Genomic DNA, 143,276 nt, shown 5'->3' with positions numbered 1-143,276 from the left:
CGATCTCACAGTCTGTGAGTTCGAGCCCCGCGTCGGGCTCTGGGCTGACAGCTCAGAGCCTGGAGCCTGCTTCGGATTCTGTGTCTCCCTCTCTCTGACCCTCCCCCGTTCATGCGCTGTCTCTCTCTGTCTCAAAAATAAATAAATGTTAAAAAAAAAAAAAATTTAAAAAAACAATGAAGTGGGGCACCTGGGTGGCTCAGTGGAGCCTGGCTCTTGATTTTGGCTCAGGCCATGATTTCTCAGTTCGTGAGATCAGGCTCTGCTTTAGGCTCTGTGCTGACAGTGTAGAACCTGCTTGGGATTCTGTCTCTTTCTCTCTCTCTCTCTCTTTCTGCTCCTCCCATGCTTGTGCTCTCTTTCTCTCAAAATAAGTAAATAAACATAAAAAAAAATTTTTAAAGAAGAGGGGATATGTTGTCTAAAAAAATTTAAATAAATAAATAATAAAAAACAATGAAGAGAAGGGGCCACGTGGGAGGACAGGAGGGAGGAGGAAAGAGAAGACCAGATTATGATCATGATGGGAAAGTTAGCAGTGAGACAGTTGCAAAGTGGTCACCAGAGGCTCATCAGAGATTTGACCCTGCTTTGGGTAATTGAAGTACACTGGAGAATCTAATTAGTCCTTGAGGTCAAGTTGCTGTGGGTTCTGGGAGATTGAAGGGTCACAGAACACTGACTTCAAAGGAACACATCCCAGCACTTTGTGGGGAGGAGCCTTTGATTGGGAAGCTTGTCCTTTTCACTCCAAATTGTTTGTGCTTTCAATCACTTGACTCCTACAGGAAGCCCTTTGAGGTTTCGCTTTCTAAAGATTTCTTTGAGAAGCTTTAGTCTGCGAATTTTAGAAAAGATGACTCTCCAAGGCAGTTTGCTCAAGTAAGAAGCTTTAGGGATTCAAATGAAGGCGAGTGCATTCCAAGCCTGGTAGGACTCCCATCCGGCAGCATGCCTGTGCTCTCTGGGAACATTCCCTCACTGCTTTCCCTTACCTGTGCCCACACGTTGGGACTTCTGTTTTTCAGGCTTTTGCTTCAGCTCACCGAGTCTCAGCAAACCTCGTTTGCTTTGGAGAGGAATTTAAGGACTCAGCAGGAAATTGCAGATAAAATGAAAGAGTTCGGCTTCAAAGAAGACACTTTGCTGTTGATAGCTGAGGTGAGTGTTCGCATAAACCCCTAGGGCTTTATGTGAACCGAGGCATCAGAGGTATTTTTCCTGGCTCTGGTACCGTTTTTAAAAAAAACAGCCAAATCTCATCTAAAAGGACCCTTTCTCCCTGCTTTACATGCCGTTTGATCACTTAATCCCAGAAAGCGGCCTCTTCGTCATCTTTCTCCTGCAGCATGCTAGAAGCAAGGGCTCAGTTTCATTTTCTTGTTGGTGCTTGTTAGTACATGCCTGCCTGAACACCATAAATGCCCCCAAATTGTTTTTTGAGTGCTGTTTAAACGAATGAATATTGACATTCTTGGCAGCATTTCTGCGCCTTTTTACCTCCGTTTGTTCTCCTGACACTCTTAACGGCCTATGGGACAGGTGGAGCTGGGAGTGACACCTGTTGGGACGGGTTGGGACCTGCCTAAGGCCAGATTTTAAGTGGCAGAGCTAGACTGAAGCCCATCCGGCTACAAGTCCATTTTCTTTCTGCTCCACCTTCCTACTACCTCGATGGTTGAGAAATTCAAATGTCAGGGTTGTTGTTTTTTTTTTTTTAACCTTCATTAGCTTTTTTTAAAATATGATGTTGAAATTTCTTAAGATAGAATTTGGAGATTATCTGTGTTTGTATTCAAGTTATTCACACTAGTTCCCTTTAGTATGAAATTGAAATGGACAGTTCAGGTACTCATCCCATGAAAGAACTTCTACCCATATCCATCCTTAATGTCTTTCTTTCAGGAAACACTTACTGCATATCTAGATTGCCAGGCTCCCTCCTTCTCCAAGCTAAGCCCCCACTTGGACCCTGTTTTCCCTCTGGTGGGACCACGCCCCTCTATCTGTTCTCTCTGAGCCTTTTTCAACCTTTCCCCTTCCATGGGCCCTTCTCCTTGAGCCCACAGATGTGTGCGGATAGCCTGTCCCTCCTAAGTTTACTGTAGCCTTTCCTTGCTCTTTGTTTTCCTTCATCTTTCTGGGGTGTTTATACCTACTGACCACTCACTTTTTGTTCCCTCTTCTCTTTACTTCCAGAGGCCACACCAGTCTGGTTTTCTCCTGAATTCTTGATATTCCTCTGCCTCTTGGGACTTCTGGTTTCCTTTGTGTCTTAAGTACCAACATTCTCTGAGGTTCCACTTAGGTTCTCTCTCCTCTCTGCCTGTCTCCCACAGAAGTCCTAACCCCACTCACGGTTTTAGCTGTCACCTCCTGGTTGATTACCCTCCACTCTGTGTCCCTGGTCCCATCTTAAACACTCAGACTAGTTACCTACTGAGTATTAATCTGAAAGTGCTGATATCCTCCTGTCATTTCAAGGACAAAGTGTCTAAAGTGGAGCTGCTCATCAGAACACTTTCCAGTCAGTCTTCTGTCAGTACCAAGCGGAGAGGAGTTGGAGAAAACCAGCTCTGCGTTCCACACTTCATTCTTTTCATCAGCCCTGTCTGTCATTCTTCTTTTACCCAGACCTGGGACCCCGCCAGCTGTGTGCCTTGTCTTCTCCAGTCTCATCTCTAGGGGGCACTCGGCCCACCCTTCCTTCAGGTCACCTTTCGTTTCTCTGGCACCGCCAGCACCCTCATCCCCGTCACCTGGTGCTTGGCTCACAGTGACCTCCTGGTTCATCTCTCCTCGCTTCCTTGCTTTCTCCCCTCAGATCTGTCTCAGACGTTGCTGCTACCAGGTTTACCTCACAGCATTGCTTTGAACGCGTTACCAGATGCCCCAAAACGGAAGTTGTCTCCACCATCACCTCAGAGGTCAGGTCTGATTTAGGCGCCTTCCAGAGAGTAACCCCAAACCTAGGATCTAGTAATTCCTTACGCAAATCTCGTACGTCCTTTAGACTGATCTGCACATCTAACAGACCTGTCATGGGTTTTCTCATCTCCACCAACTTACTATATTCCCGTCCTCAAAGACCCCACCGAAGTCCCGCGTCCTCTAGGAAGCTTTCCCTGAACGTCCCTGTCTGTGGCAATGGCTCCTTCCTCTGAGCTCGGGTAGAGTGAATCCTTGAATAGATAGCTCTTTGCCCCCCTCCCCCGCAAAAAAACCAAGCAAGAATATATCTTATCTTTTCAACTAGGTTTTAGATTTCCTTATAAGGCAAGATATAAGGCATCTTTACAAGATGTCTTAAACATCTTCATCTTCTTTGCGGTGCTTGATGTACCTGTGGACTGAGTGGAATGGTCGTTCTCCATCTGCACAACGTATGTGAAGTATCTGTGGAGCTTTTTACAAAAGACAAGTGTCTGGGCTCTCACTGGGATTGTAATGTACATTTCACTATGTGCTCTTTTACTTTGTGACATGAGTACGATCCTGTGCCCTTAAATGTCCTTTCATTTCTTATTTTTTTCTCCTTTTTAGAGTTGTTTTATTTGAATTAGGATCCATATAAGGTCCACAGACTGCATTTGGTCTTCTGTCTCTTATGTTTCTTTCGTTTTGTAGTAGCTCCCCTTCTCTGCTTTTTTAAGATAAAAAAAGTATACGTGACCTAAAACTTGCCATCTTAATCATTGTTTAGTATACGATTCAGTACTTACACGCACAGTGTTGTGCAACCGTCACCACTATTTCCAAAACTTTTTCGTCATTCCAAAGAGAAACTCTGTAACCATTAAGCAATAATTCCCATCCCCCCTCCCTTCGACAGCTGGTGACCTCTAATCTACTTTCTGTGTCTATGATTTGCCTGTTCTAGATGTTTCAAATAGTGGAATCATATAATATTTGCCCTTTTATATCTGGCTTCTTTCACTTAACATAATGTTTTCCAGGTTCATCCATTCATAGCAGGTGTCAGAACTTCATTCCTTTTTTTGTGGCTGAATCATACTCCATTGTGTGCACATATGTGCCACGTTTTGTTTATCCGTTCAGCTGTTGATGGGCATTTGCATCATTTCCACCTTTTGGCTCTTGTGAATAATACTGCCATGAACATTGGCATACAAGTATCTGTTTGAGTTCCTGACTTAAAATCTTTGGGGTATATACCTAGGAGTGGAATTTGCTAAGTCATGTGGTGATTCTGTGTTTAACTTTTTGAGGAACTGCCAAACTGTACTTTTCACTTTATATTCTGTTATTTTTACCTAACATTGTGACATAATCATGACCCCGTGTCTGTAAATACTGTTTGAGTATGTACTTTTTGATGGCCGGTTAGTAGTCTAACTATAGCTTTTGATGAGCTATCATTTATTTATTTAAGTCCTCTATATTGAACATTTTTAACAAATATCAAGTACCTATTTTAATAAGTCTTTGCAAAATAAATCATTGTATGTATTTGTCCCTTTTAGAATAGATTACTAGAAACAGAATCACTAGGCTAAAGTATAGTTTAAAGACTTGAAGCTCATTTCCAAATTGTGATTCAGAAAGGTTGGTTCACTTTATGTATCCTGTATGAGAATACTGATTTCCCTTCTCCAATCCTAGATACTAGGTTGCACCATGTGAAATTGTCAATAGTTGATCCTTTATACCTCTAAAGACAATTCTGTAGTATTTATTACTTCTTGAAATTTTCAATTTGGTAAAAATGGCATGTTTTAGTATTACTTGTTTGATTACTATTTTTTTGTTTTTAACGTTTTATTTATTTTTGAGAGAGAGACCGAGCATCAGCAGGGGAAGGGCAGAGGGAGAGGGAGACACAGAATCCGAAGCAGGCTCCAGGCTCTGAGCTGTTAGCACAGAGCCCTATGCGGGGCTTGAACCCATGATCCGTGAGATCATGACCTGAGCCAAAGTCGATGTTTAACCAACTGAGCCACCAGGTGCCCCTCTTGTTTGATTACTATTAAGATAAACAGTTTTTCATATGTTTCATATGTTTGGCCATTTCTATTATGTGAAATACCAGTCATGCTTTTTCTTCATTATTCTACTTCTATGTTTCTGTTTTTCTTGCTAATTTTTAAGAGCTCGCTCTCTATCCTAGAGTTACTAACATTTTATATGTTGCAGTATTTTCTTTTCTTTTTTAGTGTTTATTTATTTATTTTGAGAGAGAGCGTATGAGTAGGGGAGGGACAGAGAGGGAGAGAGAATCCCAAGCAGGCTCTGCACAAACCCCAAAGCAGGGCTTGGTCCCATGAATCATGAGATCACAACCTGAGCTGAAATCAAGAGTCAGATGCTTAACTGACTGAGCCACCCAGGTGCCCCTTTTGCAGTATTTTCTGAAGTGTATGATGTTTTTCTGGTATATAGAAGTTTAAATTTTTTTATATGGTCAAATTTTTTTTAAAATTTTTTTTTTAAAGTTTATTTATTTTTGAGACTGAGCATGAACGGGGGAGGGGCAGAGAGAGAGGGAGACACAGAATCGGAAGCAGGCTCCAGTCTCTGAGCCATCAGCTCAGAGCCCAACGCGGGGCTCGAACTCACGGACCCGCGAGATCGTGACCTGAGCTGAAGTCAGACGCTTAACCGACTGAGCCACCCAGGCGCCCCTGGTCAAATATTTTTGCAGATATTTTGAACCTGTGAATGATGTACCTGCTAATCCCTTTTTTTGGAATATTGCACATTTGGATATTACTATTATTCAAATCTTTTTTTTTAATTTAAAAAAAAAAAAAAGATGTTTGGTGTTATATCCCAGATTTTAAAGTTCTACGTTTCGTTGAGTCCAAGAAGTCACCAGTTGTAAGCCACATCGTTGACGGGTCACCAAAAGAAAAACAAGATGCCGCTTATACCATGACACACCTGTGTTATAAGATACCTCTTGATGTCAGAAACGTTAAAATACAAAAACAAAATGCTTTAATAAATGTGGACAGTTGCCTGGTTAAGCTGTTCATCTCATTAGCTCTTGCCTCAAGTAATAAGTAGCCCTTGAAGATTTAAAGCCAGAGGAAACGATTCTTTGAATGTGCTTCTAATCCATTATAATTTGCGTATTCATCAACACACTGGATCTCAGGGTTTACAGGAAACTTAGTCATCATCTAGTCCAAATCCCAAGTGACTTAAATTCCTTCTGTAGCATCCCTGCCAGGTGGCTCCCTAGCCTGTCATGCCAGTGGTATGAAATGTATTGGGACTTAATTTTAGTTCACTGTCCTTACTGAAGATGGGCTGATCACTTAGTGGGTTCAGGTGCCGGCTTTCCACAACTTTTGCTTGTCTTACCGGAGAAGCGAACACCAGATCTGGGCCCGACTCTGACCAGTAGGGAGCAGTATTGTGCCTTCAGAGGGCATGTGCAGCAATTCCCGAGGGTTGAGTCTTTCTGGGTCAGGAAAGGGTAGGCCCAGCTGCTTGCTACTCGACTGTTCACAGTCTTTGACTTTTTTGGACAACTTCTAAGAGGAAGAGTCTCTGCCCTCACCCCACCCCCAGCAGCTGTATTCTGCCCCAGCTCTGTTTTCTGGTTATTTTACAGTGAGGGAGAAGGACTTGCAGATGCGGTCTTGCCAACAGAAGATGCTCTTTGATTTAAGAAGGTTGACTGGGCGCTCTCTCTAGGCTGATAGCTGCCACATCAGTAGTTCAGTGATTTGTTCACTTGGGAAGACAAGAGGGGAAATACAGGGTATTTTACACATGTGGTCCTTGGATCGCTACTTCTAAACAAACAGCTTTTCAATATGTTGGAATTGTTGGAATTGTCCCCTGGCTGCTAAAGTATTCTGCTTTTTTTGGTATGAAATCCTTTACCCTTGATGAATAGCATAGTCTTCCATTCTGCGCGCGCTGCCCCTTTTATTGGGACAGGTTTTTGGTTTTTTTTTCCCTCCTGCTACAGGTTATGGGAGAAGATATCGTCCCAGAAAAAATAAAAGATGAGGTTCACACAGAGGTGAAGTGTGTTGGCCCTACAGCCCTGACTGCCTTGGTGATTGCATCTTCGAAAGAATTTGAAGACAAATGGTTCAGAAAGATCAAAGACCACTTCTGTCCCTTTGAAAATCAGTTCCATACAGAGATACAAATCTTGGTTTAGTGGTCCCTTTAAAAAAAAAAAAATCCTGTACTGTTTTAATTGTTCTTGTTTATTTCAGATAGAATGCACTGCCATTCATTGAATATAATGGATTTGAAATAATTATTTGTTTTATAAAAACGGCTTCTCTTCAGATTATTTCTACTGTGTTCAGTTTCTTGATTTTTTGTTTGTTTTCTTTGTAGATTTTTGCCATTCACTTATCTTAGACCTACTACCCCTTTAGAAGATATCTGTTGGAAGTGTATAAAAGAGCCTTTTAGGTATTATAGTCTTTTAGAAACAGGAACTGTGTTATAATCAGCAGTAAAAGTGGCCACATTGTTTAGGTAAATTCAGGAAAGAACAAGAATGTTGAGATGTAGCAGTAAACCATTTCTAAGAAGGGTGTGTCAAGATCTGCGATTTTGCGTGTGGGCCTAAACAAAAGAGTACACATGGGGTGGGCTGTATTACAGGGGAAGAGCCCTGAGCTGAGGAAACACAGGTCTTCTCTAACAGGCAGTAGTCAGCATGCTTGCCTCCCGCTCCAGAGGACGATACCGTCTCTTTTGTAAGGCTGTTTGCTATGCAGACATTGAAAAGATGGTCTGGAATGAAGGGCATTTGGTGCCTTGCTCATGAGACGGCACAGAATCACGAGGCCCACAGAGCACCGTCTCGCAGGGTGATGGTCCTGTCCTTCCAGCCACACGAATTACAGTCACAGTCTCTAACATCTCCGATACATCTTACTCGAATCATCTGAGATACAAGAGCTCCCTTATGAGGAGTGGAATTTAATAGGAAACCAAAACATCATCAAATGTTGTCCCGCACAACTTTTTATTCTCAGCAGAGGGAAAAGAATCCCAGCCCTGGGTCAAGAGGTGGAGTCATCAGGATTTCCCTTCCACCTGCTGCTTCTCCCCTTTCCAGGCCCCTTTCCAAAACAGACAAACATCTCATTGTGTTTCTATTTTGGCTGCTCTTTTAGTAGGTACAGTAGCCTGACTAGCAACTGCAAGTTGTCATTTTTCTCTAATGTGAAACCAAAGATTGGTATGATTAGTAGACATTTCGATTTTTAGGAACCATTAAAAAGTATGGAAACCTCTCAACAGCTCCCCATTGGCCTCCATCTATTCATGGAGTCATGAACCATCACTGTGTTATGTGTTATGTGACAATCATGGTGCGGTTGCCGTGGAGACCCTGGCTTTCAGGGAGTTAGCGGTCTAGCTGTGACCGGCCCTCCGGATAGAGCCCAAGCTGAACCGTGGTTTGGCAAACCCTTCATCATAGTCTTTGGCTCCCAGGCTCCCTCCTTCCTTGCTCCCCAGCTGTGCCTTAGCTTTCGCCTTTAGGCCTTCACGCTGGCAGTTTGGTCTGGTACCCCTCCCCACCCCCCATCATGGGGCTAATTCTGTTCACCTTTCAGGTCTCCACCTCCTTACAGCTTCCCAGGAGTCTTGACCTCCAGGTGGCTGTAGGTTTCCCTCTTTCCTGCTCCTTTACTGTTTCACTCCCATACTGATTCTTCCTGCTCTGTTGTCACGATAGACTTTAGGACAGTCTTTTTTACATTGATATCAGGGCAGAATACCCGGCATTTCATTAAATATTGGTTGAATTTCTGAATTAACTGGCGAGCATCTTACTTTGTTTGCACCCCAAAGATCCAGCACAGTGCTGAGGCCGTCAGAGCACCCTGCCTGTTTCTCTCAATGGAGCTAAACGCCTTCTTCCTGTTAGTCTGGGCCTCCTAGAGATGCCCTTTTCGGGGCGCCTGAGTGGTTCAGTCAGTTCAGCGTCTGACTCTTGATTTCGGCTCAGGTCCTGATCTCATGGCTCATGGGATCTGTGCTGACAACATGAAACCTACTTGGGATTCTCTCTCCTTCTGTGCCCCTCCCCCTCCCTCAAATAAACTTTTTTTTATTGCCCTCTTCCCTGCCTGGTTTGGCTTCCTGTTTCCATCCTAGTGTCCTTCTAACTTTGTCCATGCTGTTAGCTTTCAGCCCTCTGGCTGTCCTCCCAGATCCACTGTCTGTGCTGTTCTGAACTGCCTGAGTGGTCTTCGTGAATCCGCCCACATTCTCACTCCTGCCTCACCTCACGTTCCCGGCAGCAACATGGTGATGTGTGTGAGAAGCCAGCTTCCCGCACTATGATGCTTGGCTGTAATACAGGGCAGGAAAGGGCACTCAGGAATACCGGCCACCTCAGAGTTTCATCACGCCCAAGTCATCTTGATGATTTCCAGGACAGATGGTGAAGGGTAGGGTTAACTGAGCAACAATTGTGCTAAAGAAAAATCTCAGGCCTGCCTATTTAGACACCCCACCCTCTTGTCAGTGAATGAATCACTCGGAAGGTGAGCAAATGTGAACCACAGAGGTGACTGCACTCCAGGTGGGTGGGGTGGGACCCAACGGTGATTCTTGTCTCCTGTGATTCCCAAAAGGCCTGTCTTCAACATTTTCTCCCAAGGGGGGGTTTATACCTGGTATTCGAGCTGGTGAGAGTCCTTTATCCTTCATACTCTTAACACCTCTGTAGTCTTCATACAGAGCCAAAGGATCTTACAAAGATTGTTTTCAGTCATCCAGTGATTTCCCAACTCCTTCACAAAGCCCGTGTGTGAGGCTCTGTGTGGTCTGGCTTGGCCCACTTCGCCCTGGCTCACTGGTTTTTCTCATGTCCTTGGACTCTTCAAGCATCTTTGCACCCAAGCCCTATGTCCATCCAGTTATCTCCACTTGGAACATTCTTCCCTGCAATCTCGTAACCCTGCCATAAGCCTCCCCTTCCCACAGATCTCAGCTTGGGTCATTCTCTGGCCAGATGGTCCCCATCCCAGACTTGCTCAGGTTCCTTTAAATGTCATGGTACCTGTGCTTTCCCCCGCAGAGTGTTTAATAGGATTATAATTGAATTTTTGTTGTCTGAAACTTTGCTGGATCATAAGCTCTAGCACTGTGTCTCTGGTTTGCCCATTTATGGCAGAGCCCAGCTTACTGGACACCGTGACTTCTGCCCATTGCTGCCTCGCTGGAGGCCCAGGCCTTGCAGAGGCCACCAAAGGCCTGGTGAGCCAGAAGCCCGTGTAGCCCATTCCCACTGAGATCCACTGTCAGTGCCACAGGCCCCCTGCCTGCCGGCACAGTACTGCATTTCAACAAAGATGTGCCTCATGTTAGAAAATCTTGGGTAGAAATGTCTATGAAACAAACGCAAGGCCGCTATTTACAAAAACAGATTGTTTTAAATTGCAGTTTTCTAATACTTCTGCAATTTCATCTGTAAAAGTAGTTTATACACTGATTTCCAAGGTCTTAATCACAAAAACAATATGCAAACAAGCACAAACCAAGGAGGATTGTATAAAACCACCAAAGCTTGTGAAACAAGTCCTGATGAGGGGCAGACCAGGCCTGGCTCCAATCTAATCTGAGTGTGTCCACCAGGAGGCATTGGTAAAGAGGTCAGGAAAAACAGAGGGCAGGCATTTGTCTATTTGGGGCTCACACTTGTCCTTTTCTCCCTCCTTGGCAGAGTGGCTTCATCACCTAAAGCTTCAGTGTTGTGTCTGCTCAGCCCTTGAGCTACCAACCACCCCGCCCCCTGTCTCTGGGAAGTGCCCTCTCACCCACACCGGGGGCAGCCATATTTATACTCAATGACCCTAACTAATTGGAGAGAGGAAGGAGGGTTTACCTGATTGAAGTTGGGCCAATCAGACTCTCAAGAGATTTAGAAATGAAAGATTCTTCTCCTGTGTCTGAAACCAGTAAGGGCAAAACCTGGGGCTGGTTTTGTTCTTCCAAGTGGACTGAGGAGCAGAGAGCAAGTCTACAGAGAGAAGGAGGAAAATGAAGGAGATGCCCAACTATTTCCTCATTGCAAATCCTTCCTGTTCTCTAGCCCTAGCCACATTCTTGGCCGAGGTCTCCATGAAACACCTGGAGTGTGGTAGGCAGAATAATGGCTCCCCAAAGATATACACGCCTTAAATCCCGGAAACTGAATACGTTAGGTTACGTGGCAAAGGGGAATTAAGGTTGCTAATCAGCTGACTTTAAAATAGGGAGAATATCCTGGATTATCCAGGTGGACCCAGTGTAATCACTGGAGTGTTTCCAAATGGAAGACGGAGTATATTAGGGCTCTCCAGAGAAGCAGAACTAACAGGAGATAGGTAGATAGATAGATAGATAGATAGATAGATAGATAGTATGCAGATATGTAGATGTAGATGTATGTGGGTATTGTGTACGTATGTATATGTATATTTGTGTATGTATGTATATGTATATATACACACGTAGAGATTTATTATGGGGGTTGGTTCATATGGTTATGGAGGCTGAGAAGTCTAATGGCCTGAAAATCAGGGGGCCAATGGTGTATGTCCTGATCTGAGTCCAAAGCCAGAGAATCAGGAGTGCCAATCTCCAAGGGCACAAGATGAATGTCCTACTCAAGCAGAGAGAGCAAATTTGCCCTTCCTCTGCCTTTTTGTTCCATTTGCGCTTTCATGAGGATAGATGATGCCCATCTGCATTGGGGAGGGTGATCTTCTTTACCCAGTTTGTCAATTCAAATGCTAATCTCTACCAGAAACTCTCAAGACACACCCAGAATAATGTTCTACCGGCCATCTGGGCATCCCCTAGTCCAGTCAAGTTGACACATAAAATTAGCTATCATCTGGAGGCAGAAGAAGTGGGTGAGGGTCAGAAAGATGCTATACTACTGGCTTTGAAGATGGAGAACAGAGCCATGAGCCAAGGAATGTGGGTGGCATATGGAAACTAGAAAAGACAAGAAAACAGATTCTCTCCTAGGGTGTCCAGGAAGGAACACACCCTGCTGACACCTTGACTTTAGCCCAGTGAGACCTGTGTTGGAATTCTAACTAGAGAACCATAAGGTAATAAATTTGTGTTGTTTTAAGCGATGATGTTTGTGGTCCTAAGTTGGCTGCTTAAGCTAGTTTCAGCTTCTGTTATTGTAACCAAAGAATCCTAACAGAGGCCACTTGGGCCCTTTTTTTTTTTTTTACTTTTTTTTTTTTTTTACTTGGGCCCTTTCAGTCTTGGTTGTACTGTAAGATTTTGTTTCTCAGAAGACTTTCTTTTACACAGGAATTTGTTTTGTGAAAGCTTGATAGAGATTATTGTAGATCTCAAAGGCGCAGCACCTGATTTCAGGATCTTCCATCCTCCAGCAGAGGTGATAGGACATCCACATCAGTAGTAAATAAGGGGTAGGAGGGTGGTCTGGACATGGCAGAAGTGCAGAGGAAGGCTGGGCTCTCAAATAAGTTTCATGAAGGGGGCGCCTGGGTGGCTCAGTCGGTTAAGCGTCCAACTCTTGGTTTCAGATTAAGTCATGATCTCACAGTTTGTGAGTTCGAGCCCCGCATCGGGTTCTGTGCTGACGGTGCAAAGCCTGCTTGGGATTCTCTTTCTCTCTCTCTCTCAAAATAAATAAATAAACTTTAAAAATATTTTTAAAAATTAACTTAAAAAATAAGTGAAAAGTTTCATGAAGGCGGTAACATCTGAGTTGGACCTTGGGAAGGGGAGAGTTTATAGCAGGCTCTGTGGAGAATGAAAGGCAGGCATGTTGGGTTTCTCAGCAGGGGGATGAAAGGAGCCACCACGTGGAGGACATGAAGACTGGTTGTCCAGGTTAGTGGGCATGAAGGGATGTGGGTGATGAGACAGGGCAGGTAACCCAGCATCAAATTATGGAGGATTGTCCATGCTGGGGTAAGAAGGTTGACTGTAGGGATGCCTGGGTGGCTCAGTCGGTTTTTTTAAGCCTCCAACTCTTGATTTCAACTCAGATCATGGTCTCATGTTTTGTAAGTTCGAACCCCGCGATAGACTCAGCACTTGCAGAGCCTGCTTGGGATCCTCTGTTCCACCACCCCCCCCTTCCCCACTCTTGCTCTCTCTCAAAAATAAATAAACGTTAAAAAAAAAAAAAAAAGGCTTTGAGCTTCAGGCAGTATGTGTTTTCTGGGTCTAGGAAAGCCCCAGATATTCGCACTAACATGGAGGGTGGAGGTGGGCTCAAGATACCCAAGGCGTCCGAGCACCTTACGGAATTTACATTATCGGAGTCTGTTACTCGTCAGGGCTTCCCGTTACACTTAGAATAAGGCAGACTCCAGCCAGCCTTTGCCTGCTGTCCTGCACACTCTTCCTGCCTCTTGCATGGCTGACTGCTTCTCGTGTTCCAGTCTCCGCTCCTGTCTCCCCTCACACGGGCCTTCCCTGCCCCCTGTCACTCTCAGACCCAACAAACCGCCCATTAGCAAGGTGCAAACCCCGGAGGCAGGGAGGCTCTTGACGCTGTGATGTAAACTGGGAGCACATCTGCTTCCATCTGTATTGACCACCCAGCTCTTGGCACACGGGTTGGGGCGGGAGGCGAACGTGTAATTAGATACACGAGTCCAGGCCCTTTTGGCGTGGAAGCCAAGACTGGCCTCGCAGGGCCTGGGATAGAGTAATTCCTCAAGGAGACGTGAACTGGACGTTTCTTCACGCTGTGCCTGAGGGGAGGGTTCCCAGAACAGCAGTGCCGGGCTTGCCCCTCAACAGCAGGCTGCGCTGCCTGCCGAGGCCTCTGAGAGGAGCAAACACGTGTGGATGTTTGGAAGAAAAGTCAGGAAGTGCCGTTCTCGAAGAGCAGCCGCCAGAAGCAAGCCTCTGACCCTGCTGGCCAAGAAACACAGTTTGAAGGGAGAACAGCCATTTCCAGACACCTGGCTGAACTGACTCAGCTGTTGGGTGTTCCACAGCAAAGCAGGCGACGAGTGTCGTGGGGACAGAGGGAGAGCGAGCAGCGGGGGTTGAAGGAGCAGCCCAGATGTACAGACTGGGCCCCTTCGGCCACGTGGGCCCACAGGGAAGGCCTGCCTGTCAGGGCTTGACTATGTCCCCCCACTGAGAAGTTGCCTGTTGAAACCCTAACCCAGAATGGGACTGTATTTGGGGATAAGGCCTTTAAGAAAGTTTTTTTTTTTTAAATGTTTATTTATTTTTGAAAGAGAGAGAGAGAGAGAGAGACAGAGAGTGAGCAGGAGAAGGGCAGAGAGAGTGAGAGGGAGACACAGAATCGGAAGCAGGCTCCAGGCTCTGGGCTGTCATCACAGGGTCCGACACGGGGCTCGAAGCCACGAACTGTGAGATGATGACCTGAGCCGAAGTCAGACGTCTAACCCACTGAGCCACTCAGGCGCCCCTGGAGATAAGGCCTTTAACCTCCTGGCACCGAAATCTGTATCGGTCAGGATTCTCTAGAGCAACAGGACCAGTAGGATGTGCATATCTACACCTGTATCTCTATCTACAGCTCTAACCATCTGTATAACAGAGAGAGATTTAGTACATGGGTTGGCTTAGGTGATTATAGAAGCTGAAAAGATCCGCAGGGTGAGCTGGCAAGCTAGAGACCCGGAGAGCCCATGGTGTGGTTCCAGCCCAAAGGCCAACAGGCTGAAGACCCAGGGAAAACCGCTGTTTCAGTTGGGAGTCTGATGGCAGGAAAAACCTATGGCCCAGTTCAAAGGCAGCGAGGCAGGAGGAATACTGTCTGACTCAGGGGAGGGTCAGCCTTTTCGTTCTCTTCAGGCTGGCCGGTCAGCATGACACAGCACCGTGGGGACACCCTCACTCGCCACACCCTGCCGAGGGAAGAAGGACGGAGCACCTCCGGAAGCCACATGTCTGGCTCGGTCAAAACACAGGGAACAACGAGAAAAAGGAGTTTGTGTTTATGCTCGTACGTGTGTGTCTGCTATATTTATATACCCTGGTAACAGTTTTTCTGACACACATACGCTCTTCAGGAAGAAGCTGAGAAAGTGAATGACAGTTTCTCTGTGTCCCAACACTTCTTGGACCAAGTCCAGAAAATGAAGCATTTGGAGATGCGGCTCTGGCATCTCTGTGACGGGCCAGCAGGGCAAGCAGGGAGGAGGCAGGGAGCCCAGGTCAAGGTGAGAGCAGGAACGGGAAGAGTACAAGTCGTCCTGCAGTGTCTGAGTGTTCGTGTCCCCTGCAGGAGCGGAGAGAGCTCTTTGACCAGCCGGTCGGCACTCAGGTTAGGGTCCCTTGGGCCTGCAAAGATACCCTTGGCCTCTGGGCTCTTACAGTGCAGATGGGGGATCAGTATCTGGTGAGGACCAAATGAATAGTACAGATAATTCCTAGGGGAGGCTTGGGGAACCAACACTTCCAGTCCTGGCTGATAATGGTACAGGTGGATAATGTGATCCCTAATCCCTGGTATGGGGTGTGCATGTGGCCATAAGTAGACCCCTCCCATCTCTGCCATGCCCCCTGGATGAACACTATTGAACTATTTCTCTCATTCTCTCATGTTCTTCATGGTGGTGGTTCATGTAGGTGTCACCTCTCAGCTGACTTGGGAGTTCTCCAGGACAGATGTGAGTCTGAGTCTCTGCCTGGCACCAGAATGGTGCCCGGCACATCCACGGGGGGTGCTCCATTGCTGGTGTTGAGTTTCACGCTGCAGTAGAGACGCCATGTTTGGGACGGCCCACAGCAAGCAGGCCTGCAAGGCAGGTGCAGGTGTGATTCTAGTCCAGAGCAGAATTAAAGATGGGGCAAAGTGAGTTCGGGAGCATTGGAAACTCCAATAAGGGTTTATTTTGATCTTCGGCCATCCCCTTGCCATGGGTGTAAAACCCTCCCAGTCTCTGGTGGAAATAGTGTCTCGGAATGAGAGCTCAGGGCTGGGGGCCCTTGGAAATCCAGTCCCATAAAGGAAAGGCCCGGCCTCACGTGAGTGGGTCCCAACCTTGTGTCAGGCTAGGCTGGATCATGGCGCAGGAAGAAATAACCCCCAATCTCAGTGGCTTACACACAAAGGTTTATTTCTGGCTCACGCTGCTTATCCACTGCGGGTCGGGTAGAAGTGGGAGGTCCTGCTCACCACGGTCTCAGGAATCTGGGCTGGTGGAGGTGGCTCCATTTGAGGCGTGCTCGTGCATAGCCAGCTGCACCCAGGCTCTTAAAACTTCTGCCGGGGGGCGCCTGGGTGGCGCAGTCGGTTAAGCGTCCGACTTCAGCCAGGTCACGATCTCGCGGCCCGTGAGTTCGAGCCCCGCGTCAGGCTCTGGGCTGATGGCTCGGAGCCTGGAGCCTGTTTCCGATTCTGTGTCTCCCTCTCTCTCTGCCCCTCCCCCATTCATGCTCTGTCTCTCTCTGTCCCAAAAATAAAAAAAAAAAAAAAAAAAACGTTGAAAAAAAAAAACAAAAAACAAAAAACAAAAAAAAACTTCTGCCGGGAAGTGATCCTCAACATTTCTCGTATTGCACCAGCCACGGCTAATTTCCCAGCAGGCAGGGGTCACACGTGGCAAAGGTGTCCAGAGGAGGAGGAACAGTATTTGTGAACCCCTAAGATGACAGGCCGGTGGAGAGTGACGGGGGGCAAGAGGGCTTGCTCCTGTCCACTCAGGCCAAGCCAGACACAGACAGAGGCAGGAGCGGTCCTTTGGGGCTGTTGGCCCCCAGAAGTCTTTACCTTCCTGAAACTTCCTCAGCAGACTGTGGAACTCACTTTAGAACCTTCTGCAGCCCCTGATTATTCTAGCCTCGTCACCGCGGTCAGCAGGAAGACAGCACATCGGGACTAGGGTTTAAAGAAACTTAAGGAACCAAAGGGGTTTTGGGTTGGACTTCCAGGGAACTAAGGAGGAAAAAAGTAAAATGAGGACAGGAATGCTATTTAAAAGAAAACAGAAGCAAAGGTGCCTTTGCCAGGAGTACTGGACAAACAGGGATGGGCTGAAGGGGGGTTCTCTCTGTAGAGCGTCACTTGGGGCGCCATGTGCTGTCGGGGTTCAGGAGCCAGCGGGAGGAAGGGCTCTGTCCTCCCAGCCCTCCACGACAAAAGCAAAGCTTCTGAGCCAGAAACAGGCAACAGCAAGACATTTGCTGAGATGAGCTGATGACAGGAGGGCGTGGAAACAGGAAGTTGCCTGCGGGTCTGTGTGGCTGCTTCTGTCGGGCTAGAATAGCCTGGGTTCCATCCCTCCTCCCAGCTATAACACCCTTGTTCATTGGGCCTCGTTACCTGTCACCTCCCTCCCACGTGTCCCCTGAGGTCCCCAAAGTGGGCTGCCTGGCCCTCCCAGTGCTCCCTCAGCTTGCTGTATGTATTCTTTGTACCCCAGCTAGGCTGTGCCCTCGAGATCTGGTACCACCTCAGGAACAAAGGACGTGCTGTGACTCTGATAATGAATGAACGATGGGGCTTGTGAGGGCCCAGCACCCTTTCTCAGGATGTCAATGAGCCAGACAGAGGCTCCTGGGTCTGACTCTGAGGGGGCTGCAGGATCAATGCTGAGCCCTCCATGGTTGCTCAAGGCCGTGCTGGACACTGACAACTCAAGCCCCAGGGACTGGCCTGGATTGGGGGGACTCTAGGCCAGCCCAAGGCTCCCTGATGCCAGAAGCTGAGCTGCAGAACTTCATCCCTTCGTCACCTTGGCTCACCCCATCCCTGGTGGCTACAGTTTCAGCTGGCCCCACACTGCTTACGGCGGCACGTTCTGGGGCCTAATTCATGGGGCTCAGGGATACTTTCCCAGAGACATTCAGGATGTTCCCATACCTGTGGAATCTCTGTAGAGTGGGCCATTCCCGAGCGCTGGGAAACAGGAGTACCTTGGTCACACCCTCAGCGTATCTTTAGTGCCTCAGTTTACCCATATGTCAAACTGGGGCTGCATCCGCCCCTTCTTACATCTCAGAGATTCAGGAAACATTATTATTAAAGGACTGGCTGCTCTCTGGAGGAAAAGGACTCTATTTTCATGATTTTGTTCTCTAGCTCCCCACCCCACCCCCCAACCCGGAACTTTCTGGAATGTGCTCCACAGGCCAAACTAGAGAGGGAAGACCAGGGTCTGGTGGGTGTCGGCCAGTGAATGGTCTCAGGCCTGGGAACATTCAAACACAGAGGACAGTGTTGTCTAAGCACTTTCAGCTCAAAGGGATGCACGTTCAAAGCTGCTAGTATTGAGGTGGGGTCCTTGGGCCAGACAGCCCAGGAATGCCCGGCCCCGGCCCTGGGTGGCGGCATGTCGGGGGGAGGGTGTGCTGCTGGAGGAAGCGACCCTTCAGAAATGAGGGGAGGCCTGTAGAAACGGCCTCCAGATGTGGGCCGCCCTGGGCACCAAGCCCAGCTGCTCGAGCTGCAGCCGAGTGGGCCTGTAGGCGTTGAGGTTGCTGTAGGGAGCCAGCGTGCTGTCGTGGGGCCTCGGGCAGAAGTGGGTCTGCGGGCTCGGGGCCCCCCAGGGGCCGTGGTGGGGCTGAGGCCTGGGGGGCGGAGGTGGGTTTGGAGCCAGGGGACTGCCTGGCCCCGACGACGCCGACAGAGTCCGGTTCTGGGGGTTGCTGCCCGTCGAGGGGCTGCTGAAGGGGTTGGAGGACGTGTGGTCGCTGGCGGAGCAGCTACTGCCACTGAGGCGGCCGGGCGGGGGGCTGTGGCCGGCTCTGGGCTGGAGGGGGGCCGCCAGCCTGGGAGACTTTGGGCCCATCACGGGCTTGGAGGAGGCGTAGAGGTGGCGGAACTCCTCGTCAAACAGCTCCACCGCCGGGCCCGTGAACTTGGAGAGGATGTTCCGGTGGACGTGGCCGCAGAGCCAGGTGAAGCTGCAGGGGAAGAGGAGCGTGAGGGGTGGGAATGGGGAGGTGGGCTGACCGCAGGGCTCTGGGAAGGACCCCATTTCATCCTGGCAGCACCCGTGCAGGGTGGCCATGGGAGCCCCCTCACTGATGGCAAGACCGAAGCTCAGAAACCAGCAAACGTTTGCAGGTGAACGGAAAAGACACCAGGTTGAATCCCGGTGCTCAGATGCTGGCCATCCCTGCGGAAGCACAAAAGGGCTGACAGCTGAGTCTCAGTGTCCCCAGCTCTGTGCCGATGAGTCGGTCCCCTAGCTGCTGAGGCCACTTGTGAAATGTGGGAACGCCTGCCTCTTCTGAAGGAATAGGCGTCTGGGGAAGGCACCACAAGAAAGCGGCCGCTCCTTAGAAGGCAGGGGCTGTGTTCTCTTGAAAGCCTTAAGGGTGTGGGCCCAGCTCAAGCACCTGGACCCGAAGGGGTGGGAGGGGAGGGAGGATCACATGCTGTTCAGGAGGTGGGAGGTGGAAGGGAGAACACAAGGCGGGCCCACAAGAACCAGAATGACACAACTTGAGCACACTTCGCCCGGACCCCCAGGGAGGACACCCTCCAGCAGGGACCGTGGCCCTCCCTCTGTGTACTGGTCTTAAAATAAAATTCTGAAGGCATTTATGGATTACTTTTCACGATCCCGTGATTGAACCAAATTCCTTTTTATCTCTGATGGAAAAGCCCCCTCATTATCTCTCCCTACCCCACATCCACACCCCCTTCTGTGCCTGGTGACAGCACAGAAGACGCACCAAAAGGGTCAGGTTAGAGATTTCTGGGTCCCTAATAATGGGAACCCAGGTGTGGAGAGCAAAGGTTGCAGGATGGTCACAGGGAGACATGGTCGCTGGTCGGGGGCGGGGGGGGGGGGACAGGAGTGACCCCCACCAATGGTCTCAGCCACCCCCCCACCAGCCTAGCCCAGCCTGCAGAGTCCCTTCCCGGTGAGGCAGGGCAGGGCCCAAGCAGGCTGCAGCAATCCTGGGAAGAACAAGGAGGCTTTGTTTAAACCCCGCCTCCCACCCGGGAGGAGCCTCCCACACACCCCAGAGAAGTGAGCAGCTGATGCTGGGCTAGGGCCAGCCAGGTGACAGGGAAGGTGGCAAATATGGGGACAGGGGACCCTTGGCTATGCTAAGAAATCAATCGCCCTGTGTAGTTTGAAATCAGACTAGATTAGGCCAAGCTGCTGCATGCTTTACGCAACAAAACACGTGCAAAGGTGCCTTAGCAACTCTTCGGACCCCCACGGCCCCTGCATCCCACACTCAGGTCCCTTGTGGGTCGCTGTAGCCCCCGCGTGCCTGCGCACTGTGCTGGGGTCCCCCTCCCGCACACCCCACGTGGCCATTCGTCCTGTGCTCTAGTTTTTACTCTTTTTCTATCACCACCCATGGTAAGACATACACTTCATTTCTATTGCTTTTTGGCACTTCGTACATGGAAATGACTTTCACAATCTTTGGCTCAAGAGCAACTCTCATGACTGGTCTATTCTTGGCCCATTTTAACTTATGTAGCTATTTACTTGGTTATTTTAAATAATGTAATAGGCACCAATGAACCCACCACCTAAAATAAAAAGCTAGCATCTTGACGACAACCAGCATCTAATCATAAGGGTCCCTCCCAGCAACCCATTTTCCAGGGCCCCCCAAAAGAAGGAATCATTACCCTGAATCCTGTGGCATAGCTCCTATACTTTCCTTTCTCTATTACAAAAAACAAAAAAAGTTTTATGTGTTCTGGAAAGAAAATATCTTAGTTGTTTTTAAAGTATATGTAATATTTGGGGATTTTTTTCACTTAATATTATATTGCTAAGATTTAGCCATGTTATCTGTTTCAGTACTCCATTCATTTTTGATTGCTGTCTAATATTCCACTAGTGGCTACATGATGGTTTATTTCTCCATTCTCCCATTGACAGGCATTTGGATTGCTTCTGCTATATTTCTGCTGTGACCAGTGCTCTAATGAACATTCTTACATATGTCTTTTACCGTACCATGGACTCATTCTCTTGGAAATACACCTAGGAGCGGAATTGCTGGATTATAAACCAGGTGAATAGTCAGCTTTAGGAGAAAACTCCTAACTCTGTTGAAAGTCACTGTATAGATTTACAGTCCCATCAGCAATGTAGAAAAGATCCTGTACATCCAGCATTTGGTATTGTCGGTCTTATCTTTTTTGCTTGTTGACAAGGAATAAAATGGCAACTCATTCTAGCCTTGATTTGCACTTTCCTGGTCACTGATGATGCGGAACACCTCATCATGTTTTCACACATGTTTGCTCCTGGCCGAAACGCCCGCTCATGCCTCTTGCCCACTTTTCCTTGCCCTGCTTTGCTCTTGTGATTCCTAGGAGTTCTTTGTGGTTCTCGACACAAATCTTCTCAGGGCATCATGAAAACCTGCTCTCACTTGGTAATCTGACTTTTCACTTTCCTCCAGATATCTTTCAATGAACCAAAGTTCTTGATTGTAATATAGTCCGATTTAGCAATCTTTTATAGGCAAGGCTCTTTTGTGTTCTGCTTAACACAAAAGAGGGGTGTCTGTGTTAAAATACTTAATCTTTGGGGGCACCTGGGTGGCTCAGTTGGGTAAGCGTCTGACTTCGGCTCAGGTCATAATCTCGCAGTTCGTGGGTATGAGCCCTGCATTGGGCTCTGTGCTGACAGCTCAGAGCCTGGAGCCTGCTTCAGATTCTGTGTCTCCCTCTCTCTATCCCTCCCCCGCTTGTGCTTTGTCTCTCTCTCTCTCTCAAAAATGGATAAACAGTAAAAAAAAAAAAAAAAAATTTAATAAAATTAAAAAAAAAGACACGTAATCCTTATCCTAAGGTCTAAATGATATTCATGTATTCTTTTCTACTAAGAGTTTTAAAGTTTGTTTTTGACATTTAAGGCCTTTTAATCTATTGGAGGGTGATTTTTTTTTTTTTTTTTTTTGTATATGTGTTTTGTATATATATTTTCTGTACGGAGATTTTTTTTCCTTTCCCCATGCCCTGACATGCCCCATCATGTGCAGGTCTCTCTCTGGGCTTTCTGCTTTGTTCCACTTGTCAGTCTGCTCCTCCAAAGTCACATTGTCTTCATCACTCAGGCTCCATGACAAGTCTTGATCTCTGGCAGGGCAAGTCCTCCCTGCCTGTTCTTCAGACTTATCTCAGCTAATCTTGGAGAAATACATTTTACATCACGACCTACTCACACATACAAACACATACATGCCCCTGCAACAGTTTCCAGAACATCCCTTACCTTGGTCTGCTCTCATTATGTTTACTCTATCCTATTTCACTATTAAAAAAAAATTCCAGGCATCCTCCACTAAATTGACTTCCTATCCTGCTAAGGGATTGATGATGCACACAGTTTGAAGAACTTTGTTCCTCTAGCTACACTGGATGACCAGAACCTAATGTGGACATTCATTCATTAATTCGTTCAACAGATATTTACGGTCATATATGAAACTCAGGCACCTGATTAACTGTACTTCACGCCAGGAATGCAATTGAGAAGAAAACAGACCCAATCCAGGTTCTGACATCATGTTTCCATCTTGGCTAAACAAGTCCACAGAGAAGCTCTCTAGGGGATGATCTGGAAGCTATAAGATAAGGAATTAGCAGGATAAAGACAGCAGGAATGACCTCTCCAGCAGAGTAAATAATCAGCAAGTGCAAAGGCCCTGAGGTGTGAAAGAGCATGAAAGACCTGGAGGAAAACAGTGTGGCCACAGCACAGTGGAGGGGAAGGAAAATCCCGCTGAGACAGAGGCCATGGTAAGAATGAATTTTTTTTTTTTTTTTTTTTCATTTCTAGGAGCAGTGACAAGTCTGGAAGGATTTTCAGGATGCAAGTGATTTGATCTGGTTTGAATTTAAAAATCTTTCTGTTCCTGGTGGAGAAAGCCCAGAGGTGGAAGGGCGGCTCGGGGCAGGAATGGAATCAGGGCCAGTTAGGTTCTCATGCTGTGCCCACCAAGGCCCCACCCCTGGACCTGCCATTAGGAAGTGGGAGCTTCCTCCTGGTTGACCCCCCGAGCACCTTCTTAGCTCATGCTGATCTTACAGCACATATCACACCGCTCTACAGCCATTTATCCATATTTTTTGATGACAGAGAAGAGCTCTGTGTCCCCAGACCTGGCACAGTGCCTGTGCTGGGGTAAGACTTTCTACAAGAGCTTAACTGTTGAAATACATACAAGCCCCCCAACCTCACCCCCACCCCTCGGCTGAAGATGCGGACAGAGCTCTTCGGTTTGAACTGGGTACAACCAGGGCCAAAATATCTGAAGTCCAGGGATAGCTGGATTGGAAGAATGAAATAGAGACTGCTTTAACTGTGTTTTAACTGGAGACAACTCTGAGAGTCCCAAGGAAAAGGATTTTCGGAAACCCTGGCAAACAGGTCCCCCTTGAGAGCTGAGTGCAAAACAAGTTATAGTTGCCGCCCTGCACTCTCTCCAGATTCTTCAGTTCTCAGGAATGGCCTTGCATGTCTTCAAGCCCACTGCCACCCTCCTCCTGACACCTCCCGTATCCGGAGGACAAGCCCAGTAGCAGCGAGGACAAGCTCTCTCTAGGAGAGCCAGAGATCCTAGCCAAGGAAACTGGTGACCCTGGGCCAATCACCCACCCTCTCTGTGCCTCAGCTCCCCCATCCCTGGCCGAGGGTCTGGCACAAAGCTCAACAAGGTTGGCTCTGCTTCCTTTTGCCCCTACCAAGGGCAAGGGCCGCCCCTGCGTGCTGAGCCCTGTAAGAGCAACTACAAATGAAAACAGGCTTAACTCTCCCTATTTAGAATAAGAGGAGAGACTTTTCCTCCTCTTCATTTTCTCTTTCAGAATTTCTTTCTCTGTCCCTGAAGTCAGCAGAAGAATCGAATGAAGAGGCCTTTTGCTACATTTCCCCAGTAACCACCTGGAGCTCATACCCTTTTGTTCTACCACAATTTCCACGACTTTCCAGGACTTTCTACTCTTCATCAAATCTCATATAAAAAATGCTCAGGCTCAACCATGTCTTAGGATCATTTCTTTATGGAGGCTATATATGCCACATAAAACTTATAAACAATCCATATGCTTTTCTCTTATTACCTTATCTTGTTTAATTTACAGGCCCCAGGCAAAAAAACCTAGAAGGGTAATAGGAAAAAGAAGTTTTTCCTCCCCATATAGTGGGTATGGGTTTTTTCTGGAGGTGATAACAATATTTTGGAACTAGACAATGGTAATGGTTGCACACACAGTGAATGTACTAAATGCCACTGAATTACACAAAGTGGCTAATTTTATGTTATGTGAATTTCCCTGTAAAAAAAAAAAAAAAAAGAGGGAGGGAGAGAGAGAGAGAGAGAAAACTCCTCAGCTATGGTGGGCCCCTGCTTCCAGGCTTGGCTCCTTGGGTCTGGGGCAGCTGCCCAGATAGAGATCTGACCCTTCCCATCCAGGTGGCAAAACAGGTCTAGTGGCAGCTTGGTCAAGGTCAGAGGCCAAGGTCAGAAGCCTCAAGTCCTGATGTGGGGTGTGAGGCCAAACTGGGTCCCAGCTAGAGCTTTATGCCTTGATGGACAAAAGCTGCGAAGCTGGTTTTGGCCACTTGGGGAGGGTAGCTCAGCCCCACCTCAGCCTCTTAGGGAACAACCGAGTGCTGGATGCAGGGCCCAAGGATCAGAAGCAGGTGGCCTTCCTTTTGCACAACGCCGCGGAGAGAAGCTGTGGATAGAAATGCCCTTGGGGCTCAGTGACCCCCGGACGCTGGAGGTGGTCCCTGAGGACTGCCTCTCATCAGAGCCCTTCCCAGTATAGAAGCCATGAAACAACCACGTCCCCCTGCAGACGGACCACACTGCATTCAGCTCTGGTGCTGCACGGCTGAGGAAAACAAGACCCAGAAAAGGTGGAGAGAGAGAGGCCCAGAGGAGAGCAAAGGGGAACCTCAGCCCACCCCAGCCACCTCTTACCAGGCTCCCATCACTCTCTATGTGCTGCTTTTTTTTTTTTTTTAAGTAATTTCTATGCCTAACATGGGGCTTGAACTTACAACCCCAAGATCAAGAGGCACATGCTCTACTGACTGAGCCAGTCAGGTGCCTCTGATCTGGCTGTTGTTTATCTCCTTGGTGTTAATGGGAGCTCCAGAAGGGTACCCCAGCCCGGAGCATGCCTGGTATGTACCCAGGAGGGCTTTACGTAGCTGTCCAATGAATGAAGGAACAGAGCAGTGTGGTGCCTTGCCCAAGTCACCCAGCCAGGAAGCTACAAAGCTGGGAATTGAACCTCTGTCGTCTGACTTCCAGTCTGGGCTGCTGCCACTTCCTGTCCCTAGCACCAGCCTTAGGTCCCATGGAATTTGGACACACTTCTGAAAATAAACTAGGACACACACACATACACACAGCTCAAAGCAAATTGCATAGTTTTACAATCGTGCCTGAGAGAGCTGAGGAGGGAAAAAGAAAATTCTATGTCCTATGGCAATCCGAAGGGAAATTGGAAGTGCCTCTGGAGCCTGAAGCTCCACCAGGAAGGGTCCAGATTTCCCTCTTCTGTCCAGACTGGTACTGCCTCCTGCCTCATGTATGTGATAAAGTCCCAGCCCTGCCGGGCACGGGACTGGTAGGGGTGTGTGGGCCCGAGCGGCAGGGGCTGCCTTGTACCATGCTCAGCCTGGGCCTCCTCCAGGCCTTCGATAGGTGAAACCCGGCACGCACCTGTACGATCCAGACAGCACATATCTCCAGTCCGAGATGATAAACTTCTCCTGGATTTGGCCGGCGAACTTCCGGCCTGATTTGGCACAGTATACCTCTCCTTCCACACTCCGGATGGAAATGTTCTGTCACAAGGAGAATCAAGCTGTCACTCACTATGTATACATACACGTTTCTCTAGGAAAACATCTGGAAGGATGCTCACTAAGACATCAACAGGAGGGGTTATCTTTAATTGGTAGGATCATAGGCCATTTTTATTTTTCCCTTGGCTGAATTTTCTAAATTCTTTTCATTGTCCTGATATTATGTGAGTAATGGGAAAGACAAAAAAAAAAAGGAAAGGGGAGATGGTAGAATTTAAACAAAGCAGAAAATAGAAGAAAGATGAGGGCCTAATGCCCATACAGCCCTTAGTCTAGGCTCCCATGGACTCCAGAGGCCTGGCAAGCCCAGCCTTGCCTTGTAAGTGACATGAGTCCCCGACCCCAAGCTAGTCAGAGGGAAGTGCAGCCAGAAGGGGTGGCTCTGTTTGTCCCTTTCTCCCCCAGGAACACGTGCTCCCCTGGCCATCAGCCAGAACCCTTGGGAGGCTGGAGTAATGAAAAGACAGGCAAATCACAGGGGTCTCCAAGGAAGGTAGGATACTGGTGGGGTCCCATGAATGTCTTTAGTGGCTGTGCGGGCTCTGGGAAGGGGATGCTTAATGCCTCCAACAGTGACTCCCAGCCTCTCCATAAGCTCTATGACATGTTGACGGGAGGACCACATCCCACTATCCCTTGGTGGTCAGAGGACTGTTACGTGTAGCTGATGTGGGCCATGGAGGCAAGGCCTGTGCTGACTCTCTAGGCCTGTTTTGATGACCTCATGTCGAGGAGGTGTGATCCAGGTAACGTCAAGCAGATGCAGTAATCAGAGGACCCTGAGGCCTGCTGGTCCAGGAGGTGCCTGAACTCAGCAGCATCCCAAGTAGTGAGGAGGGGAAGTGAGGAGAGCAGGGTCTCTCTCCCGGAGGCTGACCTTGCCTGAGCTAGAGGAGAGTCGCCAAAGGAACTACCCATGTGCTGTTCAGCTGGGTCTGCTTATAAAAACTGGGTGGTTTTACATTTGACCTTGAATTTACATTTGGCCTTAATATGGGCCGCAATGTCCTTCTCTGTTTTTTGTTTTTTTTTCACTTCTCCAACAGATTTATTTTTGAAAGGAATGGATTTTGAGGAGGAAAAACATGGGGTAGAGATATGGAATAGAAAATAAATACAAATGTAAGCTGTTTTGCTAATTGTTTTATAACCACAACAAATTCGTACAGAGAATGCCCTGTACAAAACAACACCATAAAGGTTCAAAGGTCGAGGTGTTCCCCTAGGCAAGGCTGAAGATTTCAGTCTCTGGTATTTGGAATTTGGGCTGCAGTCCTTGTTTTTGGATGGATCACTGGGTGTGTGACACAGTCCATGCGATTAACCAGATTTGAACAGAAGAATGGCCACTTGGCCCAGGTAGAAGTAGATGAAGCCCTAAATGTGACGTGACTAAATGAACTCTCATCTCTGGGTTTCTTTTCTGATTGCCAGAAGAAGGAAGTGGGGAGTTGGGTTCAGTCCAAGAGGATCAGCTTTCTGGTGGGGCTGGGGAGTCCTAGACATGCACCAAGCAGGCCTGGATGTTGTCGCCCTGGCCTATGACGTGTGGCCACTGGCTCTCAGCCAAGGGGAGAAAAAGCATCTGCAGAGATTGCTGCCCACGGGATATCCATGGGCTCCTTGCAGTTCCCAGCCCCCGTGTGTCTGTGTGAGGCCAAAGGGCTATATGTGGGAGTGATGGAGTCCGTTGTTCGCGGTCAAGTGCTGCGGGGTCCTCCTGTTCTCTCTCTCCCTGTCGCTGCCATCTTGGAGGCCATGTATTCCTTATGGCGTAGCTACAAGATGGGGAGGGCGGTCTGTCCTACACTGGACTTTGAGCAAGAAATAAACCTTTATTACGTTAAGCCATTGAGATGGGGGGATCTGTTAGCGTGGCATAAGCTATACTATCCTTTTTTAAAAAAATTTTAATGTTTATTTATATTTGAGGTGGGGAAGGGGCAGAGAGAGAGCCGGAGGCAGAATCCGAAGCCGACTCTAGGCTCTGAGCTGTCAGCACAGAGCCCCTTGCGGTGGTCGAACTCACCAGCTGTGAGATCAGGACCTGAGCCAAAGTCAGGCACTTAACCGACCAAGCCACCCAGGCACCCCCAGCTATACTACCCCAATACAAAATACCTTTTGGATTCTCATTGGGAGCCCCTACCTTGAGGTGGCTGTCAGAGATCTGGACTTTGTCACACATCTCTTGGAAGAGCTTTACACCTCCCTGGTCCAGCAGCACACAGACAAACACCCCGCGCTTGTTTGCAGCCTCTAGAATGTCACAGAAGATCTCCACATCCGTGAACACATCCATCAGGATGGCCAAGACCTGGGCCAGGGCGGAAAGGTGGAAACAAAGAGTCAGGGGCCCCGTGCTAAATGGTTGCAGCCCAACTTCCTAAATCCCAGTGGGGCTAAGAGAGCCCTTCTCACTTCTGTGGGGCTGCAGGAAAAAGAAACGGAGATGGGGGGGCAGGGTGCTCTGCCAGGGCAGCATTCAAGGGAAAGAGCCGTTGTGTAGGCCTCTGTGCTAATTCCATCTCTCCAGTCCAACCACACACCCTGTGGCCACTTGGTCCACTGTTGGTGCAGCAGGCACAGGAGGAAGGAGAAAGGTAGAGACTGACCGCAAGGAGGGGACGAGAAGAATAAGAGGAGGTGGCCAGGCATGTTTTGGGCGGAGAGATAGATTTAACGACATAGTTGCTCAGTCATGTGGAGCGCCTTCGAAGGCCCTCCAAGGCCACTGGCCTTCAAATGGCGGTAAGCCACACAATCCTCGCCTCAAACAAAATCCCCGTGGAGACCCTATTATAGACTAGACTAGGCTGAGCTGCCCCAGTGGGATGGAGAAGGGAGTCCTGCTCAGCCAGCAGTTTACTGCCTCCTCTATCATAACGGAATCCTGGGGAGGAGGGAGCTCGAGACATCCAGCAAAGCGGGGGCCACGAGTGTGTGCCTGCCGGGCCAAGCAACCATTCCTCCTCCAGCCAGCAGGACCGAACCTTCGCTTTAAGGAATCCCCTCTGCTCCACAAGCAATGTGGTTTGGGTGGGGCCATTGCCTTGCGCTGGATTGGGCACAGGGAGGGCACATCACCAAGGCCAGACCAGTGAGAGCACTACATCCCCTGCTGGCCACAGTGATTGGACCGGGGCCGCTCACATGATCTAAGTTATTCTAAGAAGAGCTGGTTCAGGACTTCAGGACTTCTGGGGGAAGGGAGGCGTTCTTGCTACCGGGGTGGCTCAGCTAACCGATTCTGAGCTAGATTCTGAGCCACCGCGGCTAGCGGCCAGCTCGCCATCACGTGGGGACAGTCTGCCCGAAAATGAAGCCAGTCCTACCCTTCACTTTCCCACCGTAGATGTCAGTACATGTTCCTCTTCTTAAACTTGCTTGGGGTTGTTTTCCACAGTAATGTGATTTATAAAAAGAAATGTATGGTCTCTGACCCTGTTTCTGGCACCAGGCTCTAAAACACTTGGAATTTCCTAAGTGGTGAGAGCTGAAGGAGAGAGAGATCCTTTGTTATGTTAATGAGGTGGCTTTTGGATGGGAACTGGTTGCCAGGGGAACCAACTCAGTGATTAGAGGGTTGGAATTTTCTGTCCCTCCCACCACCCTCCCCCCAGGGAAAGAGAGAGGGGCTGGAGGTTGAATCAACCCCCAATGCCGATGATGCAATCAATTATGCCTGTGTAACGAAGCCCACTAAACACCCCAAAAGGACGGGTTTAGAGAGCTTCTGGGTTGGTGATTTGGGCAGAGCAGAGTGCTCAGAGAAGGCATGGAAGTTCTGTGCCCTTCCCCATACCTTGCCCTGTTTTCCATCTGACTGTACCTGAGTTCTATCCATTATAATAAACTGGTAGTCTAGAAAGTGAAAAGTTTCTTTGTTTTGAGCCACTCTAGCCTGCTGATCAAGTCCAAGGAGGGGGCTGTTGGAGTGTCCAGTCTGAGCTGATTGGTCAGAATGGTCAGAAGCACAGATGACAATCTTGGCTCGGGACTGGTGTGTGTTGGGTTGCAAGACACCCGGCTGGTGTCAGAGAATTGCTGAATGATGGGAGAGTCCCCCACAGTGGGACTGGAGCAGAATCAGATGTCTGTCACCCTATCAAAAGTCTGTCCCAATACCCAAATCATGGCATATTGACAAGCGGGTCATTAGGCAGCCATTAAAAACGATAATTATAATGGTTACATGAAAACTGTAAGACAGGGTGAAATGCGGAGGTAAAACTTGCTGTGTCATCCATGCTCAACACGTGTATTGGCAAATAATGAATTCAGTTAAAAAAGGAAAACAGAGAACAAAATGATAGTATGTCCAGTAGGATTGCCAGTGAGGGACAGTAGTACGCACACACATCAACCAGCACAAAGCCAAAACTAGCAGTCGACTTTGGACTGGGCACTAGGGCAGTTTTCAGCATTCCCTGTAATAACGTTCCACCATTTTTCTAATAATATATAGTATATTATTATATATTAATGTATAATAATATGCTATATATAGTATATATGCTATATATAGTGTATATATAGTATACTCTAGATATATAGAGAGTATACTCTGTGTCTCTCTATAGTATATATAGAGATATAGAGATTTGTTGGCCATCAACATCTGGGAAGTAGCAAGGACAAGAAGAAGGTCACTGAAACAGGTGAAGGAGATGTCTGGTACCCACCTGGAGCTGACTTCCTGCTCAGATGATGTGGGTCTCTGGACAGGGGAAGGAACTGCCCAGGTTAGAAATCAGAAAAGATGCTCTAATAGGGAGGCCACACTCCTTTAGAGCCAGGGATGGCCCCGTTATCATAGGATTGTCTGTACATATTTAAACTTATGGTACCAAGGACAACTGAGACCCTCTCTGCCAAAAGATAAATGCCTCCTCCTTGAGGGACATATTGACAAAAGGGACAGTTCTCTCTCCCCAGGAGATCAGTAAATCCTCCCATTGTGTTCCAGTGAGTCCTTGTTTCCCAGAGATGAGGTTGGTGACAGATTGAACAGAGAAGGGAGCAGCTTTGCAAATAACCCCACCTAGTGATTTAAGGGATGCTTGGAAATACAGGGTCACAACATCTAGGTTTATCCCGTTTGCCTCCTGTTGGGATTGTTTCCCAGCTGGATTGATTCAAGGCCAATACCCTCTTCAGTCCCCTGCGTGGATGTGCTACCTTACATGGCATAGCAGGATGAATGAGGAACTCCAGAAAGATATGTCCACATCCTAACCACCAGAACCTATGGACGTGACCTCACTTGGAAGAAGTCTTCGCGGGTGCAGTTAAGACTCTCAAGATTAGATCATCCAGGATATCTAGTAGGTCCTAAATCCAGTGGCACATGTCCTTATAAAAGACACCCAGGAGAGAGACAGAGAGAAGAGGAGGAGTCCAGGTGAAAATGGAGGCGGACGCTGGAGTGAAGTGGCCACAAGCTGAGGAATGCCTGCAGCCACCAGAAGCTGGGAGAGGAAGGCAGGACCCTCCCTTAGAGACTTCAGAGGAAGTAGGGCCCAAGTGACAGCTTCGTTTATGTATGTATGTATGTATGTATGTATGCATGTATGTTTATTTATTTTGAAAGAGAGAGAGAGTGGGGAGAGGGGCAGAGAGAAGAGAGAGAATCCGAAGCAGGCTCTGTGCTGCCCTACCTCATGACCTTGAGATCATAACCTGAGCCAAAATCGAAGAGTCAGATGCTTAACGGATTGAACCAGCCAGACGCCCCTGACAGCTCCCGTCCTACTGGAGATGAGGTGACTGCTTTGGACAAGCCACATACCCTCTCTGGGCCTCAGTTTCTTTACTGATAAAACACTGCTCAAAAATAGAGCATCAGCTATCATTCAAGGTGCATCCAACCCTAAGCCCAGATAATAGAAATGAAACCATGTGCAAAAAGCATAGGTTTTTATTCTAGTTTATAGTTTAAATATGACTATGATTTTTATATGCATTCTGAGCAAGTATGAATACTGTTAGAATAACATGCAAAAACGTTTTAGTCCAGATTATGGGAGAGGATTAAAATTAGTGCCTACACCTCTACGGACATAAAAAAGAAATAAAGTAGGCCAATCAGCTGGACCAGCACGTCGGGGTGTGGTTGGCTGAGAAGAAGGAAGCACTTTAATGACATCTTGTAAGGGAGGAAGTGCCGTGTGGCAGGCCAGCTCTGGGTATCTGAGCCGCAGTGAGACCAAGGAACCCCACCAGGGGGCTGCTGGGCTGCTGGGGCAATACCCATACGCAAGGGTCATCCTGCGGGGACCTCAAATCCTGGTTGAGAATCTCTCACAACCTGCCAGACAGATGTGAGCTCCTCCTGGGCTGAAAATCCTGATGCTTCGGGAAGGGCAGGGTGTAGACCGGGAAATGGGATTTGGGTCCTGGCGGGGCCCAGGCATGTCGGGGACAGTTGTTGGGAACACTTACCACCCCACCCCCCACTCAATGCTTCTGTTTCTATTCTTTCCTCTTTCTCTTCTATCTGCTGATGCTCCTTTGTTTTCCAAAAACAACAACAGCCACACGCAGTGAGCGGAGTGGCATTCCTTTACAGTTTTGCAAGTCTCTGTGGTATCTGACTTAATGGAAGACAGCTGGCTTCTCGTATCTGCTTCTACAGCAATCTGTTGTGCTGTGTTGTGTGGGTGGAAGCATATGAAGATAATCTGGCCTCACACAAATAAGTGATTAGAGAGGGCATGGCCTCCCAGGCCCACTGACAGGATCTTGGAACCCTCAGGGATCCTGACCACACTTGGAGGATGTATGATTAATCACGGTTTTTCCAGGGCGCCTGGGTGGCTCAGTTGGTTAAGTGTCCGACCTTGGCTTAGGTCATGATCTCAAGGGTGGCTCAGTCGGTTAAGTGTCTGACTTCAGCTCTTGTGAGCTCATGGGTGGCTCAGCCGGTTAACTGTCCAACTTTGGCTAAGGTCTTGATGTCAGGGTTCATGAGTTCAAGCCCCACATAGGGCTCTCTGCTGTCAGCCCAGAGCTTGCATCAGATCCTCTGTCCTCCTCTCTCTCTGCCCTTTCCCTGTTCGTGTTCTCTCTCTCTCTCAAAAATAAAGAAACAGGGGCGCCTGGGTGGCGCAGTCGGTTAAGCGTCCGACTTCAGCCAGGTCACGATCTCGCGGTCCGTGAGTTCGAGCCCCGCGTCAGGCTCTGTGCTGACGGCTCGGAGCCTGGAGCCTGTTTCCGATTCTGTGTCTCCCTCTCTCTCTGCCCCTCCCCCGTTCATGCTCTGTCTCTCTCTGTCCCAAAAATAAATAAAAAAAACGTTGAAAAAAAAAATTAAAAAAAAAAAAAAATAAAGAAACATTTTTTTTTTAAATCATGCTTTTTCCATATTTTATGATGCTTTGCCATCCAGGGTTAACTGATTCCTGAAGACTAGCAAAAACACCTTGCCTAGGAGCCTTTGAAACCCACACCAAGCAACCCCAATCCCCTCCTTTATCTAACACACACCAAGCCAACAGTCCCCCTGCCTTACGTGACCCCAGGGCTGGGTCCTGGACAGCGAGGGACCACCTGCAGCCCAGAGCCCACTGAGATGGCCCCAGCTACACTGCCTGCCCGCCCTTTCCTGCAGAAGCACAGTAAGGGGCTGTGCCCATGCATTCCCCTGGCTCTGTCTGCCTCCCGACGGACCCGGGTGCTTCCTGTGTGGTCCTGCGTGGCGTCCTGCTCCTAGGGAACTGTGAGTAAAAACTTCTCGATTCGTGCCGGTCATTTCTGTGCCTGCGTGTCTTCCCACCCCTGGGACACCCAACCCGTCCCCCCTCCCGACCTTTGCCCGGAATCCTTTCCCCTTCCCTCTCTGCCTGACGACTCCTTACTCAGCCTCTGAGACTCAACTCAGAGGCCACCTCTTCCGTGAAGCTTGCCTTAGTCACCCTCCCGGCCCCTCCCGGGCACAGAGGGCTGCTTACACCAATGTCTTCTCCTCTAGCGGGCAGGCAGAGGCAGGAAGGCCTCTTGTTCTGCTCTGCCATCTGGTTGCAGGGCCTGGCCGTGAATTAGGCTTCATGGGATAAAGGAGTGTGAGCATGGAGGGAAAGAGGGATGGTTCCCGCTAGTTGGTGCAAACTGGTCTGGAAAACACGGAGCGGGCTCTGTCTGTTCTTTCAGAAGGCTGAAACCACAGGAGGAGAATGCAAACCCGACCACCTCCAGTTCTGAGTGGCGAGGCAGGGGGCACAGCCTGTGACTGGGTTCCAGGCCCCCTGGGCTCTCTGTGGGCCCAGGACAGCCCCGAGCCTGTGTGTGTGTGTGTGTATGTGTGTGCGTGTGTGTGCATGTGTGTGTTGATGGGCAACAAAATGGGTGAAGCTCATGAAGGCCATGAGCGTGGCCTGGGACAAGAGGGTGTGGTGGGGACTGTGGCAAAGGGAACTCACCCAAAGAGGTGGCTGCCACTTAGCACCACAGAGCCAGCCCTTCCCACAAGCTAAGTGGAGCTGGAAAGTCTTATTTTCAGGTGACATCTTCAGATTGTTAAGTGTTGTCTTAAATGCATAACGTGCTGTATTGGTGAAACAAAGGACATCAGGAGCCTCAGGGCCACAGGGGAGGGAAGCCTTGCTGGGTGGGGAGGAGGGGGAAGAAGAGGGACTCAGCCAGGGGATTGCTTCACAAGCCCTAACCTGGCTTCTTTCCAGGGAGCCTCACTCCCTGGAGCTGTGGTTGACAATCTCCCTAATACCACTGGTCCCCACGCATCAGGAGGGCACTGAACTTCACACGCAGAGAGACCAGAGCTAGCGCACTTATGAACAGGCCCTGGGAGCTGGAAGAGTCCTTAGTCCAGCCTGGAATCTGAAGCCTGGGGAGGTCAAGGGACTTGCCCTAGGTCACACAGACAGCCCCAGGCCGTGCCAGACCTCCTGGCTGCCTGCCTGGGCCCATCTGTCAATTTCTAATGCTGACATGTCACTGAAACATGAAATACTGCTCTGAAGCAGCATTGCGACTTGAAAAGCCGATGCTCCACACACTGTAACCTTACTTAACTTTTCAGAACTCCACTCCCTCCCTCCCCCATCCACCCACAGCCTCTCCACCTTATGCGGGCTTTTTCCCATCCCCCCCTCCCCCCCCCCTCCGCCTTCAGATCTCACACAGTACTGAACTTCAGAGGGGATTCAGTCATGAGACTGGGGATCCTAGCAGAAAATGAGCTTAAACATCAGCTTGTTCTTTTTTGAGCCTATTCTTGCCCCTCTGCAGCTTCAGGAGGGAGGAGCGGGCATCTGAAGCTCTATTCGGAATAGTTATTTTACACACCGTAGAATGAGTTACCGTCCATTCCCCAGCTGCAGCAGGTAGCCAGTGTGGCCTGTGATTCTGGGGCATAGGGAGAACTGACCAAATGCCAGTCACCGTGCCTGAAATTCTATCAGCCAACCTCTGGTCATGAAATATTCTTTCTTCTTCTAAAGTCACGTATTAAAATGTAAATACTCTGGGGAGAGAGAAGCCTTCTCTCTGCCTGTTCTGTCCCCTACCTGACCACCAGCTGGGTTCAGGTGCTGCACAGTCCTTTGTGGGCAGGCAGGTCTAAGCAGAGTCTTAGGGGACAGGGGACACGTGTATGCTGCAGTGGACGGGCCCCTTCATTCGGAAGCACAGAGGGGAGGCACCTGGCCCAGCTGGGGGAGTTCAGGAGAGCCTTCCTGAGAAAAGGACTTGGGTGCTGAGTCCTGAGGAAGGAGTAGGCATCAGCTGGGTGAAAAGCAGGGAAGGTGAGAGGGTCCCAGGCAGAGGGAACAGCACATGCAACGGCCTGGAGACAGAGCACCTTGGGCTGGAGAATCTGCATGTCCCTCAGTTTTGAGTGGCAAGAGCTGGGAGAGGAGCTGGAGAGGGTTGTGAACTATAAGGAGCTTGCTCTTCTCACTCTGGGCAATTGGGAGCCACGGAGGGCTCTAAGCAGGGAAGGGACCAAGTTAGATTTGAAGTATAGAAAAAGTGCTCTACTGCCACACGGCGACTGGGTGGGTGGTTGGGGGGAGTCAAGATGGAAGAGGAGGGGCAGGCGGGAATCTATCACAGGACTTCCAGTGATGGGTGGTGGTGGCCTGGACCCAGACTGTGACAGGTGGGATCAGAAAGTCAGTGATCCAGGGTGAGACAGAGAACAACATCCCTGACTCCATCCTAAACCCCAGTCTTCTGAACTCCATCCCTTAAAGCAGGAGGCACCCCTCTTCTCTTCTACCGGAACCCACCCCATGGCCACAGAGACGCAGGCCCCACCACCGATACCTGGCTGGTCCGGGTGATGCAGCGGCGAATGAGGTCTCTGATGTTGTTGTGCTTGTCCGTCTGGAAATACACGGTGGCGCTGGACTTTTCCTTCAGGTAGGGCTTCTGGGCTGAGGTCCAGCTGTGCAACAGTGTCGGCTCGCTGCCCTCGGAGGCCACGGGGAAGTAGGTACCGGACTGCAGGGAGCAGGAGTCGAGTCCCTTGGGACCCGCCTCTGCCCCTCCTGGGGGCTCCGGGGCACAAGGAGGCTGCTTGGCCTGGGCCTGGATGTACTGGGCCTCCACCGAGGACAAGAAGTCTACCTCACCTTCCTGGCCAAGTGCCTGCCAGTAGGCCTCGGGACCCCCATCCAGGAGGGCGTCTGTGGCCAGCCGGGCACTCTCATTGTCGCTGAAGTCAGCCCTGGCCGGCCGGACCCACTGGCTCTTGACATCTTCCAGGCGTTTCCGGATCTTGCCCACATGCCTTGACCGGCTCATGCTGCCCTGTCCCTGGGCCGTGGTGGGGAGGCCGGCGCCTGAGCTCCTCCTGATGGCAGGGCACGTGAGCCACGGAGCGGGGATGGGGAGCCCTCAGCACTCCTGGGAAGCACCCAGCATCCACCTGCCACCCCTCACACCCGCTCCGAGGAAGTGATTTAACGTTGTCCTGAGTAACACTTCACAGCCAGGCCTTGGCTTATCTCTGGGCGACACCGCCCTGCCCGCGGGCTGCAGGGCCGGCTCAGTCACGCCCTGGCACACTCAGCCCTGGGAGCCGGCCTCTCCTCCCAGCAGCCTGCCTCCGCTCATTGCACAACGCTCCAGATCCCCTGGCCGGCCGCTGGTGCAGAGAGGGGAGGCTCTCCCTGCACCCCTGGGCCTCGGCTCCTCCCGTGCTCTCGGTTCAAATGCCATTGGTTCAAGACGAGAACTCCCCTGTGCGGCAAGATGCTGCCCCTGAGATTGCGCCAGCATGGGGAGGGAGGCTGGACGCGGGCCACCAGAACTGTCCCCCAGGCACTTCTCTCTCCCAGTGACACCCGAGTCCCCAGCCTCCGGTCCTCTGAAAAAGCTTTTCTCTGCTCCCTCCCTCCCCTATTGTCTGTCAAAGTCATGTTTGAACAGATCGCCCAGAGAAGCTCCAGTCTGGGGGCCAGCACTGACCCGCTGCACGACCTGCTTGGAGTACCGCCTGGAGAGGAGTCTGCGGCTGACTCTGGGCCGATGGGACCAGCCGTCTGTGAGCTGGGGCGGCAGGTGCAGCAGGTGTGTTTGAAGTGTAGGAACAGCTAAGGGAGAAGCCACATTTTCTTTCCAGGTCAGGTCACGGTCAAGTCCATGTCGATGGAATGCAACGTACGTCTTTGGGTTCTGCCAGAAACAGACTGAGACAGGATTGGAGTACAAGTACGAGGGAGCCGCCACGGGGCACGTTAACGAGGGACATCTGGGGTCAGTCCTGCCGGGCCCCCTGGGAGATGGTATCCAATACATCTTGGAGTTTTCCTACGCAAAGGGTGAGAATTTATCTACCAACCTCCATTTGTCACTGGCGGAGGGCTGCTCCTGGGCCCACATTAAGCCCCCTGTGGCCGGCCTGCCCTGTGTGCTCACCAGGCACAGCCGTGAAGTCAGAGGAGGCACGTGGTCAGACTCTCAGGTGCACGGTCAGAGATTCACGGGAGTGGTGAGTGCTGTCGGTCGGGAGTAGGACCCTGACAATGTCTGCTCAGGGAACTAAAAAACTGGGACTGTGTGGTCCTCACAGCTGGCAGATAGGGAGAGCCAGAAGCCTGTGGCATATCTATTCTTTGGAGGAGAATTGCTGTTACATCTGTAACCCACCAAAGCTGTGGCCCAAGTGGCTCAGTCCAGTAGGAGAATAGTATATTGTTTTAATGTTTATTTATTTTTGAGAGAGACAGAGACAGAGCATGAGTGAGGGAGGGGCAGAGAGAGAGAGAGAGGGAGGGAAACACAGAATCTGAAGCTCCAGGCTCCAGCTGTCAGCACAGAGCCTGATGTGGGGCTTGAACCCACAACCTGAGAGATCATGACCTGAGCCGAAGTCGGACACTTAACCAACTGAGCCACCCAGGTGCCCCAGGAGAATAGTATTTTTGAAAGCACCGTCCAGGGGGACCCGGGTGGCTCAGTCGGTTAAGTGTCCGACTTTGGCTCAGGTCATGATCTCACGGTTTGTGAGTTTGAACCCCACATCAGGCTCGCTGCTGTCGGCACAGAGCCCGCTTGGGATCCTCTGCCCCTTCTCTTTCTGCCCCTCCCCCACTTGCACTCTCTCAAAAATAAAACATTTAAAAAATAATAATAAAAGCACAGTCCAAAGAAGACAAAAAGAAATTTCCTCTCTACTTTTGAAGGTTGTTGAAGAAAATCCAATTCATGCCCTCAGGCAGCCCTCCCTTTATTAGACTTTATCTCTCCCCCCTCAATCCCTGGAACGTTGAGGACAACAAACCCAACAAACTCTCCCCCTATTGCCCTTGTGGCTCCGTGCCTTTCTTCTTCTCTGTTTGGCCAACTCTTGCTTGTGCAAATTGACTTAACCTCTTTCCCACATTCTCCTCAGAGCTTGTCTCCTCTCTGGCCCTCCTCAGTCCCTTCTCTCGTTGCCTCAGTCCAGTGCCCAGTCTGGTTAGACCAACCTGGGGAGGGAAGTACTAATCCCTGGGATTTGTTCTGGTTCACGCCAGGGCTCAACAGTTGTCTGCAACTCTCCATTGCCCGCCATGTTAAGTACCCATTCCTGAGTCTCGAGTTTGAGGTCCTGCATGTTTGGGACCTGTGTGAACATTCCATTCCTCTCCTATACTTGGCCATAATTGAGTGCTCACTGCATGCTGGCCATCTGTGCTGAGGGAGACACAGATTAGTGGACTCCATTACACAGATGAGGAAACTAAGGCTCAGAGAGGTTGAGTGACTTGTCCAAGATCACACAGCGAGTGAGTGGCATAGCCTGGGCACTGTTGCCCTAAAGCCCATGTGTTTTCCACTCTGCCAAGCGTCACCCTTTCCCTTCCCCTCCCCTTTCCCCTCTATCCTCAGAACAATCCCCATCATCTTATGAGTTCCAGAATGTATACAGGAGAGAATGGAAGAAGTGGGTGGACATGATGGGGTTCTCTTCTCACCCAGGCCCAATTCTCTTTGTTAGATTAGTCAATGACTGAGGGACGCCTGAAGCAGTGGTAGGTCTCCAGAGCCAGGAAGGACTATTTTTTTTTTTTAATGTTTTGTTTTTGTTTTTGGTTTTTTTTGGCGGGGGGGGGGGGGGCGGGGGGATGGCATAGAGAGAGAGAGGGAATCCAAAGCCCAATGTGGGGCTCGAACTCATGAACCATGAGATCATGACCTGAGCTAAAATGGGATGCCTAACTGACAGCTTGGAGCCTGGAGCCTGCCTCGGATTCTGTGTCTCCCTCTCTCTTTGCCCCTTCCTCTCTCTCTCTCTCTCTCTCTCTCTCTCAAAAATAAATAAATGTAAAAAAAAAAATGAAAGAATAACACAGACATGTCAAAAATATGAAGAAACCAGCTTGGAGTTCCCACTGGCTAAACTTGGCACAATTTGAGTATCAAAATAATGGTAAAAAAGGATTGTCATACATGAAATAAAGTAGAAAACCATGAGTCCATACGAACAAAAATATAGATACTGAAGTTTGAGGAAGAACAAATGTTTTTTTTTTTTCTTAAGATTTTATTTTTCTAAAGTAATCTCTACACTCAACGTGGGGCTCAAACTCACAACCCTGAGATCAAGAGTCACCTGCTCCACCAACGAAGTCAGCCAGGTGCCCCAAGAACAGGTATTTAAACAGTTTCAAATAAATTCTCCATGAAATACTTAGTAAGTACAAAGAGGGACTAAGAAACTTTGTGGCAACAGACCCCATCAGCCACACCCTAACCACGTGATCAAAGTGACCCTCATCGATAATGGGACAAATCAAAACCTGGAGCCAGTTGATAGGATGCAGTGAGAAAAACCCAGCATCGCTCTCATGATATTCTTGCCAAAAATACGTCACCTGAATTTTGACTGAGTTTTTAAAAATGTGTTTATGTGAGGGGCACCTGGGTGGCTCAGTCAGTTAACCTTCCGACTCAATGTCGGCTCAGGTCATGATCTCGCTGTTTATGAGATCGAGCCCTATGTCAGGCTCTGTGTGGAGCCTGCTTGGGATTCTCTCTTTCTCTCTCTCTCTCTCTCTCTCTCTGCCCCTCCCCTGCTTGTGCTCTCTCTCTCAAAATAAATAAACATTAAAAAAATGTGTTTAGGTGATCCCGCAAGGAGGAAACAATCAGATAAATCCAGACTATGAAGATTCTAGGAGACCAGCAGGTGGGAGAATGGGGGAGAGGACTGGGACCTGGGGAAGGGGGTGTGGAGAGTCCTGTCACATACATAGTAAATTGTCCAATGGCCCAACAGCAGAGCTTCCAAAGCCCTTGCTCCAATCTGCAGCCAGATTCTGTAATTACTGGTTTAGGTGAGGCTCTCCTCCTTTAGGCTGTGAGCAGTTGTGGGTGGGGGATGGGGGTCTAGCAAGGCCTGACTTAGCTTCTTGGCACCCCCAGTGCCTATGCCCCTTGGGGGCTGGCACGTAGTAGGCATTTAATAAATGCCTATTAGGCAAATGAGTGGCTAAGTGCTCCTGGGACAGAGGCCGGTCACTCAGGATGTCACAAAGAGGATTCCAGAACTTGTCTCGGAGAGGTTAGGGGCTGAGAGCCTGGGCCTTGGGCCCAGGACCCGGGAGGAACGGATGCCTGTTTGACCTTAAGGAGCAGCTGCTGCCTTCTCTCCAACACCTCTCCATCAAGGCCTGCAGCAGCATGAAAACTGTACGGTCTCATTACCCAGTGACCCAAGAAGTGCAATTAAGTTGAAAAGTAGTTGGCATAATTAATTAGACGGGTAAATAGCTCCCTGTCAACACCAATCAATCCATTCTGCATCTAATCAGCCCCTCGAAGACAGGCTGGGAGCCCTGGCAGCTGTGCCTTCCGCTGGCAGGCAAGGGCCTGGGGCAGGAGCAGAAACGGGCAGAGTAACAAGCCGGGCACCCCAAACCCCATCCACATGCCCTTCTGCATTCACTTTTCATGGGAGCGGCCTCTCCGGGGCTGTCTTCAGGGATTCCATCCTGGGCACCCAGCAAAAGCACAGCTTACCGCCCAGGGACCCTCAGCTGCACAGTCCCTTCGCCTCCTTCAGGGTCCCATTGGAGTTTGAATTCTCAGTTTGTGGCTCAAGATTTCCGATGTGCATTAAAACCATTATAAACGTGCATAAAAACTGTGGGAGCTCCCAGTTTTGGAGCTAGTAAATTTGCAGATGCTTTTGTTTTTAAATTAAGGTATAACTTAGAGGCAGTAAAATTTACCCTTGTTAGTGTTCACCTCTATGAATTTTGAGAAATGCACACAATCATATAACCACACCACAGCCAAGATCTAGAATATTTCTATCACCCACGCTCTCCTGTAGTCAACTGCTCCCCACACCCAACCCCTGGTAACCACTGATCAATGATCTCTCCCAAAAGCTTTGCCTGTTCCAGAATATCCTATGAATGGAATCATACAGGGTGAGCCTTTTGAGTGTGGCTTGTTTTCACTTAGCATAATGCATTTGGGATTGATCCATATTGTGGCATGTGTCTCAGTGGTTAGCTACTTTTTAAAAAAAAATTTTTTTTAACATTTATTTATTATTGAGAGACAGCATGAACAGGGGAGGGGTAGAGAGAGGGGGAAACACAGAATCCAAAGTAGGCTCCAGGCTCTGAGCTGTCAGCACAGAGCCCGACACAGGGCTCGAACTCACAAACTGCGAGATCATGACCCAAGTCGAAGTTGGTCGCTCAACCAACTGAGCCACCCAGGCGCCCCAGTGGTTGGCTACTTTTTATTGCTGAGTAGTGTCTTATAATACAGATGTACCAGTGTATCTGTTTCTCAGGTGAAGGACATGGGGTTGTTTCTAGTTACGAGTGTTTATGAATAAAGCCACTATAAATATACATCGATAAGCTTTTTAAAAAATGTTTTTTTTGAGTGATAGAGTGCGAGGTAGGGAGAGGCAGAGAGAGAAGGAGACACACAATCTGAAGCAGGCTCCAGGCTCTGAGCTGTCAGCATAGAGCCCAACATGGGGCTTGAACCCATGAACTGCTAGATCATGACCTGAACTGAAGTTGGATGCTTAACCAAGTGAGCCACCCAGGCACTCCTATCTATAAGCTTTTGAATGAACTTAAGTTTTCACTCACTTAAATACCTAGGGGTGAGGTTGCTGGGTCTTATAAATTTCTTATAAATTTCTTTATAAGAAATTGCCAAACTCTTTCCTAAAGTCCTGTACCATTTTGCGTCCCACCAGCAATGTATGAGACTTTCAGGAACTTTGCATTTATGCCAGGGTATAGACTTCAAAAAACAATCATATCCATTGCTGCTGACAGCAAGGCCGGCCATATAACTTTTCGGGGCCCCGTGCAAAATGAAAACATGGGGTCTCGTGGAGCCAAACAAAAGGAAAAAACTGCCATTAATGGCATTAAAATAGAAAGATTTTTCCTTTCTACCACAGAGTCTTTCTCTCTCGACTTCTCATGGTGTTTTTTTTTAACTTGCTATTTCATGTTTTAAGTAAAGAAATACTAACATTCAAAATTATTAGCATGAATTTTACCTTTCATCTTCATATGGTGCAATGCCTTTATGTATGTATTTATTTATTTATTGTTTAATTTACATCCAAGTTAGTTAGCATATGGTGCAACAATGATTTCAGGAGTAGATTCCTTAAGCCCCTTACCCATTTAGCCCATGCCACCCCCGATCCCTGGTGCAATGCCATTTTAAATGCAACTATGACAGCGTTAACCGTGTATGTAGAATCACTGAAATTATACAATGCGTATTTTGTTTGTGCATGCATATGTATTTTCTTCTTCCCAGAAAGTGGAAATGCTGCAGAAAATGAGCTCACCTGTTTTTATTCCACTTCTCGCTACGTGCGTATTCTACTAACAGTCTCTACCTCTGGCTTACCGGTGAATATGGAAGGACAGAAAGAAGGAAGTATTTCTTTCTCTTCCCTTCCGTAAGCATATGTGAAATCCCTTGGCTGTTTTTTGGGACATGATTGCCCTTTGCTGCATTCGACGCAAATTCTGGTGCCAACAGAAAGCGTGACCTCTCGAGTCTCGTCTTGCCTCTCTCAGTCACAGATGTAAGGCATGTACCCGGTCTTCACTGGGAGTCTCACTGACTTTCCACGCGTCATGGACCCACCGGAGTTCAGAGCTCACGGGGCACTGTGAATGCTCTGTGCCAGTGGGTCAGCAAGGAACTGCAGGCAAGCACAGTACACACGTTTGTTCTGCTCACTCCGCCATTGGACTTGACTTACAAACCCCCAGCTCAGGGGTGCCTGGGTGGCTCGGTCAGTTAAGCGTCTGACTCTCGGTTTTGTCTCAGGTCACGATCTCGTGGTTCATGGATTTGAACCCCTCATCGGGCTCACCACTGGCAGCGTGGAGCCTGCTTGGGATTCTCTCTCTCCCCCTCTCTCTCTGCTCTCCCCTGTTTGCGTGCTCTCTCTCAAAATAAATCACTTAAAAAAATAAATTAATAAAAAAACCGCAGCTCAATGATAAAATTATTAAGAATTTCAAGATGGTGACGGCAGAGTATTAAACCAAGTGCAGGGTCCTTCTGAGCCTGGGACCTGTGTGAGCAAATTAAATATTTGTGATACCACTAAAATACTTTTATAATATTAAAAAAAATCAATCCCTGAGATTCTAGCTAATTACATTATTTGGGGTATTATGCTTTGTTTCTCTAGTGAAATTGTTCATTTTTCTAGAATAAAGAACACAACTTCTGGGGGCGCCTGGGTGGCTCAGTTCGTTAAGTATCCGACTTCGGCTCAGGTCATGATTTCATGGTTCGTGGGTTCAAACCCCTCGTCAGGCTCTGTATCAGCAGCTCAGAGTCTGGAGCCTGCTTCAGATTCTGTGTCTCCCTCTCTCTCTCTTTGCCCCTCCCCCGCTCAAGTTCTCTCTCTCTCTCTCTCTCTCTCTCTCTCTCAAAAATAAATAAACATTAAAAAAAAAAAAAAAAGAACACAACTTCTGCTCTTTCATTACATCACAGCCCCTGGCCTGGCCAGGACTCCTATGGGCACTCAGAAAGTTCTAGCTGGTTTTCAGAGAAACCCACTGCAGTGGATAAGCTCCGGCACCACTCTGGCTCTGTGTGGAAGCAGGAGTGGGGACGAGCGCCGAGGCTCCCCCGTTACTCCCCTCTACACACGGCTGGGAGTGGCTGCGGTAGGAAGGTTGGGGATATCAGCTGGTAAAGGAAGGAATGTATGAGTAGGTCAGCCCAGCAGCATCTCACTGACTTCGAAATGATTATCAGGAATTTCACATAGTGCCTGGTGCAGGTCAGCAAATGGTCAGAACCTGCCCAAGGTGCCCATCGGCCTGGTGTGGGTTGTCAGAGGGACCCTCCCTCCAAGCTGGGCGGGGAAACTCTCTGGGACTCCACCCTGTCTCTTTGTTTTGGAAAATAATTCTGGTGGCTTTGCCCTTTGTTTTGTGAATATTACATGTTCATTATAAAAGTTTGTGAAAAAACCGTGGCGCCTGGGTGGCTCGGTCGGTTGCACGTTTGATTCTTGATTTCACCTCAGGTCATGATCCTAGGGTCGTGGGATGGAGCCCCGAGTCGGGCTCAGCGCTGAGCTTGGAGCCTGTTTAAGATTCTCTCTCTCTCTCTCTCTCTCTCTCTCTCTCTCTCTCTTTCCCTCTGCCCCTTCACCCATTCTTGTGGTGCTCTCTCTCTCTAGAATAAAAAATTTAATTAAAAAAATTAAAAATTGGTGAAAAAAACAGGCAAAAATAAGTAAAATGCATTAAAATGAAAAAAACAAACACTCTATTTTCCATAGCCACGTCACTGACATACTTTTTAACATTTGTTGTGTGTGTGACAACAGTGTAGATTAGACGTCTCAGGATCCACTGCAAACTCCCTCCAGTGTGTACGTCTCCCTTTTTCCCCAGGCCTCCCAAAAGCCAGAGCTCTGCATGGGACCCAAGCTCTGTGGGACAGGGGCCATCCTCCCGGGACAGGAGCACCCTCATGGGACAGGGCCATCCTCCCGGGACTCGGAAGGCGCTAGTGAGCAAATCGGAGCCACCAGGACCATGCTGGGGGTTTGGCTCTTCTGCAGCCGCAGCTGAGGCAGGATTGAGTGCAGGCTCCAGTCTGGTGTCAGAGGTGGAGAGTGCCGGTACCGAATTTCCACTGGAAGCATCCGTGGTGTGGCCGGGCATCTTCCTGGGGTTGCCCTTGCCTCTGTAGCGTCCAAGCATGGTTCCCCAGCCCTCCTGGAAATTCTGTAATGAGCTAACTCTGCAACAAATTCCCTCCTGCTTAACCAGCTAGAGTAGATTCTGTCGTCAGCAGTGAAGAACTCTCTCCTGGGGTCTCAGCTTCACTCTGCCCAACCTCCTTCAGAGCACTTACCATAAAATGGAATGGCCTTGTGTATGTATTCCTTTACCACTTAATGTGTCTTCATGAGGGAGGAACCAGTTCTGTCTCACTCACCACTTGGATCCCAGTGGCTGTCTCAGGGCAGCGCTTGGTTAGTATCTGTCCGGTGAGATATTTGGTCACCTTCCAGCAGGACTTAGCCCAGCACCAGCCACTCCTGGGGATCAAGTCAGGGGGTATTCTTTCTACATGTGTTCCCTCCCCGCCAACATTTGCTGACTGCCTCTTCTGCAGAGAAAAGCAATGAATTGGAAGATACCAACTTGCACCCCTCTGAGTCTAGTGACTTAAGGTTGTACAGATGAATGAGCTCACTGTGGCCAATTCCTTGCTTCCCTTCAATGAGCAAAGACCTGCTCTGTGATGAGCATGTGTGTGTCTGTATGTGTTAAGTGGGGACAGATTTTTCTGAATAAAAAGACCCACAGACTCAGAATACCAAATTCATTCATTCATTCACTCACTCATTCATTCATTCATTCCACAAACTCTGATTGAAGGTCTGCTCTGACGTATGTATGCATGAAGTGCAGGAGGGGGCCTGGACCTCCCAGTCAAATCCACTTTGTAATCAGACTTTCTCCCTTTGGCTATCAGACTGTCATCTAAATCATTTCAAGCCTCTAAGCCTTAAATTAAGAGCCAGATGATGCAACCTTTCCATTATGTGGTTGTGCAATTTCAGGCGCAAACTCTATGTTTAAAATACAGGTGCGGGAGTAGATTTTAGTGATATGATTTGAAAGCATTAATGTTTAAGCAGGCCAGTCCCTGGATACCTACTGCAGGTAGGAGCCATGACACCCATTGGCCCTGTGACGAAGGTGGCTTCATGCCTGTGTGTCTCAGGGCTGTGCCAGGACACACAGTGTGACCTCTGTCATTGCCATTGTGTCCGTTGGAACCATAGGCAAAACCATTGTCTTGTTCCAGGTCTGAACCTGGAAGGGGCAGGCCCACCTCCTTGGGGCCCCAGGGCTGCTGGGACCACACCCATCACCACCTATCTCACCTGAGGAGTGGGGAGGCCCTGAGAAGTGAGTGCTGTAACCCTTTCCTCTCCTCTGGCTAAGGGACCTCGCTGTCCTCTCCGCCCCGTATGTGAAGTGGGCAATGGGTCTTCGAGTCCATTCCTGGCCAGGTCATGGGAAGGCCTACTTGGTTATTAAATCAGATCCTGCACGTGTTTGGAACTAACAAATAGGTTTTTGATCAGACTAAAAGTTGGGGACATAGAAATGAACCAACAGCAGTCCCTGCTCTCCAGGAAAGACAAGCAATTACAGTAGAATATGAGAAGCTTCCTCTCCTAAGCAAACGTTGGAAGGTCCACCATGGGTTCTACAGAGCCTACAGCAGACCCCTGTTGTGGTGGTGCCTACCTTTCCACGGGAAAGACGGCAAATGAGCAGTCACAACGTCTGCTCATTTGAAGTGTTAAGGCCAGGGGAGCTAAGAGAGAGAGCTATGGTTCTCTGCAGAACAGAGAGGCCTGACCCAGCCCCAGCCAGGAGGCCTCTCTCAGGTCATGACACGTAGGCCGTGACCAGCAGGGCGCTAGGAATGAGCTGGGAGAGGTGGGAGGGAATGGGCACCCCCTTCCCATTGTGTAGAGGTTGTGCAGAGGGTGGTGGGGGGTGGGGGGAAGAGATGAACTCCAAAGCTCAGGCCTCTGAGGGCACAGAATGACTTCCCACAGAGGAAGTCTGAGGAAAAGCCCCCTCTGGCCCGATGTTCTGCCTCTCGCAGTCTCTCCTCGACCTGCCCAGCTGGCTGTGCCCTCGCTCCTGGCCTGTCACGGCCAGAATAATGAGATGGGACACGTGGGCCTGCAGCCAGTTACCAAGTCCTGGCTGGGAAGGGACCAGGCCTGGGAAGTCCCTGGTGCTTCCCAAAGTGCCGCAGGCAAACTTACACCATAAATGGGGCCTTTCTCCCCAACCCCTTCCTTTCCCCGATAGCCTTTCCCCTCACTCAGCCCTCTATATTTCATTTTTGTTAATATGTGTACATTAAATGTAGTATATATAATTATATGTTATATAATTATAAAATATAATTTTACATGTATATATATGATATATTATATGCATACATAAAGCAGAGAGAGCTGGAAAGGAGATGAGAATCGCAGTGAGCTTGGGCCCCACAACCTGCTCACCCGGACTTCTGCCCAACTAGATCAGTGACAGCAGGGAGCTGCTTGAGGAAAGACAGGCTGTGGGCTGCGGTCAGGTCAGATGCGGCCCACAGCGTGGTGGTGACCCTGCCAGGCAGATGGAGTCAGCGGCCCCGTGGGTGGGATGGGTGCAGGGAGAGGTCAGGGTGGAAAGAGAAGTCCCAGCTCTTCACAGCTGGGAATGCCCCCGCACAGACAAATCCTGGGGCTTCTGGTCTTCACCTTCAGGTACGTGGAAAATTCTGTATGTGCTCCCTTGGGGGCGAAACAGCAAATCCACCAGACGCCAGGACAGAACAAATGTCTTGGCGGTCCCTCCACAAGTGTGTCAAACACAGGCACAACAATGGTTCGCGGCAGCATTTGTTACTGACTGGGAAGCATGAGATGTTCCAGAATCAGAAGACCCGGGGCAGCTGGGGCTGTCACAACAAAGCGCCACAGACTGGGTGGCTGAAACAACAGAAATGCACCCTCTCACAGTGCTGGAGGCCGCAAGTCTGAGAGCAAGGTATCGGCAGAGTATGTCTCGGAGGCCTCTCTCCTCTGCTGGTAGGCAGCCATCTTCTCCCTGTGTCCTCATACAGTCTCCCCCTTGTGGGTGCACGGCCTGATCCCCTCTTCTCTGCTGTGGTTACAAAGAACAGGAAGATCTATATGTATTGGCAGAAAAAGAGTTCCAAGCTTACTATTAGTGAACAAAGTCAGTCACAGAGCAATAGGATACTGGTATCAATGGTTCCCTCTGGAAGGGAACAGATTAGGGGCCAGGATGGGACAAGGGGGATTTTATTTACTTCTGTATGTATGTATGTATGTATGTATGTGACAGACTGGATGATTGTTCTCACCTCTTCACTCCCTCCCTTGCCCGGGTTTTGCGCCTCTCTGGCTGGGAGCTGAGTATATTTCCCTATCCCATGGATGTTGAGCTTGGCCAGGTGACTTGGTTTGCCCAGTGGAATTTTGATGGATGCACCCAGAGCAGAGGCCTTAAATGTGCTTGCTTGGCATAGCTTGGCCTCTTGGGCTGCCAAGACCTTCAGTGAGAAGAATATACCCCCAGGGAAAGGCTGGTGTCGGGAGAAGGTGGGGACTACAATGAGCAGAGCGGAATTCAACCTCAGCCTAGAGCAAGCCCAGCAGCCCACATACCTGCGAGCAAGAAAAATACATCCTTACCTTGAAAATGTTATGCTGAGTGAAATAAGCCAGACACAGAGGGACAAATATTGTATGATTCCATGTACATGAACTATCTCGAATAGGCAAATCCATTCAGACTAGATAAGAGGCTACCGGGAACAAGGGGGTGGGGGAAAGAGGGAGTTATTGTTTAATGGGTACAGTTTCTGCTTGGGGTGACACGAAGGTTTTGGAAATTGATAGTTCTAACAGTTGCCTGACATTGTAAATGTACCTGGTGCCATTGAATTGCTCACTTAAAATGGTTAAAATAGTAAATTTGGTGTATCTATCTTCTGCCACAATTAAAAAAAAATAATGTAGGGGCACCTCTGTGGCTCAGTCAGTTAAGCATCCGACTTCAGCTCAGGTCACGATCTCGTGGTTCGTGGGTTTGAACCCCACATCCAGCTCTGCACTGACAGCCCAGAGCCTGGAGCCTGCTTCAGATTCTGTGTCTCCCCCACCCCCCCTCTCTGCCCCTCTTCCGCTTGTGCACACACTCTCTTTCTCTGGAAGAAAGAAAGAAAGAAAGAAAGAAAGATCGTTGAATTTAGCACAATGGGTAGTGAATTGGATGGTGTGTGAATTACATTTCAATAAAGATATTTTTAAAAAAGAAAAATACATGCTTGCCCTTTAAGCCATTGAGTTTTGAAGAATTCGTTAAGTAGCACTAATAAGGCAATTTTAGATTGATAGAGTAGGTGTGTAGGTATGTAGTCTATAATGAACATGTCTTATTTGTGTAATATAAAATATGCAAAATCAGCATCTATTGGGTTCCCCTAAACAGGCCCCTCTTTCTTGTTTTCCTGCCTGCTGATGGCACCAGGACTTTTCTGGACATTGTTCATCCTAATTTCGAGTGCCTCTTGGCTTCTTTCTCTATCCTTGGCAGTTAGCCAGACCCCAAGTCTTGACTATTCCTAGAGTACATGTCTCCACTGGCTCCCTAATCTTAGTCTCCACAGCCATCCCCTGGTCGGGCTTTTGTCGCCCTGGGCCTGGATTGTGTCGTGGGTTTCCCGGGTGGCCTCTCTGCCTGGGTCCATCCAGGCCCTGGGAGAGCAATAATTTGAATATGTTTCCATGAAGTTACCCTGTTCAGCTGGCCCTGAGGCCTTCTCTCAAAACACACACACTCAAGCACACAAACTTTCCACTCTGTAAAATGGATTTACAACAGTCTCTGTTGCCTGTCAGTATACCCACGGGTATACGAAGAGGTCCTAAAATTGATCAGCTGGATGGTGGGGGGCAGGGGTGGGTTAGGCCACTGCTCCTTCTCCATCGCTTGTTTCCCATCTGCTCTGACTCCACTTTTAGGGTTGTAATATATGGGTGTGGAAGCCTCTGGCACCTCCAGTAAGGGGACTGTTCGATTCAACATTACTTAGAAGTTGAGAAAACTAGGGGCACCTGGGTGGCTCAGTTGGTTAAGCTCCGCTCACGATCTCATGGTTCATGGGTTGGAGCCCCTTATCAGGCTCTGTGCTGACAGCTCAGAGCCCGGAGCCTGCTTCAGATTGTGTTTCTCTGTCTGCCCCTCCCCCAGTCATGCTCTGTCTCCCTCTCTCTCAAAAGTAAATAAAAAACATTAAAAAAAAAAAGTTGAGAAAACTAAAAATTCTAATGACTAATTATTGTGGCTTTCCATTCAAAACTGAAAGAGGACCAACCAAGCTGCTAAATGGATGAAAATGATTTTTGAACTATTTTTTAGGCTACAACTTGAAACATGCTCAAGGAATTGAGTTTTAGTGCTGAAATGAAACCCTTTCCACCTTTTTTCCTTCTTTATGTGAACAGTTTGTATGGATTCCATACAAACAATAAGCTGTTTTATTAATTTTTTAAAAAGAGGTGGGGTTTTTTTTTTGTTTGTGATATGAAAAACAGGAATAAAATTAATGTTGAAACCCATCTTATTCTGGCAAAAAGTAATAGTCATACACTCTATGAACTACAGAGGATTAGAATGTTGCATCCATCTCTTGGATATTTGTTTTGGATTAAGTTTTACATTTTTTTTCATTTAATAATTATTCTTCAAATCTAGATATTTTTTTTGATTCACCGGTACTAATAAAAATAGCAGTATGTCAATTTAGAAGTAATTTTTGGCCCTTAGAGCCTTATGGTCATGAAGAAACAATAAGATTGCAGTTTATGTACCTATTTTTGTTGCTGAGAGACATGTTAAGGCGATCGACTACAGTTATTAATCAGAATATGTATTATATGGGGTCAAAACTCTAGGAGGCAGGGAATAAAATGGAAATAGAAGTTCGGGGCAGGGAGGTGAAATAAATGCAAACTTAACCAGCGCTAAAAGGGAGCTTGTCCATATATATTTAAAATAGACTATGGGGGGGCAGAGTGCACCCGGGTGGTTAGTGGGTTGAGCGTCCAACTCTTAGTTTTCAGCTCAGGTCACGATCCCAGGGTCGTGGGATGGAAACCCGCCTCGGGCTTGTGCTCTGTGTGGAGCACGGAGATTTTCTCTCTCTCTCTCTCTCCTTCTGCTCCTCCCCTCACTCTTTCTTTCTCTAAAATTAAAAACAAAAAAGCAAAAAAAAAAAAAACCCCACCTCTTAAAAAGAAAACAAAATAGCTTATTATTTGTATGGAATTCATAGGATATTTTGATTTCACTGGATATATGTTTAAAAAACAGTATTATTTTTAGAAAATTTGCATACACTGAAAATTACATCTTTTGTGACTGCAATTATAATGAAAAAGTTTAGACATCAACATTCTTCAAGGAGGTGCCTGAATGTTTCCAATTTATTTTAGGGGGCGCACGTGAAGAAACACGTTCTCCAGTTGCTGCTGGGGGTGCGGGGAGAGAGGCCCAGCGTTGTCTGACGCCCTACCCCGCCCGGGCCCTGCTACCAGCGGTTCCAACTTAAGCCGGTCGTCTAATCGCCTTGAATTTGAGTTTGCGCACCTGTAGCTGCAGAACAGGGGTGGTGCTGACCCCTTCAGGTTGTTCCCGGAGTAAATGCGCCGCCTCGGGAGAAGTGTTCGCTGGGAGGAAGAAGCGCCGGAATCCACCCAAGGGAGCGGCGCAGGGAGTGGGGGAAGAAGCAGATGAGCAAGGAAAGGGGGATCAGATTTTTGCAGAGGGAGTGACTTTTTGCTTGGCTGAAGAACGGCAAGGAAGAGGTCCCTGTCACAAGGTGCTTGACGGTGGGAAAAACATGCGAGCCTGGAGAACAGCCCGTCTAAAGGCCAGGAGGTGGAAAGGGCTTGTTTGGGGATTGCCCCCCCGACCCCCACCTCCGGCGCTGGCACAACCTGAGGTCCTGCCAGGCCTCCGCCATCAGTCACCCACTACCAGCCAGGCCTGGGGTGGGGTGGGGGGGCTGAGTCTGCGACCCTGGTGGGCAGGTGACACTGACCACCCCTTCCTCCGGACTCAATCAGAACACAGCCGGTCGCATCCAAGAGGTGCCAAGTGGGGACCCGGCGCCTGCCCAGGTTCTGCAAGAGCGTGGGCCTCGTGGAGGCAGGGAGGAAGCACTTGTGTGTCTCAGTACAGGGACTCGCTCGGAAAAGTCTTTGAGAACTGGTGACACACGTATTTGAAAGATGGAGACACTTTTTTTAGTGGAATATTTGTACCTCCTCCCCCCGCCCCGCCCAACTCCTGCGATCTACTATCCGTAAGTACGTTTGGGTGATGATGTGGGGTCCCCTGTGTAGGGGCCTAGCCTGGTTCCCCGCACGCAGTCGTGGCGCAGTGTCCCCAGCAAGATCGAGTGGCCGCACCCTCAGACCATCCCCGCGTCCGCTCCCCTTTCCCCGCCCCTGTGCCCCGGCAGAGGGCCCGAAGAAGTTCTAGAACCAAACGGACCGCCCCGCCTCCTTTATCCAGCCTTCCGGCGCGAGGCAAACCGAAGGCCGGCTGGGTGAGGGCGGAGAGGGTTGGGCAAAGCTCCCCCTCGCGGCTATCGGGCTCGGCCAAGACTGGGTGCCCCGTGCAAACACGCCCCCCACCCCAGGCCTTCCTCCCCTCCCCCTCCCCCACCTCCCCTCCTTCTTTTCTCCTTCCTTTCCCTTGTCTTCACCTGTCGCCCCCCCCCCCCCCCCCCCCCCCGCCTTCCTTTCCTCTTTCCCTTCTCCTTCTTCCCCCTTTCCCCTCCCTCCTCCTCCTTCCTTCTCCTCCTCCTTCCTTCTCCTCCTCCTTCCTTCTCCTCCTCCTCCTCCTTCCTAGTTCCTGCAGTTTGGGTCTCTTTTAGGTTTGTTGATTTATAATTTTAAATAGGCAATAGATTAACACACTTCAAGTATTTTATTTTCAACTATTCAAAAGTATACAGTGAAAAGCCTTCACCCCAGAAGAACATCAGACAAGTCCCCTGAGGAACCATCTATAAAGTATCTGACCAGTCCTCAAAACTGTCAAGGCCACCAAAAACAAGGCAAGACTGAGAAACTGCCACAGCCAGGAGGAGCCTAAGGAGATATGACCACTAAATGTGATGTGGGAGCCTGCATGGGATCCTGGAACAGAAAAAGGACATTTGGGGAAAAGTAAGGAAATCCGAGGCAAGATGGACTTCAGGCAATAATATATCAATGCTGGTTCATTAACTGTAACCAAAGTACCACACTAACGTAAGATGTTGGTAATAGGGGAAACTGGGGGCGGGCTTTATGGGAACTCTGCTATCTAATTTCTCCATAAATCTAAAACTGTTAAAAAGTAACAGTTTACTTTAAAAAAAAAAAAGTCTTTATCCTATCCTTGCCTCTAACCATCATTTCCACCCACTCCCAATACATAAAAATCATTGATCTTAGTTTTCTGTGTATCCGTTCAGAGATGTAGGGTGCAAATACTAGCAAATATGAATATTCTTACCCCTGCTTCATACTGTAATGGTAGCACACTCCACACCCAGTTCTGCCCTTGCTTTCTTCACCTGTTTCATATCAGGCATAGAACGTTCTGTGTTCTTGTTTTCAGCCTGGAAAGACCCTCATTCCTGTGGCCACTTCCCTGTTCATGGACTTGGGCTCTGCGATGTCTTGCAGTCCTAACACGACTTGAGGACAAAACCGAGGGCATAACCCTGGCAAACAGTGGGTGAGTTTATCTGTTGGCCTGCGGGACCCAGGAGCGACTCAGTTTGTAACAGTGGTAGACAGGACTCAGTTTGTAACAGTGGTAGACTCAGTTTGTAACAGTGGTAGACAGGTAGAACCCACAAGGGTTCCTATGAGGGTGTGTGTTGGGGGTTTCCCTCTCCAGCCACTCTGCCCCCGGCTCCGCGCTCCTGCACCCGCGGGTTGGGGGGGGGGGGGTAGGGGGATGTGCAGCGACCTCACCTTGACCACCGCCCCTGTGTTGGATCCCCCCACTCCCAGGGAGCGTGGGTGGTAGAGCTGCCCCGAGGATTGGGTAGTCGTGGGGCTCCCACCCGCAACAGTGAGTGTGGGGAACTCCCCTGGGACTGGGTGGAACCCCTCCGCGAGTCCTGGGTTCAGACTGCCTGCACCACCCGCGACTCCCCCTAAAGAGACTCGCTGCCCTTAAGAGCCCACCCCTGTCCCCCGGCCTCATCTGCCCTGGAGCTCGCTGGCAGTCTTTCCCCGTGTGGGTCTCGCTGACCTCCCGCACTCCAGGGGTCTCTCTCCAAAATACAGAGATCTGCCACCCACCCCACCCCCGACTCTCTTTCCCCCATCTCTCAGGAGTTCTGGTGCCTGGTCTGAAGACGAAAGTATTTTCTCCACCTCCTCACACCCACCTTGCCATTCGCGCCCCTAACATCCCACCGTATCTCCCAAATTCTGGGGGATTTAAAAAAAAAACTCCTCCCGCAACATTTTATAATGACAAGTTTCAGAAAAATAGAAAACCTTGAAAGACTTGTAGAGTGAGTGTCAGTACGCCCACCACCTAGATCTACATTAACATCCCTCTGCTCCAGCAGACTTCGAATCTCTACCTCGCTGTCCTTGAAGTTGGCCCGCCAGCGAACTGCCTGAGTTTTTGAAGCACTTCAAACTTCCAACCGTCAGTGCATGCCCCCAAAGCCCTTCTGCACGCCGGTCGTTGGCTGGAGTTCATTCTTAATTTACGTTTCTTAAGGTAAAATTCACATACAGCGAAATATACAGATTTTAAGTGTGCCGTAATGGTAAGTATGCCAGATGGTACATGGAAAAGTATTTACTAGTTTAATAGTTATGTATTTATTTTAAAGTGTATTAAAAAAAACCAGTCGCTTTCCATGTATGATAGGGACATAGTTTCCTTTAACAGTGAATGTAGTATGTAAAGGGTTAGGGGGAAGGGAGGGCAAAGGAAGAGAGGGGACATCCAAGAAGCTGAGGCTGTGGCGAGGTGTCGTTTCCTGAGCTGCTGTCGCTTCTAAGAGTGGCGCAGCCGGCGAGCTCCGGGCCGCGGTGCAATCCTGGGGCGCCGGGAGGGGCTGGGCAGGCTGGATCGGGGATCTGCGGGGGGGCCGGAAAGGTGTGCATGTGTGCTTGCCTGTAAGTGTGTGTTTTTAAATCGTTATGCATCTGCGCTTCCACTCCCAAGTTTGAGGCTGGGAGTCCCTATGAACGCAGCACTCAGCACAGGGCCGGGAATACAATAGGTGCCCAATAAGTGTTTCACTTGATCACAAGTGTGCACTTTGTAAGCACTATACAAAAGTAAGGTAGTACAGCAGCAGGAAGAATCCCACTCCTCCGTGTCCTCACTACTCAGCGCAGTGGGGTCAAGCAAGCCAGAGTGTTTGTTGATTGACAAACAGCGGAGCAGGCGGAGGAAAACTCCGCGCCGGTGGTTGGTTGCCAAGGACGCGGGTCTGGCGCCAGCGTCGGCTGTGGGGTCTCACAACCCATCGCAGACAGAAATAAAGCCACAGCTTTCTGGGCATGCGCGCCCGGTCCCCGCACTAGCCTCATTATTCTACGGCTGCAAACAGCCTGTAGGTGCCTCGTTAGCGCAGTAGGTAGCGCGTCAGTCTCATAATCTGAAGGTCGTGAGTTCGATCCTCACACGGGGCACAATACTTTTGTTCTCTTCCCGTCTCCACTCCTGCCAGCACGAAGGGTTTTATTTGCTTGTCTGAGGACAGAAAGACCCCCCCCCCGACGTCCGCTCTTTTGCTCTTTTCCGCAAAGAGGTCTCCAGTGTGTCGTTAGGCTCGGTCTTGCCTCCCCGAAGTACCGGCGCAGGGACGCTGCGTTTAGCGCAAAGCTTCCCTTCTCTGTTCGGGTCCGGGACTGAGGACGGGAAGGCGGAGGCACGATGACCCGGGGGCACACTAGTAGACTGGTCCGCGCCGGGTGGGCCGAGACCTCGTAAGCCCTCGAGAAAGAACCGCGCCCCTCCGCCCCCCCCCCCGCGCGCGATGGCGCGGGGCCCCCCGGAGGCAGCGTCCCTGCCGTGCCACTCTCCCCCGTCCTCCTGTCCTGGCCCCGGAGCACCCGCAGTCGCCGGCGGGGCGCACGGTCTGGGGTTCGGCGGCACCGGTGCTCGGGGTCCAGCAGTGCGCTGCGGGCGCCGCGGGCGCAAGGCTCGCTCGGGGAGGTGCCGGAACAGGTGGTCCCGGGAGGGGGCTGGTCCTTTTCGCTCAACAGCAGGGAAGGGTGGGCCTGCGAGCTGGCCAGGCTGCGCGGGGCACCGAGCACCGCCGTGCAGTGTGGGCTGCGGAGCTGGGAGGGGGCAGCGCCCGAGAGGGGAGGGAGAGGGGTCTTAGGGAGTTGGTGCCGGTGGCCGCTGGGGCAGCGTAGCGGGACGGGGGCCTTGTTGCAACTGCGTCCGAAACACGTGCTACAATTGCAGCCGTCACCAGCTAAGTTTCTGATCGTGCCGCACAGGTCAAATAGCCACTTAGATGGAGATGTGATAGCTGGTATCTCCCCTTCACCTTTCAAGTTTTTGACGGCGGCACTAACCTCTGCAATTTCTCCTATCAGGGATGTGATAATACTTTTGGTTTACTATCCTGAGAGGAAGCACCTTCCAGGGGCTTTCACTTAGCTCTTTTTACCGTAAGGACCCTTGGTCAGCGAGTCGTAGTGCCACTGCGGAGATTCTGCCATTTGTAGAATGTGTTTATTCCGAGTATGCATTCAGGTACTCAGAAAAGAACCACAGTTGGCTTCATGGCCCTACTGCCTCCGCTGGGATTCAAGACTTGTCCCAAGACCCTATCACCTGCCACCATTAGCTCTAACTTTGGTGGACACAGGAATTGGTGTCAATTTAGAGCCAATGTCTAGGGACCCCTGAAAGGGCTGGGTGCTTTCTTTTCCCTACTACCAATCCTTCAAGTAAATGGCAACAGGCCCCTTTGGAAAAGTTTGGGGGATTATTTATAGCATAATATGTGGCCCTCACTCCTGCAGGACCCTTCCTCAAGGGGACCTGCCCCACCCCCCTTCAGTCAGATGGCTTTGGATCTGGAAATGAGTGTAGGTCTGGAAAGGGTGACAGGCATGGGTCTCCACTGTGACGGCTCAAGTCAGGTTTTCGGACACCAGATCTGAAGTTTCCCTGTTACATATATCAAGCAAGCAACATTTTAGTAGGCTGGCAACTATTTCATTCTTTTTTTTGGTTTTTGTTTTTAGTGTTTGAGAAAGAGACAGAGTGTGAGTGGGGGGGAGGGATGGAATGTGAGTGGGGGAGGAACAGAGAGAGAGGAGACACAGAATCCAAAGCAGGCTCCAGGCCCGTCAGCACAGAGCCTCTGAGCTGTCAGCACAGAGCCCGATGCAGGCTCGAACTCACGAACTGAGAGATCATGACCAGAGCTGAAGTCGGGGGGCTTCCCGACTGAGCCACCCAGGTGCCCCGCAACTATTTCCTTCTTAGGGACAAGGGAATCCATTACCAAGAGCCCAAATCCGCTACTACTGCAGCTTCTGTGCTGCCCACTGCTCTAAATGGTTGTCTCTGGTAGCTGAATGCCGCCACTTAGCCTCTGCTACTACGGAATCCCGTCACGTCACCTGCACTGAAATCAGGGGGCATATCACCCTCCCCCATCACCCACAGAATGCCACCCCAGAGCTTTTCAAGTTCACAGATACTCCCTTCACTCGGTGCCTTAACGAAGGGAGCGTCTTTGGGGCTGAGCATGTGGTTGGGCAGTGAGCCAGAAGTTCGTATGTAATAAATCCACTCCTACATTCCTGCCTCCCTGAGCTTTTGGATTCTGCCATCCACATCATGCCAGGCAAACTCTGGCATCTTAATTTGATTTAAAAAAGGCAAACATTGAGTCCACGTTGCTGTCAACCAATGAAGTAAAGTGTGAGAACCACTTTTAATTGATGGGAATGCCAGTTACCAGTTTATTCTCAGCTCCAGCGTCACCCTTCCTTACCTGCCCTGCAATAACCCCCTGGACTCCAGCCCTCCTACGTGTGCAGGACAGCAAGCTGTCGGCAGGGGGTGCTGGAGGAAGTGGCAGGAGGAATGGGCCTCCTCTTAGTTCCCAGGTGCTGTGCTGCTTATTCTTGCCCCGCTTCTCATAACCAGTGAGAGTGTGTGGGAATGGCCGGGGTACTCCGCCGCAGCCGTGTGCCCTGAATGCACAATCTCCCAGTGACTCCAGGGCCTCGGCCCGATGACCACTTTGCCACAATCCTCCCAACACGGAGAGGGCCTGTTCCAGGTCTGGAGCCAGAAAGCGGCCCCTGACACGCTCTCGGCACTTGCCTTCCAGCCTCGGTTTGCTGTGTCCCGGAGGGTGGTTTCCCGTGGCCCTCTCAACATGAACAGTGCAGGACGGGGCACCCCCCCCCCCCCCCCCCCCGCACCCCGCCGACAACACTCCAGGGAGTAAGAGGAGCCTCCTTTCCGAGTTAGTCCTTCATTTACTCTCCCTCGGTCCTGGGTACCCTTACATCTATACGTCTTTAAGTTAGCTATTCGCTTATAGTTCAATAACTCATTGTATCTTAAAGTTTTCCTGTTAAGATCAGCATGCCGTGGGTCTCCTAACTGGGTCCAGATAGTAACTCCAGAAGCTGTGCCGGATGCACTCCTACTAATAAATCAACCTGCTCGCAGTCTTTGTAGCGGCTCTTGCTGCTGTGACGGTCGGGGGCGGTGGTGACTGTGCAAGGGCCTTTTGCAAATGCTCAAGTCTTGCTCAACATCAGCGAGCTCATACTAGACAAGAACCATATGAATGTAATAAACGTTAAACGGGTTAATTTATTTAACACCACTGAATTCATACTGCAGAGAAGTGCTTAAGTGTAGCCTATGTGGAGAATTTAGCTGAAGCCCCGAATTTATCCAACACTGAACCATTTACACCAGAGAGAAACCTTATGAATGTAATAAATATGAAAAGGCCTTTAGAAACTGCTCTGCTTTCACAAATTCAAGGATTCAAGGGAGTACCAGAGAGAAGATACCAGGAGTGGGAAGAATTTTTGCTAAGCTCAACCTTTATTCAATTCCCAGAGAATTTACATTATAAAGAATCTGGGGGTAAGTTGATGCTATGCCAAGAAGCAGAAAGGGATAATCAGAAATGTGTTTATGTATTTTATGAAGTGTGATAGCCTTTGAAATGCCAACCAAGCACATATGACCGGAGAGTCAAGCAAATATCTGAAATCTGCTAAGGCAGTGACGTTAGCAAGAGTATTACTGGGAGAACTGTAGATTCAGAGAAAATTAAGAATGTGATAAGAACTTCATTTGGGTGTTAGTATGCATAACTCACTTTCACTGGATAAAGGGAAGCTTTTTTTAAATGAAATACTGTAATACTATAAAAGAGATATGGGTAGTTGCAAAACCAGTCTGAGTAGGTTTAAGTTTTCACAGAAGGGGACCTGAAGTAGAGGTAAAAATGGGCCTTATACAGCTGATTCTGGCTGGCAGGATCAGGAATATTTAAAAATTTATTTCTTAATGTTTATTTTTGAGAGGGAGAGAGAGAGACAGAGAGACAGCACAAACAGGGGAGGGGTAGAGAGAGGGAGACACAGAATCTGCAGCAGGCTCCAGGCTCTGGGCTTGTCAGCACAGGGCCTGATGAGGGGCTCAAACTCAAAACTGTGAGATCATGATCTGAGCCAAAGTCGGACGCTTAATGACTGAGCCACCCAGGCGCCCTAGGATTGGGAATATTTTAGAATTTGAATGCTTTTAAGTGACCAAGCAATTTCTAGTTCACCCAAGTTCCCATCATTATACATTTTATATTCTGTGACTTCCCTGTTGCCAAACACATACCAGCCTGGCCCTTGAAGGCACGTTTGTGACGACCTGCAAATGAACAGAAAAGTAGACTGAAGAAAGTGCTCTTGGGAAACCAATGCCTTGCCTCAGGACTTTGCCTATTAGCCAAGAGAGCATTTTGCTTACTGAAGTATTTGGTTTACTATAAGATTATGCTTTATGACCACAGAAACAAGAGTTACTATTACGTATTACATGCTTACTATACGTCAAGCACAATACCAGAACTTTACATTATCTTAATCCTCACCTCAAGTCCCTGAGCTATTTCTATCTTTCCTTTTATTTTTTTTAAGATTTTAAGTAATCTCTACATCCAACATGGGGCTTGAATTCACAACCCCAAGATTAAGAGTCACATGCTCTACCAACTGAGCAGGGCAGGTGCCCCTTTACCTTCCTTTTATAAAGGGGTTCACGGGGGCACCTGGCTGGCTCAGTCGGTTAAGCATTTGATTTTGGCTCAAGTTATGATCCCAAGGTTGTGGGATTGAGCCTTGGGATTCTCGTTCCCTCTCCCTCTGCCCCTCCCAACTTGCGCACGCACATGCACTCTCAGAATAAACTTTAAAAAAAAGAAAAAGAAATGGTTCAGGGAAGGTTCCAGAAGTAATCTGCCCTAGATGATGAAGTTGTGAGGAGCCCTGTTATGGAGCTCAGGGCCCAAGTGAGAGAGCAGCCAGTGCTGTCCGGAGAAGGAGAGACGGGAGACCCCAGGGTGGGCTCACCAGCAAAGAGGAGACCCCGCCTCCGGGGGACAGCACGCTGTGGTGCACACTGTCGGTGCCCTAAATTTCCTGCTGCCTTCCCCCTCAGTTCTGGTCGGACAGTTGTTGAGATGGTTTCCTGTTCTTTACTTTTCTGTTTATCTTTAAAATAAACTCTCATCAACTAAAGTTAGAGGTTTATGCTGGTCCTTGTGACCTGAAAGATCCTAATACGAGCTTTAATAGCTTCACAAATTTTATTATGAAAAGTACAAGAAGACATTTACAAGCCCAAAAGCATCAGAATGAAATAGTCCACATAATTTTTATACATACATTTTTCTATACAAAAAGTTGATTTCTGTAGGGATATAAAATAAATAATGTAAAAATCAGTGCCACTGATTGCCAAGTAGGTTTCTCTCTCTCCACCTCAAGGTGACCAGCCTCCTACGTGGCCAAAAGATGAGGTGTTCGGCATCTGTTACGAGCCTGGGCCGTGAGCCTCTGGCGAAGATTTCTCACTCTCTCCATAAGATCCTGTTCCATGGTGTCCCACTGTACTCTTCTTTGATTTAAAGAAACTTGAAAACAAAATTTTAAGATAACAATAGTTTAATGTTCTGATATTAGCAACGATACAGCATGGATTTTAAAGGTAAACATGTTGCAAAAAATCAGTAATGAAATGATATTTGAAAAACCAAATTTCTTTAACAAAAAGCTTAATGTGTTGTTCCCTATACTGTTTCATTTACAAGCCAAGTATTTATTTGTTGAATTGAATGAATGTTATCAGAGAAAGAGAACTCATCTACTTTTGGTTATTTACCATTTGTTTTTTATTTGGGGGAGATAGACAATCTTTATTTATTAAAAATAATTTTTTTAATTTTTTAAATTTTTAATTATTTAATATATTTTAATTATTGAATAATATAAATAATTTTATTTTTGAGAGAGACAGAGAGAGAGCGGGGGAGGGACAGCGAGAGGGAGACACAGAATCCCAAGCAGGTTCCAGGCTCTGGGCCGTCAGCACAGAGCCCGACTCGGGGCTTAAACCTGAGCCGAAGTTGGATGCTTAACCGACCGAACCACCCAGGCACCCCGTCAATCTTTTAAATTAGGAACAAATCTTGTCCAAGAGAGGATGAGTGAGTTCTTTGCAATAGTAAGTTTCCTCACTATGATGCTTAATGGTATTGAAACAAAGCATTCTGAGTTGCCAAAATTAATATTTAGAAATGTATACCAAGACTACTTTCCCAATGACTAAATACAAATAAATCAAATGGTTTTAATAGTGGCCAACACAGGGAGAGTCAAATTAAAATATTACAGTGTGTCTAACCGAGTGTAACAGCCATTTCATACTGAGTTGGGGGCGGGGGGGGGTGGTGGCTAGTAAACACTGGAATCTGAAGAAAAAAAAAAGCCCCTTAAAAATACACTTCTCTCAGGGCACCTGGGTGGCACTGTGGGTTAAGTGTCTGACTTCGGCTCAGGTCATGATCCCATGGTTCATGGGTTTGAGTCCCACGTGGGCTCTGCGCTGACAGTGTGGAGCCTGCTTGGGATTCTCTCTCTCCCTCTCTCTCTGACCCTCCCCCACATGCATGCTCTCGCTCTCAAAATAAATAAACTTAAAAAAAAAAAATCCACTTCTCTTAAATGTAGTTACATATTCAGTCAGCTCCAATTCCAGAAAACTATATTTTCCTCCAAAGGAATACAATGTTTATGGTCTTATTTTGCTGCTAAATAACCTAAACTAACCAAATGTCTTGAACTTGATTTTCTAATTTAGAATTATCTAACTAAAAATTTAAGTTCTGACATGTCAGCATAGAGAACAGTTGAGAATCTCGTGTACTTTCATTTGACTGATGCATGGTTTTTGGTTTAATTCATATTCTGACACAGAATTTACAGATACATGTAAAGTATGAGTTAACAAAGATATACAGTACTAGAGTCTCATGACTTGTTATTTATTAGGTATATTTCTTATAAAGCTTGTTTGTCTTTAGAGGGCACTGTATAAAAATCTGTTCTTTTTTTTTAATGTTTATTTTTGAGAGACACAGAGCGTGAGTGAGGGAAGGGCAGAGAGAGAGGGAGACACAGAATCCAAAGCAGGCTCCAGGCTCTGAACTGTCAGCACAGAGCCCAACACAGGGCTCGAACTCACAGACTGCAAGATCGTGACCTGAACCGAAGTCGGACGCCCAACCGACTGAACCACTCAGGTGCCCCTAAAGATCTGTTCTTCTAAAAGAACTCAAAAGATCTTGTTAAATTCTGCTTCTTCTATATGACAGTTTTATTGAAAAAGTCGGTGGAAATCAAAGTCTAACAGGGTTTCTTGTTCCTTCCCCCATTTTAAAAAGAAATCAAATACTTTATTGGGAAAACTGTCAGCTCCTTTATGAGTTAATGACCATATTTCTGACCCACCCTGTCCCTTCCAAAAATAAAAACTTCAGTGGATCAAATGGCGGGATCAAAGGTTGGCTAATCAGGGCGCCTGGGTGACTCTTGACTTCCGCTCAGGTCATGATCTCACAGTTCAGGAGTTTGAGCCCCATATCGGGATCTGTGCTGACGGTGCAGAGCCTGCTTGGGATGCTCTCTCTCCCTCTCTCTCTGCCCTTCCCCTGCTCCTCTTCTCACTTGCTCTCAACAAAAGAGTTCAGCTCATCAGCATGAAGCCGATGGTCTCCAGCAGTTCCAACACCAGTGGCCTCAGCGGTCCATCACGGTGCCGAGAGCACACACACATTTTCAGTGGCTGCTGGATGGAGCCCAGCCCAGAAGAAGAGAGTCAGAAAATTTCAAATACGTAATAGCTTTGAAAACTAATGCTCAGATTTTCTTTCCAGAAGGATGTAAAAAACAGTTACGAATGTCATTAATGTAGTGAGTAACAGACTTCTGTAGCAGCCCGCGACCGTTTCTGGACAATGAAATTCATTCCGGTGCTAATGAAATTGCATCGATATCTGGCAAACGCTCCTGACTTGGTTTCGGTCTGATCTCTTTTTAACTCCCCATTAGAAATTTGAGAATTTTGCTCCCTCCATTTCAGGATTGCCATTATCCATGCCCTGGGAAGATGGCATCAATATGCTGTAAATATAATTCAAGCCACAATCTTGCTTAAATTAATGCTAAATTTTAAATGGCAGAAGAGGGGCACCTGGGTGGCCCAGTAGGCTGGGCGTCCAACTCTTGATCTCAGCTCAGGTCATGAAGTCACGGTTCACGAGATCGAGCCCGGAGTTGGGCTCTGTGCTGACAGCAAGGAGCCTGCTTGGGATTCTCTCTCCTTTTCTCTCTGCCCCTCCCCAGCTCATGTGATCTCTCTCTCTCTCTCTCAAATAATAAAACTTTAAACAAATAAGTGAATGAATGATAAATGATAGAAGAAATATTTATTGCTTATCAACTTACTGTGTGTTGAGGAATCCACTTCAGAACTGTCCTTTAATTGTGAGGTTCTAGGCACATGGCCTGAGGCAGCCTGTCCACTTTGGCATCTGGGCACTGTCACAGCAGTGAGGAGATAGAGAAGACATGTGGGAGCGAGTAGGAAGCCTTTCATAATTGCAAACCGTCCCTAGGAAATTACAACTGCCAAGGATGAAAGCCCCTAATGTTTCTATCGAGAGGAGCGCCATCACCATTCTGGAGGCAGGGTAAGTGCAGTGAAGAGCTGAAGTTCTGGTGACGTATTTTATTTATTTATTTTTAATTGATTTATTCTTGAGAGAGGGAGAGAGCACTTAAGCAGGAGAGGGGCAGAGACAGAGGAAGAGAGAAAGAGAATCCCACTGGCAGGGCAGCTAGGCGCCGCTAGCTAGCTAAAGGTGTTTTTAAAATATGTCCCTAAGGGGCACCTGGGTGGCTCAGTCTGTTAAGCGTCCGACGCTTGATTTCAGCTCCGGTCACGATCTCGCGGGTTGTGGGCTCGAGCCCCTGTTGGGCTCTGCTTGCACAGGGCCTGCTTGGGATTCTCCCTCTGCCCCTCCCCCACTCTCTCAAAAATAAATACATTTAAAAAAAAAAACCACCTTTAGCTAAAACAAAAAGCCAACAAAGAATTCAAAAGTAGCGACGTTAGGACAGAAATCCCAAACATTTCTTGGAAAAGATCATGAACTGTGATGAGCAAGCCCTCCCCGAGGACTACGGGGAGCCCACCTCTGGCGGCTTCCTGCACGCGGGGCCTAATCTCAGCAGCAGAGAGCAAACGAGAAGCTGCGAGAGGCAGGCGCCCCTGAGACCTTCCGGAGCAGCTGGCACAGCAGTGTTCCAGAACCGACCTGGGGCCTCCCCTGGTCTGAATCACTCTCATCTCAAAAGTTATATTTGCCCCTCAGCTGTGTCTTCTCTGTTCTCCAACTCCTATAGCCTTTCATCCAGTAAGACACCAAGGTCTTTGATTTTTCATCCTCACAAGAGTCATGACTGTTCCTTCCTTTCTACTCCCATTACTAGGGTCCAAGCCTCCAGGAGTCAGGCCCACTGGAGTTACACTGACTCATTAAGATGCCTGCCTTTTACCTGGTCTCAAGGGCTTTAGCTAATGGTTCAATGAGTCATTAAGACTATTTGGGGCTAATTATCAAATGACTAATTTGAACTGGTGTGGGGAAATGGAATGTAAGCCTCATCTTCAAAATATCTGAAGGGCTGTCATGTGGCAGAGGTGATAGATATAATCTGCATTTGCTCCAAAGAACGGTTTCTAATGAGAGAATTTACTAAAACACACACACACACACACACACACACACACACACACACACACACACAAAACCCTATTCAACTTTACAGAAGGAAGACATAGCTTTTAAATAAAATACTGGCAGAAATAGAATCAGGTAGTGAGCTCACCAGCTCCGTAATATTCTGGCATAAGCTAGATACGCACTATTCGCTACTGTAGTGTTGCAGAGAGGATTCACACGGCAGGCCCTGGTTCTCCAGATCCTTCCAAGTCTGAGACCCCACTGTGCCTTGTCTCGCATCCATCCTCTAAAACCCATCGTGCCTGTGGCTGTTTACGTCCCCTTCACAAAGGGCCACGGTGTAAACACGAGGTACCTGTTCCAGTGCCGAATGGTCCCCTCTGCCTACAGCCATGTTTCACACACTGCTGAGCAGACTCGCCTATGAAATTGTACAACAAAAATCCAGCTTTCTAGCTTCTATCCCAATTCTCCCTAATTCAATCACTGTAGGTGAGGTCCTGAGTATGTATTTTTTTAATCTGTAATTTACCAAAAAAAAAAAAAAGAAAAAAAAAGCTAATTGTAACAAATTTGAACGCATAAAGTAAAAAGCCAAAAAGTTCCTTTCATGTACTTTTTGTACCACAATTTATTATTTTTCTTCACTTAATGTAATATATTTTAAAGCCCAAAGGTGATTCATATTAGTTTAAATCAGTATTTATGTACTGAATTTGTATTATGAGTATCACAAAATCCAAAAGGAATAAAAGGTACGTACTACAATTCCTTCCTTTTCGTAACCCTGCGCACCAAGTTCCTTCCCCAGGAGGTAAGCCCTACACTAGTGTTTCCAGGTCATTCTGCTGTGTAGCCAGGTTGGCAAACAGGATGTGGCCCGATTCCTGAGCCTGGCACTGATGGTCCCTGTCTTCTTCAGTGGTCTCGATAACTACTCTGCTCCAGCTGGTCTAACTTCTGTCACCACCACGGGCAACTTTCTCCCATGGATTAATTGCATCCAACATGTTCTATCATGTATGAGTGGAGTTCATGGAGGCTTTGGTTGGTGAATCCACAACAATTATAAGGGAAAACACTCTGTGTGTGTGTGCGCATGTTCCTGGGAAGATTCTCAGAGGGGCCTACGGACCGTACATGGTTTTGCCATAGACAATGGTGTACCGCCATGCTAGAGCCGTAACAAAATGGAACATCACCCGGTCTCTACGTTCTCATTTTACAAATGAGCAAAGTGAAGACCAGTCAACATTTCGGAACAAATCCAAATGAAGAAACACAAGTGGCTAAATAAACTGCCCCGAGGTCTACAGCTTAGTGACTCCGGCCAAGTTTCACGGACCATAAAGCTGGGACTAGGACCCAGTGCGCCTGCCGCCCGGGCCGGGGTCTTGCGCCACACGGTGAAACCCTCCCTCTGAGTGTGTTCCTGTGGCACCAGGCCTGTCCTCTTTTTTTTTTTTTTTTTTTTAATTTTTTTTTTTCAACGTTTTTTATTTATTTTTGGGACAGAGAGAGACAGAGCATGAACGGGGGAGGGGCAGAGAGAGAGGGAGACACAGAATTGGAAACAGGCTCCAGGCTCCGAGCCATCAGCCCAGAGCCCAACGCGGGGCTCGAACTCACAGACCGCGAGATCGTGACCTGGCTGAAGTCGGACGCTTAACCGACTGCGCCACCCAGGCGCCCCAAGGCCTGTCCTCTTTTTAAAGGCCCAGTAATTTAAAACCTGGTCAAACGGCCCCACCTGTTACCACCTGGGAACAGCACTTACTAACGTCTTTTTTTAAATAACGGTTCACTGACATATAATCCACATACCAGAAAATTGATCCTGGTGAAGTGTACGATTCAGCGTTCTCAGTATATTCCCAGAGTTGTACAACCATCACCACTGATCTAGAACATTTTCATCATCCCAACTCCTCGCAGCCATTTGTGGTCACCCTCCCGATCCCCCTGAAACCACCAGTCGAGTTTCTGCCTCTATGGATCTGCCTGTTCTAAACATTTCACATGAATAAAATCATAGGATATGTGTACTTTCGTGTCTGGCTCCTTAAACTTAGCATAAGGTTTTTAAGATTCACCCACATTTTTATTGCTATGGAAGTTTCCATCGTATGGATATACTATATTCTGTCGGCTGATTCCTGGTCTGATGGATATCCAGGTTGTTTATACTTTTTGGCTATTATGAATAATGATGCTATGCACATTCATGTACAGGTTTTTGTGTGGACGTGTTTCCGAATCTCCCGGGCACATGCCTACGAATGGAACCGCCGGATCACAAAGCTACCCTACACTTACCCCTCCAAGAAGCTGCCAGACTGTCTCCCAAAGTACACCACGTTACATCCCCTCTAGCACTGTTCCAATTGTTCTCTGACCCTCGTCAGCACGTGTTATTATTGTCTAATTACGGTCATGCTAGTGGGTGTGAAATAGTATCTCACTGTGTTTTTGTATTTAAAAAATGTTTTCCTCATGTGGTTTTGGTTTGTATTTCCCTGATGACTAATGAAGTTAAACAGCTTTTCATGTGTGTATTGTAGTCATGTGTATCTTCTTTGGAGAACTGTAAATTCGTATCTTTTGCCCATTTAAAACTCTGGACTAAAAAAAAATAAAAATAAAAAAATACAACTCTGGACTAATACTGTTTTACAGGATGTGACTATTCAGCTACAATGTAAGTTTATGGACCTGGGATTTTAGGGGTAGCAAGCGCCATTCACATTGTCCAGAAGGTTCTGTTTTCTAGAAAATAATAAGAATTTCCTCCCCCACTGCTAATAAAGATTTGACACTAAGCAAAAATTTGAAATAAATGACCCGTCACTGGCACACTCTTATCTGGTTCCTACTGCATACTCCTCTATTCTAGGCCCTGAGTGACAAACCAATGCTGAGCACCTCCAATCAAAATGCCATTTTCCTAATTACAGCTGATTATCTTCCAGTGTTAAGATCAAATGACTGATTTCATTTATACACCCTGATTAAGAAAATGACAAATCCTTACACATTTGCCTTTTGAAAAATGGATGATTCTTAACCAAATGGTCTCTCGTTGGTGAAATTTAGGAAAGTTCCAAAAAAGTTAGGTAGCATGGTGGGAAGAGCCCATGGAGGCAGAGGGGCTAATATGCAAGACTACTGATTTCTGATGAGGGAAGGGGAAGAAGCTTTTTGTAGTTTCTTCCTTTTTTGTACTTCTAAATCCATAGCTTCTCTAAAAGCCACATGAATTGTCTCTTCCTGGAGGAGGGGTGAGTGTGAGAGGGTTAGTGACAGGTCGCGGCTCCACTGGTTACTGTCTTCTGTAGGCCAGTTGTAAATATTTTTTTTTTTAATTTTTTTTTAACGTTTATTCATATTTTGAGAGAGCATGAGTGGAGGAGGGGCAGAGAGAGGGGGAGACAGAATCCGAAGAAGGCTCCAGCCTCTGAACTGACAGCACAGAGCCCGACGCGGGGCTCAAACTCACAGACTGTGAGATCATGACCTGAGATGAAGTCAGACGCTTAACCAACTGAGCCACCTAGCCCTGTAAATATTTACTTTGTGCAACGAGTGACACTCTTCTCTCCCTGCTTCTTCATGGGCTGGGGTGCTATCTGGGACCTAAATCTAAAGTATGACAGCTGGGGTGCCTGGGTGGCTCAGTCAGTTGAGCATCCAACTCTTGATTTTGGCTCAGGTCATGATCTCATGGTTGTGGGATGGAGTCCCGCATTGGGCTGTGCTCACAGCACGAGCCTACTTTACATTCTCTCTCTCCCCCTGCCCCCCTCCGCCCCATGCTCATTCGCATTCTCTCTCAAATACACACACACAAAAAAGTACGAGGGCTAATGAGGAGTTTTAAAAGTAGGCATAATTAGATGATGATGCACCTGACCTACATTTCTACTTTTCAAATTTGTGAATTTTAAAAGTTACGCACATAGTGACATTATTCATAAAAGCCAAGAAGTGGACACCATCTAAATGGATAAATGAAATGTGGAGTACCTACACAACGCAATACAGGCCCTAAAAAGGAATGAAATCCTAATGCATGCTGCAACATGGCTGAACCTTAAAACATTAGGCGAAGGGAAAGAAGTCAGACACAAAAGACCATAGATCATTGGACTCCGTTTATAGGAAGCTTCCTAAGTAGACAAATCTATGGTGGAACAGGAAGTTTATTAGTGGGAGCTAGGGGCTGGGCGGGGAGTGAGGGGAAATGGGCAGTGAATGCAAATGGGTACAGGGCTTACTTGGGGGCACCAAAAAAATATATATATATTTTTAATGTTTATTATCATTGAGACAGAGAGAGAGAGAGAAAGAGAGCGAGCGCACAAGTGGGGTGGGGCAGAGAGAGGGAAACAATCTGAAGCAGGCCCCAGGCTCTGAGCTGTCAGCACAGAGCCCGATGTGAGGTTTGAACTCAGGAGCTGTGAGATGTGAGATCATGACCTGAGCCGAAGTCGAACGCTCAACTGACAACCGACTGAGCCACCCAGGCGCCCCTACGTTAGAATTCTAAGTACAGTAGTTTAGGTTTTCAGTTGATGCCACTGCAAGCCTGTAAGCCCAAACCTAACGTTTGGTTATAACAAGTTTCCTTGTGCTACTTTACTACACTGTTGTTCTGAGGACCGGCTATTGGCAAAGCACAATTTCTACCAAAATAAACTAGAAATAGCACTTTGGGAACAAATCATATCCTGATAGATGAAGGGGAAACCAAGGACCATGAAACCATGGAATAAAACAGAATTCTACAGGACGGTTGAGAGATTTTTCTTGACTGGAGCTGGGTTTTTTTGTTTGTTTGCTTGTTTTGTTTGTTTTAATAAGCCCCAGCAACCCCAAAAATGATGACTAGTGATCACCTTTTAGTTGAGCAATCATTTGAATGAAGTGCCAAAATACAGCTCAGGGATTTGCTCACGACAGCAAACAGCCTACCTGTGATGGATGAATGTGTACTATCATGAAGAGAAAGGCACTCATGGACACGCACCTGTATTATACGGATGTTCAGCATGTTCTAAAGCATCATCTAGCTCTTTCTCCAGAAACCACTTTCGAGATGCATCTGAGAGAGCCGAAGCTTTCTTTTCTGACTTCAGATGAAAGTCTTTTTCTTTAGCTTCTTCCCACTATATGCAAATAAATGAAAAACAAAAATCACCTAAAAATCGGGGTAATGTCAGTTCCTACAGTGGAATAACTCCCTTCCGTCTCCTCTACTCCACTTCCTTTGGGATTCCCATGGTGCGTGGGATCTGTTTGGTTTTGGGGTAATTTGGGTGCCAGTCTCGGCCCAAGGCTGCTGAGGAAACTTGAAGGCGCAGGCACGTGTGACGTACCACTCAGTACCTCCAAGGGCCACAGAGCACACACACAGGCGCCCACTGTCTTTGCAATAACAAGTCATTTCAACACATTTCACATGTCAAACCTTGCAGGATGTAGTTTTTAGAATTAATGATAATTTTGTTATTTAATTTGCATGCTATCGCTTAATAGTAAGATCTGCAAAGTTCAGAGAATGAATTCTTTGCCCAGCTCTGCCGTGGAAGTCAAGGAATTTCTATTAACCCCTACCTTTCCTCTTCCTACAGTGAGAAAACAATTATCTTAAGATTAGCTCAAGGGTAACTAAAAATAACACATTTAAGATATTCTACAACTCCTAAAGTTCATCAATGTTCTATGCTGTAGCTTTTATATGCAAACATATAGTTTTTTTTTTTTTTTTTTTTTAATTTTTTTTTTTTTTTTTTTTTTTCCCAACGTTTTTTTATTTATTTGTGGGACAGAGAGAGACAGAGCATGAACGGGGGAGGGACAGAGAGAGAGGGAGACACAGAATCGGAAACAGGCTCCAGGCTCTGAGCCATCAGCCCAGAGCCTGACGCGGGGCTCGAACTCACGGACCGTGAGATCGTGACCTGGCTGACGTCGGACGCTTAACCGACTGCGCCACCCAGGCGCCCCTATAGTTTTTTAAATTTAAACCCAGTTAGTTAACATATAGTATAATTTTTGTTATAGAAATGCTAACGCATTAAATATGTGTGAAACGACACAATTTTAAGGAATCATTAGGGGCCGAGAAATCCAGGCCTTTCCCATTACTGATAAGGAGGCCGAGTTTTAGTGATTTCCCAAGGCCTCTCAGTAATCAGGCTAGCTTTAGAAGCCAGGACACCAGATACAAAGGAGGAGAGCCCTTACAGTGATCCCGAGTCTACCCTCAAACACACTGTTTCACCCAAACTAAAGCAGCACCTAACAGTGTGCAGTCCAGCGCTAAGGTCAGCAATCCTCGAAGACGGGGGCTTCCACCGTAACGTTCCTGAGAACAGCCTCAGTGGGCATCATTCCCGCCCCTCCCTGTCCTTGACTGAAAGTGTTCTCACACAGGGCCACGTTACATGGGGTAGGAGGAAAATGAATAGGAACGGTCACTTGAAGGAAATACATTACGAAAAGCTTTCAGAATAGACATCACGACAGAGCAGCATGAAGAGGAGTGAGCTACAGCCAGCTCTCTGGTTCCTGACCTCTCCCTAGCTCTGCAGTGTCCTCGGGGAAGTCCGCTCTGTCTGCGATAATATCGACAGAGCACGGGTGGCAGAGCTACTGGGGGGATCCACCAAAGGATTCGTCTGTGTGACATGCTCTTCGTTGCCTCCTTGAAATCCATTCTCTGACTCTTCTTGAGGAGTAGAATTCTAATTTTATTTCGGATGATAATGCTCCCTGCTAAAAATACTACATTTCCCAACATCCTCTGCAGACAAACGTGGCTAGAATGTGATGTGGGACTTCTAGAAAGGAGTTACAGAGTTGTCTCAGCCGGGAGTGGGCCCTTTTCTACTTCTGCCCTACCTTCTTCCTGCTGTCTGGAATGTATATGTGATGGCTGGAAAACAGCAGTCATCTTGGGAGGTAAGCTGTCCTCAAGAACGAAAGCCATGCACCAAGAAATAGCGCAGAAAGACTGAAGGAGGCACTTTCCCTAATGACCTTGGAGCCAGGAAACCAGCCCTGGGTTTCCTACCCCCGGACTTCTTTCACATGAAAAACACTTACATCTTGCTCATTGTCACTATTATTTCAGGTTTTGTTAGTAGTAGCTACATATAATTCCTAATCGTTTAAAGCTGTCTACATTGTAAGAATCAAAAATTAGGTAAAATTAAATAGTAATATTATCCAATCAGCCAGAACAAACCCAATCCAGGAAGCTGAGAACTTGAGAGGCACTAATGTCATTGAGAAAGATGCCTAGTCATTTTTAGGTATCGTATTAGATTTCTTCTCTGTATATACCTATTAAAATTAGATTCGCTTTTCCAAGAGGAATTATCTGGTTTGATGCGTCTGTTGTTTGATTATATTTCAAAATTTATACGATGAATAACAAAAAAATCTGTAACCCCATTCTTACCTTTTTAGCTCCCTCCCCCACCATTGCATTCAATACTTCTGTTTCTTTCCTTCTGTTTTCCCGAAGGAGTTTGGCCACTTCCTGGTAACATGCGTTCCGCTGTAGATCATCACATCTTTGTTTATGTAAAGCTTGAATTCGCCAGTCGGCATTTAGACATGCTTGTTCAGCTTCTGCCAAATTTTCTTCAATTAACTAAGAAATATTTGTAAATTTCAGAAACAAGGTCAGACTATATATAAAATATGGTATATCTGTTCAATGTAACCAAGTTTCTAGGGTAGCTGTTTGTAACCTAACGGTGTTTACTTTCACTTTTTATTTTATTTTTTTTTTACATTTATTTATTTTTGAGAGACCGAGTGAGACAGAGTACAAGCAGGGGAGGGGCAGAGAAACAAGGAGACACAGAATCTGAAGCAGGCTCCAGGCTCCGAGCAAGCGTTCAGTACAGAGCCCGATGTGGGGCTCGAACCCGCGAACTGTGAGATCATGACCTCCGCTGAAGTCGGTCACTTCACCGACCGAGCCACCCAACCCAGGCGCCCCAACCTAATGGTATTTAAAACAAACTGGCGTCCAGGACCCAGCACAAACCAATTACATCAGCTTCTGGGGTGGCTAGATGTTGGAACTTTTACAAAGGTGATTCTAATACATAGCCAAGACTGAGAATTTCTAGGCTCAGGAATGGGTAGGACTAAACAATTTCCATATTTCAACCCGTGAAAAGGAGTCAGAAGAGCCCATTCTTACAGACTGAACAAAAGCCTATACGGAAAAATCAATGGTGGGCTATGCTGATGGGATCAGCTAAGGGATGGTTGTTGAACAGAAGACAGGGAAGTCTTACATTGTTGCTGGCTTTTGGACCAGGGCCAGGCCTGGCCACAGACCTACTCAGCATTTTGTTGACTGGACAATACAGAAAGTTCTTTCTTGAAGTTCTCAAATTCTATTTCAATTCACTTGAGCCAGCATTTCTGAAAGGGTACTCCACACAAATTGTACAAAATAAGTTTGGAAAATTTTCTTAAAGCCTCACAATGTACCATATCCTCAAACTTGGCATGAAAAATCCTAACTTCTTTTTTTAAAGTTTATTTATTCAGAGAGAGAGAGAGAGAGAAAGAGAGAGAGAGAGAGAGAGAGAGAGAGAAGAGAGAGAGAGAGAGAGAGAGAGAGAGAGAGAGAGAGAGAAAGAGCAAGGGAGAAACCAAGAGGGAGAGAGAGAATCCCAAGCAGGCTCAGCACTGTCAACACGGATGGAGCCCAATGTGGGACTTACTCCCACGAACCGTGAGATCATGACCTGAGAAAACAAGAGTCAGATGCTAAACTGACCGAGCCACCCAGGTGCCCTGAAAAATCCTAACTTTAAACAGCACTTCCAATCCTTAGTTGCCACCTATTTTACTGAATAATAGTTATTAATATACTACAGAATATACTTTGGAAACCCTGGCTTATATACCAGGCAAAGACCTGATGTTTTGCAACTAATCTGCTCAGGGATAATTTCCGAGACATAACACAGTAGGTTAGTATTTATGAAGTTATTATTTCCCTTGTATCTTCTAGATCTTAAAATTCTCAAAATATAGGGGCGCCTGGGTGGCGCGGTCAGTTAAGCCTCCGACTTCAGCCAGGTCACGATCTCGCGGTCTGTGAGTTCGAGCCCCGCGTCGGGCTCTGGGCTGATGGCTCGGAGCCTGGAGCCTGTTTCCGATTCTGTGTCTCCCTCTCTCTCTGCCCCTCCCCCGTTCATGCTCTGTCTCTCTCTGTCCCAAAAATAAATAAAAAAACGTTGAAAAAAAAAAAATTTAAAAAAAAAAAAAAAATTCTCAAAATATAAAAGATACTTGTATATGTCTGGCAGTGAAGTAAGTAGCCTATAAATAAAATAATGTGAGATTCTAAGAGCTGTGATAACTGAAGCAAAGAAATGAATTAACTCCTTTGCAGAGTTCAATTTTGAATTTTCTCCTTTGAGAGGATGACAGATGGGGGAGGCAGGGCAGGGAAAAATAAACACAGAAAAGGATGACAGATGGAAACTTCCCCCTCTCTATGTGCACTAAGTTTACCATATTTTTACCTTCTGAGTTTTTTGGTTCTGAGTTTGACCTGCTTCTATCAGTTTATGGAACATGTGTTCTTCAAGATCCACTTTTCGTCTATAGGTATTTGCATCTTCTCTCATTTCTTTTGCAACAGCTTCCTGATTTCTAATAAGATTCTGTTAAAAAAAATTTGTAAAAAAAAAAAAGAGAAAACACAAATCTATATAATAATGCTAGAACACAAAATGACTCCCCACCCCCCCCCAGAATACTAGCACACAAATAAGAACTGTGGTCACCTAATTTTCAAAGTAGAAAGGAAACAGCAGTGACATCAGTGAAAATAAAAGTAGGGACCTCTGAAAATACTCTCATCCAAAAAAGCACTGAGAACACTTGCAAAACCAACTCTTTCAGAACTCTGGAAATTAACCAAAGGCTTGAAGCAATTTGAGGATCATTTACTCATAAAAATGGCTCCATCTTGGTAAGAACAGAAAGCATTAGGGCATTTTTAACTTGCCTCATCCCTAGTCCCACCCTACCCTTAAGCTCTGCATTAGCCTTTAAGACCAGCAACCTGGCAGCCAAAGGAGCGGGCAGAATGGAGGTGGGACTCCTACAAACTCCCACTGTCCAGTAACGGTCCCCACTGACCAATACGGTGGTTCTGGAAGAACGTACTCCCAAAGCTGTCTTTATTTGTCATGACTCAGAACTCACTACCTTGAACTGCCTTTTCCCTGGGGACATTTGCTGAAATACATGAGAGGACCCTGGTGAATATCTTGGCTGCTGGAGATAGCCTATCGCAGTGCAAACCACAAGTTAACCAAAAAGTATTTACAGAAAACATTGAAGAATTAGACGTCTGCAGGGCACTTTGAAAAGCTGATAGATTCCCGGAGACCTAAAAGTCCATGTGCACGTGGAAGGCTGTACACATGCGCAGGGCTATGTGAATGCTCAGATCTGAGGAAGCGCAGGGCTCTTAAGTCTGGTGAATGGAGGTTCTGCATCGTCAGGAAGGGAACTCTGGAGTTGTAAGCTGCGAAGCGAAGCGTTGAAGGCAGGCTCCAACACGATGCACACAGAGCCTCTGGGCAAAGACCTAGAGGCTTTACTGGTACAAGGCAACTTAAGGAAATCTCTGTCCAGTCGCTAAAACCAAGTGAAGACTTTAATTGAGTTCTCTGTAAATTCAACTTTACCAAATCAACTCAGTGAAGTCACTAAGAAACAAGAAATGCCGAGGAGGGAGGAGAATCTGATTTTCAGAACTGTCATATCACATGATTTAAAATATCTAATTTTCCTTTTTTTTTTAATGTTTGTTTATTTTTGAGAGAGAGAGACAGAGCATGAGCGGGGGAGGGGCAGAGAGAGAGAGGGAGACACAGAATCTGAAACAGGCTCCAGGCTCTGAGCTGTCAGCACAGAGCCCAACGCGGGGCTTGAACCCACAAGCTGTGAGATCATGACCTGAGCTGAAGTTGGGTGCTCAACAGACTGAGCCACCCAGGCACCCCTAAAATATCTAGTTTTCAATAAAAAATGACAGGAGATATTAAAAACCAAAAGCATGGCTGTGCGGACTTTGAATAGACATTAGCCACACGTTCTCCAGAGAAGATATAAAAATGGCCAATATACACATGAAAAGATGCCCAGAATCACCAGTCCTTGGAAAAATGAAAATCAAAACTGCAAGACACCACTTCATACCTACTGGTGAGGCTAGAATCAAAAGGACGGATGGTAACAACTGTTCACAAGAATGTAGAGAAAGGAGAACTCTACACTCCTGGGTATAGATCTAAGGGAACTGAAAATACATGTTCGAACAAAAAGCTGTACATGAATTTTCAGAGCAGCACTACTCATCACAGCCCAAAGCAGAAACAACCCAAATATCCACCAATTGACAAATGGATAAACATTTATCATACAACGGAATATTATTCAGCCATAAAAAGGAATGGAGTACTAACTCACACCACAACGTGAACAAACCTTGAAAACTTGTGTGTGAAAGAAGCCAGTCACAAAAGACTATACATTGTATGGTTTCACTTATATGAAATGTCACAACAGGCAAATCTAGAGAGACAGAAAGTAAATAAGTGTCTGCCAGGGTCAGGGGGCTGGGGAGGGAGTGCTAACAAGTAGTGTTGGGAAGGACGGCAAACAGAATTCATGAAGATTTAAGTTAAAAAGACGCGTAATAGCAACTGTATGTACCAAATAATCTCACGTATCCTTACTGATGATATTAGCAGTTATTTCCTAATTCAGGAATTTATTCCTGCTTTTCTAATTATCCACTGGCAACACAATTACCTTCATAATTAAAAATAAAAGTGTGGGGCACCAGGTGGCTCAGTTGGTTAAGCTCAGGTCATGATCTCACAGTCTGTGAGTTTGAGCCCTGCGTCGGGCTCTGTGCTGACAGCTCAGAGCCTGGAGCCTGCTTCCGATTCTGTGTCTCCCTCTCGCTCTGACCCTCCCCTATTCATCTTTTGTATCTCTGTCTCAAAAATAAACGTTAAAAAAAATTAAAAAAATAAATAAAAATAAAAATGTTTTCTAATTATATGCAGAGAAGATATATGTATGAAGAAGTTTATTGCCAAAATTGTAAACCACTTAAACATCCAACAACAGAAAAAAAAAGTTATTTTTTTATTTAGCTTATTTAAAGTTATTTAAAACTTATTCAAAGTTATGGTTCATCACTATGACAAATGACAATATGAAGATATGCAGTCATTTAGAAAAAGGATTTTAGTAAGTAAAAATGAAAAGCAGAATATAGAATCTTAGATACTCCATAAAGAAGCAAAACAATGTATGTGTAGAGACTAGGGATTAGGAGGAAAACAACGGGAATCTACCAACAGCAAAGAGGAAAGACGACAGGGCGGTGGTTTAAAGAAGCAGGTGGGGGAAGGAAGCTGTCAATTCGTTTTGTAAAATGAGCATTTTAGGCCAGGGGGAATGAGGGGAAACTAATACCTACCCAGCCTGTGCCAATATCAGACACTGAGCAGTAAAGGGTGACTCAGAAGCCTGAGCTATTCAAATTCTACACACTCCGAAGCAAAGATTAACCCTTGACCAGCTCTAAACCCCTGGAATATGGTGCCTGAAGAGCGTGTCTGTATACCTGGGGCCTTGGGCTCCCCCAGACAGTTTATGCTAATAATGGTGCATGGCAGGAGCCTTGGGCCACACTAGATCAGCCTGAGCTCTGCAGAGTAAGTATCCAGGTTCAGCCACATGACGCTCCATGCCTATGTGACTGACTCCCAGTAAAACCCTGGATATCAAGACTCGAGTGAGCTTGCCTGTTGGCAATACTCTACATGTGTTGTCATATATCTTTGCTGGCAAAATTAAGCGCTGTCTGTATGACTCCACTGGCAGAGGATGACTGGAAGCATGAGCCTGGTCTCTCCCGGACTCTACACTGTGTGCCTTTTACTTTTGCTGAGGTTTTTTTTTTTTTTTTAAAGTAATCTCGACACCCAATGTGGGGCTCAAACTCATGATGACCCTGAGATCAAGAGTTGCATGCTCCATCAACTGAGCCAGCCAGGCGTCTCCTACCTTTGCTGAGTTTCATCTGTATCCTTCCACTGTAATAAATCGTGATTACGAGTGTAACAACTTTTCCAAGTTCTGTGAGTCCCTCTAGCAAATCACTGAACCTGAGGTAGTCTTGGAGACTCCTATCGCTGACATCTAGATATAACTCATTTCATCATCACAGCAATGTTGACAAGGGTGGGCCTATGCCAAGGAGAAGGTACATATGCATGAGAAAGAGACCACGGCAGAGGCAGAAAATGGATCTGATGTAACAAGGTCCTAAGAGATGAAGGGGACGGAATCTGGATCAGAGGTCAGTATTCATTTGTTTGTGCTTTTATTCTTCTGTTAAAAAATTTTTTATTCAAAGTAGATATATATGGAATATTGAGCATGCATTTCCAGCAGAGGGCAACACAATATTGTCTGTTTTCTAGGATAGAATTGGTTTAGAAATACACACAGCTAATCTGAATGTCTGAATCTAACGGACCAGATAAAATTCAAGATATAGTTTTGATGAGTAGGTTCAGTATTTTCTAACTCTATTAATAGTTTGCTTAATAAATACTTCCTTCAAAAGAGGGCAGAAATGGTATGGATACGTTGATGTGGGGAAAGAAACTCAGCATCATTTCTGAGGCATTCCTGCCAAAAGTGTGTAAGTTGAACCTTGGACAAGGAAGCAACAAACAATAATTGAGGGACATTCTATAAAATATCTGGTCAAATGCTTCAAAAACATCATTGCTATAAAATATAAAGAAGTAAAGAAGAACTCAGGAATGGTGCCGTAGGAGACTAATGAGACAGGACAACTGAAAAAATGGATTATCTTAGATTTTCTTTTGCTCTAAGGGACATTTTTATTTAATGGTTATTTTTGAGAGAGTGACAGAGCATGAGTGGGGGAGGGGCAGAGACAGAGGGAGACACAGAATCTGAAGCGGCCTCCGGGCTCTGAGCTGTCTGCACAGAACCCGACGTGGGCTCGAATTCATGAACCACGAGGTCATGACCTGAGCTGAAGTCGGGACACTCAACTGACTGAGCAACCCAGGTGCCCCTGCTCTAAAGGACATTTTTAGGATGATTGATAAAATCTGAATAAGGCTTATACAACAGATAATGATATGTTCATTTCCCGATTTTGATAAGTGTTCTGTGGTCATGTATTAAGGATTCCTTGGTTTTAGGAAATAATACGCTGAAGTATTTAAGGGTGAAAGGGCATCATGTTTGCAACTTTCTCTTAAAAAGTTTAGAAAACAAAATGTATCTACGTGTGTATTAGTATACAGATAGAAAGAGAAGGATAATACCAATTTAGCAAAATGTTAATATTTGAGAATGAGAGAAACAGACTTGGAAATTCTTAGTATTTTACTTGCAAATTTTCTGTTAATTCAGAAATCATGCCCCCGTGGTGTCATCACCCACTTCCCCCAAAGGAAAGACAGTAAAAAGTAAATTTAGGTTTGGTCCAAATGAATTCAAAATCATAGGAGACTTAGCCAAAGTGTGAATCCCAGGCTCAGTTCTAGAAGTAGTTCAGTGTGGTAATTAAAAGTGTTGCAGATATGAATGGATGCCATATGTTTTAAACCTTATTTAATGTGAATAACAGTCAATTTACCTGTTACATATTTGCAGTTATCACTAATTTCAAACTCAAAGTCTCACTTTAAGAGGCTGAGGGAAGTGAAAACTTATGGTTTCAACATTAAATAAATGAATAACAAAATGCTTTTCCCAAATGATAAATATTTATATTAACAAAATTCCTTTTTCCAGTGTCGTGGAAACTAAATTATATACTCTAAGTAGATACTTGACAATTTGATTCCAGAAGATTCAAATTTAAAGTACTGTACAGCTCTTGTCTGATTTACCTCGTAAAACCCTTGTGAAGCACCAGGATAATTCTGTAGTCACTGTTATACAGATAGAGGGAAACTTAGTACATTGATAGAAAATCCTGAGGCAAAATCTGGGGCTTACATCTGGTGCTTCAGACCCTAGACTAAGTTGCTAAGAGAAAGGTGAATTAAAGAATTACAACAAACTGTACATTCAGACATTCTGGCTACAGACATTCTGGCTATCTTAACAATCCTGGGTGACATTATATTCTGCTTAAAAAAAAAAACAATAAACAAACATTAAAAAATCATGAATAAATACAATCTAAAAAGAGTATAAACCCTGCTGCTCTTACGGTGAAAACAGATGATTTATACCTTCTCATAAAGTCTTTTCTGTGATTCCAGTTCCAGATGTCTCATTTCTAGGTCTTTCGCTGTAGTAGCAATTTCTTGATCTCTCATATGTACCTATGGCCAAACAACAAACTGTGAACACCAAAAGGAATTTACAAGATAATTTCTGTTTAACAGATCTGGTAATCTTGAAATCCAAACAACCCACTAAACGTATTTACAATAAGAAGTACTGGGCTTTTGATACCAGAGTAATTGACAGTATATTAACACTCACTGTAGAGTCTAGGAATAATGTTTGAGTTAAAGTTAAGCTTAATTTTCTAAAAAGCAAAGTACAATTACCATATGCTCATCTACCCAGACTGGGAGAACAGATGGGAGCTCTTACCATATTATATCAGCCAATATTATGTGTTAGAAAAACTTGAGCAATATAAATTTGCGGTGGCTAAAAATATAGAATGTTTAATCTTATTAAATATAACATTATTTAATGTTCTTTTTGATTAAATGTCTATACTTTTGTAAATTCACTTTGGAACTCCAAGTTTAAATGTGCCCTGCTTGGACTTAATTTTTTTTTTTCATGTTTGTTTATTTTTGAGAGAGAGAGAGAGATAGATACAGGGTGAGCAGGAGAGGGGCAGAGACAGAGACACAGAATCCAAAACAGCTGTCCAGGCTCTGAGCTGCCAGCACCGAGCCCGACGTGGAGCTCGAACCCACGAACCATGAGATAATGACCTGAGCTGAAGTCTGATGCTTCACTGACTGAGCCACCCAGGTGCCCCTTGGACTTAGTTAATTTTAAGTTTACCTTTCCCCAAATTTTGATTACTTGGAAGCTTTTCACTCCTCTACACTAGAGGGTTTGAATAAGGCCTTCTTGAGGTAGACAGAGAAACTGAGGAGCTCTCTTAATACAATACTTGGCTTCCCAAAGTCCCCATTTCTTAGGCATGATACGTGTTTCAGAAAGAAAACCAAACAAACTGCCCATCAGTCATCTCAGCCCATTCATTTATTCAGTAAACATTTAATGACTGCATCACTAGTTGTATCCCTATTTTTTAGACATTGGAAAGATAAAAGACACACCATCAAATACCTCTCATCGGAGAAACAAAGGGTAAAAATGAAAATATGGTGGGGTGTACAAGAAGGATATACACCTGAGAAGCAAATAAACCACTGACTGGCAAGCAGTTCAACTTAAGGAGGTTCCTGAGAAAACAGCTGGCTCAAAGGTGGGGATGCTTGAGTTTATGAAACAAGAGGAGTAAAAATGCCAACAGGTGGAGGAGAGGTTTGGCACAGTTAATAATGCCTTTTAGGACTTTCAATTAGAAAAGCTCTTCTGTTTATGAATTTTTAGACACACCCCTAGCTCTGTGCCAGAGCAAACGCACATCCACTCTGCTTACTGCTACCGAACGTGCAGTCACTTGTACGTGTCGCGCTGGACCCAGTCTTCCTGCTGGTGCCTGAACTCTGAGTAGGAAAGCTCTGGCAGGTTAGCAGGGTCAGAGCTTGCTATCGGAATAAGGAGATGAGGGACAGAAGGCTGGAAGGGTGGGCAGAGGCCAGATCATGCAACCTGAAAGAACTTTCCAGGATTCTTTGACAAAAAATTGCCTTCACCATCTCAAAGAGTTTGGAATAAAGAGGGCAGAGTTCTAAGCCTGTATTACTTTTGGAGAACACAGACACTTCTAGAATAATGTATTATCAACCTCATTTGCTAGATGAGATAAAAGGAATGATAGCTTTCAAAAACCAATTTAAAATTAATTGGCTTTAAACAAAACAAAAACTACTATCTGATGCTATAAAAAAAGAGATGACAGATTTCTAATATACGAATCCAAATATTTTCAGAGGCATGTGAGTGGCTCAGTTGGTTAAGCGCCCGATTCTTGATTTTGGCTCAGGTAATGATCTCCTGGTTCATGGGACTTAGCCCCGCATTGGACTCTGTGCTGACAGCATGGAGCCTGCTTGGGATTCTTTCTCTCTCTCTCTGCCACCCCCGCTCATGCTCTCTCTCTCTCTCAAAAATGAATTAAAAAAATACTTTCAAAGATTGGAAAATATTTAGTATTTTACTAAAATTAGGTTTAAAACTCCCTAAATCAGTCTATACATTCAACGCAATCCTAATAAAAATGCTGTTAGGATCAGGGGAGGTAAGGATTCAGAAAGAAAGAGTGGTAAAATTCTCAAAGTCTATTTGAAATGATACACATTTGAGAATATGGAAGAAAACACAGACTAATAGTGGGAATTAGGTCCGCTAGTCAGAAAAATGTTACAAAGCTGCCATTCAGTGTGGTGTTGGAGGGGATAAAGCGCGTGCGGGGATAGAACATTTAGTAACCATCTGCTGGCAAGTGACTCTGCTAGTCAAAGAGTGGGTGTGACTGTGTGCCAAGAAAACCGTATTTGGGGATACTGAAGTATCAATTTCATTGTTTTTAAGATGTCATATAATTTTCATGTCAAGAAATTATTATTTACTTGAGTTCTTTTAACCATTTAAAAAGTTAAAACCATTCTTACTCAGGGTCCTTACAAAATAGATAGCAGGCCAGATTAGTTGGTGCTTTATAATTTGCTGACCTTTGTGACACATCAAAGATCAAAACCAACAAACAAACCCACCACAGAGGGGTGCCTGGGTGGCTCAGTCGGTTAAGCGTCTGACTTCAGCTCAGGTCATGATCTCGTAGTTCATGGGTTCGAGGCCCGTGTTGGGCTCTGTGCTGACAGCTCGGAGCCTGAAGCCTGCTTCAGATTCTCTGTCTCCCTCTCTCTCTGCCCCGCCCCCCACCTGGCTCACGCTCTGCCTCTCTCTCTCAAAATGAATAAACATTAAAAAAAAAAACCCAAAAAACGTAAAATTTGAAAAAATATGCATAAATGGTGATGTAATCTTAGAATGGCAAGGTCTTTCTAAACAGGACACAGGGGGTGCCTGGCTGACTTAGTCAGTACAGGATCCAACTCTTGATCCCAGGGCCATGAGTTCAAGCCCCACACTCGGCATGGAGCCTACTTAAAAAAATAAAAATAAGTAAGTAAATAAATAGGACATGAAACCTAGAAATCATAAAAATAAAAAGTTATTCAAAAATTAAAGTATTTTGCATGATTAAAAAAAGACATGATAGCCACTCTTAAGAGACAAGCAACACTGACGTGAGGAAAACATTTGCAATGAACAAAAGGGTTACTGTCCTAACTCTATGCTGTATGCAGCCATTAGTTACATATGTCTGTTGAGCGCTAAAATGTGACCAGTCCAAATTGAGGTGTCCTATAAGCTGACTACTGGATTTCAAAGATTTAGTTAAAAAAATTTTTTTAGTGTTTATTTTGCGAGAGAGAGACAGAGAGTGAGCAGGGGAGGGGCAGAGAGAGAAGGAGACACAGAATCGGAAGCAGCCTTCAGGCTCTGAGCTGTCAGCACAGAGCCACCCAACATGGGCTTGAACCCACGAACTGTGTGGTCATGACCTGAACTGAAGCTGGACACTTAACCAACTGAGCCACCCAGGCACCCCTCAAAGATAAAGTAAAACAGCTCATCAACCATGTCTTTATACTAATTACATATTAAAATAATTTGCAAATATCTGGAGTTAAATAAAGTGTTGTTAAAATTAATTTCATCTGTTTCTTCTTACTTTTTTAATGTGGCCATTAGAAAACAAAATTGCCTATGTGGCTCACATTGTATTTCTACTGGATAGCGCTGCCCCAAATGGCACAAACAGCCCATGTAAATCGATAAGAGAAAACTTGATAGAAAAGCGGACAAATGATAATGGATATACAATTTATATTTCTTCCACAAATGGAAGACAAGTAACTGGAGAGATATTTAACCTCACTAGCAAGAAAAAAGAGGCAAATTAGAATATATAATTTCCACCCAGCAGATTGGCAAATATTAAGACTGATGCACTCCAAATTGACTAGGGTATAGGCACTCTTACATATGCACTTAAAATAACATAGGTGGGTTCATTTTTGGAGGATAATTTGGTATGCCTTGGAATTTACTCAACAAAACTGTGTCTGCAACTCAAGGTTTGTACTGAGAACATACAACCTAGCACCATCTTGTAGAGCAAAGCATTGCAAACAACGTCAATGTCCAATAGCAAAGGATTAGTTAAATAAATTATGACAGTCACACAATGGAATACTATGCAACCATAAAAAAGGGAAAAGATAGGGGGTGCCTGGCTGGCTCAGTCAGTGGCGTATGAGACTCTTGGTCTCAGGGTTTGTGAGTCTGAGCTCCGTGTTGGGTATAGCAATTACTTAAAAATAAAATTTTGGGGCGCCTGGATGGCTCAGTTGGTTGGGTGTCTGACTGGCTCAGGTCATGATCTCACTGCTCGTGAGTTTGAGCCCCATATCAGATTCCGTGCTGACAGCTCAGAGCCGGAAGCCTGCTTCAGATTTTTTCTCTGTCCCCCTCTGCCCCTCTCCTGCTCGCTCTCTGTTTCTGTCTCTCTCTCTCAAATATAAAAAATAAAATGTAAAAAAAAAAATTAAAAAAAAAATCTTTAAAAGAAAAAGATATATATCCATTTTCTCATTTTATTTCTGGGGACAAAATGAGAGAAAGTAGGAGAAAGGTCTATTTTTGACTCCATGTATTTAATAATGGAAATTTTCTTAAACTGGCCATGTGTACATTTTTATATTAAAAAAGAGTACTTCCCCTACTTCAGTTAGTGGTTAACTGATTCTTCTATTTTTAGAGAAATAGTCATCAAGGATACCAGTCAAATTGACTAATTTTCTTGACATTTCTGAAAACTTAAAACTATTAATGAAAGAGATCAGGAAAAGCTGAGGGGAAAAGTAAATAAAATCAAAGGGTCTATTTAGTATTCATTGTGGATCCTGGCAATAACCTTTAACTTGAAGGTGGTCATGACATTTGAGTGAGAGTGAATGGAGATCATGTGTGGGTACTAAGAGAAGAATCATGAACCTTTCTCTCGATTTCATCGTTCAGTCTTCTTAGTTCCATTTCACACTGATCTTGCTGAAGCTTCAGAAAGCGCCTTCTTGTAGCATCTTGTAAGTGCATTTCCTTCGCTCTCAGCTCTCTTTTCACAGAAGCTAGTCTTAAACACAAAATACATCAAGAGGAAAGCATGAAAACATTTCCCAATGTGGATTTAAATGGAAAAATGCTACGTTTTGCAACAACGAAAGGCCTGCCCCCCATTCTGGCCCACATCCCCAGCGTAGCTGCTGTTGTACCACACACAGCTGCAGGAGTAATACACACACACACACACACACACACACACACACAGAACAAACGACGCCCATGTCTGCATTTGTGAAAATGACAAGCGGTCCAAACACAACTGGCTATTCTTTTCATATTTAAAAGTTCCTAACAGGTCTACTCAGATCATCTCAATATAATCGATATCCTTTATCTGAAGGAAGAATGCCAAAAAACGCTCCAGTGTTACCAAAGATTATGTATGCTTATTCTTTCAGAATTTTAGGAGCACGTTACTGCTCAGTTCAGTCATTCTTTTTAACCCACACGTGAAATCGGTTTCATGAAGTCCCAATCAAAAGTAAAAATAAGTAAACAGTTATAGAAGTGAGTTTCCCCACAATTTGGCATAGTCTTAATGCTCATCCCATAATCTTAGTTTAAACATTTTGTTTTATGAATATACTTTTGAATAAGCATTTAATACATCTTCCTCTGGCCTCCAACGCATGAAATGCATAATGAGATAATCCTTTTATGTTCCAATTTTCTTTTTTTTTTTTTTTTTAAATTTTTTTTTTTTTTAACGTTTATTTATTTTTGAGACAGAGAGAGACAAAGCATGAACAGGGGAGGGGCAGAGAGAGAGGGAGACACAGAATCTGAAACAGGCTCCAGGCTCTGAGCTATCAGCACAGAGCCCGACGCGGGGCTTGAACTCACGGACCGCGAGATCATGACCTGAGCCGAAGTCGGCCGCTTAACCGACTGAGCCACCCAGGCGCCCCTATGTTCCAATTTTCAAGTCACACAGATATGTTTAAAACATAATTTTCAAAATTATACTCCCCTAAAGGTGATTTATCCAGCGCTGTATTACAAAGCATTTCTGCCTACAGTACAATGGTGTTTCTCATAATGTCCTCCAAGGAACATTAGATCTTGTATTACGTCTGAAAAATCAGTGCAAAGTTATCTTCAATGTAGTTTTGGAATTACATTTCACTATATGCCAATTTTTTGAAATGTGGTATATGCAGGTATCTTTTTACTAACTTGAATATTTGCTTAATGGGCATGCCATGGCTGGGTAATGTTGTATATAGAAACAAGAAAGTAAAAATCATCCAACTGACTCCCATGTCCAGAGTTTTGCGAAATGATAGACACACACCTCTGTCTCTGCTGTACCATCTTCTCCTCCTCCTGTAAGAGCATTTCTCTCCTTGTCTCCTCAGCTTTACGAAGTAGTTCTTGTTTTTGGTACCAAGCTTCATCTTCAACTCTTTGCTGGTCTACTTCAGCTTGCATATCTTCAACCATCTGCCTTAAATAGATAATATTATTATTATATCAAGATGCAAACAAGACCCCAATATGCATGTGTGGTTATGAAAGGGTAAATTACTATTTCCCTTTGAGACCTTGAATTACTGCCTTTCACTTTTACAAATAAAATTTTAGCTCATTAAAGTAGTAGAAAACATGGAAAAGGGGGCGCCTGGGTGGCTCGACTGGCTGATTGTCTGACTCTTCATTTCGGCTCAGGTCATGATCTCAGTTTGTGAGTTCGAGCCTCACATCAGGCTCCACGCTGACAGAGCGGAGCCTGCTTGGGATTCTCTCTTCCTCTCTCCCTGCCCTTCCCCTACTCTCTCTTGCATGCATACACGTTCTCTCTCTCTCAAAATAAATAAACTTAAAAAAAAAAAAAAAAGCATTGAAAAGGACGCCCTACACAAGTCTCACAAAAAAATGCAAAGAAAACGGAGTAACTTAAAATCCAAGAACAACTAAAACACAAAATGTATACCAGATCAAAATGTCATTATTTTACTTCTATATGCAAGAATTAAATATCTTTAAAGATATTTCTAGCCTTCAAACTCTGATTTCACACAAATACTTAATAATTTACATGTGTTTCTTACAAAAAATTTTCTTGTCTGTATTTTTAACAGATTTTGCTTCTATCACACAAAGAACAACTGTTCTATGATTACCTCTCCCTTAAGAAGTCCAACTCATCATTCCTTATTCGTTCTCGCTCCTGTGTCTGATAGTCCACAATAAACTTTGGATACTGGTTAAATACTGGATATTGCCCTTTCGTCAATGCCACAAAAGCATCAAGCTTGCCGTTCGGATGAATATCGGTAGGAGTGGTATCCATGAGATGATAAACTTCTCTAATCACAACACTTATATCCAGGTTATTCCGATGATGAAAAAAATACTGTAAGAAAATTTTGTGTTTAAGTTGAGATTTACCTAACAAAGCCATTATGACGTAGAATTAAAACAAGAGTTTAAAAAGTAAATGTGAATTTATCTTTAGGAGGATTTCTTCCTTCCTCCCTTCCTACGGCCTTTCTTTCTTTTTTGGCAAATTCGCTGAAGGTTTTCTTATCCTAAGTTTTAAAATGAAGATCCAATTTCATATTTTCAAAGTCAAATAAAATTTCAAAACCAAACATTTGAAATAATACTTTGAAAATCTGAACTCAAACCAAAGGCTTCCTTTGTATCAGAAGAAGAATGCTTCACCCAACAATGGAATAAACTTTTCTGCTTGCATTCTTTTCCCTTCAAAATCCAAAATAAATAAAACTGAAAATAAATTAGCTTGATTCATTAAACACATCTGAACTGTTTCCACATTAACTTGTTCTGCTGGCAGGTCCGAACTCTAACATACATACATGGATGTATCCTGCAAACATTAAGTAAAAATAAAGTTTGACGGGAACCACAAAATAAGTAACAAACCCAATTCATCCCGTCTACCGAAAAAACCTCCCCCTTTAAAAACCTCCTCTAATGCTGTCAAGCAACTTTCCGGCCAAGTCTCAGAATTCTCCTAGTTACCACTTTGTATGTGTGTGTAATAAGCATGCAGATTGTCACGGACCAGATGGATCGCTGATAAAACCACGCACAGAATTAACAACGACCCAACTGTTAAACATCCTTTCCGTAGGCAACAAGCACTAAATTCCAGTGTTACCAAGTTTGTTTTCTAAAGGGATGATTTTAAGACAGTTAGTCTGCTGTAACTGTCTGTTGAATTATCTACCAACTACGTCAGGGTGAGGATGTGATATAACTTGCTCTCCACTGTTTACCACGTTCCACGGGCGCCGGACGTGCAACAGGTACTCAATAAGCGAATGGAGTTTTCAACTGAAATACATGAAAGTTGAGAACTGCTACTTGAGAACAAGGATATTTACCTCAAAATCATCTCTGAGACTGCAGTTGAGCAGAGGAGCCCTGGAACATGTGTTGTAAGCCACGACAGTCATCAGGAGGAATGAAGGATGGTTGGAAAAGATATTATCAAATAATTTTAGCCACTCCTCTCTTGTTAGTACTTCTGAAAAAACGGTTTCAAGAAGAGGCCATGCATACAGCTACAATCAATAAGGAAAAATTGATCAGTCTTCTACAGAAAAGCCGTAAGTCATTCACTGCTAATACTCTCTTACATTTGATGTAGCTATTAAAATCGTTATATCAAAAACAATTATGAAAAGAACTACCTCACTATGGACCCTTCTTTATAGATTTTTAGGAGACCAGTTTAATGGAGAAAAAGAATGGAATACTTTTTATTCCATTCTTTATTCCAAAATATAAGAGGTGACCGGTCTTTTATTATATACGTTCAAGAAAATACTGCTATATTTATACCAGAACCAATGTGAGCTTCCAAAATAAGTCATGTTATTCTAAAACCCTTTTACTTCTTACCTGGGAAGTTATATCATGATCTATGAAATGCTGCAGTAGTTCTTTGTCGTGAAATGCCAGAACATTTTCTATCATACTGAGAATATTGATAGGAGGATTAGGAAAATATTCAAACCAGTGTTGACACCAATTGACTATGAAGAAAAAAATGGGAAATTTATCTTTACCATTCTGTATTATCAGAGGACTTTGTAATTCTTAAATGTATCCACTCTTTATGTCCTTAATATGCCCATTAATAAAGAAAACATGATAACTCTTTAAATTCTAGAATAATCGATTTTAAAGTTCCATCATGTTAGCTTAGTATTTTAGGTCTATAGAACTGGCCAATTTCTCCAAATGAGAGCGGTCAATGACAAAGTGTCCATTAAAACAAACAAAACTTCCCAAAGTATTCCTGATCCTCACCACACGGCACTCTGCTTCCTGCTTCTCCTGGTTAACAAAATGACCCTTCTAAAAAAGGTTCCTTTTTAAGTCTTCATTAAATGTGATGAATGTTAAGTGCCAATCTCCTGAAATCTACTCAAATTCATACCTAATCAAAATTAGAAAAGTTCACGGGAAATGTTAAAAATTACATTCTTATGCATCAGTAGCAATACATTAAAAAAATGGGCATGTATCAAATCCCTATTCTTGAAATGTTATATGAGAATAAACACGTCTCCATTACTAGGACAAGAATGACTGTTCCACAGCCATGGTAACAAGTAACCACCAGAATTGTTTTCATTTTTATATTTTAATTAAAAAAAATTTTTTTTAATGTTTATTTTTGAGAGAGAGAGAGAGAGACAGAGAGAGAGAGTCAGGGAGCAGCAGAGAGAGAGAGGGAGACACACAAACTGAAGTAGGTTCCAGTCTCTGAGCTGTCAGCACAGTGCTTGACACAGGGCTTGAACCCACAAACTGTGAGATCATGACCTGAGCTGAAGTCGGAGGCTTAACCGACTGAGCCACCCAGGCGCACCACAGCCCCCAGCATTGTTTTTAAATCTATGTCATCAATGACAACCTATTCAGTTGACCTACCTTTGAAAACCAAACAGTGACAGCGGTATCCTCTGAAAGTCAGCCAGTGGAAAGCATTCTGCTAAAGATGCTTCTAAAGCTGACTTTAGGGGCGCCTGGGTGGCTCAGTCGGTTGAGCAGCCGACTTCGGCTCAGGTCATGATCTCGCGGTCCGTGAGTTCAAGCCCTGCGTTGGGCTCTGTGCTGACAGCTCAGAGCCTGGAGCCTGCTTCTGATTCTGTGTCTCCCTCTCTCTGACCCTCCCCTGTTCATGCTCTGTCTCTCCCTCTCTCAAAAATAAATAAAATGTTAAAAAAAAAAAAAAAAAAAAAAACTAACATAAAGCTGACTTTAACTCACCAAGTAACCACTGCAACCCCCAAAACATTCTTCTCAAAAATCCTGGTAAGATCAGTACGTTTCACTCAATGAAGTGTAAATAACCACCACAGTGCTCCTTAATTATTAAATTCAGATTTTTTTACTTTAAACATTGAGTTGTGATTTCATCCTATGATGATAAGATCTCCTTCTTTCTCATATTAGCAAAAGAAGGCTTCGATCAGCAGAATTTTGGATACATATGGTTTATAAAGGGCTCACTAATGCCAGAAGTCAATTATTTATTAGAAAGTAAATTTGAGTTAATAATTAAGGCATTAATAAACTCTTGCAAAGACTAAACTTTAAAAGACATTATTTCAACTTCTTTAACTGCTGCTTTTAAGTTAACTTTAGAAGAAAAATCCAGTTCAGGGGCGCCTGGGTGGCTCAGTAGGTTAAGCGTCCAACTCTGGATTTTGGCTCAGGTCACGATCCCACAATTTGTGGGCTCAAACCCCGTGCTGTTAGTGTAGAGCCTGCTTGGGGTTCTTTCTCCCTCTCTCCTCCTCCCCTGCTCATGAGCTCTCTCTCCCTCATAAATAAATTAAAAAAAAAAAAGAAAAAAATGCAGTTCAGCAAGATGTACTAAGTACCTACCACGTCTCAGACACCGCTAGTGCTAGGAATTTTCACACACACACACACACACACACACACACACACACACACAGCCCTGATTCCTGTATCTAAATCTTCATCAACAGAACAGTGTTCTCATTTAGGCATGAGGGAAACCCCGCTTTACACGGAAACTGTTTGCCTTCTCTTCTTTCATTCTGCTCGGTGTCACCACAACAGAGTGTGCGTAGAGGACCCGGTGACAGAACGGGGAGCAGGATAAAGAGAAATACCTGCGTGGAGATCCCTGACCAAACCACAACAACTTCCTCTTGGTCATAAAAGACCATAAAGAGTGCCTACAGAAGACTCTTATAAACATGCCAAATTCTACATCAAAGTGACCGTGTTCCATCAAATTTTCCCCTAGGTCCCAAGTAGACTGTGAACCTAAAAAGCCAGAACAACGGCATATTGCAAGCAGTGCTAACATTTAGTTGGAGCTCAGTAAATGTTTACTTGCAATAAAGTTAGTTTGAGACCCTTGATGAAAACTCACAGCTACTCATGCTGATCATGATGGATCTTCTAGATTTAGATTTCAGGTTTAGAAGAGAAAATCAATTTCCCTAGCACACAATCATACTCCAGGGATGTAACAAGATTTTACTGGAAATATAAATTAGTTTTGCACGCTTACCTAGATATAATAAGCTTTTCTTATGGTAAAACATAACGTGCCACTTTAACCATTTTTAAGTGCACGATTCAGTGCCATCAATTATATTCACAGTGCTGTGTAACCATCACTATTTGCAAAATCCTTTTCCAAAAAGAAACTGTACCCATTCAGCACTAACTTCGTATTTCCACCCCACAGCCCCTGGTAAGCTCTAATCTACTTTCTACGTCTATAAATTTTCCTATTTGAGATATTTCATATAAATTTGTCCTTTTATGCCTAACTTATTTCACTAAGCATAATGCTTTCAAGGTTCATCCATGTTGTACAATGTATCAGAATTTCATTCCTTTAGATGATGGAATAATATTCCATTGACTATATATATAGATAGATAGATATAGTTTATCCATTCACCTGTTAACAACAATGACGTTAACATAATGAGGATGGTGATGGTGACACTCAGGCTGTTTCTATCTTTTGGCTGTTTGGAATAATGCTGCCATGAACATTCACATCCAAGTATCTGCTTGGGGCTCTGTTTCCAGTGCTTTTGGGTATATCCCTAAGAGTGCAATTGTTGGGTTATATGGTAATTTTATGTTTAACTTTCTGAAGAACTGCCAATTTTCCACAGTGAACGTACATTTTACATTTCCAGCAGTGTACGAAGGTTCCAATTTTTCTCCATTCTCGCCAACACTTGTGCTTTTTTCTGTTTTTTAATTATAGCCATCCTAGTAGGTATAAAGTGGTATCCTGGTGTGTGGTTTTATGACTAATGATCCAGAGGATCCTTTCATGTACTCGTTAGCCATTTGTGTATCTTCTAAGGAGAAATGTTTAATCAAGTCCTTTGCCCATATAAAAATTGGATTGTCTTTTTGTTGTTGAGTTGCTTCTTTTCCTTTTAAAACTCTAAGTGTTATTGCCAGAGTAAACTAGTAAAACCCTTCTGAGGAATCAGTTGGAATACTCATATTTTATGACCTAATAATACCAATTGTAGGAATCTGACCAAGAGAAAATACTGTAAATATTTATACATGAAGATGATTATAACACTGCTTCTTTAACTAGGTAAAAATGAAAAATAACCTAAATGTTCAACAACAGATCAAACTAGTACACTCACATTAGAGAATATTATAATCAAGTGGGAAAAAAAAGAATATTACAGTCACTAAAATATTTATAAAGTTTATAAAAAGAAATATACATATTAAATAAAATAGTATAATTATAAAAATATAAAAATTAAAAACCTGCTTTTAAGTATGGAAAAATTATCAGAATAACTAAAAGTCTAGCAGTTGGCACTAAACTATGATATACCTGTATAATGAAATATTACATTATGCAGGGAATAAACTATGTTTTTCAAGAATATTTAATGATTTGGGGGAAATGCTCTTACAAGAAATTCATCAAGGGGTGCCTGGGTGGCTCGTCATTTGAGCTCCAGCTCTTGATTTCAGCTCAGGTCATGATCTCATGGTTTGTGAGATTGAGCCCTGCGTTTGGCTGTGCTGACAGGGTAGAGCCTGCTTGGGATATTCTCTCTCTCTCTCTCTCTCTCTCTCTCTCTCTCTCTCTGCCTCTTCCCTGCTTGTACTCTGTCTCTCTCAAAAATAAATTAAAAACTTAAAAAAATTCATCAGTGTATGGGGGTGCCTGCCTGGGTGGCTCAGTCAGTTAAGCGTCCGGCTTTGGCCCAGGTCACGATCTTGTGGTCTGTGAGTTCGAGCCCTGCGTCGGGCTCTGTGCTGACAGCTCAGAGCCTGGAGCCTGCTTTGGATTCTGTGTCTCCCTCTCTCTCTCTGCCCCTCCCTCTCCTGCTCATGCTCTGTCTCTCAAAAATAAATAAAACATTAAAAAGAAATTCATCAATGTATTATCAAAGATTATAAATGGGGAGGAGGAACACTGGTGAATTTTCTTTTGTATATTTTCCTATATTTTCTCCAATGATCAGGAAAAAGTTATCAAATCAAATGCAATGTAATTAAATGAACAAAAAAACATAAAGTATACTAAAATATTCACAATATATATGCTTGAATCATTTTATTTCTACTCTTCAGAATTTTACTGTTATAGTTAAGTGCTTATCTCCTTTGTACAAGAAAACCTTTGTAAATAATTTAAAATACAAATGAAACTGGTTATTTTTGTTAAACCAATGTAAATTGGATCTGGTTTATCAACTGTTTAGCTGACCCAATTATATTAAGATGAAGAAAGGATTCAGTTTTCAGTGTAGACGAGCTGGTAACACAATGGTTGGGAGCACAGGCTAGAGTCTGACTGCCTGGGTTCACATCCCTGTTCTGCTACTAACCTACCCTGGGGAACTTAAGCTATCTGTGCCTCAGTTTCCTCAACTATAAGAAGGATATAATAACACCCACCTCATAGGACTGTTGCAAGATTTAAAGACGTTAATAAAGGCAAAATAATAAGAATGCTACCTGTTAAAGAGAAAGTTCTCAATAAATGCGCAGTACGAATAATGAGAATGAGGATAGCAGCCAGAACTTGCCACATTAGGCACTGTGTGCTAAATGCTTTACGTTCTCACTAAAATCCTATGAATAATAACTGACTTTCAGTAAGTGAAGCATCTGCTTCCTTCTGACCACCAAAATCCGGCCTATAATGTTATCTTCTAAAATGCAACTATCCTGAGTCCCCTCAGTGGCTCAAACAGTTGAGCATCTGACTCTTGATTTTGGCTCAGGTCATGAACCCAGGGTCATAAGATTGAGGCCTGCGTCAGGCTCCACACTGACTGTGGAGCCTGCTTGGGATTCTCTCTCTTTCCTTCTGTCCCCCTGCTCCTCCCTGCCAATAAAAAATAAAATGTAACTATCCAAGTTCTCTTGCAAATTAAAAAAAAAAAGTTTATGTATAAATGTCCCAACTGTCCATTTTGTGCTCTGTTTGCTTCCCACTAGAATTATTGAATGTTGCAAAGTTGCAAAGACAGCAGAAAAATACACAGGGACCCACTCTTGGTTTCATTATTACACACTTACTTACTTATGAGAGTAGCAACAACTTCAAAACAGATGAGTTGGTTGTTCTGGAATAATTTTACAAACGGAAATGCCAAGAGTGGAAGATACGGTGTGTCGCTAAAGATGGCAGACCAGTGAGCTAATGCGGAGAGCGTTCTGTGGATCAGACAAGGAAATGCACACCAGGAAGCAGTTTACTACTAAAATTTATCTATGTAATATATCAACATGATAAAAAACTGGATACAGGGGCGCCTGGGTGGCTCAGTCGGTTGAGCATCCGACTTCAGCCCAGGTCATGATCTCGCGGTCCGTGAGTTCGAGCCCCGCGTCGGGTCTGTGCTGACAGCTCAGAGCCTGGAGCCTGCTTCGGATTCTGTGTCTCCCTCTCTCTGACCCTCCCCGGTTCATGCTCTGTCTCTCTCTGTCTCAAAAATAAAATAAACGTTAAAAAAAAATTTAAAAAAAAAATTGGATGCAGAAGGGATATTTGGCGAAAATTCTCCCTCCTACTTTTATCATGTAGCTTACCTCCCCAGAACCACTGTTAAAAGTATAGTGATTTTACTTGACAAAAAGTATAGTGATTTTACTTTACTTTACAAAAAAATATTGTGATTTTAAAAATCACAAACGTAAACGTTGTTTTGCACCTTGCATTTTTTGCTTAAATAGTATCTTGGAAATAGTTCATTATCAGTATATGTGGAGCTTTGATACACAAGACAGTTGTGTATAAATATACCCTAATTTCTTTAACGTGGCCTTACTGGGCATTTGATTCTAATCCTTTATAACCAATGCCATGCTTACTGTTGTATTTACATCATTCTTAATGTGGGAATATAGATTTGGATAAATTCCTAGAAATGGAATTGCTGAGTCAAAGGACATGTGCATTAATTTCAATAGCCAGTGCCAAATTCTTCTCTGCAAAAATAGTGTCTGTTCACATTCTCATTAGCAGAGTTAAGGGGATGCCCATTCTCTCACTCTAGCCAACATGTTTTATTATCAACCTACTTTTTATACTTTTAGTCTAGATGCAAAATGGTATTTCAATATGGTTGTATATATATATATACATATATATATATACACACATTTACACATTTTTTCCAATGCAATTTTATTTTTGTTAAAAAAATTTTTTTTGTAATGTTTATTTATTATTGAGAGACAGAGAGAGACAGAGCATGAGCATGGGAGGGGCACAGAGAGGGGGAGATGTGGAATCTGAAGCAGGCTCCAGGCTCTGAGCTGTTAGGCTTGAACTCACAAACCACGAGATCATGACCTGAGCCAAAGTCAGATGTTTAACCCACTGAGCCACCCAGGCACCCCTCCAATGTAATTTTGATTAGCATTTATTATAAGGGAGGTACAGCATCCTTACATGTTTAAGAACCATATCCCCAGCTATGAACTATACATTCAATCCTTTTTGGTTTTTATTGGTTGGTCCTTTCCATGTTCATTTACACGAATACATCATATAGAAATTAGCCTTTTATTTATCTGATGTTTTGTATATATACGTACTTTCTCGGGTTCATGTATGTCTCTGGGGAATTTTTTTACATGTAGAGATTGCTGTTCATATCAAGCTCTTCTAGATATGTCATGCCCAAAAAAGGCCTGCCTTACTCTAGGACTGCAATTCTCCCATATTTACTTCTGATACTTTTAAGGTTTGTCTGTCTGTCTTTTTTTTTTTTTTTTAAACCTTTCGTTTTGAAATAGTTTCAGGTTTACGAAAAGTTGCAAAAACAGTAGAGCGTTCCTGTATATCTCACTCAAATTCTTCTCATGTTAACATCTTGCATAAACACAGTAGTTATCAACACTTAGGATTTAACATTGGTACTATGCTAGTAACTAAATCAGACTCATTCAGATTTTTATCATTGTTCCCATTTTCCTGTGTGCTGGGTTTTCACCTCGCCAGTCTAGGATATAACACCGCATTCATTCGCTAAGTCACCATAGGTTCTTCCAGTGCGGGAGCTCCCCAGTCTCTTATTTTTTGGACACTGACATTTTTGAGGAATACCAGTTATTTTATAGATTGGCCCTCGACGTTTTCTCATGATTTGGACGGACGTTATAAATGTTTGGCAAGAATATCAAGAAAGTTATGGGCAACATACTGATGTGTGTTACTACTGGTGACTTTAAATTTGACTATTTGGCTAAGGTGGTACCTGCTGAGTTTCTCTACTATAAAATTACTATCTTCCCATTCGTAATTAATAAATACCTCGAGGAAGATTCCATACTGCTGCAATATACTGAGCATACCTCTGTAATACTCTGAGTAGTTTCCTACTTTTGATGGGGTATTTCTTCTGAAGGTTGAGAAATGCCACGTGAACACCTTTATCCACCAGGCTACTAAATGCAGTATGATTTTCAGGCAGTTGTAGCAGGGAGCGCCAAATGAACATTCTGAAATAAAAATAGAATTTTAACCAAGAGAAGTTTGGGGGGTGCAACTGATTTCACATAAAAGAATATAAATTTTACCTGTATTTCGTTGGATATTCACCATAGCCTTTTAATAAGATTTGTAAACGCTTTTTGTTTAATCCATCTGACACCTCATTCTTAAAGACAAAAAATAATGTCGATAAATGACGTAATCACAAAACTGAAAAGGTAACACAGCCCACAGTGGCTTTCCAACTTCAGAACACAACACACAGTAAAAAAAATTTTTTTTTTACATCTGAGACTTTCTATTCTCTCTCTCTCCAGTGTGCATACCGTGTGCAGATAAAGTTCCTGACATATTACCCTAGGTCCAATTCTGACAAACTTTTCTGTAAATGGTCAGTCGATTTCTTCCCTCTCCCTCTTTTTTTCCATCTTCTTGCCTTTTTTTTTTTTTAATGGAAATCTGAAGGTCTTTTTTAAAGTTTATTTATTTTGAAACAGAGTGTGAGCAGGGGAGAGGCAGAGAGAGAGAGAGAGAGAGAGAGAGAGAGAGAGTATCCCAAGGAGGCTCCACACTGTCAGCATAAAGTCTGACACACGGCTCGATCCCACGAACCATGAAATTATGACCTGAGCTGAAATCAAGAGTCAGACGCTCAATTGACTGAGCCATCCAGGTGCCCCTCCCCGCCTTACTTTTAAGTCAATTTTTATCTTGATGGAAAAATACTTCATAAATTTTTGGATTATAAAGCCAGTTTCACAGATTACTTCATTTGATACTAACAACTCAATGAAACGGATGGGATGCTGTTTTCTTTTCTTTGAGAAAATGGGAAGGTCAGAGCTCAGTGCCACGAACCTGTGAGTTCAGGTCACTAACTTGCTGAATAAGTCTCAGCTAAAGACTCAAAGCCAGACTTTCTGACTTAGTTCAATGCCAATGTGAGAGGGGTGAAGGGAAAACCCAAGATGATAGCGAATGAAGATCCCCATTTGAGAGCCATGCACCAGACGCTGAGGGCAACTGGGCAAGACTGGAGCAGTGTGATCTGTGAAACAGATATATTCATTTTTGTCATCTGCAGGACACCTGCTGCCACTGCGACCTCTTTTTAAACAAAGATAAAATGCCCGGGTGAGTTTGGCCTGAGTTTGATCTGTTCTCATCTGGACCATCTATGGGTAAAGATCCCACTTCCCCTTCTAGGTCCTGACACTGATCGTTGAAGAGATGCATCTCACCATGCACAAGGGCTCTCCTTCGCCCTACTCTTAGCGCTGGCTGAGGGTTGCTCAGAAGCAGACTGCTCCCTGATGTATTTCTGTGGGACTTCCAAATTTCACTAATACTAGAGCTCTGCCAGACGCCCTGACTGTGATGTCTCTTTTATTTCCCAGAAGTCAACTGGGATCATGGCCACAGTTTTCCCAGAAAAGGCTCCTGTAAATTCTCAGGAAAGCTGTAGTCAGACCATGTCTCAGAGCTAACATTCAGCTTATTCTTTCATTAGAGCATCAACTAATAGGAACAACATTGTCCAATCTTTACACAGCTAGATTTGTGCCTGCTACTTAGCATTTTAAAACTAAACCCTGGGGCACCTGGGTGGTTCAGTCGGTTAAGTGTCCAACTGTGGCTTAGATCATGATCTCACAGTTCGCAGGTTTGAGCTCTGCATCGGGCTCAGTGCTGACAGCTCAGAGCCGGGAGCCTGCTTCGGATTCTGTGTCTCCCTCTCTCTGCCCCTTCCCTGCTCATGCTCTGTCTCTCTCTCTCTCTCTCAAAAATAAATCAACATTAAAAAAATTTTTTTAAGTAAAAAAAATAATAAATAAACCCTAAACAATATTTTGTTTAGGGTTACAGGTAGAGATGATAAAACTATAAAGATAAACAAGGACATAATTAGCACAAAAGCGAGGACAATAGTTACATCTCTGGGACAGGGAGAGAGATGTGGGTGGGGATACGCACACAGGAGCTTCAAAGCCATGGGTAACACACTCTTAATGAGGATCTGGGTATGCCCAGAAAAGTGTTAACATGTCAGGTCTGAGAATGCTACCCTTAGAAAGGCATACTTACAAGGTTTGGCCTTGTCTAGTGCCTAGAAACCTGGATTTCGAGAAAGTTCCCACTATCCCCAAAACCAGTAAGAGCGGCTCACTGTGCCTGAATTGTTTGTATGCTGTGATGTATGCTGAATACCTAATTTCCATGTAGACTCTGGGATTTTGACATGTACTAAACAGAGAATGCCTACATAGCCAGCTTCCACTAAAAGCTCCAGGCACTGGCTCTCTAATGAATTTCCCTGTAGACAACACGTTATATTTTTTACACGAGTTTCACAATTTTCAAATGCTCAGAGAAAAAAAGGGGTTATTAAAATTAATGTGAAAAATGTCAAGTGCTGGTGAGACCATGGAGCACTGGAGTTCTCAAATACTAGAGCTCTTGGTGGGAATACACATGGTTTCAATCAACTTCTTGGGAAAACTGACAACTTACTACAGATGAATAAGCGCATTGCTAATAAGCCAGTAATTCCATTGCTAGGTTTATATCCGGCATAAATGTGTCCTATGTTCACAGAGATGTAGTAGAATGTACTAGAATAGTGGCAGCCCTATTTCTAATAGCACAAAAAATTAGAAAACTACCCGAATGCTTACTGACTACAGAATGGATAAAATATGGTTTATTCACATGATGGAATTTTGCACAGCTACAAGTGAATGATTTACAACTACATGGATTTCTCAAACATAAATCGAACTTAATGTTGAATGAAGGAAGCCAGACGCAAAAGAGTACAAACTGAATGACCTGATTTATGTAAGTACAAAAAGGGCAGAACTGACCTATGGTGTTACAAGTCAGAAGAGTAGTGATCCTTGGGGTAAGGGGGACAAAGGTCTGGAGGGGAGAAGAAGGGGGTCTTCTGGGGGTGCTGGTAATAGTCTATTTTAAAAAAATGTTTTTTAAATGTTTATTTACTTTTGAGAGAGAGAGAGAGAGAGAGAGAGACAGAGCACGAGCAGGGGAGGGGCAGAGAGAGAGGGAGACACAGAATCCGAAGCAGGCTCCAGGCTCTGAGCTGTCAGCACAGAGCCGGATGCGGGGCTTCAACTCGTGAACCACAAGATCATGACCGGAACTGAAGTCGGATGCTTGGCTGACTGAGCCACCCAGGCGCCCCTGTATTGTTTGACTTTTTTAAAAACCATAAACATGTACTAACTGTATACTTAAAAGTTTAGAAAGCACATTATAATTTCAGTTATTCAGTTCTTCTCTTCATATCTTTCTTAAACACTTCTAAGAGAGGGAAGAGTGATGATGGCCTAAGTATCATAAATCTTGTCCCCAGCAGAGTCATGACAAACAAAAACATAATTATGATATATTCTTACCTCTTTATTTTCAAAATTACCAGTCAGGTCTTGTTTTAATATTCTGGCTTGTATTTTGTTTTCCCTTGATTTTGCTGGCCGCTGAACTCTTCCTGATGTGACTTTCATCTTAAGGCCACCAGAATTCAGTTTACTCTTAGGCAAATCTTCAATCACTTTCACTAAGGGAGGAGGTGGCTAAAAGGGGGAAAAAATAAAATCCAGTGGCTATCCTTGGAAAACAGACCTGTTCACATAGGATTTCCAAGACATGTTTTGAACAGTTGCATAATGTGCCTTAACATACATCCTTATTCTTCAAGCAAAAGTGTAAATAAAATATTCAAGAAATGCTTCCTGGTTGTCAAATCCAATTTCTGCGAAATTCCTTAGAAGAACACAATAAAGATACACAATTAATAGCAACAATAAATAGAATTTAATTATCCCTTGAAAACTGGCCTTAAATCATAGTATATCAGTCCATTCTTTGCATGATAAAGTTAGTAGTTTGGTGATAACTTGTAGCAGAGAAGCCACAGTTAGACACAGGGCCCTCTAGAATGCTGAGAGAAGCACCCTAATATTCTTCGGGCTCAAGTGAACTTTCTCTGAAGGAGCTGTCAAATGACTTCCCTCTGGAAGCCTGGGACACCTGCCTCTTTGTCCTTGGTTACATTTTTTAATCTGCAGAGAGATGGCTGTTAGTCCCCTACCGCATCCACCGCTTGAGAGGCAGTTCAGACAGCACAACTTAAATTCTAAACCCTCATTTTTATGGGAAAATAAACCCCAACAACTTCACTTTACTTAAGGGAAAATGATTCACTGAAACAGTTTCTCTATGAATAATACCTGTTTGTAATCAAAAGATCTTCCCCGAGTTCAAAGGAAATGAGGAGATAAGATAACTCAGCTTCCTGAGATCATTTAAATGTTTGAGGCCACGGGCGCCTGGGCGGCTCTGTCAGATAAGCATCTGACTCTTGGTTTTGCCTCAGGTCATGGTCTCATGGGTTCATGAGTTCAAGCCCCACGTCGGGCTCTAAGCTGATGGTGCAGAGCCTGCTTGGGATTCTCTCTTTATGCCTCTCTGCCCCTCCCCCACTCAGCTTGCGTGCTCTCTCTCTCTCTCTCTCCCAAAATAAAGAAGCTTAAAAAAAAAAAATAAATGCTTGAGGCCATTATTGCTAAAGAGAAGGTAGATTTGTGATTTTAAAAATGTTTTTCTGGAAGCCAAAGTGCCAATTCCTTTCATATGAGAACAGAGAACAAGAACACAGGGAATACCCCACATGTTCAAATGAACACATTAGATTTCAGAAAAACACAATTTATACACATTACCTTGCGTTTAAACTGTCATGAAGGCCAGAACAGTGTTCTTCCAAGATCATGTATAATGAAAATGAATCATCACTCCTTAAGAAAGCTCTTTGAAGAGGAAACCAAACTTTTAAAAATATTTACTTACTTATCTGAGAGAGAGAGAGAGAGAGCGCGCACAAGCAGGGGAGAGGGGGAGAAAGAGAGAATCCCAAGTAGGTTCCACTCTCAGCATGGAGTCCAATGCAGGGCTCAATCCCATGACCCTGGAATCATGACCTGAGCTGAAATCAAGAGTTGGACGCTAAACTGACTGAGCTACCCAGGTGCCCTGAGGAAATCAAACTTTTTGACCTCCTCCCCTCTCATCTCTGAAAGAAAAAAACAGAATAAAGCAAACATCTTGACCCTTTTTTATAACACAGACGACTAAAAGACCGCTTTGAGGTTTCAAAGATTTTTCTCATTTTATCTTCATATGTTTAGGACTTCTGCTTTTGAAACCTGCAGCCTACTGTAAGTGTCCAAAGAATTTTTCCCTATTGTCAGCTGCAGTATGATGAATACATAACACTGTAAAATGTGTCGAGTAGGTAATGAAATAATGTACATGTATGTATAGATACAGCATTTTTGTCCTAAAATTATTATAAGAAACTTTTAAAGTTGTCACTGTATCTCTAAGGCTTTTTAACTAGTATTTTTCTAGGATACCTTGTTATTTATTCACATCTATAAAGAATACAAGGATAATACAAAATGTAACAATAGCTCTGCTAAAAAAAAAAAAAAAGTAAAATGGCCACTTATTCTATGACTTAATTTTTCAATTCTTTCTCTATGAAATATAATTAAAAATAGTCTGGGGGCACCTGGGTGGCTCAGCTGGTTAAACGTTGAACTCTTGACCTCAACTCAGGTCATGATCTCACAGTTGAAGAGATCAAGCCCTATAATCAAGCTCTGTGCTCTCAGCACAGAGCCTGCTTGGGATTCTTTCTCTCTCCCTCTCTCTCTGCCCCTTCCCTGCTTAGGTGCTCTCTCTCTCAAAATAAATAAATAAACTTAAAAAAAAAAAACTGTCTGACTTCTGGGGTGCCTGGGTGGCTCAGTCAGTTAAGCATCTGACTCTTGATTTTGGCTCATGATCTCAGTTGAGAGATCGAACCCCATGTTGGGCTTTGCACTGGGCTTGAAGCCTGCTTAGGATTCTTTCTCCCTCTCTCTCTGCATCTCTCCCTTGCTTGTGTTCTCTCAAAAAAAGAAAAAAATTTTGAAAAGGTCTCACTTCTGAATATTGCCCATCTTTAATATCCTTGAACGATCTTCTCTCTAACCTCAACCCATCCTTCCAAATCTTTATTAACATTGTTATTCTAGTGCCACATTTTCTCCTTTTGAACTCCATGTGCTTCCACGAAATACAGTCTCCTGACGGTTAGAGCCTGAGATATGACCTGAATTGCCATACCTTAGTAGTGTTCAAACTTCAACACATTAAGTAGGAATTAGTGTACTTATTCGAATAATACTGGAAATTCTCCAGTGCCCAATAAACAGGACTTGAAGGAATGGGACGTGGGTGGGGTTTATAGAGACCACAGACTGGAGCGTTTGTGTAAGCCTAGAATAGCCATAAAGACACTAGTGGTGTTGGTAATGTGTCCAAAAAGAAAGAAAAAAAAAAAAGAAAAAAAGATTTCCTACTTCTATTATAGGTTAGTTTTCTGGTCAATATGATCTTACTTGAATGCTTAACAAATACCAGAGAGGAAGTCAATGACTTATTCTGATTTTTCTCAGATCTTTCCCTGCTTCCATTAGTAACATTTCCCTAGCTTTTGTAAAGTTCAGCTAAGCTGAAAACTCTAAGAGCAAATAATATGTTATTAAAATGTTTAAAGTTTACAAGAACAGTAGAGTATAACTCCATATGGTTGAAGAAAATGTATGCGTGTCATGTGCGTGCACACACACGTACACACACAGAGTAGATCCTCACTATTCATGGTAGTTCTGTTCTATAAAGAAGCTGCAAATACCAAGTTAGTGAATACTGAATCATTGCTCCTAGGAGAAATAGTTAGGTCCCTGTGAGCCAGAGATCACAATATGTCAACCAATCAACATATAACTATGTTTAGTGTGTGTTTCTGTTTAGAAACACTTTTTAAAAAATATTTATTTTTAGGAGAGCGCAAGCAGGGGAGGGACACAGAGAGGGGGACAGAGGATCCTAAGCGGGCTCCACGCTGACAAGTTGACAGTAGTGAGCCTGACATGGGGCTTGAACTCATGAACTGCGAGATCATGACCTGAGCCAGAGTCAGATGCTCAACCAACTGAGCCACCCAGGTGCCCATTTAAAAACACTTATTTCATCTATATTGTTGATTCACTAATATTGAACTCATGCCAACAGCACTGTAACTTGTACCTGAATTAGGTTTATCACATCCTTGTTATGCTTAGGAATGTTAGACAGAACTTGAGCATTATGTCTGGGGGCCATTTAAAAGAGCAAAATCAACAACAAAAAGCACAAAACTAAAGAATCCAGCAATAACTAGACCACGGAAAGGACATTTGTCACGGGAGCTGAAGTAAGAAGGCCATGCGCTGCCCTGTCTGGCCTTAGCTGGGAGCCTGCACGACGGGCAGTCCACGGTTTGCACTGCTGTGCACATACGAATCCCTGTGAATAGGCACCAAGTACGGATTCGAGTTGCAAGTATATTTTTAGCAGTGGCGAGTTCACATTTAAAGAATCCATGAATAATGAGGATTATAAATCCAGGATAACCTGGATTTAAAAAATTAAAAAAAAAAAAAAAAAGATACAGATAAGCAAACAGTTGAGAATCAGTCTCTTTTCTCAGATGGTTCTGAAGTGTGTATTTTCCCAGTCTTTTTTTCTATGTTTGTAAATGTATAGAGTCAATCCTCATTATTCATGTATGTATACATATATGTATGTATATATGTACGTATATGTGTGTGTGTGTGTGTGTGTGTATACACACACACACACACATACATACCCAGAAGTATGAATAAGCAATCCAGGATAATCTGAATTTAGAAAACCGGAGCATAAAGATTTTATTTTTGATGATACAACATTTAAATCTTAAAAAAACTTGATGTTCTTTACTTGAAAACATACCTTATTTATTTCTTGTGTTAGAGCTTGAACTGAATATATGTTCAGACTTCCATTTTCCATAATGGATGCAATGTACCGTCCATGTGGGCTAATTACTGATGAGCTAATTCCTTCATCAAGGCTCCCGATTTCAAAGAGAAGTTTGCAAGTCTGTATATTAACAAATCTCATGATACCATCTTGACTTAGCACTCCAAGAACCTAAGAGTAGAGAGAAATAATATATGAGTTCCAAAAACATACTTATTTTAACCTCCCTCCCTCCCTGCCTTCCTTCCTAAGAGAGAATGAGAGAATGCCCAAGCAGGGTAGAGAAGCAGAGGCAGAAAGAGAATCGTAAGTAGGCTGCACGCCCAGTGCAGAGCTAGACATGGTGCTCCATCCCCTGACCCGGGATCATGACCTGAGCCGAGATCAAGAGTCAGATGCTCAAACGACTGAGTCATGCAGGCCGCCCCAAAACACATTTAAAAGCCAAATGTCTCTTGGGGCACCTGGGTGGCTCAGTCGGTTAAGCATCCAACTCTCGATTTTGGCTCGGGTCATGATCTCGTGGTTGTGGGATCGAGCCCCGAATCAGGCTCTGTTCTGACGGCGTGGAGCCTGCTTGGGATTCTCTCTCTCCCTCTCTTTGCCCCTACCCCACTCACTCTCTCTCGGTCTCTCTCTCATAATAAATAAAAAACATTTAAAAAAGTCAAATGTCTCAGATGTTAACTAGACTTATTATAGAGATCATTTCGCAATCGAAATGATCGAATATCGCAATTTTGCAATCAAAATATCGAATCATCATGAAGCTAATCTTTTATGCCAATTATACATCAATTTTTAAAAAAGTCAACTCTCTGAAAGTCAAACTGTACACACATACATGTACACATATGTATGTATTTATATACGGGGTTTGGTTGTTTTTGTTTTGAGGGGAGGACAGTCAGAGAGATTATATTCACAAAGGGCCATCATATATTTCAAAATTCCTAATTATGGCTCATGTAGATTTGCCCTATTCAGGTCCAGGTAAGCCTGGCTCTGACCAAAACCAGTAAGGTGCCTGTGCTGGGAGACTATGGCAAATGATCAGCCAGGCCTTCACCTGGACCCCCACACTGGTTGTCAGAGGCAAGGAGGGGAGGGCTTGCTCTCGCTCACCACACCCACAGCTTGATGAGAACTGGCATCTGTCCCCCTGCCTCCTCATGCACCCAGCTCTGGGCAGTGGTAACAAACATTTGGGGGAAGAAAGAAAGTCTGTGGGCTGCACAGACAGTAGAAGGGTAAGAAGGAAACCAGGCTTTTAAGGGGAAAAATTTAGTCTTAAGTCACACAATTTGAAAAATTAAAAACATGTACTAAAAAAGCATAAGCAAATAAACAATAAACTCCTCTACTGCCTGATCTATGCACAGGCTCTTTTCCCAGTGCTGCTGGCTGGTAAGCAGTGCCACCATGTGACTGCATGAAATGCTCATGTCATTTGTTAGATGGAAGACGACAGTCTGGCAGTAGCTGGAGACGGTTTGAAGGTGACAATCTCTTCTGTTGGGTCAGGTTGTGGGAAACCCCCTCATTCACAGCTGATGCAACCTCTCTGGGGGGCAATTTGGCAAGATCTCTCAAAGTTACAGATGTACCTGATTCTGAGAACCACTGCTTCAGCTCTGGGATTTTATCCTACAGACAGGATGTATGAAATGGTACATGCAAAAAGTTATTCAGTTATTCTATTTATTTACTCACTCACTAACTCAGGCAATCTTTATACCCAATGTGGGGCTTGAACTCATGACCCTGAGGCCAACAGTAGCATGCTCTTCACAACTGAGCCAGCCCCAGGCAACCCTGGTGCAGCATTATTTGTAATAAAGAAGGACTAAAGACAAGTTAGGTGCCCAATAACAAAGGACTAGTTAAAAACCTATAAAATACTATGCAGCTGTTAAAAAAAAAAAAAAAGAAGAAGAAGCTCTGTACTGACATAGAATAAACAATCTTCGAGGGCAGCGGAGTGAAGAAAACAAAAACAAAAAAAAGTGAAGAAAAGCAATGTACAAAGCTGCATTTTTTATATGGCAGAGGGGCAGTTCATGAGATTGAGCCCTGCGTCCTCTGTGTGGACAGTGCAGAGCCCGTTTGGTTTCTGTCTCTTTCTCTCCCTGCTTGTGCTGGCTTGCTCTCTCAAAATAAATAAATAAACTTTAGGAAAAAAAAGTGGCAGAAACAGTGGACTATTATAACAGTAGCAGTTATGGAGAATAACTGGACAAATGGAAAAGAAGAGATTTCACTTTACTGTCTTTTTTTTTATGTTTTCCACCTTGGGAATGCATTATCTATTCAAAAACTTAAGTTGGAGGCAACCACCTGGCTCAGTCAGTAGAGCATGCAACTCTGAATCACAGGGTCATGAGTTATATATAACTTGTTCAAGTACAAGACTCAAAATAGTCAATTTAAAATAAGAACATTAAGGTTTAACTACTCAACTATTAAAAATAAAAATGGTGTGGGGGCATCTGGCTGGTTCAGGCGGTAGAGCATGTGATACTTGATCTCAGGGTCATGAGTTCAAGCCCCATGTTGGGCACGGAGCCTACTTAAAAAAAAAGATGAAAAAGATAAGATAAAATACATAAGCAAAGAAAAAAAAATTTTTAATGGTGTGTAGAGGGGGAAGTACTTTGCAAATTAAGGCAAGATACAAAGAAAACACGTTTCATAAAACTAAGGCAACCAGTTATGGTAGGTAGAACACAGTACAACAAGGAGAAAAATTTTATTTTGTTTAAAAAAAAATTTTTTTTTTTAATGTTTATTTTTGAGACAGAGAAAGACAGAGCATGAACAAGGGAGGGGCAGAGAGTGAGGGAGACACAGAATCAGAAGTGGGCTCCAGGCTCTGAGCCATCAGCCCAGAGCCTGACGCGGGGCTTGAACTCACGGACCGCGAGATCGTGACCTGAGCCGAAGTCGGACGCTCAACCGACTGAGCCACCCAGGCGCCCCAACAAGGAGAAAAATTTTAATCTTAGCTCCCCCTTTTTAAGCCTTACAATTAATAGGAATGTTGACAAGTCCCTTAATGTTGTTAAGCTTTAATGTCAGTCTATGTAACGGAGAGAGTACCTTCCATGCCTGTGTGCAAATAGAAAATAATATGTTAAAACACCCTGTAAGTCATAAAGTATGACATAAATTTAAAGTATATAGATTTTAGAAAAAGGTTAAATTGTCAGTAATACACAAAACCTAATACTTTAAAACTTTTTCAATTTTAGACTTCGCAATATCAGCAATTTCAAGTCTTTGTAACAACGAGGGTACAAGTTAACTAGGAGAGCTATTAATATAGTTCAGAAATTGATATGCTCTTTCTCAGAAAGTATAATGTCCTACATTTATTTATATTACTAACCTGATTAGAACCAGCATCAAAACTATCAGGAAGAAATTCTAGATGGCGAATGGCTCGAACTTTAGTAGGCATCTGAATAATTCTAAATAGCTGTTTAGCTTCCAAGCACCACAAGTGAAGGTGATTTGATTTACCCCCAGCAGCCAGGATTCGACCATCTCTGTATAACAGAAGGTGAGAAATTAGGACTACGTGAATAGTTTTCAAAATTTTTTTAATATTTATTTTTGAGAGAGAGAGAGAGAGAGAGAGAGAGAGAGAGAGTGTAAGCAGGAGAGGGGCACAGAGAGAGAGAGAGAGAGAGAGACATAGTATCCGAAGTAGGCTCCAGGCTCTGAGCTGTCAGCACAGAGCCCAACCTGGGGCTGGAACTCACGAACCATGAGATCATGACCTGAGCCAAAATCACACGCCTAACCGACTGAGGCACCCAGGCACCCCTAACGTGAATTGCTTATGGTAGCAATGTCTAGTATGATCCAACATGATAGAAATATTCTGTATCTACACTGCTCAATATGGTCACTACTGGCCACATGTGAATGAGAACTTGAAATGTAGCTAATGCTTCTGAAGAAATAAATTCTTAATTTTATTTACTTATTTTTTAAAGTTTATTTATTTTGAGAGGGAGACTGAGAGAGCACAAGCAGGGGAGGGGAAGAAAGAGAGGGAAAGAGAGACTCCCAAGCAGGCTCTGGGCTGTCAGCGCAGAGCCAGTTGCAGGGCTTGATCTCACAAACCGTGAGATCATGACCTAAGCCGAGATGAAGAGTCAGAGGTTTAACTGATTGAGCCACCCAGGTACCCCATATTTAATTTTTATGAAGTAGTTCATGCACCCAGTAGCTACCACATAAGAAAGCTCAGGTTTATAGCATATATTTTTTTACCTATTGTATTAAGACACCAGCTTAACATATGTTTGTTCGATGACTTGATTGAGAATTTCTGAGTAACATTTATCTTTTATAGCATAATCTCAAAGTTAACACCCTCCAACTTCCTATATTTCACACATGACTATACTGAACTGGTACAACACTGCTACACGAAAACTCAAGAAGCCCAAACTTTTTTCCCGCTCAAAGAAAGCTACTTTTAGAAAGGTACAAAAAGAATAAGCTGTATTAACTTGCAAGGCTGTTGCCCGTTCATTCACCAAGGACTTGTAGTGTCTAATACAAGCCAGGTATCATTTCAGGCACCAGGGACACAATGGTGAACAAGGCAGGGAAGATTCCTGCTCTTGGGGATTTTCAGTCTAGAGGAAGGCAAACAAATAAATGAACTTGATCTCAGCTGATAAGTTCTATAAAGAACTATACAATGAGATGGGAGTTACAGAGCTGGGAAAGGAGAAAGGTCTACTCCCTAAAAAATGAATGAGCCAGGGGCACCTGGGTGGCTCAGCTGGTTAAATGTCTGACTTCGACTCAGATCATGAGATCAAGGTTCATGAGTCTGAGCCCTGCATTGGGCTCTCTGCTGTGAGCACAGAGCCCACTTCAGATCCTCTGTCCTGCTCTCTCTCTGCCCCTCTCCTGCTTATGCTCTCTCAAAAATAAATAAACATTAAAAAAACATTTAAAAAAATGTGAATGAGCCAGTCACGGGATGATGTGGAGGAAGAATTCCATGCTGGTCGGTATTCCAGACTGCAGTGCACAGTGTGAGAAAGGAATAAGGTTGTACCTAAGGAAGAGTGAGAAGCCTCACTCAAGTGTGGTCCTAACCATGTTAGGGAAAGGAAATAGGACAAAGGAGAGGGAGACGAAGGCCAGATAACAGAGGTCTCAGGAATATTATGGGAAGTTTGGATTTTATTCTAAATATCAGGGAAAGCCTTTCAAGGGAGCTCAACAGGGAACTGACATGATTTGACTTATTTGACTAATGGTTTAAAAAGACCACTCTATCTACTATGTAGAGACAGACTTTAGGAAATGAAATTGAAAACATTGAGACCAAATAAGGAGACTATTACAGGAACCTGAAAGAGACTAGGATAGTTGGAGGTAGGTGATACTGTGGCAATGCACAAAAGACCAGACCAATTCAAGATATAATTTGGTGGAATTGATGGGATTTACTCATGACTTAGAAGTGGGTAAGAGCAAATGAGGAAATAATATGTATTTTCTAGCACTTTCCACTGAAAAGGCCTAGAGACATTGACCAAATCAGTCACAAGAAGTGTCCCCTAGCATCCAGATTGGGTCTTGAAATATCATTACCCACACAAATGAAACCAGGTTTGGGGCACCTGGGTGGCTCTGTGGGTTAGGGGTTGGACTCGATTTCAGCACAGGTCATCATCTCATGGTTTGTGGGATCGAGCCCCACATGGGGCTCTGCACTCACAGCCCAGAGCCTGCTTTGGATTCTTCTTCCCCCCCCCCCCCCCCCCCCCGCTCATGCTCTCTCTCTCAAAATAAATAAATAAACTTAAGAAAAAAACAAAAAACAAACCCAGGCTCTTTAGAAAAATGGCTGATACCAGGTTTGGGACAGAAAATATACAAGATAAGCCTGGAACATTTTGTTAGATTAGAAACAATGAGAGCTTTCAAAACAAACAACTGGAGTTGTATCAAAAGGGTTCAAGGCCAACTTGAAGAGGATCCCAGTGGTCAACGAGAGAACTGCAGCATCACTAAGAATAATGTTAATGGATTAAATCACAGTCGACTATTTAAATCCATTCATTCACAAAGATTAAGGGCAAAAGCCTTCACTGGCTACCTTGGGAAGATGCCAATGAACAATTCATTATTTTTCATAACAATTTTTTTTAAAAGAAGGGAAATTAAGCATTTATCCTGCATTTCATTAAAACCTATAAAGTAACCAGAGAGTTAATGAGAGGAAGTTTTTTCTTTAGAAAGATTCTGGTTAATAAGGGAAGAAGGAATGACAGAATGAGCATAGCACCATTTTGCTAACCTCAAATGCAATACTGGATCTAGGTCAGGACCATTGATGGCCACTAATATCACAAGAGAAACGTTCCTCCTGATGAAAGTGCACAAACCACATATCATGCTTCTTGCCCCCAAATCAAGCCTGAATCAGACCAAGCCTCCAATTTACAAAAAATATAGGTGTAAGCAGTTTACAGGAAATACAGATGAGAGAGGGTCACATTAAACACCACATCAGGGATGCAAAAAGCAAATCTGGAAATACAGAGAATGCTATAGGACAAATGACCAGTTCCTTAAATAAGCTGCAAAGAAAAAATTTAAAAAGGGGTATATTAACCAAGACACTGTGTGAACCTTGATTCCTGATTTGAACAAAGATTAGATACGTGAGACTATTAAGAAATTATTCATTTTTAAAAGTGCGGTAATAGGTTAACTAACTGAAATTTAAATAAAAACTTGGGGGAGAAAAGTGGTAATAGTACTATGGTTATGTTCGAAAAGGACTCTTTCCTTTAGAGATACACACTGGAATACTTACAAATAAAATGATATGCATGGGCTTTGCTTTAAGGCAACGAGGTAGGTAGCAGGAGGCAGTAATAGGTGGAGTTACAGATAAAATAGAGGTGGCTATTAGTTGATTATTACAACTAATAAGAATACTCTAGTTAGGGGGGCACCTGGGTGGCTCAGTCGGTTAAGCGTCTGACTTCGGCTCAGGTCATGATCTCACAGTCTGTGAGTTCGAGCCTCGCGTCGGACTCTGTGCTGACAGCTCAGAGCCTGGAGCCTGCTTCCGATTCTGTGTTTCCTTCTCTCTCTGTCCCTTCCCCACTCATGCTCTCTCTCTCTCTCAAAAATAAATAAACATTAAAAAAATTTTTTTTTAAATAAAAAATATAAAAAGAATACTCTAATTAGGGCTTCATGTATTTTTATATTTTTCTGTAGATTTGAAATTTGCCACAATACAGTAAAAAGTTTTACAGATCATGTGTCAGTTTGAAGGAAACTTTTCTCATATGACCGTAAGATAATGAAAACGGAATGAAAATTTGTAAAATTTTACTGGAAGCTAGATTTCTTAAAAATTCTCAGTGTTGTGGGGGAGGAGGAGCTAAGTCAAAGGAGCGTGTGACTCTTTATTTCAGGGTCGTGAGTTTGAGCTCCATGTTGGCTGTAGAGATTACAAAAACAAAAAAACAAACAAAAAAACCCCCAAAAAACTTAATAAAAAGGTAAAATGCACATTACCTGGTCACGGCAAACACTTTGTATAATATACTAGAGCTTTCAGGTGGAGCTGGCAGTTGATATTTGCAAGAAAGAGTATCACATTCCCAGGCGAAGATGGAATTATCTTTAAAACAGCTGAGGATGGTATTACTTAATGGTAAAAAGAAAACCTAAAGAAGGAGAAAAACAATTATTGTTCACATAATGATCATATAGCCCATAGCCCTCTTTAAATTTAAAATTATCCAAGTTGGGGCGCCTGGGTGGCTCAGTTGGTTAAGCGTCCGACTTCAGCTCAGGTCACGATCTCGTGGTCCGTGAGTTCGAGCCCCGCGTCGGGCTCTGTGCTGACAGCTCAGAGCCTGGAGCCTGTTTCGGATTCTGTGTCTCCCTCTCTCTCTGCCCCTGCCCCGTTCGTGCTCTGTCTCTCTCTGTCTCAAGAATAAATAAAACATTAAAAAAAAAAATTAAAAAAAAAATTATCCAAGTTGTCGGGGCTTCTGGGTGGCTCAGTCAGTTGAGCATCCGATTCTTGAATTCTGTTCAGTTCGTAATCCCAGGGTTGTGGGACCAAGCCCCGTGTCTGGCTCCACACTGAGTGTGGAGCCTGCTTAAGATTGTCTCTCTCTCTCTCTCTCTCTCTCTCTCTCTCCCTCTTTCCCTCCTGCATGCTCTCTCTCTCTGTGTAAAAATAAGATAAAATAAAGTAATACAAGTAGTCAATTTTTCTTTTAAAAAGTTACTTTTTCTTGGGGTGCCTAGGTGGCTCAGTTGGTTAAGCGTCTGACTTCGACTCAGGTCATGATCTCACCATTCATGAGTTCGAGCCCCACATAGTGCTTTCAGTGCAGAGCCCACTTTGGATCCTCTGTCCTGCCTCTCTCTCAAAAATAAATAAACATTAAAAAAATTGTTTTTAAGATTCTTTTTTTAGTGTTTATTTATTTTTGAGAGAGAGAGCGAGAGAGCGAGTAAGCAGGGGAGGGGTGGATAGAGACAGAGACATAGAACCCAAAGTGGGCTCCTGGCTCTAAGCTGTCAGCACAGAGCCCAACACAGGGTTCGAACCCATGAGCTATGAGATCATGACCTGGGCCGAAGTTGGGCACTCATCCGATTGAGCCACCCAGGTGCCCCTAAAAAAAAAAAAAAAAAAAAAAAAAAAAAGCTTAAAAAAAAAAGTTACTTTTCCTTAAACTGGAAAAAAAATACATTTACAACATATGATGGGATAATACTGATATCTCATATACTATCATAAACTAAAAGGAAAAGTTTCTTAAATAAAAAATAGGGGACTAAAATAACCAGGCAATTCATAAAATACTAAGTAAAAACTTTAAAACATTTAACCTTACAAAAGATTGAAATGAAAACAATGATAGCATTTTATGAGTATCAAATTTACTGTAAAAATAACACACACATATATATGCACACAAACTACATATGCTAACATATGTATTCTATTTACAAACTATATACTAATAGAAACGCAATGAAATACTGGCTACTCATAAATGCTAAAAATACTAAATGTTGCTGAGAGTATAGGAAACAGGCACTGTTATACATGGCTGCTGGTAATAAAAACTGGTTACAGATATTGTACCACACATTTCAACAGCCTTAAAAATACACATCACTCCTAAACTAGTCAGTCGGCTTCTAAAAGTTAATCCTTTGGAAAAAAATCAGCAAAGTGCTTTGAGATAAACGTACATAAATGTTTGTTGAGCATTATTTATAAAAGTAAAAAGTTGAAAACAAAAACATGGTATTTTATTCATGACTATTTAATGGACAATTGAGATTGAACTTAATAACAAATTTGAAAATACCATTTTTTGCTAGTTTCTATACATAAACATTAAACAATGCTTACTTTTAAAAAAAATTTCTTTACTGTTTATTTATTTTTGAGAAAGAGAGAGACAGAGAGACAGAGAATGAGCAGGAGAGGGAAGAGAGAGATGGAGACACAGAATCCAAAGCAGGCTCCAGGCTCTGAGCTGTCAGAGCCTGACAAGGGGCTTGAACTCCTGAATGATGAGATCATGACCGAAGCTGAAGTCAGACACCCAACGGACTGAGCCACCCAGGTGCCCCAACACTGCTTAATTTTGATAATATAAAATTTTAGTCAAAATTCACCATTTTCTCATAAGACTTTCAATGGCCTCTAATAAAATTTTGTGTCATTTGTGTAAAGCACGCAAAGGGAGGGAGGGAGGGAGGGAGGGAGGGAGGGAGGGAGGGAGGGAGGGAAGGAAGGAAAAGAAAGAAGAAAATGGAAGAAACCAATACCCTAAGAACAAAATATTCCTGCCCATCTTCTCAAAATACATCTCCTCAAATAGCCTGAGATATTTCCCATGGTTTAATCCTTAGCTACATCTCTAGCTCTTTATTCTCTCATTCCCATCCAGAATAGACTTAACTACATCCAAGCTTATTGTAATACTTTGTATTTGAACATAGGATTTGTTCTTGTGTTGGACAGGAACAGGGATTCACCGAGAAGGCAGAACCCCCTGGACAATCTGTAGTCTCTATTCTGACCCCTGATTTGTCACACACCTTCAGAATTTACTAGTGTCAGAAGGAGGCCTATTTTCTCTTGAAATGCTACATTCTTCGGGGAGGAAGCGCTCAACGTTTTTAACACTGGATTGGAGCGTCTCTTGAGTATTTACAATCAGGATATGGCTGTCATCACAATAGTGAGAGGGAGCAGGCCAAAAAGGTCCAGGGGAAAAGCAGGATCAACGTCACATCAACTGTGGCTGTTTCCAGTGTTACAAAAATAAATCAGTAAGGCACCTATATGAAATACTTCTGCAACTTTCCATGTAATTTATGTTTTCACCCAAGCTATTATATATACACAGTTAAGAAATGATTCTAATAGTTAATGATATTACTATAAAAATTTCAGGGAATGGAAACCTGTTATTTTTGTAACAATAGTTGAAGGCTGTTATCATGAACTGTTCTGTCTGATATACATATAATAGTATCTTTTTTCAAAAACAAATAGTGATAAAAAAACACAGCCCTTACACACATACATACATAGTGCACTATGGGACATACTGGTTAATTGAAACAATCTACTCAGTGTTAATGCTAATAAGACACAATAAAAAATGCTAATTTGATTGCTGCCCTTGCCTGATTCAACCCTCACTTTTGTCCTTGGCCCACTTTATCAAAGACAATCACTGGTACATCATTCGCCAACAGATTCAGGAAGATTTATAACCAGAAGTTCTTACTGAAAGCATGTGCAGTGAATACCCTGTGGTCTGTAATGAAGGCTGAGACGCTGTTTCAAAACCAATGTGGAAAAAAGTAACTTAAGATTTTTATTATAATTAGCAATATTTTTCTAGAAAAGTAATAAAGTTTATTCCTTCTGGGAGAAGCAAAAGCTTTAAAGTTAATGAGTACCAACTGCTATTTTAGGGGAAGAGCTGTGATAGATTATTGCCTACATGATTATTCATTACTAGATTTGTGATTTTAATTGCCAGATTTTAATGATTATAAAATTGTTCCTAATGAATCATGTCATTATTTAGATAGTGTCATGTCTTGACAATCATAAAAAGCTTAGAAAAGACTTCAAAAGCACTAGCAAAACATACTTTTTGGAGGGTTGGGTATCAGGGCGGGGCTGCAGTTTTCCTTGTAAAATAGGAAAATCCAGGCTTTCCAACTCACTTTTGAATTAAAAAAATTTTTTTAATGTTTATTTATTTTTGAGAGAGAGAGAGAGTGCGAGTGGCAGGGCGGGGGGTGGGGGGTGGGGGGTGGGGGTGATGAACAGAGAGAGAGGGAGACACAGAATCCAAAGCGGGCTCTGGGCTCCAAGCTGTCAGCACAGAGCCCGACGCGGGGCTCGAACCCACGTCCAACTCACTTTTGAGAGGCCTGTGAGCTCTTTTGAAAGTTAAGAGTTCAGGATGGTAAATAAGAGCAAATGTACAATTAAGTCAAACGTACAACTGAGGAAAAATCTAGCAAGCGCCAACTGTGCACAAAAAGTGAATTAAGTTTGGCAACACATTCTTTGTCAAAAGTTTTCTTACATCCATCAGAACACCTTCTCTGACATATATTGAACCACAGTAATCAGAAATCCTAGGATTTATTCAAAAATCCCCAACTAAATATTTAATTTAAATATTCTACCTCAAACATCAACAAAATAATCAAAATCTACTAATAGGAAGAGGAATGGCTGGCTTGCCTGAGAGGCAGTATGGTATCCTGGAATGACTTTGGGGTAAGACGGGCCTACAGTCAAACCACGCGTCTTTGGTAAGCTATGTGACCCAGGGCACATTACTTCGTGTTTCTGAACTTCCGATTCCCCATTTGCAAAATGAGAATGATAATCTCCTTTTAGAATTACTTAAGTTTAAAAATAACTAAATAAAGTGTAAGGTACACAGTGAATACTCAACAATGGGTTATCTATTGTTATTGGCATTAATTACTGCTACTAAAGATGTTGGAATGAAAGGTTCTATCTATCTATCTATTTACTTATTTATTTATTTTGAAGTGTATTTACTTATTTTGAGAGACAGAGAGAGCTAGCGGGGGAGGGGCAGACAGAGAGAGAAAGGCAGAGAGAATCCCAAGTGGGCTCTGTACTGACAGCAGAGGTTCGAACCCACGAACCGTTAGATCATGACCCAAACCGAAACCAAGAGCTGGACGCTCAACTGATGGAGCCACCTGGGTGCCCCAGAATGACAGGTTCTTTAAAAACATTTTGAAATCAAAGGTCCACAGTTATTTATCTGAAACCCTTGGTGCCAGATATGTTCCAGAATTCAGAATTACTTCCACTTTAAGAAAGGTAATATGATGCGTATTTTGTAACATTATGTGTGGAACCCCTGGGTGACCTGGGGCAATACTCCATACTCAAACATATTAATATTTCAGCCTCATGTCAATTCGGTTCAGATTTTGCTGCCAAATGAATTTAGGCAAGATCGGATCTGGCCGCCAAGTAAGTTATTTAAAAACTTTGGGGTTTCTGAATTGCTGATGAGGTATCGTTCATCCATTTCATGTAGTTCGAAAGAAATACAACACAGTTACCTTGCGCCTTTTTAAACAGGCATCTGACTGGACTGAGATAATCCCGTAACAGAACCAGAAAACGGGTAAGAATAACAGACAACAGAAACGGCAGCAGCTGCAGCTGACTTGTACTGTGCTCTGTGTGCACCATCCCCCTCCCTCCTGAAGCCAACACTAAGGCGAATGCTGCTACTGTTTGCATCCTACTCGTAAGGTTAGTGGCTCGGCTCATTAAAAATGTTGAACATGAATCTAGTCAAGCCTTTAGCTTACAAGAAATACAAATGAGAAATTAAGTTAAATGAAATAATGAAGAAGAGTGAAAACAAATCTAGAATTTGGGGCATTTTCCAGGACAGCTGTCCTGGTTGCTCTCAAAATAAATAAATGAGAGGTGTCTGGGTGGCTCAGTCGGTTGAGCATCCGACTTCGGCTCAGGTCATGATCTCACGGTCCAGGGGTTCAAGCACCGCATCAGGCTCTGTGTGGACTGCTCAGAGCCTGAAGCCTGCTTGGGATTCTGTGTCTCCCTCTCTCTCTGCCCCTCCCCAACTTGCATTCTGTCTCCATCTCTCAAAAATAAATAAACGTTAAAATAAATAAATAAATAAATCGGGGCACCTGGGTGGCTCAGTCGGTTAAGCATCCGACTTCGGCTCAGGTCATGACTTCGCAGTCGGGGAGTTCGAGCCCTGTGTCGGGCTCTGTGCTGACAGCTTGGAGCGTGGAGCATGCTTTGAATTCTGTGCCTCCCACTCTCTCTGCCCCTCCTCCTCCCCTGCTCATGCTGTTTCTCTCTCCTTCAAAAATAAATAAACATGAAAAAAAAATTTTAAACAAATAAATAATAATAATGTCACAGGACAAAAATGGCAGAAGGCTATTTTAGATTAAAAAGAGCCATCATAGGGGTGCCTGGGTGGCTCAGTCAGTTGAGTGTCCAATTCCTGATTTCAGCTTGGGTCATGATCTCACAGTTCGCAGGTTCAAGCCTTGAGTCGGGCTCTGCATGACAGCTTGGAGCCTGCTTGGGACTCTCTATCTCCTCTCTCTGCCCTGCTCACATGCTCTTCTCTCTCTCTCTCTCTCTCAAAGACAAATAAACATTAAGAAAAAAAAAGGGCCATCATAAAATGAAACTCACAGCATCATTTGTCACCATGTATCACCAAAAATAAAGCCACAAAAGTTCTACTTATTTACTTACTTTTGAGAGAGGGAGAGCACACATGCACTCCTAAGACAATCTTAAGCAGGCTCCACGCCCAGCACAGAGCCTGACACGGGGCTTGGTCTTATGACTGTGAGATCATGACCTGAGCCGAAATCAAGAGTTGGAAGCTTAACTGACTGAACCACCCAGGCACCCCAAAAGTTGTTCTATTTGAAATACAGAATCAGAAACTGGAATAAATACATAGACTTAGTAAACACTTGGTAAGAATAAAACCTTCACTTTTTTTTTTTCTTAATTTATTTACTTATTTTGAGAGTGAGTGAAAGAGCAGGGGAGAGGCAGAAAGAGAGAGAAAGAGAGAGAGAGAAAGAGAGAATGAATCCCAAGCAGGTTCTGCGCTGTCAGCACAGAGCCTGATGTGGGGCTCGAACTCACAAACCATGAGATCATGACCTGAACGGAAACCAAGAGTAGACGCTTAACCAGCTGAGCCACCCGCTTAACCAGCTGAGCCACCCGGGTGCCCCTAAAAGTTTTACTTTAAGATTAGCTTACAACTACTTCCTGTTTTCAACAGAATAAGCCAGGAGTGGCAACAATTGGGCCCTCCTTCGGTTCTTGTTTTGGACCTAAGAATGTTTCTTTTTTACCTTTTTAAAATTATTTCACTGTAGACAGTCATGTAAATATATACGTAATATCTTCAATTTTGCTCTTGGTCTGCAGAATCAAAAATATTTACTATCTGGTCCTTTGAGAAAACGTTTGCAGGTAACATATAGACCATAATGTCCTATTATTTTAGAACAATACTTACATGCATACTGCATATTATACACATGTTTTCTAAATCTTATTCTCCTATCACTAACTTTTGGAGTCCTATCTTTTAAACTAAAATATCTAAATGACAATGCAAGGTTAGAATTGGCAACTATCCAGCATCTACTAGTTTTAATTTCATGGTAAAAAGAACAGATGGTTTTTGTGTCGTTTCATAACTGTTTCCATTGTGGGTTCAATTCCAAGGCACTCTTCTTTAGAATTTAAAATTCAAGTTAAGCACTAAAGCAATTAAAGAAGAAAAGACCTACTAAGATATTTGGCCTAAATCCCTGATGAATAAGCTGGCTACAACTTTTATCTTTTTTTAATTATTAAAGGCAATCTAAAGAACTCTGACATGTCCAGGGAGACTACAAAATAAATTTCTGGTTGACATGCCCTGCTAGCTGTTCATGTTAATGACCAAGAAATTAAAAGCAATATCGCACATATAATATAACCTAAGGCAATCACATAGGAGACTCAGACAATCTTGAAAATAGTATTTAGCTAATCACATGGGGGAAAAAAATTAAGCCATAAAAGCAAAAGAATTGGATATTCTTTTAAAAAGTGATTTATGCATAGAAAGGAATACTGATCAACAATAAAAAGGAATGGGGCACCTGGGTGGCTCAGTTGGTTGAGCGTCCAACTCTTGATTTCAGCTCAAGTCATGATCTCACGGTTCGTGGGATTGAGCCCCACATTGGGCTCTGAGCTAACAGCTTAGAGCCTGCTTGGAAATTCTCTCTCTCCCTCTCTCTGCACCTGCCCTGCATGTGCTCTGCCCTCTCTCCCCAAATAAATAAATACACTAAAAATAAATAAGTAAATAAACAGGAATGAACTGCTGGTACATACAACAACATGGGTGAATCTCAAAATCATGCTGAAGAAGAAAAGCTTCATGCATACCAACAGTGACTAGTTGTATTTATTTGAAATTTTATTTTATTATTTTTTAGAGAGAGAGAGAGAGCATGAGCAGGGAAGAGGAACAGAGGGAGACAGAGAGAATCTCAAGCAGGCTCCACGCTCAGCATGGAGACTGATGGCAGGGCTTGATCCCACAACCCTGGGGGTCACGACCTGAGCAGAAATCAAGAGTTGGACGCTCAACTGAGTCATCCAGGTGCCCCTTATTTGAAATTTTAGAACAGACAAAACTAATCTACGGTAAAAAAAACATTAGAATAGTGCTTACCCGGGAAGGGATATATGGGAACTTTCTGGGATGATGGTAATAATAGGATTGCACAGGTTACAAAGGTATATGTATTTGACAAAACTTAACAAATGAATACAAACATCTGTGCATTTCATTATATGTAAGTTTCACATCAACAGATACTGAGCCATAGTCAATTAAATTCAGTCTTAAGTATTTACAGGCAAATACATTAATGTCTGCAATTCACTTTAAAATGAAAAGCAAGAAAAGAATGAACAGTGGGACAGAAAGATGGATAGAACCTTAATACGGTGTTATAACAACATAATAACGTAATAACAAAAGTACAGTACAGGATAGTATAGGAACATGTTAACAGTAGAATCTACATAGTGTTCGTACATGTATTCACTGTGAAATTCTTACAAATCTGCTCCGTGTTTGAACTTTTTGAAAAACAAAAACCCAGTAAGTTAGAAATTGTAGCCACAAGCAACATCTTTCATCGCATGGGCCACTCTGCTTCACTTGTTGCTGAGTTATAAGAACACGGCTATGTGGGACAAAGTAAATCGTTACTCTCACATCATCTATAAATCCTGCTAACCGAGAAACGAGTCAGAGAAGCACAACAGACCAAGATGTGCCCCGCACTCACTGACCTTCTGTATTCCCACAGACTGTAGAATATTCAGCTTTCTTTTTCTCTGAAAGGTGTCCAAGTCCCACAGCTGTGCCGTATCAGAAGAAGTAGTGATGGCATATCTCCCTGATGCGTGCACAGAGATCGAAAATACTGATGATTCGTGTCCTCTCATCCAGCTAACTAGCTCCTTGGTAACTGTGGTAAAAAGTAAAAGAGTCATATAGGGAAAACACTATGTATCATCCAAGGACTGATTCAACTGATAGCTAGGTATTTATACGAGACACCTTCGTTAACATCTACAACAATGGAAGCCGGCCAGTTGATAAAATGCACAATCGAACAGGTTAGTTACACGAATGTCATGGACATGTGAGGAGACGAGGCTAAATGAAAAAGAGTTTAAGAACAGCTTTAGATGTGGTAGGGAGTTTGGGCTTTCTCTTGTAATAGTTTTACATAGAAGAGTATCATATCTGTTGTGTATTTCAGAGAGAGCACTCTGAAGATACATGAGGGATACAGTGGAAAGAAGGAAGAGACTAGACAACTAATTTATCTGTTGCTATAATAATCCGAGGAGGCGATAAGGAAGGTCTAAAATACAAATGTGGCAATGGAGAAAGGAGGAAAGTCAAGAGTTATGAAGGAGAAATTCAAAGGGCTTTGTGATCAACTAGATGTATTGAAATAAAAGACGAGTTAAGACTTCAATGGTGCTAGTTTAGTTATATGACTAGATGGCGATACTATTAGCTGATTTAAGAAACACATATGGAGAAACAGATTTAGCAGTGTGGGAAGAAGAGATCATGAATTTGATTTTTAAAATGGATCCTGAGGTGCGTGTGTACATGTGAGAGAAGCACAGAAAACAGCCCAGCAGAGAAAACACCAAAAACTTCATTACAATTATCACTGGGTCATAGGATTATAAGTGATTTTTATGTTCTCTTTTACATTTTCCTGTGTTTCCAGGTTTGCTGTGGTGAACATGTTTTACTTTTATGAACAGAATTTTTTCTTTCAGAAAGATGAAACTGAGGAGAATAATCAGAAAGCAAGATGTAAATCTGGGAAGCATTAAGACACAAAGTAGGTCAAAACCGAAAACAGAGGAACAGAGGAATGGAGAAACCCTTGGGGAGAGAGTAGTAGTTTCCAAACACCGGTCTGAAGTCTGGTATTAGTTAATGATCGATTTTTCATTGGTCTTCAGTGAAATGAGAAAAATAAGGACAATGACATGAGTTTTTCATAAAGCTAAACTGAGAGTACTACCTTTTAATCTAGCTTCTATCCTTCTAAGCTGCTTTATGTTAAAAACAATCTCTTGTTTTATGAAATGAAGTTCTATCGTTTTTTCCTATGTCGGTAAAATTAAAAGTTGACAACCCATGTGGGTTGTTGTTCCTCTACTTTCTTTTTAATTGGGTAAAAACTCCCTAAGTCTAGGGACCACTGAAAGAACACAGGAAAGACTACTGAGAAGCAGTCAGAATGGTAGGAGGAAAACCAAGAGAGGGAAGAGTATGAAAACTAAGGTCTTAATGTAAAGCAAAGTGTTAAATGCTACTGAGGGGTAGAGTGAAAAGTATAAAGAGAGCTTAAACAAACAGAGGTTACTGGGGCACCTGGGTGGCTCAGTCAGGTAAGCGTCCAACTCTTGGTTTTGGCTCAGGTCACCATCCCAGGGTCGTGGGATCAAGCCCTATGTCAGGCTCTTTGCTGAGTGTGGAGCCTGCTTGGGATTCTTTCTCTTCCTCTTTTTCTGCCCCTTTCCCACTCGTGCACGCACACACTCTCCCCCTCTCTCAAAATAAATAAAACATTTAAACAATCAGAGGTTACTAATGGCCTTAGAGAAGTCTCAACAGCATGGAGTGGGGACAGCAAAAATCAGAATCCACCAATGGGTGCCGTGAAGAAGCAAGATTTAGCAGTGAAGAGGGAGGTAGCTGGGGAGGTGGAGAAAACATCTTAAAGAAGGGGCTTCATTGGTAGGGGTGGGGGGTTCAATAGAACAGATTGTAAACAGATGGAACTAAGAGAGAAGAAGAAAATGGGTGGAATCCAAGGGAAGCAATCACAGATGAGTATAAACATTTGGTTTTTTTAGAACTTCTGTGACAGTAGTGTTTTTTTAACACCAAAAATTGGAGACAGTTTAAAGGCCACTGACAGGTAACAGGTTTAATAATTATGGTGCTGCAAACATCTATAGAGTAGAATATTCTGTACTGATTTTAAAATTCTGTATGAATATTTTTAATGAAGTAAAGGAAATGACTCCACACGACAATATAGATATGATCATATATTTGTTAGAACGGAAAAGAGGCATATGCAGAGAAAACAGACTAGAAAGATAAGTCCCTGCTGTACAAACACAGACTGTGTCTGGGCATCACTGAAGGACGACTGGTTTGTCTTCGTATGTGCACAGTGAGAGTGTAGTAGTGATTAAGAGCAGGGACCCTGGAGCTAGGCTTCCAGGTTAGGAATTCTGGCTCCACTGCTTACAAGCCGTGAGAGACCTTGGTTAAGTTACTTCTGTGCCTCAGCTTCCTCATCTGTAAATGGAGTTAACAATATCGATGTCTGTGGGTTTTATGATGATTAAAATTAACATGTATAAAGCCATAGAACAGTACCTGGCAAAGAGTAAACACTATTAAGTGTTAACTATCACTGTTATTACTATTGTTACTACTATCTTTTAAAATATTCTATCAATTACTTTATTTACTTTTTTAATGTTTATTTATTTTTGAGAGAGAGAGCATGAGTCGGGGAGGGGCAGAGATAAGGGAGTACAAAGGATACAAAGAGGGCTCTGTGCTGACAGTAAAGAGCCCGATCCGGAACTCGAACTCCCGAACCGCAAGATCATGACCTGAGCCCAAGTTGGACACTCAACCGAGCCACCCAGGTGTCCTTCTATCAAGAAAAAAACAATACAGTTGAGATATCTTTTCTCTTAATAAGAGGTTCAGTTTACAGAACTCTAAATGTTCTAAAAATACACAATGTAGTATAAAACACATAGGTTATATTAAGAAAGTTATTATTCTTGTACCTACATAGTAAGGAATTGGGGCTTCAAAGAGAGGTATGGCCTTTGTCTAGGTTCCTGGGAGACAATCTATAAACCCCTAAAATTTCCCCAGTGATAGGGTGTCTCTGTTATTCATGGCAGGTCCCTCAGACAACACCCGATGGCTTATCTAAGAAGAGAACCTCAGAGACTGGGCTGGCCACACGGGAAAGATTAATCATGTGAGTGACTAGAAGGTTAGGGCGTTCAGCCACGTGATATCCACCCAACCTCCAGAGAGAGGAGGAAGGCTGGAAATTTGAGTTCAAACAGGTGGGCAATAACCCAATCGGTCATAAATCTGTGTAACGGAGCCTCAGTAAAAGTCCTGGACATCAAAGCTTAGGTGTATGTTTGGTTTGGCAATACTCAGTGTGGAGGGCCACATATTGATGCTGGGAGGGGACTACGTCCCTAGGGTTAACCGCAGCTTCTCCTTTGGGAGCCTCCCACTTTCTACCCTGTGTGTCCTACCTTTGGCTGGTTCTAATTTATATCCTTCCGCTGCATTAAACTATTATCATAAGTGGAGTGTGTTCCTGAGTTCTGTTGAGTCATTCTAGTGAATATCAAACCCAAAGGTAGCTGTGGGGAACCCTGAATTTGTAGCCAGCTGATCTGACGTGAGGGTGGTCCCGGGACCCCCAAACTTGTTGCTAATGTCTGAAGTGAGTGCTGTCTTGTGGGGACTACCCCCTCAGATGATACAGATTGGCAAATTCCTTGCAGTGCTTCAGTCTAAATTCTACTCATATTCAGAAGATAAGCAGGAGGATTTCTTACCTGAATCGAAACATTTAATAGAGTAATCAGCTAACGCCACAAGGAACTCAGACTTCCTACGGAGATTAAAGGCCAGAGCTGTGCAAGCTTGTGCCGTTCGCTGAACAAGATTAAACCTATTAAGAGATTACTGCATTAGTATCAGAAATTTCTCCAACAATCATAAATTTTACGCTGGAGGAGTCCTTAGAGATGAAGAAAATGAAATGCAGAAAAATGAATGCCCATTGTGGTAGGCCAAAAATAGATTATGAAGAGTGCTGTATGCATGTAAAGGAATCTGGATTTTACTTACCAGGTTTTAAGCATAGCAGAATTATGACGAGACATGTCTTTTAGGAAGAGGATTCTGGCAGCAATGGCAAATGGATAGAGGGACAAGAAACCATGAAGAAAGTTACTAAGGAGGCGCCTGGGTGGCTCAGTCGGTTGAACGTTGGACTCTTGGTTTCAGACCGTGATCTCACAGTTCGTGAGTTCAAGCCCCAACTGACAGTGTGCAGCCTGCTCGGGATTGTCTCTCCCTCTCTCTGCCCCTCTTGCATACTCTCTCTCTCTCCAAATAAAGAAATAAACTTTACAATAGAATAAAATAAAAACAAAAAAGAAGGAAGCCACTACAGAGCATCTCAATCAGAGTTACGGGTATAAATGGAAAGGACAAACAGGACAAGTGTCAGGAGTTAAGCGGGAGAGAGGCTTGGTGATGCAGCAAACATGAGGTGAAGAGGGAGGAATCAGGAATTCCTCACGTGCAAAATGAGGGTGAGAAAAGAGATCTCATAAGCTTGTTGTGATGATTAAGTGAGAGAATATGTTGATTGAATGAAATAACATATGCTAAGTGCTTAGCAGAGTACTTGGCACATAGCTAGAGTTTAATTTACTAAAAAAAATCAAGTTTTCAAGATTGGGCAAAAGAGGGACAAGTCTGGGGGCAGGAAATAGGCCTGGTTTTAAATATGTCGAGTTTAAGGCCTTTGCAAAACATTTAGAGGTGTGCTGTCCAAGAAATGTAATGCAGGCCATTTAGGTGTAACTTAGAATGTTCTAGGAGCCACAGTGAAAAAGGTGGAAAAGGTAAAGTTAATCTTCATAACATATTTTATTTAATTAATATACAATTATCATTTCAACATTTAATCAATAAAAATTATTGAGATATTTTACGTTATTTTTTTCATACTAACAACACATCTCAATTTGAACTGGCCAATTTTCTTTTATTTTTTTAATGTTTATTTAGTTATTTTGAGAGAGAGAGACAGGGGTGAGGGGCAGAGAAAGAGAGGGGGAGAGAGAATTACAAGCAGGCTCCCTGATGTCCGCGCAGAGCCTGACACAGGGCTCGATCTCACGAACTGTGAGATCGTGAATTGAGCCTAAATCAAGAGTCGGACGCTTAACTGACCGAGCCACCCAAGTGCCCCCGGCAACTCTCAAGGGCTCCAGAGCTCGACGCAGCTCGTGGCTCCTGCACGCGACAGCCTAATATAGAAGACATCCAGCAGGTAGTAGAAGCAGATCTGGGTTAACAGTATTTGCGCAGCAGCTGAAAGCTTAGGCTTGTGGCTGATGAGATTACGAATGAGAATATGGGGAACATGGAAGGGAGCAGCCCAAGGACAGATGCCTGAGCAGCACAATTAAGGGGAAGGCACTGGCAGAAGAGTCAGCAAAACAAGGGGGAAAATGATCAGACGGGTAGAAAAATCAGGAAAGAGCTGTACCTTGAAGCAAAAGAAAAAAATTCCAGGGAGGAGGGGAAAATGAGTATTTAGTAAGATGAGAGGGGCGCCTGGCTGGTGACTCTTGATCTCAGGGTCATGAGTTTGAGCCCCATGCTGGGTGTAGAAATTAGTTAAAAATAAAGTCTTTAAAAAAAAAAAAAGTACATAGTATGATGAAAATTGAAAAGAGACCAGTAGATTAGGCAAGTAAGATTTCTGAGGGAACCCCACGTAGTGGGTGTTAGAATCAGACAAGCCCGATTTCAAGTCTCAGTTCTGCCACTTAACCTCTCTGCTTTACAGACGGAGAGAAAAGGGACAGTGAACAAAATAAAAGAGAGGAACACTCATGGTGCAAAGTCTCAGGGGCGGCTATAGAAGATCAAGATTAGCACTGGAAGAAATTAGGATCACTTATTTTTATGAATAAACTGACAAAGAGATATGGATGGTTATATATCTGAGGCTGCTCTGGGGAGGAGGAAAGGAAGCTTAAACGTGTCTGTTTTCTAATGAGTAGGAGGCCACGGAGTTAAGTAAGAGTGGGGTCAAACACAAGGAGACAAGGAAGCAGGCAAAGGTTTGGAATGCTGGAGGAGAGTGGGAGAAGTAATAACTATTGATGAGCAAATGAAATGAAAGCATCATTAACGTTGAAGTCCATTATTCTGTAACGGAATCAATCAACAGTGATTTTTGTTTTCTTTAACAGTGGGAGCAAAGAAGAGACAGTTGTATTGATTTAAGATTGAGGATTGGCAGGGTAGGTAGGTTAGGCAAGAGTAAAGGGTGAGAGAATTGTGACTGTTACTTTTTTGGTAAAGAGCAGAAACAATGATTAACAGATTTCTACCTAATAAATCACAGATAAATTAATTACATAAGACCTCTTCCTTTCCTGAACGATTTGAGAGTAAGTTACCATGATCATGTTTCCTACAAACAAGGAAATTCTCCCATATAATCACAATACAACTGTACGAAAATTACATTTATATGTTACCACCACCCAATCCTCAGACCCCATTCAATTTTGCCAGTTGTCCCCAGTAATGTCCTTAACGGCAAAAGGATCAGTCCAGATTCATGCCTTTACTTGTCCTGTCTCTAGTCTCTCCCAGACTGGAACAATCTTCTGGTCTTTCTACAACTTTCATGACCTTGACCCTTGGGAAGATTATAGGCCATCTTGTTACACACTCCCTTAATTTAGCTTTGTCTGACTCCACTGATTAGATGCAGGTTCCACTTCTTTGGCAGGAATACCATAGAAGTGAGACTGTTGTTTTCCCTGCGCCCCATCAGTGATTGGTCCCTCCACTCATTGACTTTAATCATTTGATACTAGTGTGGTGTTTGCTAGACTTCTTCAGTGTAAAATTAATCTTTTTCTCCTCTATAATTAGTAAGCATTTTGTGGGAGGTGCTTTGTGACTATGTGAATATCCCTTCTCATGAAACGGTTTATTGATTACAGCATGAATTTATAGATTTCTATTTTACTCAATGGGTTATGACCCATTACTATCATTTTTTATTTTGATACTCAAAGTGTCTCCAATATGGAAAGAAGGAGCTCTTTTAAGCTGACATTTATATCCTTTTGATACTTTTTCTTTAAATAATTCCTTCTTTCTGGCTACATAACGTTCCAGGCTCGCCTTGTACTTTCCCTGCCTCCATCCTGAGACTGGCCATTTCTGCAAGGATCCAATTACTTTGAGCAGAATGTGATATTTAGAAAACAAATGGGCACTGGGTACATTCATTGCTACCAGGGTGCTGTTGCTCCCAGGTCCTATGAGCAGGCAAAGCTAGGAAAGAGCTATAATCCATTCACTCTTGGGGTGCTGAGTGGCTCAGTCAGTTAAGCATCTGACTCTTGATTTTGGCTCAGGTCATGATCTCATGGTCCTGGGATCAAGCCCCTCATCTGGCTCCATGCTCAGCATGAATTCTCTCTCTCTCTCTCACTCTATAGGCCCCTCTCCCATCTCTCAAAAAACATATTAAAGAAATAATAATAATTCAGGGGCGCCTGGGTGGCTCAGTCAGTTAAGCGTCCAATTCTTGCTTTCGTCTCTGGTCACAATCTCACAGTTTGTGAGCTCAAGTCCCAGGTCGGGTTCTGTGCTGACAGCATGGAGCCTGCTTGGGATTCTCTCTCTCCTCTCCTCCCTCACACACATCCCTCCCCTCAAAAAAAGAAAATTCGTTCACTCTCTCATATACATTTCTATTTATTTCTATGTCTATATATTCAAAACCAGCAGTACAGACAGATATATCCAATATCAATCCAGTGCCACGGCGTTCATTCTAGTTTTCTACTTTTCCATATTTGTAACTCCCCTTTCCGATTGTTAGAAACCTGGCCCCGTTATCCTCAACGTATTTACTCACTCTGTCAAAGCCCTCTGCCTTGCCCGTGATTGCCCCATCCCCCATGCAGGTACCTTCTGCCTCTGGCCAGGCAGACAGGTCTCCCTCCCACCTACCCCCCTTGCAGGGATGACTCCCTCGATCAATCCCACCTAACTGCTTCTGTACTAAATTGTTCAGCAAAGGAAGAGGAGGCGGAAGAGTGAGGAACAATTCTTTAAAACTGCTACCTGTGTAAACTGTGACAATAACGTACAAAGTAAAGTTCTTTCTAAATTGCCTGATAAAGTACCAGATGTTGATAAGTTAGCAACAGTAAATTTTTAAACTTAAGGAAAAACATGCTACTAGAGATACTGTTCCAACCGGAACTTTAATTCTCTAAAAAAATCTAAACATATTTCCCATGCCTTCCCACTTTCTCCTGTCAGCACTTGTGACAGTGCTTTACAAGTTACCTGAAATACAGTCAGAACTTAATGAATCTTGCTGAATGAATAATTAATAGCAGGTACTAAAACTGGCAGTGAATAACTTGTTAAATAAAGTATATATCAAAAGTATCTGCTCACCTGTTTCCAGACAAGTCAAAAACATAGATATTTCCTTGATGGTCCCCGGCAATTAAGCAATCACCTGAGCTATCAAAAGCCACGTTCAAAAATCGCAAGACTTTGGGAAGGTAATCAGAAGAGCTGTGAATGATGTTCACTATAATTCTGTCAAAAACAAACAGACATTTAATTGTATGTCAAGCATTACTTGTTACTATGAAAAATACGGGTTTTATAATATACTTCACTGACTTTGAAGTTTCCTGCCTACCCGCTCTTCCCTCTCCTCCCGCTGCTCTCCTAGAAGCAATCCGACAGTGATTTCTAAAAGCAGTTCAGAAAGTTATTTGTTATCAAAATGGCTGCTGTTCATATATTCATCAAGTACTTGGAAACTCACTATGTGTCAGACATTGAACAAGCCGGGACCTAAAAGTAGTTGATGGACATGGGCCCTGCCCTCATGGAGCTTTTGGTTTAGAAGTAAAAAAATTTCAGGGGCGCCTGGGTGGCTCAGTCAGTTCAGCGTTCAACTACGGTTCAGGTCATAATCTCACGGTTCACGGGTTCAAACTCTGTGCTGACAGCTCACAGCCTGGAGCCTGCTTCAGATTTTGTGTCTCCCTCTCCCTCTACCATTCCCCTGCTTGTGCTCTGTCTCTCTGCCTCTGAAAAATGAATAAATGTTAAATTAAAAAAATTTTTTTAGGGGCACCTGGGTGGCTCAGTCGGTTAAGCAGCCGACTTCAGCTCAGGTCATGATCTCTCGGTCCGTGAGTTTGAGTCCTGCGTCGGGCTCTGTGCTGACAGCTCGGAGCCTGGAGCCTGTTTCGGATTCTGTGTCTCCCTCTCTCTGGCCCTCCCCCGTTCATGCTCTGTGTCTCTCTGTCTCAAAAATAAATAAACGTTTAAAAAAATAAAATTTTTTTTAAATAAGCACACTTATGAAGATTCATAAATCGTGATTAACTGACAGACAATAACAAGATATAAGACAATGGATTTTTGATTGAATAGTCAACTGTTACATTAAGCAATAAACACATGTAATGCAATCATGTAATTAGCGAAAAGTAGTTTCATATAAATCACAAGCTACCACATGTAAGAAAAATTTCAATATCTTAAAGATATCTTAATGAGATTGTTTCTGTAATATAAAGTGAAGTGTTCCAAAGTGAATTAAGCATAAATGAGTTTTATTTTCAGCTATATTTGTTTATTTTTGAGACAGAGAGAGATAGAACATGAACGGGGGAGGGTCAGAGAGAGAGGGAGACACTCAGGGGCACTCCTCCATCTGTGTGCTTCCCTGTAAAATCTAATTTTAGCAAGAATCCTGCTCAGTCCATTTAATTAGAACCCCTGGGCGTGCCTGGGTGGCTTAGTCAGTTAAGTGACCAACTTCAGCTCAGGTCATGATCTCACGGTTTGTTGAGTTCGAGCCCTGCGTTGGGCTCTGTGCTAACAGCTCAGAGCCTGGAGCCTGCTTTACATTCTGTGTCTCCCTCTCTCTCTCTGCCCCTCTCCCACTTGTACTCTCTGTCAAAAATAAATAAAATGTTAAAAAAAAAAAAAATTAGAACCCCTGACCCTTTGGGGTGCTTGGGTGGTTCAGTCGTTGGGCGTCTGACTGGATTTCAGCCCAGGTCACAATCTTGTGGTTCATGGATTTGAGCTCATCAGGCTCTGTGCTGACAGTGCAGAGCATGCTTGGGATTCTCTCTCCCCCTCTCTCTGCCCCTTCCCTGCTTACATTCTCTCTTAAAATAAAATAAAATAACCCCTGACCCTCAAAACCTGATCACCCTTGATAACTGATCAATCTGATCACCCTGGCCTATCTTCATCAAGAATCTCCTTAGAGGCTGGTTTAGGCAGAAACCCATTATCCTAGATGTTTCATCTTAGTAATTTTCTACCCACTGACTCCCACCCTGCTCCTTGGCTGTACATTCTCACTTGCCCAGGCTGTATTCAGAGCTGAGACCATTTCTATACTGAGGTCTCCTCTCTTCTATTGCAATAGTTCCTGAATAAAATCTGTTTTTACCACTTTAACTACTGTCCAGATTTGGTTTTCCTTTGACATCCCCAAAGGGGAGAGGGGGAGAATAAATGTGTAATAACATAAAAATGTTCCCCAGCAATTAAAATCAGACAGAGCCAACGACTTTTCCCTCCACTCTTTTTTCTGTAACATTTTATTATGGGTTGGGATCACAAAATTACAGGATCATTGTTCAAAATAAGGAAGGTAAAGAAAAACACTAATGAATAAATAAATCTGATTATAACCCTACCACCTAGATATAATCATAATTAATAGCAACATTCTGCCCTTTTGGTTTTTCATATAACTCAAGCATTTATTTTGGAACAACTGCCTTTCAATTGCTCATAGGTTGCCTGACAGGTTCTCAGTCCTTAAACATAATTAAAAAATCAAATATTTACCAAACACCAAGATGCTTGAGATACTATTTTAAAGTCTTTATAACGCGCTAAGACAACCCTGTCTGGTAGGCATTATTAGCTTCACTTAAAGTCTTAGTGATTAACCTGCCCAAGGTCACCGAGTTAGTAAATGGACATTTACTTTCAACTAAAGTCCATCTGACTCCACGTGATAACAATGAGCTTTAATGAACAAAAAGAAAGCTACATTTTCATGGAAGCAGCAAATAACATTTGCATAAAACTTGTTTCTTTTCTGTTTTTGAATCTTGCATGTATATCCAGATATTTTTTTAACAGAAAGAAATAGAATTACTGTGGGCTGGCGATAACTTTCAGACCATTTAGAAAATATCAGAAGAAGGGGAGTATTTATACAAACTCCAAGTTTGGAAATGAAAATCCCTGCTGAAGAATCCCTACTCTAAACAAAAATTTTTATTCAACGGAGTTGATGGGAAAGCAGCATTGCTAGGAGGCTGACAGCAATCGGAAACCAAACAAGCAGCCAGTGGGACGTCCAGCACCAGGCTTTGAGCAAACATAGCTGGCACTTAAAGTCTGTTGATTTGTTGAGGAGCAACCAAAGGGTCGACAGCAAAGTTACTAGAACAAGAAACATGAATCCAAGTGATGCGGTAAGGGCTATGAAATTCTGGGAAATTAAAAGCAATAAGATCAATCTGTGTGCCACCATTGGAACCAAGATGGCACCACTTGGGGCAAAGGTTTCCATTAAAGTCACACCGGAGTGGCTAAGACTCAAACAGTTTAAGTATCTGGGACCAAAATGAAAAGAAAAGCTGAGGAGGGAGGGAAAAACAGGCAGAGCACAGAGGATTTTTAGGGCAGTGAAAATACTTTCTGTGATTCTATAATGGTAGAGACAGGTCCTTGTACAGTTGCCCAAACCCATAGAAATACAACACCAGGAGTGAGACCTAGCATAAACTGTGGCCTTTGGGTGATAATGATGTGTCAACCTAGGTTCATCCACTGCAACATATATACGTCTCTGATGGGGGATATGCATAATGGGGGAGAGACTATGCATGTGTGAGTGCAGAGGGTACATGGGAAATCTCTGTCCCTTCCTCTCAATCTGGCTGTGAACCTAAAACTGTGCTAAGAAAATGAAAGTCTATTAAAAAACAAACAAAAACCCAGCAGCAGGGCTGGCCGTACTAGGAGGCCACCTTGCACTGGTAGTTTGTAACCGCCTGTCGTCCCTGCCATACACACTAACGTGTAAGCTCCAGAACACCGGAAGTTTGTTTTGTTCCCATGCCGTCCCCCAGAGCTTCCAAGCTTGGGAGAGAGTTGGTGCTCAACAAATAGCTGATGGATGCATGCCTGTCTGAATACATACAATGATACAAGATGGGTAACTTGGGGCACTTGGAAGGGGTCGAAGTGCACTGTTCCCCTTCCCCTGCATCATTCCTCGTGAGTTCTTTTCCAGCTGCAATAGTTAACAAATATTTACTGAGCATCTACTGCGCGCCGGGAATGCTACAGGGCTATTATGGTAATTAGGCAGAGTCCTGGCACAAAGTCTCGCCCACATCACCAACCACCTGTCTCCTGCCCCACGCTAATCCTGCCCAGACCCCCGCCCCCAGGACCGAGAAGAGATCTCTGACGAGACCTCGGCTTCCGGGGCACAGCGAGACTCAGGCTACCAGCCTTTCAAACAGATCACCCAAGCCAGGGATCTGGGGCAGGGTCAGAGGCAGAACCCGCCCTTCTACCCGGCGCCATACACCCCTTCCCAAGACCATCCCCAACAGCTCCTCCAACGCCTCTCCAAGGACGCGGACCCGCCCCTCGCGGCCTCCAGGCCCCTCCGCAGCCCATCGCCTTTACCCGTCCCGAGCGGCCGGGGAGGGCTTGCGGTGCCACAACTTGCCGCTCTCCTTGTTGCCCAGGTCTGTGCTCTGCATGGCGAAGCCCCCCGCGGCCGCCGCCGCCCGCCCGATACACAACCGACCCGGCGCCTTCCCAGCAGGCCCCGCGCTCCCGGCCCGGGAAATTTGAGCTCGGGCCCTGGCGTCCTGGATCCCTGCCACCCGACCAACCGAGCGCTAAACACCGCCCTTTTTATTCCCAGCCAATATGGAGGCGCGTTTCCTCCCAACTCCGCCCAAGCGACCCCTGCCGCTCTGGACGACGGAACCGGCCAACGACCTTCTCTTAGATTCCGCCCCTTTTAGAGGTTCACCCCACCAGCCCCGGGGCCCAAAGCCTTCTGGGAATTGTAGTTTTCTGCGTGTGGAACAGGGGTATCAGCGATCGGCTTGAGAACTCTGCACTCCGAGGGCGCCGTGGGGTTTTACGCTCCCGGTGGAAGCAATAAAAATGGTTTTCTCCTGTGGTCTGTACATTCCTTTCTACACTGCGTTTAGGGATTAAGGGGTTGTAGAGACAACTAAAGAGAAGGACCCAAATACATTGAGACTTGAAGTGTTTCTTTTATAGAGTGTTCCTTTGAAAAGAACCTCTATAGGGTGCGTTCTTGGCCTTTTCACCATCGTCGTGATTAGTTTTTCAATTCCGTAATCTAGCAAGGTGCACCAGTGTCATGGAATCTAGCCCACCAGTCACGGACCAGAAAAGCGATGTCATCAACAATCAGCTGCATTGACGCCAGAGTTCTTTTTTGTAAAAACTCAGCACTTCTGGGGCGCCTGGGTGGCTCAGTCGGTTAAGCGGCCGACTTCGGCTCAGGTCATGATCTCACAGTTCGTGAGTTCGAGCCCCGCGTCCGGCTCTGGGCTCACAGCTCAGAGACCGGAGCCTGCTTCAGATTCTGTGTCTCCCTCTCTCTCTGACCCTCCCTCATTCATGCTCTGTCTCTCTCTGTCTCAAAAATAAATAAACATTAAAAAAAAAAACAACTCAGCACTTCTATCTGCCTGCAAGGTATCAAGCATTCTTCTAAGTGCTCATTTAATCCTCGTAGCAAACCTACAACGCTGGTAGTACTATTCCCATTTTTTGGTGCTCTGTGAGTTAATGTATTGGTTTTCTGAGGCTGCAGTAATAAATTACCACAAATTGGTTTTAAAAAAAAAAAAGGTCCTCTCTCATGGTTCTGGAGGCCACAGTCAGAAATCAAGGTGTAGGTAGAGCACTGAATCCAGCGGATCCAGGGAAGATTCCATTCTCTGCCTTTTCCAGCTACTGGTTTCCTTGACTTGGGACCACATCGTTCCATTTCATCCCTCCATTCTCTGCCTCCATTTTCACATTGCCTTATCTTTTCCCCCTCAGTCTCCAATCTCTCTTGCTTTTCTCTTATAAAACACCTGTCATTGGATTTAGGGCCCACCCAGATAATCCAGGATGATTTCCTTATTCCAAGATCCTTAATTTTACCTACAGAGACTGTTTTCCCAAATAAGGTAACATTCACATTTTCTGGGGATTAGGTCATGGATATGTATTTTGGGGGCCCACTGTTCAAACCTACTACAGGTAGGTGCTTCTTGTATCTCTGTTTTGCAGACACGGAAATTGAGTTCATAGGAGAGCCAGGATTAGATTTTTAGTCTTTTCATTCTTGGTCCCCATGTTCTTCTACAACAGAAAAATAAATTTTTACAAAATTATATGACCATCATATTTGAAAAGCTCAAACTTTACCAGAAAAGCAAAACTCTCACAAAAATTTTCCAATGCAGATTTTAAAACTTTTTGTGTTGTTACCAAAGGGTGGCTCTGAGAGACCACACAACCTAAAAAAAATTTTTTTGTTGATGTTTATTTATTTTTGATACACACACACACACACACACACACACACACAGCATGAGTTGGGGAGGGACAGACAGAGACAGAGACACAGAATCCAAAGCAGGCTCCAGGCTCTGAGCTGTCAGCACAGAGCCTGACCCAGGGCTTGAACTCACAAACCATGAGATCATGACCTGAGCTGACGTGGGATGCTTAAGTGACTGAGCCACCCACGTGCCCTAAGACCATACAACTTTTAATAACCTTTTGCAGAAGAGACAATCACGTTCCTCATTTTTATTTATTGGATTGGAGATGATGATAAGTTATGTGTATGAATGTTTGCATTATTATTCAGGAAACTTAGGGTGCTAAACTTATGGGTGCTTAACTTGAAATAAAGGTTTTTTTCTATCCCATGCAGGTAACCAAGCAACATTTTTATCAGTAGCAGAGACAAATGTGCTGAATGATTTCCTGAACTACTTTGGTTTAACCTGTCTTCAGTCAAGCTCATATCGGCTGTCACAGCCCATGCGACCATCCTACTCAATTTCAGGTATGTGACAAAGAGGTTTCTATATTACAGATCTTCTGGACTCCCAGAAGACTGGATTGTCTTTGCACTTGTCTTTGGATTTAGTTGAGCCAAATCTGAAGGTCAGGCTGGCAACTGAAGAAACATGCACCTGTAGCTGCCAACCTTCTACTTACTGTAATTTCCCAATCTTTATAACCCAAGTTGGTAGACCATTTGGTAGTTCCTTCCTGAATCATTACTCAGTCAATAACTGATGCATTCTACACATATATTTTTCAGCTAAATTGAGGTGTAATTGACATTTAATAAACTGTACATATTTAAGTTGTATAATTTTATGATTTGACATAAATAGACTCCTATGAAACCATCATCATAATCAAGATACTGAACATAGCCATCACCCCCCGAAGTTTCCCCTTGCCTGTTTGGAATCCAATTTCTTTTTATCCCCACCCACCTTGCCTACAGGCAACCACTAATCTGCTTTCTGTATCTTAGTTAATATTTTCTAGAAATTGATGTAAATAGGTCCTAAACTATGTACTCCTTTTTTTTTTCTTTTGGCCTGGCTTCTTTCAATTAGCATAATTATGTTGAGAATCACTATGTTGTTGGGTATATCAACAGTTCGTGTGTTTTTATCATTGATATTCTATGGTATTGATATACCACAATTAATGTATCCAGTCACCTTTGATGAACATTTGGATTGTTTCCAGTTTGGGGCTATTACAAAGACAGCTGTTATGAACATTCCTGTACAAGTCTTTGTGTAAACATATGTTCTCAGTTCTGTTGGGTAAATTCTTAGAAGTGGAATGACTGGGCCATATGGTAGGTGTAGGCTTAACTTTTTAAGAAAGCATCAAATGTTTTCAGAGTAGTTGTGCCATTTTACATCTCCACCAACAACGTAGGATAGTTCCAGGTGTTCCACATCTATGATGAGTCTTTGTGATTACAGCCGTACTAGGAGTATTGTGGTACCCTCCTGGTGATTTTAATTTCCCTTTCTGGAATGACAAATGATATGTCCAGCATCTTTTCTTGTGATTATTTGCCTTCTGCATATATCTTTGGTGAAGTATATGTCCAAATATTTTATCCACTGTTTAACTGGTCTTTTTTTTTTATTGAGCTTTGAGAGTTCTTTACATATTGTGGATACAAGCCGTTTATCATACATGCGCTTTGCATATATTTTCTCCCAGTTTGTGGCTTGTTTTTTCATTCTCTTAACAATGTCTTTCAATGAGTAGATGATGTTAGTGTTCAAGATCAACCCAACAGTGTTTTGGAGTTTTTGGTGTGATATCTAAGAAATCTTTACCTAACTGAAGGTCACAAAGATTTCCTCCTGTTTTCTTCTTTGTATGTATTTCAACTACATTCTCAAAGGAATGGAAAGTTGTACATGTCCAAGGGATTTTTCGGTTTTGCTTTACAAAGTCCTTCCTCTTTGTCCTCTTGCCTATCCCACTTCCATTGTTGAAGGAAGCCTTCTTTTTTGCTGTGATAATATATAATCTAGAAAGAGAAGAACTTCCATTGTGTCTACTTTTTTTTTTTTAAGTTTATTTGTTTATTTGGAGAGAGACAGAGACAGCGTGAACAGGGGAGGGGCAGAGACAAGGGGAGGATTCCAAGGAGGCTCTGAGCATGGTAAGCACAGAGTCTGATGTGGGGCTCAAACCCATGAGACTGTGGGATCATGACCTGAGCCGAGATCAAGAGTTGGACACTCAACCGAGCCACCCAGGCGCCCTCACTTCATCTGCCTTGCTAGAGGGAATTTAGTGGGCATTTGGAATGCTCAACATCTGAAAACCTTTTCTGTTTGGGAAAAATCCCAAGATATTTAGAAGGTGAGGGGCAGCTATTCTCTTTCCCAATTTCTTGGCAACCAGTTCTCTAATATGCCCAAACCTAAGCCAGTCAAGAGTGAGCAAGCAAGTCAAACCAGGATGATAACCAAGAACTGAAAATACAATTCAAACATTTATTGCAATTTCTCAAAGAGCACCAAGTAGAAAGCAATAGATAACCTTTGGCAAAGTTCTTCAAATACCCTTTCTCACCTCACTAAGGTTAGATTAAGTTATGCCACAGTAACTAGCCACTCCAAAACTCAGGCTTAAAACAACTCAGTGGTGTGTTTAGCTCATATTGTCTCTAAGGGAGCTAGGCCGATGGAGTAGCCACCATTACAAAAGTTTAGGTTGCTGTCCAGGGGGTGGAAAGAGAGTTCTAGAGGGTCTCATACCACCAAATGAATGCTCTAGCCCAGAAATGTCACTATAACCTTTACTCTCAACTCACTACCAGAACTGTGGCTCCATCCAAACACGAGGGGCCGGAAGTGCAATCCTATTAAGTTAGTTATCTGTAGCTGCAACGATGCTGTGAAAAAGCAACCACCAAAACTCGGTGGCATGCAACAATAAACATTTACCGCTCACTCATCTGGGATCAGCCAGGCTGTTAACTGCAGCATAAAGTTAACTAATAGAGTCAGTTAATGGTTCAGAACCATTGGTGTGGTTCTGAATTCTTGCAAAAGACCTATGGCATGCACCAGAAAATAATTTATTGCTAGCTTGGGTTAAAAAACTCTGGGAACTGGGGCGCCTGGGTGGCTCAGTCGGTTGAGCGTCCGGCTTCAGCTCAGGTCACGACCTCGCGGTCCGTGAGTTCGAGCCCCGCGTCGGGCTCTGGGCTGATGGCTCAGAGCCTGGAGCCTGCTTCCGATTCTGTGTCTCTCTCTCTGTACCTCCCCCGTTCATGCTCTGTCTCTGTCTCAAAAATAAAATAAAAACATTAAAAAAAAAGACTCTGGGAACTATTATAACAAGATTCTGTTTTATCTCCTTGGAAAAAGGGTTTATTTGCACATTAAAAGGAGTGTTGGTAAACAAAGATGTTGACAGCACTTAAAAACAATAAAGCACTGAGTGGGGTTGGGGAAGGGTACGGTAAGACTGTAGACATGGGTATCCATGTCTATCCAGCACTGTCCCTACCCCCGTCCCCCACCGCCTCCAAGCTCCTCAAACGTAGTATGACACACACTTCTGAGAAATGCTTCTAGCCCACCCCTCACTGGTCAAATGATTGGTTCAGGGGTGGGGCCTGACTCAGCTGAGCCAACCAGAGCCCTTTGGGGAGGGGTTTAAAGTTGAGACCAAGGCCAGCAAGCTTCCTCCCTCTCTGGTAGACTGGGAGCTGCCAGAGACAGTACCTCCAACTTTGTGGTGAGAGCCAGTCTGAGAGAGGGTAGCTAAAACTCAAAAACAAGGGGGGCAAGAAAACCAGAAATAGTAAAAGAACATTCTGGCAGCATTTATGTCCCTTGTTCTAACTGTCCCAGAAGCTAATCTGGACTCCTGTCCTTCCTATACTCTGGTTATTTGAGCAAAAACATTGCCTTCTATTTTCTAAAGTAGAGGTAATTGGAAGAAAAACAAGTCAGGGAAGGCTTCAGGAGGTGGTGATACTTGAGCTGAGTCTGGAAGGATAAATAGGGGTTATAAAGCAGAGAAGTTAGGGAAGGAAACAGCATCTGCAGAAAGGCAGGGGCATTTGTGAAACAACATGGAACCTTCTAGAAACTAGAAATGCTGAGTGCAATCAAAGCACAGATGCACAAGGAGTTATTATGCATGTAACATGCTTAGCACCTACAAAGCTCTCAATAATAATAGCAATAACTATTATTATTATTATTATTGTGGGGGTGAGAGGCAGAAGACTGAGACACATGTAAAACTAAGAATATAAAAGTCCCATATTGCCATTCTAAGGAGGTTGGATCTTATTCTAAAAGGTTCTAGGGAAACTGGTGGTTTCTAGACATATCCCTCTGTAGTAGAAAGATCATTTAAGAGTTTAAAGCTTGAGGGGCACCTGGGTGGCTTAGTCTGTTAAGCATCTTACTTTGGCTCAGGTCATGATCTCCCAGTTCGTGGATTCAAACCCCACATTGGGCTCTGTGCTGACAGCTCAGAGCCTGGAGCCTGCTTCAGATTCTGCGATTCCCTTTCTCTCTGTCCCTCCCCCACTCACACTCTGTCTCTTTCTCTCTCTCTCTCTCTCTCTCAAAAATAGATAAACATAAAAAAAAAAAGAATTTGAAGCTTGAGGCAGAAGGAGGGTGAGACAAAAGTGATGAAGGGTTGACCAAGGCAGCCACCATAAAAGGAATCCAAGCAGGCAATAGTTAAATGACAAGGGTACATTGACATATTGTGTGGGTAAGCTGACACTGCAAAGAAAGAGTTCTGTTTCATCGGTAACACAGGGATGCGTGTCATACTGCTAACTGATGCAAACCCAGGCAATGTTTTCCATTTCCTAGACAGCTCAGCTGTCTGGCGTCGTAGGGATGGGGGGTGGGGGCGGGCAGTAAGGCAAAAGCCATAACAGGTTAGCTACGACATGGTGCACCTGCCCCACCCTTTTAACATGACTCAGAACAGAAGAAGAAAATCAAAGAGACATGCTCCAAGTTGCTTAAATAAATATTCATGTCTAGGTGTCCTCATAAAACATACATGAAAGCAACCAAGGGCAGTGTTTCGTGTGTAATCAAAAGGATTTGACAACTACAGCTGGAATTGTATAGTATCAAAGTGTGGGGGGGGGTGTGGTGTTGATTTTGACAGGCAGCAAGATCATTCCCACGTACGATGAGAAACTGCTGCCATAGACTGTGGTTTTTTTTTAAAGACCTCCTGCAAGTCAAAGGAAGGAGGAGACCATAACATGACAGAATGGGCAGTGGCTGCAAGTTTCCAGTCTTTGCAGCCTTTCCACGTGGCCAGGAGAGGAGGAGCATGTGGAAATCTCAGCCCCCATCATGTCCACAACTGTCCTAAGAAGGACAGCCTATAGCTACCTCTGTCTTAGCGACAACTGCATGATATCCCATCTTATGGACGTGTGGTGTGGCATGATTTTATAATCCCTCTGTTGTTGACAGTTGGGTTTAAAAAATTATTTGCAAACTTGATGCTGGAGAAATTAACACCTAAGTGTACTATTGTACTCTTGTAGGCGCTAGTTTAAGGTCGCTTGGAAAGGTTCTATTGGAAGCTTAAACCTTTCAAATTATGCTCTGTCAGTGGTGGTCTGTTCCAAAGGCCTCTCTGGGCAGAGGACTGTGGAGTCAGGGAATGCTGGGAATATCTCCCACAGGACTGAATAACTAGCTTTGATTCACAGGCTCCTAAAAACATTTATGGGCTCAGAGGACAGGCTATCAATCAAGTGTGACAGGACGCCATAAACCGTGGGTAAAATACCTCTAATTGCTGTAAGGGAGGAAGGCAGACTGAGCAAAGCATTTATTGTCCATTTAAGTATTCGAGGGCAGCGTGGCTTCTTTTGTCCAGTGCTCACTCTGGGTAGCATGTGAAAAGAGGCCACAGAGCCGAGTGAGGATGACTGGTAAGGAATCCACA

General features: G+C 44.3%; 3 protein-coding genes, 2 long non-coding RNA genes and 1 other non-coding gene across 15 annotated transcripts in view; 4 read left to right on the top strand and 2 right to left on the bottom strand.

The window, feature by feature from the left end:
- CF2H8orf76 (chromosome F2 C8orf76 homolog) overlaps window positions 1-21,020 on the top strand; it is a 34,535-nt gene extending 13,515 nt beyond the window's left edge. The window contains exons 5-6 of one of the 4 annotated variants that reach the window (XM_078441812.1): window positions 1,029-1,161; window positions 20,784-21,020. In XM_078441812.1, the coding sequence (XP_078297938.1) occupies window positions 1,029-1,161; window positions 20,784-20,927 (277 nt within the window). In that variant the 3' untranslated portion in view covers window positions 20,928-21,020. The other 3 variants (XM_078441811.1, XM_078441814.2, XM_078441813.2) reach the window with 3 other exon arrangements.
- Window positions 16,016-36,724, bottom strand: SACK1A (scaffolding CK1 anchoring protein A). The gene is made up of 5 exons (XM_060611246.3): window positions 36,027-36,724; window positions 27,889-28,056; window positions 25,594-25,718; window positions 16,436-18,828; window positions 16,016-16,174 (listed from the first exon to the last, which is right to left on the bottom strand). Exons 1-4 carry the CDS (start codon window positions 36,504-36,506, stop codon window positions 18,294-18,296), a joined length of 1,308 nt encoding a protein of 435 aa, XP_060467229.3. The 5' UTR covers window positions 36,507-36,724; the 3' UTR covers window positions 16,016-16,174; window positions 16,436-18,293.
- On the top strand, window positions 21,777-23,894 carry LOC132664472 (uncharacterized). The gene is made up of 2 exons (XR_009603694.3): window positions 21,777-22,654; window positions 23,723-23,894. It is a non-coding gene; the product is annotated as an uncharacterized LOC132664472 (long non-coding RNA).
- A 16,377-nt stretch (window positions 36,725-53,101) lies between the features above and the next one.
- On the top strand, window positions 53,102-68,883 carry LOC132664469 (uncharacterized). 2 transcript variants are annotated; one of them, XR_013553566.2, is made up of 4 exons: window positions 53,102-53,607; window positions 53,960-54,079; window positions 54,930-55,087; window positions 67,917-68,883. It is a non-coding gene; the product is annotated as an uncharacterized LOC132664469 (long non-coding RNA). The 2 variants fall into 2 exon arrangements; XR_009603693.3 differs by lacking the exon at window positions 67,917-68,883 and adding an exon at window positions 61,366-61,452.
- On the top strand, window positions 55,941-56,013 carry TRNAM-CAU (transfer RNA methionine (anticodon CAU)). Its single transcript has one exon. It is a non-coding gene; the product is annotated as a tRNA-Met (tRNA).
- Window positions 61,378-135,762, bottom strand: TBC1D31 (TBC1 domain family member 31). 6 transcript variants are annotated; one of them, XM_081792248.1, is made up of 22 exons: window positions 135,405-135,759; window positions 131,100-131,246; window positions 126,416-126,531; window positions 122,552-122,730; window positions 113,629-113,780; window positions 109,445-109,604; window positions 106,027-106,227; window positions 101,556-101,732; window positions 98,226-98,305; window positions 98,001-98,147; window positions 95,722-95,855; window positions 90,036-90,169; window positions 89,516-89,695; window positions 88,286-88,518; window positions 87,457-87,609; window positions 86,037-86,172; window positions 81,044-81,136; window positions 75,248-75,388; window positions 73,150-73,344; window positions 70,711-70,849; window positions 64,384-64,476; window positions 61,378-61,511 (listed from the first exon to the last, which is right to left on the bottom strand). In XM_081792248.1, the coding sequence occupies exons 1-22, from the start codon at window positions 135,479-135,481 to the stop codon at window positions 61,378-61,380; spliced, it is 3,201 nt and encodes a 1,066-aa protein (XP_081648374.1). In that variant the 5' UTR covers window positions 135,482-135,759. The 6 variants fall into 6 exon arrangements, with proteins under 6 accessions (XP_081648374.1, XP_081648375.1, XP_081648376.1 ...); XM_081792249.1 differs by lacking the exon at window positions 64,384-64,476 and having other exon boundaries at window positions 135,405-135,761; XM_081792250.1 differs by lacking the exon at window positions 75,248-75,388 and having other exon boundaries at window positions 135,405-135,760.
- Window positions 135,763-143,276: the final 7,514 nt, after the last annotated feature.

This window comes from Panthera onca, chromosome F2 (genome assembly GCF_046562875.1).
Source record: "Panthera onca isolate mPanOnc1 chromosome F2, mPanOnc1 haplotype 2, whole genome shotgun sequence".
Lineage (NCBI taxonomy): Eukaryota > Metazoa > Chordata > Mammalia > Carnivora > Felidae > Panthera > Panthera onca.
Note: the sequence above shows the minus strand (reverse complement) of the source record. Positions and strands in the feature narration are given on the sequence as shown.

What these genes read in the sequence shown, in the direction of transcription:
- SACK1A (XM_060611246.3), bottom strand. Translation starts at nt 36,506, where the DNA reads ATGAGCCGGTCAAGGCATGTGGGCAAGATCCGGAAACGCCTGGAAGAT. An exon ending in GCATCACCCGGACCAGCCAG is followed by an intron (nt 28,057 to 36,026) that starts GTATCGGTGGTG and finishes GCCCTGGCCCAG; the next exon opens with GTCTTGGCCATCCTGATGGA. An exon ending in GTGCTGTCTGGATCGTACAG is followed by an intron (nt 18,829 to 25,593) that starts GTGCGTGCCGGG and finishes CTTCCCCTGCAG; the next exon opens with CTTCACCTGGCTCTGCGGCC.
- TBC1D31 (XM_081792248.1), bottom strand. Translation starts at nt 135,481, where the DNA reads ATGCAGAGCACAGACCTGGGCAACAAGGAGAGCGGCAAGTTGTGGCAC. An exon ending in AGTCTGTGGGAATACAGAAG is followed by an intron (nt 113,781 to 122,551) that starts GTCAGTGAGTGC and finishes CTCCTTCTTTAG; the next exon opens with GTTTTCTTTTTACCATTAAG. An exon ending in AGAACCAAAAAACTCAGAAG is followed by an intron (nt 73,345 to 75,247) that starts GTAAAAATATGG and finishes AATATTTCTTAG; the next exon opens with TTAATTGAAGAAAATTTGGC.